Source organism: Canis lupus, chromosome 19 (assembly GCF_048164855.1).
Source record: "Canis lupus baileyi chromosome 19, mCanLup2.hap1, whole genome shotgun sequence".
NCBI classification, from domain to species: domain Eukaryota; kingdom Metazoa; phylum Chordata; class Mammalia; order Carnivora; family Canidae; genus Canis; species Canis lupus.
In genome coordinates, this window is record NC_132856.1 from 58,973,283 (window position 1) to 59,104,014 (window position 130,732).

The 130,732-nt window shown below is 64.6% G+C and overlaps 8 protein-coding genes and 5 long non-coding RNA genes across 40 annotated transcripts in view; 8 read left to right on the forward strand and 5 right to left on the reverse strand.

Annotated features, from left to right (window-relative positions):
• The first annotated feature begins 4,865 nt into the window (after nucleotides 1-4,865).
• Nucleotides 4,866-7,683, forward strand: LOC140611171 (uncharacterized). The gene is made up of 2 exons (XR_012012504.1): nucleotides 4,866-5,435; nucleotides 7,319-7,683. It is a non-coding gene; the product is annotated as an uncharacterized lncRNA (long non-coding RNA).
• A 634-nt stretch (nucleotides 7,684-8,317) lies between these two features.
• On the forward strand, nucleotides 8,318-38,654 carry TCF3 (transcription factor 3). 15 transcript variants are annotated; one of them, XM_072788028.1, is made up of 19 exons: nucleotides 8,318-8,450; nucleotides 9,967-10,080; nucleotides 13,028-13,100; nucleotides 24,352-24,425; nucleotides 24,646-24,724; nucleotides 26,556-26,623; nucleotides 27,677-27,806; nucleotides 28,482-28,531; nucleotides 29,443-29,545; nucleotides 29,628-29,797; nucleotides 29,877-30,009; nucleotides 30,464-30,522; nucleotides 30,624-30,702; nucleotides 31,353-31,426; nucleotides 31,682-31,843; nucleotides 31,923-32,043; nucleotides 35,068-35,203; nucleotides 35,365-35,593; nucleotides 37,874-38,654. In XM_072788028.1, exons 2-19 carry the CDS (start codon nucleotides 10,009-10,011, stop codon nucleotides 37,883-37,885), a joined length of 1,824 nt encoding a protein of 607 aa, XP_072644129.1. In that variant the 5' UTR covers nucleotides 8,318-8,450; nucleotides 9,967-10,008; the 3' UTR covers nucleotides 37,886-38,654. The 15 variants fall into 15 exon arrangements, with proteins under 15 accessions (XP_072644129.1, XP_072644130.1, XP_072644122.1 ...); XM_072788029.1 differs by having other exon boundaries at nucleotides 35,405-35,600; XM_072788021.1 differs by lacking the exon at nucleotides 35,365-35,593 and adding an exon at nucleotides 37,490-37,716.
• Nucleotides 38,655-41,813: 3,159 nt separating this feature from the next.
• Nucleotides 41,814-43,066, reverse strand: LOC140611393 (uncharacterized). Its single transcript, XR_012012626.1, has 2 exons — nucleotides 42,723-43,066; nucleotides 41,814-42,452 (listed from the first exon to the last, which is right to left on the reverse strand). It is a non-coding gene; the product is annotated as an uncharacterized lncRNA (long non-coding RNA).
• Nucleotides 43,067-43,602: 536 nt separating this feature from the next.
• On the forward strand, nucleotides 43,603-48,156 carry UQCR11 (ubiquinol-cytochrome c reductase, complex III subunit XI). 3 transcript variants are annotated; one of them, XR_012012505.1, is made up of 5 exons: nucleotides 43,612-43,770; nucleotides 44,901-45,045; nucleotides 45,672-45,802; nucleotides 47,182-47,325; nucleotides 47,961-48,156. XR_012012505.1 is itself a non-coding variant. In XM_072788036.1 (3 exons), exons 1-2 carry the CDS (start codon nucleotides 43,721-43,723, stop codon nucleotides 45,019-45,021), a joined length of 171 nt encoding a protein of 56 aa, XP_072644137.1. In that variant the 5' UTR covers nucleotides 43,603-43,720; the 3' UTR covers nucleotides 45,022-45,045; nucleotides 45,672-45,836. The 3 variants fall into 3 exon arrangements, 1 of the variants encoding a protein (XP_072644137.1); XR_012012506.1 differs by lacking the exon at nucleotides 47,961-48,156 and adding an exon at nucleotides 47,441-47,696; XM_072788036.1 differs by lacking the exons at nucleotides 47,182-47,325; nucleotides 47,961-48,156 and having other exon boundaries at nucleotides 43,603-43,770; nucleotides 45,672-45,836.
• Nucleotides 48,157-51,320: 3,164 nt separating this feature from the next.
• Nucleotides 51,321-62,708, forward strand: MBD3 (methyl-CpG binding domain protein 3). Of its 6 annotated transcripts, none has more exons than XM_072788040.1 (8): nucleotides 51,321-51,469; nucleotides 56,117-56,276; nucleotides 57,598-57,735; nucleotides 58,634-58,724; nucleotides 59,096-59,273; nucleotides 60,575-60,793; nucleotides 61,036-61,239; nucleotides 61,400-62,708. In XM_072788040.1, the coding sequence occupies exons 1-7, from the start codon at nucleotides 51,456-51,458 to the stop codon at nucleotides 61,232-61,234; spliced, it is 999 nt and encodes a 332-aa protein (XP_072644141.1). In that variant the 5' UTR covers nucleotides 51,321-51,455; the 3' UTR covers nucleotides 61,235-61,239; nucleotides 61,400-62,708. The 6 variants fall into 6 exon arrangements, with proteins under 6 accessions (XP_072644141.1, XP_072644144.1, XP_072644139.1 ...); XM_072788038.1 differs by having other exon boundaries at nucleotides 51,409-51,565; XM_072788039.1 differs by lacking the exon at nucleotides 51,321-51,469 and adding an exon at nucleotides 51,988-52,430.
• A 2,075-nt stretch (nucleotides 62,709-64,783) lies between these two features.
• On the reverse strand, nucleotides 64,784-70,183 carry LOC140611177 (uncharacterized). The gene is made up of 3 exons (XR_012012507.1): nucleotides 69,697-70,183; nucleotides 66,547-66,903; nucleotides 64,784-65,136 (listed from the first exon to the last, which is right to left on the reverse strand). It is a non-coding gene; the product is annotated as an uncharacterized lncRNA (long non-coding RNA).
• Nucleotides 70,184-70,860: 677 nt separating this feature from the next.
• MEX3D (mex-3 RNA binding family member D) lies at nucleotides 70,861-78,326 on the forward strand. The gene is made up of 2 exons (XM_072788037.1): nucleotides 70,861-71,446; nucleotides 76,152-78,326. The coding sequence occupies exons 1-2, from the start codon at nucleotides 70,900-70,902 to the stop codon at nucleotides 77,546-77,548; spliced, it is 1,944 nt and encodes a 647-aa protein (XP_072644138.1). The 5' UTR covers nucleotides 70,861-70,899; the 3' UTR covers nucleotides 77,549-78,326.
• A 10,356-nt stretch (nucleotides 78,327-88,682) lies between these two features.
• LOC140611179 (uncharacterized) lies at nucleotides 88,683-93,769 on the forward strand. 2 transcript variants are annotated; one of them, XR_012012509.1, is made up of 4 exons: nucleotides 88,683-88,883; nucleotides 89,931-90,042; nucleotides 90,634-90,762; nucleotides 93,619-93,769. It is a non-coding gene; the product is annotated as an uncharacterized lncRNA (long non-coding RNA). The 2 variants fall into 2 exon arrangements; XR_012012508.1 differs by having other exon boundaries at nucleotides 89,931-90,032.
• PLK5 (polo like kinase 5 (inactive)) lies at nucleotides 92,338-98,615 on the reverse strand. Of its 2 annotated transcripts, XM_072788044.1 has the most exons (15): nucleotides 98,478-98,615; nucleotides 97,833-97,946; nucleotides 97,588-97,704; nucleotides 96,982-97,111; nucleotides 96,810-96,897; nucleotides 96,613-96,708; nucleotides 95,786-95,984; nucleotides 95,562-95,688; nucleotides 95,323-95,399; nucleotides 95,068-95,152; nucleotides 94,740-94,817; nucleotides 94,212-94,392; nucleotides 92,974-93,112; nucleotides 92,781-92,888; nucleotides 92,338-92,695 (listed from the first exon to the last, which is right to left on the reverse strand). In XM_072788044.1, exons 1-15 carry the CDS (start codon nucleotides 98,583-98,585, stop codon nucleotides 92,507-92,509), a joined length of 1,836 nt encoding a protein of 611 aa, XP_072644145.1. In that variant the 5' UTR covers nucleotides 98,586-98,615; the 3' UTR covers nucleotides 92,338-92,506. The 2 variants fall into 2 exon arrangements, with proteins under 2 accessions (XP_072644145.1, XP_072644147.1); XM_072788046.1 differs by lacking the exon at nucleotides 98,478-98,615 and having other exon boundaries at nucleotides 97,588-97,652.
• A 7,611-nt stretch (nucleotides 98,616-106,226) lies between these two features.
• ADAMTSL5 (ADAMTS like 5) lies at nucleotides 106,227-112,435 on the forward strand. 3 transcript variants are annotated; one of them, XM_072788052.1, is made up of 14 exons: nucleotides 106,299-106,385; nucleotides 106,812-107,013; nucleotides 107,216-107,501; nucleotides 107,812-107,983; nucleotides 108,093-108,184; nucleotides 108,429-108,489; nucleotides 108,643-108,751; nucleotides 109,807-109,934; nucleotides 110,220-110,331; nucleotides 110,671-110,757; nucleotides 110,879-111,042; nucleotides 111,179-111,389; nucleotides 111,466-111,537; nucleotides 111,881-112,435. In XM_072788052.1, exons 3-14 carry the CDS (start codon nucleotides 107,482-107,484, stop codon nucleotides 112,180-112,182), a joined length of 1,530 nt encoding a protein of 509 aa, XP_072644153.1. In that variant the 5' UTR covers nucleotides 106,299-106,385; nucleotides 106,812-107,013; nucleotides 107,216-107,481; the 3' UTR covers nucleotides 112,183-112,435. The 3 variants fall into 3 exon arrangements, with proteins under 3 accessions (XP_072644152.1, XP_072644155.1, XP_072644153.1); XM_072788051.1 differs by lacking the exon at nucleotides 106,812-107,013 and having other exon boundaries at nucleotides 106,227-106,385; XM_072788054.1 differs by lacking the exon at nucleotides 106,812-107,013 and having other exon boundaries at nucleotides 106,227-106,385; nucleotides 111,191-111,389.
• Nucleotides 107,641-109,986, reverse strand: LOC140611185 (uncharacterized). 2 transcript variants are annotated; one of them, XR_012012511.1, is made up of 3 exons: nucleotides 109,600-109,986; nucleotides 108,730-108,801; nucleotides 107,641-108,181 (listed from the first exon to the last, which is right to left on the reverse strand). It is a non-coding gene; the product is annotated as an uncharacterized lncRNA (long non-coding RNA). The 2 variants fall into 2 exon arrangements; XR_012012510.1 differs by lacking the exon at nucleotides 109,600-109,986 and having other exon boundaries at nucleotides 108,730-109,336.
• Nucleotides 112,436-119,080: 6,645 nt separating the features above from the next.
• Nucleotides 119,081-123,826, reverse strand: REEP6 (receptor accessory protein 6). Of its 2 annotated transcripts, XM_072788055.1 has the most exons (6): nucleotides 123,635-123,823; nucleotides 120,772-120,865; nucleotides 120,555-120,693; nucleotides 120,213-120,381; nucleotides 119,972-120,034; nucleotides 119,645-119,818 (listed from the first exon to the last, which is right to left on the reverse strand). In XM_072788055.1, exons 1-6 carry the CDS (start codon nucleotides 123,747-123,749, stop codon nucleotides 119,781-119,783), a joined length of 618 nt encoding a protein of 205 aa, XP_072644156.1. In that variant the 5' UTR covers nucleotides 123,750-123,823; the 3' UTR covers nucleotides 119,645-119,780. The 2 variants fall into 2 exon arrangements, with proteins under 2 accessions (XP_072644157.1, XP_072644156.1); XM_072788056.1 differs by lacking the exon at nucleotides 119,972-120,034 and having other exon boundaries at nucleotides 119,081-119,818; nucleotides 123,635-123,826.
• Nucleotides 123,827-124,595: 769 nt separating this feature from the next.
• Nucleotides 124,596-130,732, forward strand: part of PCSK4 (proprotein convertase subtilisin/kexin type 4) — a 6,154-nt gene continuing 17 nt past the window's right edge. The window contains 16 exon segments of the mRNA XM_072788050.1: nucleotides 124,596-124,805; nucleotides 125,068-125,172; nucleotides 126,517-126,609; nucleotides 126,682-126,810; nucleotides 126,889-126,965; nucleotides 127,064-127,152; nucleotides 127,372-127,544; nucleotides 127,633-127,845; nucleotides 128,295-128,395; nucleotides 128,475-128,578; nucleotides 128,646-128,763; nucleotides 128,976-129,155; nucleotides 129,244-129,368; nucleotides 129,655-129,777; nucleotides 129,917-130,084; nucleotides 130,087-130,732. The exon segment at nucleotides 130,087-130,732 is cut by the window's right edge and continues 17 nt beyond it. Of these exon segments, the coding sequence (XP_072644151.1) occupies nucleotides 124,611-124,805; nucleotides 125,068-125,172; nucleotides 126,517-126,609; nucleotides 126,682-126,810; nucleotides 126,889-126,965; nucleotides 127,064-127,152; nucleotides 127,372-127,544; nucleotides 127,633-127,845; nucleotides 128,295-128,395; nucleotides 128,475-128,578; nucleotides 128,646-128,763; nucleotides 128,976-129,155; nucleotides 129,244-129,368; nucleotides 129,655-129,777; nucleotides 129,917-130,084; nucleotides 130,087-130,385 (2,292 nt within the window). The 5' untranslated portion in view covers nucleotides 124,596-124,610 and the 3' untranslated portion in view covers nucleotides 130,386-130,732.

Here is a 130,732-nt window from a genome sequence, read left to right on the forward strand (position 1 = left end):
GCCCCAGAGGAGCCCCAGCTGCCGCTGCCACACAGCCAGCCCTCAGCCCGGGCCCCACCAGCTGTCCCCGACCCCGCAGCCCCTGGGCCAAAGCAGCGCTTCTGCCTGGGTCCCCTGCCTACCTGACCTCAGGCCGGCCCTCTGAGCCTCAACATCTCCACCTGCGAAGTGGGGACCAGCGTCCACTGAGCGCCTGCTGCAGCCAGGCCCAGGCTGGGCGCGGGGCGGGCGCGAGGGGGGTGCAGCCGAGGCCGGGCCTGGCGGGGGCGGTGGGCTGTGGGGTGGTGGGGAGCCTGTGCAGGCCGACAGGTGCGGGGAAGGTAATAGCCTGGCCTAAGAGGCAGAGCCCCCCCCCTGCAGAGGCCCCGGGGTTTGCTCCTCCCTGGATTCCTCTCTGGCCCTCAGGGGCCTCCTCCCGGGGCCCGGCACCCCCACGGCAGCCCAACCCCAGGCAGAGAGGGAATTCGGGGCCGCTGGGTGACCGCACGTGTGGCGGCCTTCGTCAGAATGAGACACAGCAGAGAGGTCAGGGCCGCCTGGACCGGCCCCTCCCCCGGATGTGGGGACAGGGGCACAGGGGCGGGGGACAGCCAGGCCCCAGAAGGGGGGGGCACAAGGCATGGACGCGGGGGCTTGATACTTCTGAGGCCTCCATACAAATTGGAAAACGAGGCTCGCGGCCTTCCCAGGAGAGGGTCCCTGACCTCACAGGAGCCGGTTCCTCCGGGGCAGGGCCTGGGGCTGCCCCTGCTTTCAGGGAAGGGGCCGTCCCTCCGCAGTCCCCGGCACCTGCCCGGAGGCCAGGAGGCTCGGCCTCTACTTGGCTGGGTGGCTTGGGCTCCCATCCCCGTTACCCAGGGGGAAATGACCTCACCGGCCTAGGTGGTGGCACTTAGACTGGATTGCCCTGGGGGATCCCCCTGGAGCACTAGGGTTCCCCCCAGCCCCATGTCCCCTCCAGGGCATGCCCGGGGAGCACTGTCACCGAGGGGGCTGGGGCGTACCCCCAGTGGGAGGGTGCCCCCACCCCGTGGCTCTGCGGGGCTGCAGAGCTCTAGCCGTAGGGTGGAAAAGTCAATTTTCTTTTAACTTAAAAAGTTCGTGCACACACACACACACACGCACACGCACGCGCGCGCACACACAGAAAATAAAGTCCAAAAAAAAAAAAAAGAAAAGAAAGTCCAGCTTCTCAGCTAATTCCACTTCTTAAATATAAATATAAAGTAAGAACTGAAAGTCCCCCCCCACCCAGAGTAACCACTGAACCCCGGGGACGTTTCCTCCTGTGCTTTTTCGATACCTGCTTTTTTTCCTTTACAAATTCTCTCCCCCCAGAACGGTGCCTTGGGTCTCAGCCCGGCCTTCAACCCGGCCTTTGGTCTGAACGGTCCCCCGAGATGTCTTTTCTGGCTCAATACGCAGGCGAACCCCGAGGGCGGCAATCCTCGCACGCCGGTGTTGTCATCGCCTCCCGCGTCCGTCCCCTTCTGCTGGACACGGGTCACGTCCGAGCGCCCGCTGCCGCAGCCCGCCTTCTGAGGGACGTCCCTGTTTGTGCCACCGTTTTTTATTAGGTGTATAGGCGTTAGGATTGGGACTGGACGGGGGCCTTCAAGGGGGTGTGGCCGACTTCCTTTGCTGGGACACACACCCTCCGGTGGACCCCACGACACCGCAGGATATGACCCGTCTCTACTGTCCTGCCAACCAGGAGGTCGGTCTGCGTTTTCTTATTTGCATACTCGTTTGCATTTCTTTCACCTCGAGCAACATCAAGGGTCTTTTTCTCTGTCCCTTTAACTGCCCTTCGTTCGTAGTTCTTATGTGAAGAACTAATGTTCATTTCTTGGTGTGGGTTTCCTGGTTTTGTTTTTGTTTTTAAAGATTTTTAGAAATGTGGGGATCCCTGGGTGGCGCAGCGGTTTGGCGCCTGCCTTTGGCCCAGGGCGCGATCCTGGAGACCCGGGATCGAATCCCACATCGGGCTCCCGGTGCATGGAGCCTGCTTCTCCCTCTGCCTGTGTCTCTGCGTCTCTCTCTCTCTCTGTGACTATCATAAATAAATAAAAATTAAAAAAAAAAAAGAAATTAAAGATTTTTAGAAATGTATTCATGAGAGACCCGGAGAGAGGCAGAGACACAGGCAGAGGGAGAAGCAGGCTCCCTGCAGGGAGCCCAACATGGGACTGGATCCGAGGAGCCTGGGGCCATGCCCTGGGCTAAAGGCAGACGCTCAACTGCTGAGCCACCCAGGTGTCCCTATTTTTTTTTATTGATTTGTAGGAACTCTTTGTATGTGAAGGATATAAATCCTTCTGTCACAATGTTGCCATTCTTTGCTGCCCCATCCTCCCACCTCCTCTAACCTCCTCTGTGTATCTGTTCAATTCCAAAGTGTTTAGTCGTTACATAGTCAAGCATGAGGATGATTCTTCTTCTTGTACGTCTTGGCTTTGTGCCTCTTCTGCTCCTGGAGAGGGCAAGGAGGTGGAAAGGCTGGACGAGGCCTCCCAGCCTAGGAGGACAGGGAGCTCAGAGGAGCCCGAGCACCTCGCACCCTGGGCCCCGTCTCATGCGCTCCTGCCAGGCCCTTGGAGGGCAAGTTGGGGCCAGGCCTGGGCGCCCAGGAAGCAACGGGCCTCACCCCTCGGAGGGAAAGAAGCGGGGCCTGCCTCCTCCCTGGGCCTCCTGGGTGAGCACCTGCAGAATGGGCGCCACCATGGCCACCACCTCCCAGGAACCAAGTGGGACCCAGCACAGCGACCGCAGGGAAGGTGAGGTGCCAGCTGACCTGGAAGATGACTGCCCCCAGCCCTGACTTTCAGAAGGGGAAACTGAGGCCCACGCAGGGGCAGCCTCTGCCCGAGTCATACAGTCACTATGAGGGCGGGACCGGGACTTGAACCCAGGCCTGTTGGCGGAGCTGGGCCCATGGCTTCTGTGCGATCCTCCCTCTGGACACCGTCTCTTGGGCCCCAGACGTAGCCTTCAGAACAAGGAGCCCTCGGGGCGCCCGGGGGGGCTTGGCGGGTGAGCGTCTACCTGGGGCTCAGGGCGTGACCCCGGGGTCCTGGGATCGAGTCCCGCATCAGGCTCCCCTGCTCTCTCTGGGTCTCTCAGAAATAAATAAATAAAATCTTTAAAAATAAAATAAAAAGAGAACCAGGAGCAGCGCACTGCCTCTGCCCTCACCCCACCCCCGGGCCGATGAGCACCCACTGTGCGTCACACCGCGTGGAGGGCGGAAACCTTGCTCCCTGCCCTTGGGGGGGCTGGCCTGGCGAAGGGGGGTAACCAGAAACTGCAGAAGGTGAGAGGGACTGTGAGCTGGGTGGGGGTCTGGCTCCACTGGGGGCCAGGGAGGCTTCCTGGAGGGGGCGGCCCCGGCCCCCGCGCTGAGAGCTGAGAGCTGAAGGAGGACCAAGAGCCGCCGGGCACAGCGAGCACAGGGCCGGGGCGCCCCCGCCAGCCCGGGCCTTGCCGGGTCAGCGCCGCTGTGCCACCCGTGAGAGCACGTCGCCCCCCGGCTCCTGGCCGGCGGAGGGGCGCGCCCTGCCTGAGTTTCTGGAAGGGGCCCCCGGGCGCGGGTGACAGCGCTGGAGGGCAGTGTGCCAGGTGTGCAGCCTCGCCGGCCTCCCGGCGGGGCATGGCCAGGACTCAGTCTCCCCGTCTGGGCAGTGGGGTGACGGGCACTGCCTCGGGGACACAGAGGAAGGCGAGGAGAAGTGGCCGGGGCGCAGGGCTGACAAGGGCCCCCGGGCCGCCACAGGCCGAGGTCAGCGAGGCTGCCCCGTGGGTGGGCGCGTGGGCGGGTGGCGGTCGGCGGCTCCCCATGCCCTGGGCACACCCCTTCCCGGGAACCGGGACGGACAATGCCCGTGGGGAGGCACCCCGTGTTTGCACAGGCCACCCCGGAATGCGGTGGGACAGGCCCCGGGGGCCCCTGAGTCAGCACCACGGGCACCAGGCCAGGAGGGGGAGGGCCAGCCCTGGCAGGTGGCACTGGTCCTGGGGTGACCGGCACAGGGCACGTCGGGGGTCCAGGGTGGTGGGTGGGTGGGCTCCACCGCTGGAGCCCCGGGTTGGGGCTCGCCCCAGGTCAGGGCTCATTCACCTTCTCATCTCTCTCGCTGCTGCCCCTGTTGCCCCCACCCTACTGGGCGCTGGCTCCGTCCCGCGGGGCCTCATATGGGGCGGCCAGGAGCCCCCTGTGCCCCGTTCATTCCTGCCACCAGCTCTGTGATGTCCCTGCCTGGACAAGGACACAGCATGAACGTGCCCAGGCCCCGGCCCCACACCCAGCACTCACCCTGTCCCTTGGAAAGCCTCCGGCCACCCTCAGACCGATCCCCCGTCCCCCATCCCCCCTCTCCGCACCCCAGGGGCCAGCCCTGTCCCCCCACAACGTCCGTCTACCTCCACTCTTCCTGCCAGGAGCCCTCGCCCACTGGGCAGCCGTAGGGGCCCCTCCCTCTCGGGCTCCAGTCCCGCTGTGGCTCCCTAGTGCCCTCTCCTTCCAGGCCCCGCCCCACCCTCTGGCCTTGGCTCCTTCACCTTCCATTTCCCTGAGCTCCACCTCCCAGTCACCACACTTCTCGTCTGTCCCCTGGTCACCCGCGAGTGTCACTGCCCCCCAGACCCACCCCACCGAGCTCAGGGTCCTGTGGGGCCCACTCAGAGCCCTCTGGATCTCGGCCTGGTGCCCAGCAGTGGGGGGTGGGAGGCTGAGGTGCTGGCCCCTGGCTCCCAAGGACGGGGTGGGGGGCGGGGGGCCAGGGGTCAGATGGCCTCTGTTCCCCTCCCCCCTTCCTGCTACTTCCCACTGCTAGGCCTAGGGAGGGGCCAGTGGCCCCAGCTCCTGACCTGCTCTGCTCCCAGGCGGCCTGCAGCCCTGGGACACCCGGCAGCCCCAGGGCCAAACACCGGGCCCTCCCCGAAGCAGGGACGAATGAGCCCTGACCCAGCCGCCCAGCCGAGCCCCCCGCGCCCCCGTGGGGGTGTGAAGGGACCCAGGAGCCCCGGGCCCCAGAGGCAGTCGTCTGGAGACCATGAACCGTTGGTGCCGGTGATAAGGGCCCCTCCCTCCTGCCAGGGCTTCTGAAAGGCAGGGGAGCGCCCTGAGCGTGGGGGGGCAGCAGGCGGGGGCTGCACTCACACCCAAGACAACCTTCCCACTTCGGAGACAAAGGAAAACAGATGTCGGGAGGAGGGCCCCAGAGTCCCAAACTCCATCGCGCTCCTTGTCCACGGACGCCCCCGGCCTGCACACCCAGGGTGACTCTTCCGGAAGCTTCCACCCGGGGCCTATGTCCTGTGCCTTGTGCCCCCACTGCCTGGCGAGCGAGCGTCCTTGGCATGTGTTTGCCCCACAGAAACGGGGTTACCTCCCTCGGTGTGTGGGGTCCCCGGGCCGGGTACCCAGCGCACAGTAGGTGTGGCTTGTGTGGAAGGAGGAAGCAGGTGGGGGAGGCAGGGCCCCGGCTCCCGTCTGCACGGGGCCAAGCGGGCGGGCGGGCACCCACAGAACAAAGGCCGCGGGCGGGTGGGGTGGGCGGGCCTCGAGGGGCCCCTGGCACCAGCCACTGGCTGCCTGTCCCCATGCCAGGGCCTTGTGGGGCTCACCCAGGCCTCCGGGCTGGGCAGAGGTGTAAGTGTGCGGGGGCCCCCACGGGCTACTCCACCCAGTGACTCAGCCCAGGCTGGGCCTCCCCAGGGAGGACAGCGGTGGCCTGCGGGGGCCGGGAGGGCCTCCCGGCAGGTGTGAGCCCCAGGGCGCCCTGGGCCCTGGGGAGGGCCTTTGGAAGCCTCAGTTTCTTCATCTGTACAATGGGTCTCATGGCTCAGGTATGGTGACCTGATGGCCACACGTAGGGATGCCAAGGGGGCCTCTGATGGCCCATCCTGCCTCGGAGGGCGGACTTGGGGTAGGGCACAGGCACTGCATGGCCCAATGCCCAGGAGTGAGGCACATAGTAGCTGCATGGTCCCCCGCTGCAGGGAGTGCGTTGAGGGCCACTCCAGGAACGGTGACCCCAACGCCATGGTTCAGACCCCGAGCACTCTCGGGGAAGCGGGGACTGGGCAAACTACAGCCCGAGCGAGGCTGGGGGCCTGCGAGGCCTGGACCCAGGCTGGCGGGAGGCCGCAGCGGCAGGGTCAGGCCACAGGGCACCGCTGGGGACCCAGGGCACCTCTGTGCCGCCAGAGACACAGGCCCAGCAGTGGGGAGACACAAGCTGAGGGCACCGGCTCCGTGCCCATCACGGTACCTTCCACGTCCTGATGGGAAACAGGCCCAGGGCCAGTCAAGACTTTGCATGAGGTCACAGTGAGGCTGGGAGGCGGGAGGAATCCGCACCTGGACCCCAAGACCCATACCTCCCTCTCCAGGCGCGCAGCACAGGGAAATTCTCTGAGCCAGAACGGGTTGGGGTGAGGGCCAGCCTACTTTGGGGTAGCACGAGGGGCTTGTGCCTATGTTGGGTGGCCCCCGAGGCCTCCGGCCGCTCCTCGTACCCCTCACCCTGGACCACCACTCTGCTTCCTGGCCTGGGAGCAGCCCTGAACTACAGTGATTGGCGGTTTCCAGGTGTGAGTGGAAAAGCAGTCCAGGCAGAGGCCACAGCAAGGACAACGGCCTGGAGGTGAGCATGGGCCTGGCAGGTTCCAAAACAGCCGAGCCTAGTGGGTCAAGAGGACGGTGGCCTCTTCCCAGGCCTGGAAGTGAGTGTGGCTTCCTCTGCTTCCACAGGAAGCCACGAAAGATCGTGATATTTTCTCTTTTTTAAAAAATATTTTAGGGTAGCCTGGGTAGCTCAGTGGTTGAGCATCTGCCTTTGGCTCAAGGTGTGATCCTGGAGCCCCAGGATTGAATCCCACATCGGGCTCCCTGTATGGAGCCTGCTTCTCCCTCTGCCTATGCCTCTGCCTCTCTCTGTGTCTCTCAAGAATAAATAAATAAACTCTTTAAAAAAATAAATAAATAAATAAAAATAAAAAATATTTTATTTATTTATTTGAGAGACAGAGAAAAAGGGGGAGGGGGCAGAGGGAGGAGCAGACTCCCTGCAGGGAGCCCCATGCAGGACTCAATCCCAGGACCCTGAGTCCCAGGACCCCAGGATCATGACCTGAGACCCCAGAACCCTGGGATAATGACTTGAGCCCCTGAGGCCCTGGGGGGTCATGACCTGAGGCCCTGGGGACCCCAGGGGTCATGACCTGAGCTGAAGGCAGGTGCTAAACCAACCCAGCCACGCAGGCGCCCCAAGACTGTGACATTTTCATTTGTGATTTTATCCCTCCCCTTCTGTAGGGTCTGCGATCCTCCAAAGCCGGGGAGCCCCTGGATGTGGGAAGAAGTTCCGACCCAAAGGGAGACCAGGCCTCCCACAATCTAAAGGCTTGGTCCAGACTCCGCTTTACAGATGAGCAAACTGAGACTCGGGGAGGAGAAAGCAAGTCAGAGGCTCAGGGCGGCCCCCGTGTGGGCCTCTGACCCTGAAACCGAGCGGGCTTCCATCGCCCTGCCAGCAAAACGGGTGCAAACCGCGTCCTCCGGGCGCAGATGCCCGCTCTCAACGGCCAGGACCGGGACCGGCCCTAGGAACTGAGACACGACCCGGCCGGCGCGGCGGCGCGGGCGGCCACGCAAACCTGACAATAAAACCCGAAAGCCCACCCCCACCGCTGTCGCGGACTAACGCGCACGAAAGTCCCACCTCTTGCCTCGCCAGGCCGCGCCGAGGGGGCGGGGCGGGGGCGGGGCCGCGCCACGAATGGCCGGCGGGCGCGTCAATCAACGATTCGCAGCCTCCGATTGGCCACCGCCGCCCTGCCTTATCTTTCCATCTCACGATCCTTGCCCTCTTGCGTCAGCGGTGCGTGCCCGCCGTGCGTGCGCGTCCGCGCCGGAAGATAGTCCGGGGCCCGTCCCCGCGCCCCCCGCCGCCGCCCCGCCCGGGCGCCCCTGCTCCCAGGCCCCAGGCCGCGCCAGCCCGGGCCGGGCCCCTCGGGCGCGCGGGAGGACGAGCCGCGGGGCGCGGCGGGGGCCGAGCGGGACGCGGCGGAGGGATCCGCGGCGGCGCCGGGCGGGGCGCGGGGCGGGGCGGGGGCGGGGCCCGGCGGGGGCGGGGCCGCGCGCGGGGCGGGGGGCGGAACATGTCTCCCGCCGCAGGAAGATGAGGCAGCGGCGGCGGCCGCGGGCGTAGCGGGCCGGACCGACCCAGCGACGCGGCCGCAGGGCAGCGCGAGCTCGCACACGCCGCCTCCGCCAGCGCCGCGGCCGCGCACGGGCCCCTCGGGGCGGGCCGCGGGGAGGCCCGGCCGCAGCGCCGCCGCCGCCGCCCACGCGCGACCCTCGGGGCCCGGCGCGACGCCCCTTTGTCCGGGGGGGGCCGTTCATGCCGCCGCCCCCCGCGCGCTGCGGGCCGGGCCGCGCCGAGCAGGTGAGCAGCCGCCGCGGGCCCGCGGCCCCGCGCAGACCCCGCGGCCGGGACCCTGGGGCGCCGTCGGGGCGCGGGCCCGCTCGCCGTCATTGTTCTCCAACTTTCCGGCCTGGGCCGCACTTGGCGAAAGTTTGCGGCGGGCGCGGCGGGGGGCGGCGGCGGGGGCCCCGCGGGCGCCGGGCCGGGCGGGGGCGGGGAGCGGCCTTTTGTCTGGCGGGGAAGGTGCGGCGCGGCCCGCGGGCGCAGGTTGAGGCCGGGCGGGGGGGCCGGGGCGCGAACATCTGCTCCGCGTTAGCGCGGCCCGGGGCGGCGGCGGCGGCGGCGGCGGCGGCCGGGCTTCAAAGGCTCCCGGGCCGCCCGCTGCACCGGCCGCGGCGGGGCGGGGGGCGCGGGGGGGCGGGGCGGGGCGCCGTGGGCTCGGGCCCGGGCCCCGCGACACCCCCGCCCCGCGGCGGCCTCCACGCCGCCTTCGGCCGCCCCACGGAAAAGTGCGGTTTCGTGCCCCTCCACCAAGTGAGTTCCGCACGGCCTCCGGGGGCGGGGAGCCGCGGGGGGGCCGCTCGCACCCCGGCCCGGGCGGGCGAACAAAGCGGGGTCCCCCCGGGCCCGACCCCGCAGCCTCCGGGGGCGCCGCGCTCCTGGCGGGGGAGGCTCGGGGCCCCGCAGGTGACCCCCCTCCCCCGCGCGGCACCGGCGGCCCCTGGGGCGCTGCGGGGGAAACCCCGCTTCGGGGACCCCCCCCCCCCCCCCCAGCGGGAGGGTAGGGATGTTTTCAAAGTTGCTGAAAAATAATTCCCGGATACATCGTGACAATAAAACAAACTAAGGTTGTTTTTTTTTTTTTTCTTATGAGTTTTTTTTTTTTTTTTCCTGTGTTTCTTTTTCGTTGGGGGGACGTTAAGAGTGGAGGGAGCTTCGCCTGCGAGTCCCTACCCAGGGCACCCTCCCTCCCTCTCCCCCCCACCCCCCCCCCCGTTGAGAAGATTGTTTTTTAGCTTTCAATTTGGGGGTGACCTGGTTTTCACCACGCTGTGACAGCTGCTGGGGGGCGGGGGTCACAGAATTTCCCTGGGGATGGGGCCTGGGCCGCCCTCCCCCTTCCCCAGCGGGGCCAAGCCCGGGAGGGGGGATTGGGAGGGGGCGGGGGCGGGGGCGGGGGCGGGTCCTGGCGGATGGGCAGGGACCACTCCCACCCCGCATCCCGTTTAAAATTTGCAATCTGATTCCCTGGTGGTCTTGGAGGGAGTTTAGGGAAGGGATATTTGCGGACTCCTCCCCCTCCCCCCGCATTGTTCGGCCTCCCTGAGGGCTCTGGGGAGAGGTCTCCGGGGGCCCGAAGCAGGGAGTCCTGGCTGCCCTGCCCCCACTGCCGGGGTCACCGAGGGGCTCATTCTGGGAAGACCTGCGCCCTCAGGGCCGTTAGGAGCCCGGCTTTTTACTCCCCATCTGTCCACCTCTGCCAGCCACTCAGCTCTTCTTCTCCTCCTTCCTCCCCGCGTGTCCGTCCCGTCTGCAGGGCCGTTTGCAGGCCTGAGGTGCCCACCTTGGCCCCTGGAGGATGAACCAGCCGCAGAGGATGGCGCCCGTGGGCACAGACAAGGAGCTCAGCGACCTGCTGGACTTCAGCATGGTAAGCTGGGCTCACCTTCCCGGGCTCCCACCCTGCCGTGGGGTGGGCCTGCGCCCCAGGTCCCTGGGACAGGACGCCTGCCACAAGGGCCCCCCCAGCTGGGAGCCAGGCCTCAGACTTGGGCTGGAAGGGGCCTTGGGGGGCGGTGGGGGGCATGGGCTGCGGGCCTGCGGTGGCCTCGGTCTCCTGACCTGGAGGGTGGGTGCGAGCGGGGTTAGTCGTCTAGCGTGCGTGCAAAAGAAAGAAAAGGGAAAGAGGCACCCAGCGCGAAGATGAGCAGCGGGGGGCCCGAGGGTGAGCCGGAACACAGGCGGCGGTGGCGGCTAGCACTTCAGTCATTCAGCCACGTGGTGGCTGCCGTGGGGATGGTCAGGAGCGGGCGGGAGGCGGCAGGAGGCCTTGGGAGGGTGGAGGTCCCTGGGCAGCGCACACTCCGAGCTGGCGCGGGCTGCCGCTGTCACTACTGTCCTCCTCGGGGCCCCGAGAGGCCCGGCCCCCGCCTGGCTGGATGGAGCTCCTAGGACGCTGCCAGGGGCATCACGGCCCCACGGGGCTCCCTCCGGTGCTGGGAACGGGGGGCTCATCCTGAAGGACCAGGGGCCACGTTTGTCTGTCTGTGCGGTGGGCCATCTGTCCCCAGTGTCGGCGTGGTCTGTGTGTCCTCAAACTGTGCTCCCCGTGTCCGGGCGGTTCCCTTCGCCGGGAAGCCGCAGTGTCGGTGTGAAGCCGGTTGGGGGAGGGCACTCTCGGTGTGAACCTCAGCCTCCACCAGGTCGAGGCCCGGGCCACTGAGGCCTGTCGAAAACAAAAGTCCCCAAAGCGAAACGGCACTGCCGTCCTGTGGAAACACAGCCCTCGGGACAGGGGCTCGGTCCGGAAGGGCCGCGCTGGTATTTTTAAGCCCCGTTTTATTTTTGCCTCCCCGGCTGAGTAACCCGGAGCACAGCTCGGTTGTTTTTTTGTTAAACTGACAGGTCACAGACTACTGAGCCGGAACAGGCTGGGGCGGGGGCGGGGGTGGGCGCGGGTTCAGGCCGGGCCCCTTAGCCTCTCCTGTCCAGGGCCTGGGCGCCCCCGCCCCCCTCTGTCTGGTGGGTCCCACCGGCTCGTCCGTCCCCGCTGTTGACCCGCCGCCCGTTTCCCAGCCGCAGAAACGGAGGCCGAGGGGTAAGGTGCTCCCCGTGTGCCCGCAGAGTGAACCTGGAGTTGGATTCCCTTCACCCCCTCGTTACAGGGGGAGGCCTGGCTGGTGCCAGAGGCAGCCCCCCCGCCCCCCCCCGTATCCTCTTTCATCACCTCCGTCCCCTTGTCGCTGCTCCCTGCGTCCTGCCGCAGAGAACCCGTCCTGCCGCAGAGAACCCGAGTGGATCATTTTGTAAAACAGCTTGGTCTCAGACCGAGAGGAGGTCGCGGAGGGCGGTGCTGCGGGGACCGGTCCCGTGAGCAGCGGGCAGGGCGGCCGCTCCACCGAGGCGTCCGAGCTGCTCGGGCCAGGCCCTGAGCCCCCATCAGGACAGAAGCTCGTCGGGGTGCAGAGGGCACGTGGGCTCCGGGACTCGCCGGGGTGGCGCTGCAGGCCGGTGCTTGCCTGGGGCGCTTCCCCGGGGCCGCGGCTGGCCGACCCCACTGGGCGCTCGCTCCCCTGCAGAGGCACCTCTCTGTGTGCCCACGATGCCCTTGTGCGCTTGGGGTTTGGGGTCCTGTGGGGTCGGGTCCTGAGTCCATGTCACAGAGGGGAAGACTGAGGGCCTGAGGACGAGGGGCAGTGACAGGGCTGACGTGGCCCGGTGTCCCTGGTGGCAGGTGCCACGTCAGCACGGCCCTTGGTATCTTAGAGGACAAAACCCAGGCTTGAGATGGGGCCCGCACACCCCCAGGCCTGGCGTCCTGTTGGTTCTGGTCATGGTTCAGGCCACCACCCTTCCCCCCAGTGCAGGCCTCAGTTTCCCCGGTGGGACCAGACCCTAACTGGGAGCCCGGGGCCTTGGGGAGGCTGGGCCAGTTGAGTGAGCGCAGCCACGCCCCTGAGAGGGTGCAGACCCAGTGCGAACCTGCTTCCGGCCGGGCTGCGCCCCTCCCATGAGCCCCTGCGCCTGCCCGGCCAGGTGAGCCTGGGGCCTCCATTTCCCTCCTGTGGACGGGTCCGTGGGCGCAGGGCCCCACATCCTGGGTCTCCCGGGGCTTGCCCGTGGGCCCCATGCCCCACCTCCTGGCAGCCACCCGGAGCCCCCCGCCCCGAGTCCGGGCTCCAGATGGGACCCGTAGCGTGGACCGTGGGGCGGGGGGGGGGCGTGTGTGCTTCCGTGTGGCTGCGGGGCTTGTTGATGTTCGGTTTCCCGGCTCGGGCCGCTAAGCTGCTTAATCCCGAGGGACTTAATACGGTGGGTTTGGGTAAACTGGGGCGGGGGTGGGGGGCACCCTTTCCCAGGTCCCTCCAGCTTCCTGTCCTTCTGGGCCTCAGTGCCTCCCGAGGGCAGGTGTGACGAGGACCCCGGGGGGGACACTGACCAGGTCACGGCCCTCCTCCCCCCATGCCCGCCACTCAGCGCCGGGGCTCGGGCCAGAGGCGGTTCTCGCAGCGGATTCGCTGCTGCGGCCCCGGGAGCGTAAATGTTCCCTAAAGCTGAGGGATACGCGGAACTGCGTCGTTTCCAAGAGCAGGTAAACGGTCTTCGGCGCGGGAGTCGGTTACTCTGGCTCCGAAACGGCAGTTATTTTCTAGTCTTGTTTTTGAAGTAAACTCTGCTCGAGTGGGGCTCGAACTCGTGACCAAGATCCAGAGTCGCACGCTGCGTGGTGGCCAGCCGGCATCTCCACGCGGGGTTTTGAGTTGTGCCCGATTTCCTGTTGCTGGCAGCAGGCTGTTTCCGGGGTCTCCGGGGGGCTGGGAGCCGCAGGCGGGGCCCGTCCTGGCACGCGCGCCCAGCTTCTCTCTCTCTCCCCACAGATGTTCCCGCTGCCGGTGGCCAACGGCAAGGGCCGGCCCGCCTCCCTGGCTGGCGCCCAGTTTGGAGGCTCAGGTAGGATCGTGGGGTGCGGGTGTGGTGGGCTGGGCGGCCGGGGTGGGGCTGGGGCTGTGGGCTCCAGCATGAGGGGAAGCTGAGAGCCGGGGGTGCTAGCACCCAGGCCTCCTGACTTGGGCCTACTTGCATGTTGGGGAGAGGCCCAGCTGCTGGCTGGTTTTACTTCCGGTGTGTAGTATGTGCCTGCTGTATACGGGACCGGCGCCGGGCTGACGGAGCATCCTGCTGAGCACCCAGGGTTATTCTGGGCCCTGCGATTTTCAGCATTCATTCTAGGAATAGCTCTGGCAAACTTGGATGAATCGGCCCCCACTATCGGGCACGAGGGGTCCAAGACACGGCAGGGGGAGCACAGACCGTTTCTTCCTGCTGAACGGCCTAGCACAGGGCCCAGGCTGCACAGCAGCAGGGGGGAACGCTGCCACAGAGCCAAGGGAGTTGGGGGCCAACTCCGAGGAAATGCTGTTTGAGCAGAGCCTTGAGGGGGGTTCAAGGCAGTGGGCATAGCCCGTGCAAAGGTCCTGGGGCAGAACCGGGCCTGGTGTGTGGGAAGAAGAGCAAGGAGGCCTGTGTGCCCAGAGCAGAGTGAGTGAGAGAGAGGAGAGGGCAGAGAGGGGACAGGGCAGTGCTACAGGGCCTTAGGGTGTCTGGAAGGTTTGGGCTTTTATCCCAGGGAGCTGGGAGCCCTGCAGGGCTGTGGGCAGAGAGGACTGCCCTGGGTACTTCGGGGAGCCCACCCTGGTTGTGGGTGGGATTGGGGGAGCCCAGGACCTCCTGCCACCCTGTGGATCCCGCATCTCTTTGGGGTCTCAGTATCGGGCGTGTGGTGTTCCAGGACCCTGGGATTCAGAACAGACGGTTCTTTCTCAGAGCTGTCTGCGGGTGCCGCTGGGGGTGTCCAGTGGGCTCTGGGGGGGGGTTCAGGGTGGGTTGTGCTTGGGCACCGCCGCAGGGGAGGGACGTTGTATCATGTCCGTCCCCCCACGCCGGCCTTCCCCTCCGCCTGAGGAAGTGGCCGCAGGGCTGGACAGTCCTGCCCGAGCTGTGGAAATCCCCACAGGCCTGGCCCTCCCCCTGGAAACGTCTCCCAGGAGCTGGGGTGCGAGCTTTTGGCTGCATCGGGCAGAGGGTCGGGCCATGGGGGTCTCTACCCCGGGACTCTGTCTTCCTGCAGGGTCCGCCTGGGCGGTGGCCCCAAAGACTAAAGCCATGGCTCCTGGGGAGGGGCCCTCCAAGTTGCCCCACGTCTGGCCCTGCCCGGGGCCTTTGGCTGGGGACAGCTCGTCTTATCGTTCCCCACCCCCCCCAACGTCAGGCTGCATTTTCTTAGGAGGGACGGGGTGTGGTGGTTCCTGGGAGACCCCCCTGGTGTGCCGCTGGGGACCACCAACCAGGTCCAGTTTAAGCCGTCAACCCCCCGCCTGAGCACAAGGGCCCTCCCTCGCTGCCCCACAGGCACCAGATCCCGTGTCACCTGTGCCAAGTAGTGTGACCGGGAGCCTCCATTTCTTCATTCATAAAGGGTGCTTGCCCGTGGCCGGATGATTCAGCGAGTCTGGGGGTGTGTGTACTGCTCAGCTGGAGGCGTGGGGGCGTCTTGGGGGAGCCCTCCTGGCCCTGCCTGAGCCCAGCGTCAGGCCTGGGAGCCTCGGGCCCTGGGCTTGGGCCCTGATGGCTTCTCCCTCCTGGGCCCAGTCACCCCTTCCCGAGCAGGCCGGTCATCCTCCTTGGGGTCGCATGTGCTCACGGGGGTCCCCGCCAGCCTGGCGCCCCTCCAGGGTCTGGTGGCTGTTCATGGTCGGCTCTTCCTCCCCGTGGGTCGCAGGGGGCCCTTCCTGTTAGAAAGTCAGCAGCCCACTGCGTGGCCGGCTGCTCCCAGCGCGGGCGACCCTGCCTGGGGTCCGGAGGTTGGCAGCCCGGCTGCTTCGGACGCTGGGGCGCGGGGAGGTGGAAGCCCCGGAGCCGGAGGGTCTGCTTGGTGTCTGCGTCGGGGCCGCACACAGGGAGAAAGCTTTCTGGTCCCTCCCTCTTGGGCGACCTCGAGGCACAGGGTCACGTAACTGCATCGTCTGTAGTCACCGCGGGGTCTGAGGCCACCAGGACTCCGGGCAGAGCCTGCGGGCCTGCCAGAGGGGCCTCTCCTGGGGGTCCTTTCTGAGCAGCTTTCCCCGTGGTGCCCGGGGTCTCTGCGGGGCCTGTCTGCCCCGGCGTCGGGCGGGTTCGTCACGCGGGGCTGGGCTCTGGTGAGCATCCCTCCGGCCGGCCCCTTGGCCAGCACAGGTCTTCACACCTGTCCTCCCGCTGGAGCGGTGACAAGGTTATGCCGTTTCAGGGCCGTTTGCATCACTGACAACGGGTGATCTGTGTTCAAAAGATTATTGGTCATGAGTTTCTTTTTGATGAATTTTGTGTCATTATTTTGAGCCTCACTCATTTCTCCCTTTTTGTGGGATTGATGGACTTTTGCCGCATCATTGCAGATTGACAGGAAGTTGCAAAGACCTGTAGGGAGAGGTCAGGTCCCCTGCCCCCAGCAGTGACCTCCTGCCTGCCCCTAGCATGGGAGCCGCCCTGGTACCTTCCAGACGTGGTTCAGATCTCTCTGTGCTCGTGTCTGCGTACGTGCGCATGGGGCTTCCACGCAGTCTCATCCCACGTGGAGTGCCGTTAACCGCCACAGTCCAGATGCAGAACTGCTGGCACCCCCGCCCCCCCAACCCTGGCGGCTACCGACTTGCTGATCTCCAGCTCAACGGTTTTGTCTTGTCAAGAATGTGTGCAGCCACGTGGCGTGTACCCTTGTGAGACTGGCTTTCCTCGCTGAGAATTCCCCGGAGCCCGTGCGTGTGGGTTGTTGGCTGTGTCCGCGGCTGCCTACTGAGTTTAACGACAGCAGTAATGCTACGTATCAACCGTGATTTACGTTGATGGTTCTTGAGCACGTGTTCCAGGCACCAAACCGGGATTGTTTGAGTCTTCAGTCCTCACAGGTTGGGGAAAGAAGCAAGATTATTGTTGCACTTCTGGTGAGGTTCGTATCCATCCCAAGTCACCCCCAGCATGGCTGCCTGCGGCGTCCTTTACTCCTGTCCTGTGTTGCTCTTCTTGATTTGCAAGAGCTCTTCACATAGGAAGGATGTTACTAGTCTTTCGTGGTCTGTGTTGCAGGTTTTTTTTTTCTTTTTTAAATTTTTATTGATTTATGATAATCACAGAGAGAGAGAGAGAGAGAGAGGCAGAGACACAGGCAGAGGGAGAAGCAGGCTCCATGCACCGGGAGCCCGACGTGGGATTCGATCCTGGGTCTTCAGGATCGCGCCCTGGGCCAAAGGCAGGCGCCAAACCGCTGCGCCACCCAGGGTTTATCCTAACTTTGTTTGTAACTTGTTAACGATGGAGATTTTTAATCGGTCTTGTAGTGTTTTACTGATTAAATTTTTATGGTGTCACATTTTTTTGTTTATGGCGTTCCAGCCTTGGTGCCATTTCTGAAAAATCTTTAGGAATCAAATCCTCACTCAGCAGTGAGTGTGGCTGTGAGCGTCACGAATGCACCTGCTCCTTGTTAGTTCAGGCTGAGGAGAGAGGAGCGTACGGCACAAGATGCAGGAGGGCGGAGGAGCGAGGAGCACACGACGGGAGGCCTTGGCACAGCAGAGACACGAGAGATAAGATAAGTGGGAGGCAGACAACCTCACCTGGGAAACGATAGTGTGCGCACGACGGCTCCCCGGCCCTGCAGCTGACGGCTGACGGCGGGGCTGGGCCGGGGCCTGCAGGAAGTGCCCCCGGTGACTCCGGGGCACGCCTGCCCTCCGCAGAAGCACGTGGCCGGACACACCCCCTCTAGGGAAGCACACGCATGTGGGTCACAGTGAAAACAGGAGTAAGACAGACTCGGGTGTGAACTGTGCTGTGTGAGAAGAGGGCGGTAAAACCGGGACAGAGTAGAACAAAGTAGGAAGCCTGATGGAGCGGAGGGAAGCCAGCGCGCATGCGGGCACGGGCACGGCCTGCAGGGTGCCTGGAGCTGTGGGCCGAGGGGACGTGGGAGCCCCCGGGGACAGGCCTCCTGCTCTGAAGGGCGCCTCCCGGGGGACAGGCAGCTGGGACCTCGCACCCTGCTGTTGCCTTTCCATCTGTTCCTGCCCCGGTGCCCCCCCGTGGCCGTTTGTGGTGTGTCGGGGTCCCGCCCCTCCTGTGCCTTCGCAGGGCCCCCCACGTGTTCACACCCGCAGGTTTGGTGTCGTGATCATGGGGACAATCCCGCGTGTCTCTGCCCCGAAGGGAAAACCTGTTGGGGTTTGCTGCAGTGTCCACTTGGCAGCTGACTGGGGAGGAACTGTCCGTCTCCACTGCAGTTTCCTGAGGTCAGAATCCGGTTTCTCCCGCGTCTGTTGAGGTTCTCTTTTAACCCGAATAGCTTTGAGGAGAAACCCTGGAAACTGAAGTACGAGTCGTGTGCTGGGGGTGCCCTAGGGCCTCGAGGAGCCTCCGTGCTGTGCTCTGGAGGCCGTCGCCGCCCCGCCCGCTGCTTGGCTCCTCCTGACGTCCCTTCACTGTTGCGCCCTTCCTGGGTGTGCTTCTGTAGCTGACCCGTGCGGCCGTCCCCGCGCAGGCCCCTTTGGCCCTTGCACAGCCATCGGTGTTGCCAGAAGCAAGCACCCCGCATATGCTCTTGGGCTTGAGGGCAGGACCATGCTTCAGGGGGGCGGGGGGCGCCTGGAGGTAGGTCCTCCTGTCGGGTGGCTTCCCTCTGGTCCCAGCTGGCGTCCACAGCAAGTGTGCTCTTGCTGTCCTCTCCACGTCCTGGCACTGTCCCCGGGCGCGTCCTCCCGCAGGACATGCCTCTCGCCCGGTGTGGTCTGCCCCCTGCACGCCATCCGTGGCCTGGGTCCTGTGGGCCGGGGGCTTCTGTGGGTCCCTGGGCAGTGCTCCTGACCCCACCTCCCGGGAACAGGCTCTGAGGAGCGAGGAGCAGGACGTCCCTGGCGCGGGGACCGGCCCGCCACCCTGTTACCCTTCGTGCCCTCTTCTGCAGGGATTCCGGTTGCCGTTTCGTCTGTGCCTCTGGTCAACGCCGTGTTTTCCTAGATGTGGTAACGTGGCTGGGGTGCATGCTCGTGGTCCCTGAGCCACAGGTGGCACGGTGCACGCTCAGCTCCACGTCCTGTTCTCTGACTCGGCTGCCTCTGAGCCCCTCTGTCGATCTTCGTGTGGGGAACACGCTTCCTGGCCAAACTGGCGTCCGTCCGTCGAACGGCTCTGCTCCTCCCTTCTCCAAACCTGTGGTTGGTTGGTGTTTGGTGTTGGACCGAGGGCCGGCGCACCGGTGTCCTCCTGTTTGGGGCCTGCTGTGCGGGTCACGCTTTTCCTTTGGAGCTGTGTTGTTCGCTGGGGCCTGGTGGCTGCAGTAATGTGGTTTTCTGTTAGTTTTGAGAGACATTTGGTACTTTCTGTTAAAAAACGTTTCTGTCGAGTCTCCAATTCCTTTGGAGATTTCTGGGCTGGGGGCGAGCGCCTGTGACCTGCGTCATTTCAAGGTCATCAGTACAGAGTCGGTGCGCGGCTGGAGCCCTGGCCCTGCTGGGAAGACCCAGAGCCTGCCGCCCTGGTGGGGGGCCTGCTGTTGTCGCACATGTGTCCTCGCTCAGCGGGACGTGCAGCCGTGACGTCTGTGTCCTGTGTCAGCAGGAGCAGCGCCCCATCTCCACAAGCGTGTGCAGGGGCCCCGGGCTCGTGGAGCTCAGGGCAGGGGGGTGTCCCTCCCAGTCCAGCCCGTCATCCGTGAGAGCGTGGCCGTCGGCCTGGGCCTGGGATGCGGGCCTTCCCACCCCTTCTCACCGGGTTGCCTGGTGTGTGCGTGAGGCCGCCGAGGCGCTGGGCCGGAGCTGTGCGTGTGCCTTCCCTGGGTGAGCTCTGCGGGGGGTGGTTTTCAGGCTGGGGGGTAATGGGGCAGGAGCCTCCTGCTTCCACCTGGGGGTCAGACCCGAGTCCTGCAGGTGGTGCGGGGATGCGCCCGTCCGCCTGCTGAGGGGCGTACATAGACCACCCCTTGCAGGACACAGGGTTTGTCTTCATGACAATCTGCGCCCATCGGTTGGTGCGTCCACCCCGTGGCCACAGAGGGGCCCTGAGCAGGTGACCTTGCCTCTCTCCGCCACTGCTCCCTCGTCTGCAGAGCCAGGAGGGCTGCTGCTGGAAGGACTCGGGGAGGGCGGCTCGCCAGCCTCCCTGCTCTGGCTCCGCGTCTGGGCTCCGTGGCGGCCACCCACGCCCCGCGGTCTGCAGCGCCCTCCTGTTGAGGCAGCTGTGCGCCCAGCACGGCCCGCCCGCCTCCCTTCTCCCTCCTGGCCGAGCAGCGCGGGGCTATGTGCGCCCTCGCCCGGCCTGGACAGTCAGGAGCACGTGTGCGCACGTTTCCTGTTCTGTTCCCTCCTTTTTTTTTTTTTTAAGATTTTATTTATTTATTCGTGAGAGACAGAGATGGGGAGGGAGAGGGAGGGAGAGAGAGAGACAGGCAGAGGGAGAAGCAGGCTCCATGCAGGGAGCCCGACGTGGGACTCGATCCCGGAATTCCAGGATCACGCCCTGGGCCTAAGGCAGGCACCAAACTGCTGAGCCACCTGGGGATCCTCCTGTATGTATGTATGTATGTATGTATGTATTTATTTATTTATTTATTTATGATAGTCACAGAGAGAGAGAGAGAAAGAGGCAGAGAGAGACACAGGCAGAGGGAGAAGCAGGCTCCATGCACCAGGAGCCCGACGTGGGATTCGATCCCGGGTCTCCGGGATCGCGCCCTGGGACAAAGGCAGGCGCCAAAACGCTGAGCCACCCAGGGATCCCTGTTTTTTTTTTTGTTTTTTTTTTTAATTTTTATTTATTTACTTATGATAGTCACAGAGAGAGAGAGAGAGAGGCAGAGACACAGGCAGAGGGAGAAGCAAGCTCCATGCATCGGGAGCCTGATATGGGGATTCGATCCCGGGTCTCCAGGATCGCGCCCTGGGCCAAAGGCAGGCGCCAAACCGCTGCGCCACCCAGGGATCCCTTTTTTTTTTTTTTTTTAAATATTTTATGTACATGGAGGGAGAGAGCGTGGGAGCAGCAGGCAGAGGGAGAGAGACCAGACTCCCCGCGGAGCAGGGGGCCCGATGCAGGCCACATCCCAGGATCCCGGGAGCACGACCCCAGCCGGTGCTGGCGGAGCGCCCTGGGTGTCCCCCTGGTGCCCTTGGCGGCCACCGCTCAAACGTGCAGTCCGCTCTGCCCGCTTGGAGTGAGGCTGGGTCCCGCCGTGTGTGGCCTCGGGGCCCTGTCCCTCCGGCCCGAGCGCCCTTCCTGTGGGTTGCTGCCCTTCGCCGTCTCCTGTGGGTTTGTGGGCTCCGCTCTGCGTGCTTTGCCGTCTTCTCGCTGTTTTCTCTCCAGTCTTTCCTCCAGCAGCGCCGCTCGCTCCGTGATCTCTGAGGGCACCTGGGGCTGCTGCCTCCAGTCCCCTGTTTGCGGGAGGAACCATCCGTCTCTGGTGTCCCACGCATGTCTGTATTCCGTTCCCTGCAGGGGCCCCAGCCTGGCTTCTGAGCTCATTGGGGGCAGGTTGCCCCACCCCGACTCAGGACCACACGGGTCCCCTGGAGCCTGAAGTGGGCTGAAGCACTTGGGTCACGGATCTGAAGTTCACGGGGGAGGGGAGGGCACCTCTGTAGCTGCGGGGGCCCAGTTCTCTGTGGGTTAGCATGTCTTTGTGGGACCCTCCTGAGGCCTCTGCCGCGGGGAAGCCCCTGGGGCTGTGGGTCGTTGCTCCGGGGGCCCGGGGGGTTGGGCTGGGAGGAAAGCCCCCGGTTTGGAGGTCCTCTTGCTCTTAGGGTGGGTGTGGCCTCTGCTCATTTCCTCTCCTGCCTGCGATCTGCTGGCTCACGGGTCTTGCCGGGCCCCCCAGGCTCGGGTGGACGCCGCCTGGGCTCCGGGCCCTCGGCCTGTCCTGGCCATGGCCAGCCATGGAGAACTTACTGAGATTTGAAGTTATGCACATTGGGAAGGGAAGCATTCTTGCGTGTGAACAGAGGGCACAGGAGGACAGCAGAGAGGCAGGAACACGGGCCGAGTGAGCCAGGTTCCGGGCACGGCCTGCCATGCCCCTTGCAGCTTCCCTCCTAATTTCGAAATGATACAGGAATTTAAAAGTTGACTCCCAGGGACCTGGGATTGGGAGGCTCAGTAGGTTGAGCATCTGACCCTTGGTTTTGGTTCAGGTCGTGTTCTCAGGACCGAGGGATTGAGCCCCACGTCAGGCTCCACATTCAGCGTGTTGTCGGCTCAAGGCTCTCCCCTACCCCAAATAAATAAATCTTAAAGGAAAATGTTGCCCCCCCCAATCCTGGAAGAGAGGCCTCCCCTGGCTTGTGGGAGTCCACAGGCCCAGCCGAGGAAGGGTTGCCCCGAAAAGCAAACTGGTGTCGCTCTTTCCCCTCCACAAGCCCCTCAGTGTCGCACACAGGTGGGGCTGGCTGACCCGCCCCCTGGATTTGGGGGGATTTTAACTGAGAGGGAAGGGCCAGAGGGAGAGCTCTGTGTCCCACTGGCCTCCTGAAGGTCTGCAAGAAGAGAGACCTCTGAGCACTCGCTGGGGAGTCGTTCCCAGACATCGTCAACGTGTTTTAGATGCAGTTGCGGCGCCTGAAGTGATGGTTTTGTTGTTACTATTTCGGTCTCTGGGTTGTGGGGTCATGGTGTCCAGCACCGCGGCTGCAAGCCACACGTGGTCACCCACGCTTACGTGTTTTAAAGATCCCACAGGATTGGAAGTACCTTCCATCAGTCATGCCGGCCCCACTTAGAGACCGAGCAGCCCTGCGTGACAGGGTCGGGCGGGGGGACCGGATGGGTGCCGTGGGGCTCCTGGACACAGGCCCGGGAGGATCCAGCCCTGGTCAAGGGGGCCTCCCAGCCCAGCCCCAAGCCCCCAGGTCTTCAGGCAAGGGCCAGCTGGGACCAGGGACCAGGCTTGGGTGGTGCCCCCCACTCTGCGGTGTCCCTGCTTCTCTGTCACAGCAGCCTGGGCCAGTGGGTGGCTTGTTCCCCCTCAGTGGCCCTGGAGCTCCGTGGCGTGGGCCCTGGCAGGGCACCCTCTACCCACACTGTCCTGGCCGCCGCCGCCATCACTGCCAGCAGGAAACACGCAGCCTTTCTTGAAAAAAGGCCCAGAAAGATTACATCCCGACGGCAATGCTTTATTCTATTTGTACATTTTAATTAGAACATGAATATGGAATGTGAATATTCTGTATGAATATTCATAGTGGTTATTAAAATGTACCATTAATCGGTGGGGGGGTTAATAACCGGTGGTGGAGTGACGGGGGAGGGGCCGTCTCTATTTTTGACATCTTGAGAAGAGGGGAGGCCAGGGGCTGGTGCGGGCTTCCTCCCCATGGGCCGCGGCAGACCTGGTTGCATCTGCTGGGAACTTGGGAGCCCCCGTGGGTGGGAGTCCCCAGGCCCCGGGGTGCCCTTCATGCCACCAGGCCCTGCAGGGGTTGGGCTGCAGGTGCCCAGTTGGAGTCGTCCTCAGACCTGGTCTGCTGTGCTTATGCGACGTGGCTTCCCCGTGGCACTGCCAGGGGTGAACTGTGGATGGCCACGGGGTGGGGGCTGCTCCAGAAGAGGCAGCAGGCATGTGGGTATAGGGGAGGCTGAGGCTTGGGCTGCAGGTACCGTGCGCAGGGTCACTCGTGCCTCACCGGCCTCTCTGTTTTCTGTGCACATGCCCCAAACCTGGTGGCAAATACTGCATAGATCCCGGGACCACAGGAGCCCCTGCTGGGGTCATGGCCCCCCCCCAGCTCTAGCAAAGGCAGCCCCCCACTGCAATCACGTTGGAAATTTTTGATTAGAAAATAAAATCTAAATGTGATGTATGAATATGCATTAGGGTGAGGGATTAATATGCGCCGTTATGCAAATCAGGCAGCAATTAAACACTAGTTTGGGGGGATGATGATTAACACAAAGGCATCGTAACAGTATGAAATTTGAATGAAGTTTCTGGTAAAGCTGAGTGGGGGAGGGCGGGTGGGCTGGCCGCCTCCCCAGAGTCCCGCTGGTGGGGTCGCACTGCGGGCTGGCGCGGGTCCCTCCAGCCCATCCCTCCCCGGCCTGACCCTGACGCGGGCCGTGTTCATCCCCTGTCCGCGGAGGATGGAAACAGGACCCAGGCGTGGCGCTGGGGCCCTCGGGGGGCCGGGGTCTGCTCCGCAGGTGTCAGGCCGTGTGGCCTTGTGTCTGGTGGATGGAGCCAGCCCAGCCCCCGCTGGCTCTGCCTACTGGGTGGGGAGCCCTGGGTGGTGCCCGCGAGTGTTGGGGGAGATAAGGGTCCCACCCTGCCCCACCCCCTGCTCCAGACCCAGCCCCTCTGCCCCGCTGCTGCACCCCCCTGCTGTGCTGTGGGCCTCTCCTCTCCGGGGCCCCCCTGCTCCCTGCTCCCTGACGCCGCAGCCTGGGCCTGGAAGGTAGTGGCAGCTGTGCTGTTATTTCAACAATGGAGTGACTCCACCTCCTGAATCCCCACCCGTGATGGGAAGGGAGAGACTCCCACTTCCCTGAGGTCAGACCTTAATCACTGCTCACCCTTTCATGGTGCCCTCATGCCCTTTCTTGTAGGGTCAGGAGAGATTGAGCTTGATACAGGTGCCCCAGTTCCTTGGGGTCATGGCTGGACCAGAGGGAGAAACTATGTGCTGGGGGGAGCAGGCTCTGAGAGTGAGGGCTCTGCCCAGGGTGTGCATCGTGGCTGGGGCTTTGATGGATGGGTAGGAGTTTGCCAGCACAGGCAGCTGGTAAGATTGTTTTTGGAACTGTGGGCCTGAAGACATGCTAAATGATAGGGTGTCTGAGGCGCTTCCCAGCAATGATAGTTGTTTGTTTTATTGCGTTTTTTAAGATTTAAGATTTTTATTTTTATGCGATGTCTACAGTCACCTTGGGGCTCGAACCTAGCAATCGTTAGGTCAAGAGTTGCACGCTCCTCCGACCGAGCCAGCCTGGCGCCCCACTGACAGTTAAAATACGAGCAGGGTAGGGGCTGGGTGAGGCCAGAGGGACCCCAAGGCCAGGCTGGGTCAGGAGGACCCGGGAGGCCTGCTCAGTTGCGGGAGGGCTTCTCCCTGGGGTGCCGGGAGCCACAGCAGGCTTCAGAGCAGGGAGGCAGCGAGGGTAAGCCTAACTCTGTTCTGTTGGCCCGCAGGTCTGGAGGACCGGCCCAGCTCGGGCTCCTGGGGCGCCGGCGACCAGAACAGCTCCTCCTTTGACCCCAGCCGGGTAAGGAGCCTCCAGGAGGCCCGAGCCCTGGGCTCACTGCTCTGGTGTAGGACGTATATGGGAAACTGAAGCTCATGGGCGGGAAGTCAGATGCCAATCTGGTCTCCCGGGGCAGCGGGCTCGGAGATGTGGGTTCAGGTCCTGCCTGGAACACTCAAGAGCACGCCTGCCCCCTGGAGCTCATCTCCCCAGCACCCCTCACGCCCATCTGCCTCCACAGACCTACGGTGACGGCACTCACTTCAGTGAGCCCCACGGCAGCCTCTCTTCATCCACATTCCTGGGCCCCGGGCTTGGAGGTGAGTGTCTGCGCGGTGCGGTGCGGCCCCCTCCCCTCGTGCTCGTGCTTCACTGGGTTCTCCCAGAGCATTGGGTATAGGAGGCTGTGGCCTGCTGCCCACGGGAGTGTGGGCTCGGGAATCCTGGCAACCCCAGGAGGTGGTCAGAGCTGCTGGCCGTGAGTCAGGATTCAGGCAGGCCTGGGCTTGAGTCCCTCCCACCAGGATCCACGAAGACCTTCTGTGTGCCAGGTGACGAGGCCTTGCCCAGCTCCCAGGGCCCCACAGCCTCCCCCACCTGCAGACGGGCAGGCTGAGGGTCAGTGCGGAGGGACGCGTCCAGGGCTCTGTGCTTCTTGGGGCCGGCGGAGGCTCAGCCTCTGGGACCATCGGGGCCTGCCCGGGTGGGTGGCTGAGCAGGTCCCCGTGACTGGGTGTGGGGTGGGAGCTGGATAGGCAGGCATGGTGCCCTGGGGGGTGGGGGCAGGGTCCAAGGACATACTGTGCAGCAGGAGCCTGTGCTCATTGGTTGGCCAGAAGGGCGAGGGCCGGCCCCTCGGGTGGCCTGGGGTGGCCTGTACACCTGCAGGGCCTCCGGTTCCCTTCAGCCTGTTCCTTCCTCCCGCTCCTTCCTGGTGCGGGCGGTTTCCCACGGCCGGGCCTGGTCAGCAGGGCCCAGAGTCCAGCTGGGTCCCAGGCCCGCCCTGTGGCGTCCAGGCCCTGCCCGCGGGCTGGCAGGGAGGTGGGTGCAGTGCGGGCCTCCCTGGGCTTTGTACCGTCTCCCCCGCCCGTGTGGTCTCCCTGACGTGCGGGCCCAGCGCGTGCGTTAGGTACCTTCTCTGTGCCAGGCTCGCGGGCTGCACAGGGTCCCCCCGTGGAACCTCCACTTCCTCTCCTTGCCACCCTCATCCTGCTGCTCAGGAAGCCCCTGTTTGGTGCCTGCTGTGTACAGGGTCTGAGCCCCAACACCCGACATTTGCAGCTAAGAGTCTGGGAGGGGAAGCCACCTTCCTGGATCGAGCCCGGAGCTGTGGCTGAGCGCGCCTGCCCTGCGTCCTATGCTGACCCTGGGAGGAAGGAAGCGCGGGCGCCTCCCCCCGTCCCCCACTGCCCTTTACTCCCTGGTTTACTGATTCTTCCATAGGCCCAGGATTGCCTGCCCTTGGAGGCTCATGGGAGGTGGGACTGGGGCACAGCCCACGAAGCCCTGCCCCCCGGGCCCCCACCAGCACCTGCTCTAAGAGTTTGGCCAAAATTGTAATTTCATGATAAAGAAACGGGAGATTTTCTGTCTTAGTTTGAGAGCAATTGTAATCAGTTGGCCAAGCACCTGAGTTTCTTGCTCACGTCAATGCTGGTACTGGTCCGCCCTCTGCGGACACCAGCACCCATCTTAAGGCTGAATCCCCTGGTGCTGATTGATCCAGGGCCTCTGCTTCAGGTGAGGCTAGATCCAGGCATCCTTCTGCACTGGTGCTGGTGGCTGGGCTGCGTCCTCACCACCCACACGGGGGAAAGGCCCTTTCTCACCCAGCTGACCGCTGGCTGGGAGCTGGGGGTGCAGCCCAGGGCCCAGGTGCTGGACCTCACGGGTGCACGGGAGCCCAGCTCCCCGGGGAATGATGCCCCAGGACTGCATGAGGAGAGGGGCGGCAGGATCAGCTGCTGCTGTGCGCGCCTTGGCAGGACACGCGGGGGCCTGGTGGTTCAGCGAGTTCTCTGAAGGTCACGCTGGGACGGTGTCTGTCCTGACCCCTGCTTGTGCCCCGGCTGAGGGGGAGGCCAGCGTCCCACCAGAGTCGTCTTGGTGCCTGGTGTGGGGTCGGACCCCAGTGAGTCTTTCCTCTTCCAGGCAAGGGCACTGAGCGCAGCGCGTACGGCACCTTTGGGAGAGACACGGGTGTTGGCGGCTTGAGTCAGGTGAGGCTCGTGTCTGCGGCCGTGGCCCGTCGGCAGCCTGGGTCCGCTGAGTCTGGAGAGGCTGTGGAGGCTGCAGTCCCTCGCCTTCCCCACCGCCTTTTCCCCTCTTCTGATCTGCAGCAGGTTCCCCGGCGAGCCCAGTGCGGTCCATTGCGGGAGGACGGGCCCTGGGCCAGGCTGGCCAGCTGGGTGTGGACGGGGCAAGGGGAATGCTGGGGAGGCCACAGCCCCACCCCGGGACTCCTAGACCTGGGGTCCAGGCTGCAAGCTCTCCACAGCTGGAGGGGCCCGAGAGACCATGCCCACCCCTGAGGGGCAGGTGGGGATGCCGAGGCCAGCCTGGTAGCTCGGAGGCCCTGATCCCTCCCCCCGTGCCCTCCCAGGGAGCCCACCCCACAGGCGGAGAGGCTGGGGAGGGGGGGAGTGGGGGGTGGACAGTGACTCGTCAGCGTGATCCCCTTGGTGTGGCCAGGCCTCGTCCCAGGAGGTGCCACCTGTTTGCTCACAGTGTCGCATCCAGATTGGTAGCGCTTGGATCAAGTGCCAACCGGGTACAGGCCTTGTGCGAAGGGAGCCCCCAGGGTGCCCCCTGTCTCCACAACACCCTGTGCCCGTCTTGTAGACCAGAAGGCTGCGGCATGGCGCTGCTGCTCAGTCGAGCTGCAGGACTGGCTTGAACGCCACTCCCTTTGCTCCCGAGGAAAGGAAGCTCATCTCACATTGAGCTAGTGGGGCCAGACCGTTTACCTTAAAAGAGACGTGCAGTGAGGCAAGCAGGTTTGCTCGACAGCTCGACGCGGGTTTAGCGTGTTGAGCCTCCTGCTGTGGAGGTTGCGAGGCTGTCACGAGAGTTTTCCTTAGTCAGGCTTTGTTCAGAGAAAGAGCCAGTGGCTTGTGGTTGGGAGTATCGTAGGTCACGGGAACGTCCCGGGCGGGCAGGGTGGGGTCCTGCAGAGGGTGCCCGTCACCCCCCACAAGGGTGTGAGCAGCCCCCGCCTTGGCCGTGGCGTGGCAGCCCCGCCGTCCTGACGACTTCGCCCTCTCGTCCCCCAGGCTGGCTTCCTGCCCAGCGAGCTGGCCCTCGGCAGCCCCGGGCCCCTGTCCCCTTCAGGCACCAAGGGCGGCTCCCAGTATTACTCCTACCCCGGCCACCCTCGGCGGAGAGCCGCGGACAGCGGACTGGGTGAGTGGGGGGCCCAGGGCGGGGGGCCTGGCCGTGCAGGCTGGTGGGGGACGCGGGGCTCAGGGAGCGAGGAGCCGAGGTGCCAGGCGGGGTCGTGTGAGCTCGGGCGGTGGCCTTCCGCTGTCCTTGTCCGCTGTTGGCTCTGCTCGAGGCCGTCACGCTGGGACTCACGCTGGACGGGCTCTCCCCTGGATTTGGCCCTGTGCGTGGGGCATTCTATTTTGTGTGTGGGGGGGTGGGGGCATTCTAAACGGCGCTTACGCAAACGCAGGAACCAGGACCTCGATAGTCCACGAGGAGGGCCCTGGCTTCTAGAACCCGAGGGGAGGCGGCTACACTGCCTGCCAGTGGCCCCAGGAGCTCGGCCAGCAGCCTTGGGGAGGGCCGCGTGGAGGGGTCCTGCCGAGCACGGGACCCACGCCCCACGGGCAGGTGTGAGGCGTGGCTGTGGGAGCACAGGGAGGGCCGCACGGAGGCCTGGCTCTGGGGCCGCGGACCCCACCCCGCTCCACCCTGCAGACCGTATGGACGCCCCTGAGACCTCACTCCGGTTGTTTCACTCCCGGGAAGCTCAGGGTCTCTTGTCCGAGGCACAGGGTGGGCCCCCGACCCCGCGTCCCACCTGGGGGGCAGGAGCCAGCCTCGCCCATCTCACCGCTCCTCTGGCCCCGACAGACACGCAGCCCAAGAAGGTCCGGAAGGTGCCGCCCGGTCTCCCGTCCTCGGTGAGTGGTGGGCCGCAGTGGGGTCCCGCAGGCCAGGGGCGTGGGCTTGGGGGCCTCTCCGCTGGGGGTGACTTCTGCCCCAGGGCTGCGGCTCCAAGGGCCCCTGGGAAGTTCCTCCTCGGTCCAGCTCACAGTCCTGCTGTAGGAGAGCGGGATGTTACTGGTGGCCAAGCACCTCGGGAACGGGGTCCCCACCTCTCCCCGCATCCCTGCCCCGCTGCCTGGCCCCTGGCAGGGTGTCAGCCCCAGTGCATGGCACTGGGTCCCAAGGTTGGGTCATGGGGAGAGAAGGCGGTCTGCTAGGGTCCCCGGCTTGGCCACCGCTCCACCTGGCTCCGCTGGCCTCCAGGACCCGGAGCCCCCACGCCAGGCACAGCCCCGTGCGTGACCCGGATTGCAGTCAGCCCAGAGTCAGTCAGGTGGGCGCTCTGCTCTGCAGCTGGTGGTGCCGGTCAGGCTCTGAAGATCTGGTTCGGGATCCCGTTGACTCCCTGCTCTCCCTGTCTGAGCCTGACCGGACCCCCCGCACCCACCCCGTCCTGCTCTAGCACCAGGCCAGGCACTCCCCGCCGGCCTCAGCTCCAGGCCGTGCCAGCCCCGGTTGGCGGGATCCTGGAAACTCCCTGCTGGTCTGGGGCAGCCAGGGCACAGTGTGAACGTGGGGCCCCGCGTCCAGGCTGCTGGGGGTCCCAGGACCCGGGGCAGAGGGAAGGGCTGCAGCGTCACAGCGCGGCTCTGATGGATCGAGGAGGCCCAGGGCTGGAGCGCGGGCGGGAGAGCCGCTGCCACCAGAGCCTCCCGTGCTGGCGCAGGGGATGTGTTAGAGCAGCAGAGGACCGCGTGGAGGGCAGGCCTGGGGGCAGGGGCCGGTCCCTCCCAGCCCCCTCCTGACCTCATGGGCCTGCCGGCAGGTGTACCCCTCCAGCTCAGGTGATGACTACGGCAGGGACACGGCTGCCTACCCGTCCGCCAAGACCCCTGGCAGCGCCTATCCCACCCCCTTCTACATGGCAGGTTCGTGGGGGTCCCCGGAGATGGTTGGGGCAGGGCTCCGGGTACCTCTGCCCCCCGCCCACCTCACCGTCTGCCCCCACAGATGGCAGCCTACACCCTTCGGCCGAGCTCTGGAGTCCCTCGGGCCAGGCGGGCTTTGGCCCCATGCTGGGTGGGGGCTCATCGCCCCTGCCCCTCCCGCCAGCTGGTGGCAGCTCCGTGGGTAGTGGCAGCAGCGGAGGGTTCGGCAGCCTGCACCAGCACGAGCGCATGGTAGGCCCGTGTGAGGGGGCGGGGGTGGGCGTGTGGGCAGCGCCCTGTCGGGCCCCTGTGACCCCGTCCCCACCCGCAGGGCTACCAGCTACACGGAGCAGAGGTGAACGGCGGGCTCCCGGCAGTGTCCACCTTCTCCTCGGGCCCCGCAGCCGCCTACGCCAGTGTCTCCAGCCACACGCCCCCCGTCAGCGGGGCCGACGGCCTCATGGGTACTGGCCCCCTTAACCCCACTTCCAGATGCAGCCCCCGGGCTGGACCCCTGGCAGGGTGCAGGCGTCGGGCCTTGTCACGTGTGCCCTTCCTCCCCTGGGCCTGCCCTACACACCAGCCCGGCTTCCTCAGGCCGTACCTGTGATGTTTGTAAATGGTCCTCTGAAGATTGGGTCCCCACTTCGCATCTGGGCAGGGAGGGGCTCCCAGAGCCACGCTCCCACCATTGGAGTCACAGGGACAGAAGGCGATTTGCTGGGGTCCCTGGCTCGGGGGCTCCAAGGGAAGTCGCTCCCGGGTCCTGCCGCCTGCCTGTCACTGGAGCCTCCGTGGAGGCAGGAGGCAGGACCCCAGGCCGTTACCCAGCTGAGCTCAGGAGCTGCCCGCCAGCTGGGCCGGGCTGCTGGGACGCCACGTCCCTGAGGTTGGGCTTCACCTCTCTCTACCTCCCAGGCTCCCGCGGGACAACTGCCGGCAGCTCTGGGGATGCCCTCGGGAAGGCGTTGGCCTCGGTGAGGCGTGGGACTGGGGCTGGCAGGGTGGCTAGGCTGGTGAGCCCAGGAGGCTGGCCCCTGACCACCTGTCTGGTGGCCCTGCCTCCTCCCTGTTGCAGATCTACTCCCCGGATCACTCAAGCAATAACTTCTCCTCCAGTCCCTCGACCCCCGTGGGCTCCCCCCAGGGCCTAGCAGGTCTGTGTGGGGTGCTGGGGAGGGGCAGGGGCTACATCTGGTGCCTGCGGCCCTGGGTGGGTGGAGAGCTGGGTGGACTAGCCGTCCCCGGGCTTGTGGGATCCAGCAGGGGCAGGACATAGAGGCCAGGAGCCAGCCTAACAGGACTCCGGAGCACAGACACGTTGGCATCTGTCCAGCCCGTATATAGTCGGCACCAACGGCGTGCCCTGCCTTGAGTTCTGCCAAAGGGGCCAAGGTTCTCCTATCCCCGAGACCATCTACCTGGGGATCAGCTCATGGGGAAGTTTCTGGAAGGCCAGGTGGTTTTACTAGGAACCCCGTGGGCAGGAATCCTGGCCCCTCCCTGAGCCATGCGGGGCCCCTGGGGTGAACCTGTGCCCTGCGCTGGCCGCACCGCTGGTAGGGCAGGCGGGCCTCTGGGACACCTACCGCTGTGCCGCTGGGCTGCCTTCCCCGGGAGGTGGGTGTGGGTCGTGGCCGTGGGAGCCCGATTCCCCGGGGCTCCCCTAACTGGCTGGCCTGGGCAGGGCTGAGCCCAGGGGCCCTGCGGGCAGGGGCGCCCCCGTGTGGCGGGCCTAGGCATCAAGGCCCCTTGCGCGCCCCCTGCCAGCCTCAGAGGCCCTGTTGACTCGCCCCCTCCCCTGCAGGGACGTCGCAGTGGCCCCGACCAGGAGCCCCCGGTGCCTTATCGCCCAGCTATGACGGGGGTCTCCACAGCCTGGTGAGCTTCCTGCCCCGGTTCCAGGGCTGGGTGGGGGCGGTCCCTGGTGGGGGCCTGCGCCCAGGGTGCGGTCTGGGCCACGAGGTATGGGGTACGTGTGGGCCCAGGGACAGCATGCCTGGGGAGGGGGCGGGCGGAGCTCACGGGCAGTTGCCCCTTGATGGGTACTCGTTGGGTGTGAGGTTGAAGCCGTGACCGTGGCCTTGGGGACCCACGGCCCACACCCTGACCGCCTCCCGCCCCCTTGGCCCGCAGCAGAACAAGATGGAAGACCACCTGGATGAGGCCATCCACGTGCTGCGCAGCCACGCGGTGGGCGCTGCGGCGGACGTGCATGGGCTGCTCCCTGGCCACGGAGCGCTGGCCCCCAGCTTCACTGGCCCCGTCTTGCCGCTGGCCGGGCGACACACTGGCCTGGTGAGTGCTGCCTGCGGCCGGGCCAGGCGGGGGTGACGGCCGGCCGGCCCTGACCACGCACCTGCTCACCCGTCCGCAGGTGGGAGGCGGCCACTCGGATGACGCCCTCTCGGCCAGCGGCCTCTTGCACAACCACGTCGGCCTTCCCAGCCAGCCCGGCGCCCTGCCTGACCTCACCCGGCCACCAGACTCCTACAGTGGTAAGCCTCGGCGCGAGGCTGGGGGGCAGCTGGCCCGGGGGTCACCTGTACCCTGACCCCGTGCAGGCCCGGCCGGGGCTGCCCTGTGCCAGGTGCTGGGTGGGGGCCCTTGAGGGGTCAGCTCAGCCCGGTGGTTCCTTCCTGAAGGAGCCAGAGCCCGGCCTCACCACTGAAGTGTTCTCCACTCAGCATCCACTGTGCGCTTGGCGCTTCTGTAGGCAGTGGGCAGGAAACGGGGAAGGAAAAAGCTTGCCCCTGGGGGTGGCCAGCAGTGGACTACGTAAGGAGGGGTGCTGGGGGGAATGGGGAGGGCTGTGGGGGTGTTCGTAGGTGTAAAGATGGTTGGGGGGCAAGATCGTGACATTTGGGCAGGGCTGGGGAGGAGCAGACAGGCTCTTGAGTGAAGCATGTGCAAAGGCCCTGGGACAGGACCACGTCCCAGATGCTGGAGGAGGAGTGAGGGCCCTACGTTGGGTGAGGGAAATGGAGAGAGATGGTGACGTCAGGGAGGTGACAGGGCAGGTCACATGGGGTCCTGGGGACAGGGGAGGACCTGGGTGCCTTGGAGGGCCGCGGGCAGAACAGGGACCTGCCAGGCCTACAGGCGCCCTCTGGGAGCCACGGGGAGACCGGGGAGCCGGGTGATGCGGGCACCAGAAGCGGCGGGTTGAGTCCTGTTCTGCAGGCACAGAGTCCGTGCAGGTGGATTCGGGTCTGGGGTTCAGGGCGAGGCCCGGGCGTCCAGGGCACACGGCAGGGCTCAGAGCTGGGACCCCGGGCAGGCTCGCCAGGCTCCTGAGGTGGGGGCCGGTCGCATGGGCACAAATTTTACGGGGAAAAGACCCAAGCGGGTGATGGCACTTTGCACAGGGCTGGAGGGATGAGGTGGGGACAGGTCCGCGGGGGCTCGGGGCTGGGGCTGCGCTCGTGTCAGTGGGGCCGGGGGTGCAGACGCTGATGGCCGCGGCGGGGGATGGCTTGGGGCCTCCCTGCAGGCATGTGTATGCTGCCCAGTGTCCGGAGCCCCCAGATGCTCCCACAGGTTCTCCGTCCTGCTCAGGACCCCCCACCCGCTCAGCACCAGCCTGAGTTTGACACCAGCATTGGTCTGCACCCAGGGTCTCTTCTGGGGCACCTCCGGCCACCACAGGCGTCACCCCTGGGGAGCTCGGGGTGGGGGCAGGCCTGCTCCTTGACCCCTCACGCTGCCCGGGATGCCCTGTGTCCCTTTATGGGGCCAGGGTTCCCTGACCTGAACCTCTTACCGCAGGTTCTCCTCCTCCCTTGCCCTCCCCTCCTCTCCCCTGCCCTCTCCCCTCCTCTCCCGTCTCCTCTCCTCCCTTTTCCTCCCATCCTCTCCCCTCCTCTCCCCTCCTTTCTACTCCCTTTCCTCCCTCTCCATTCCCTCCCCTCTCCTTCCTTTTTTTTTTTGTTAAGATTTTATTTATTTATCACACACACACACACACACACACACACACAAACACACATAGAGGCAGAGACACAGGCAGAGGGAGAAGCAGGCTTCTTGCAGGGCCGGATGTAGGACTCGATTCCCAGTCTCCAGGATCAGGATCAGGCCCTGGGCTGAAGGCGGCGCTAAACCGCTGAGCCACCCGGGCTGCCCCCCTCCCCTCTCCTTCCTTCCTTCCACTCCTCTCCCCTCTCCTCTCCTCCTTTATCCTCCCCTCTTCTCCATTCCCTTCCCCTCCCTTCCACTCCCCTCCCCTTCTTTCCCTTCCACTTCACTCCTCTCCCCTCCCCTCCTCTTCCCTCCCCTGTCCTCCCCTCCCCTCTGTCCTCCCCTGTCATTCCGGGTCATCTGTTGCCAAGCCCAGGCCCCATTCCTGGTCCGACATTATTATCACAGTGTAGAGTTCAGCATCACTTTCAAAGGGCTTCTGTAGGGCGGCCCAGGCAGCTCAGCGGTTTAGCGGTTTAGTGCCGCTTTCCGCCCGAGGTGTGATCCTGGAGACCCGGGACTGAGTCCCACGTTGGGCTCCCTGCGTGGAGCCTGCTTCTCCCTCTGCCTGGGTCTCTGCCTCTCTCTCTGTTTCTAGTGAATAGATAAATAAAAATCTTTAAAAAAAAAAACAAAACAAAAACAAAGGGCTTCTGTAGAAGTGGCGTCGGCTGGTGCGTTTCACCTCGGGGTGAGGACCCTCTTGCTGCTGGTGGCTGAGGGGGTGGGCCCAGGCCCAGATGTGGAGCCTTAGGTTGTTTCCAACTCTACGTTTGTGCCGGGTGCTTTCTGGAATGTGTCTCCTGGTGCATGTGCTTGAGCTTCTCCGGTGCGATTCCAGGTTGTGGGGTTTGGGGGTACATGTGTATCCACCTTCTCCAGATGATGCCAGGCATTCCCAAACTGGCTGTGCCAACTTCCCTTCCACGGGCAGGACTTCAGGTTGTTGGGCCCTGCTGTTTCACCAACTCACTGACTTACTGGATCCCAATTTGCATTTCCTACTTTCTGGGCATAAACAGATTTCCACGGGGTCATATCTGCCTCCTTTTCTATGAATCGACTGCTTGGGAACTTTCACTATTTTCCTGTTTTTCTTACTGATTTGTAGGAGCTTTTTACATATTGTGAAGATCAGTCCTTCACTTGTTTATACAAGACCAGTGTTTTCTTTCTTGTGGTGTATTATTTTCTTGGTGGTATCCTGGTAGTCAAAAATTCTTAATTAATCAGTTTGTTTCTTCCTCTGAAAACAGCCCATTTAGTGTTTTAGAAAATAGTCCAGACTTCTGAATCACAGCAAAATTTCTACTTTTCTTCTAAAGGTTGTCAGATCTTTATTTGGAATTGTTGACTGTGTAGCGTGAGGTAGGGACTTGATTCCAGGAGTGTTTTCTGTTTTACTACTGTTTTGTGGGTTTTGTTTTTTGGGTTTTTTTGTTTGTTTGTTTGTTTTGCAAGTGAAGGCCCGGATTTCTCAAGAGAAATCATTTTAAGGGGCAAGTGAGATTTGTTGAGTGGTCCTGGAGGTGCCCCAGACCCTGACCCCAGGCCTGTTGCAGGACTTGGGCGTGCTGGGGCCGTCTCAGGTGCCAGTGAGATCAAACGGGAGGAGAAGGAGGACGAGGAGAATGCGTCAGTGGCCGACAACTCAGAGGAGGAGAAGAAGGAGTTGAAGCCCCCCCGGACCCGGACCAGGTGCCAGCCCTCCTCAGCCCCCGCCCCGCCCTGCCCGTCAGGACGCACGCACACGCACACGCACACACACGGCGCCCACACCGCGAGGCTGTCGGCGGGCCCCCCGCCTGCCCCCCCGCCTCACTGTCTCCCTCTGGCCCCCCGGGCCCCCCCCCCCATAGCCCGGACGAGGACGAGGACGACCTTCTCCCCCCAGAGCAGAAGGCTGAGCGGGAGAAGGAGCGCCGGGTGGCCAATAACGCGCGGGAGCGGCTGCGGGTCCGAGACATCAATGAGGCTTTTAAGGAGCTGGGGCGCATGTGCCAGCTGCACCTCAACAGTGAGAAGCCCCAGACCAAACTGCTCATCCTGCACCAGGCCGTGTCGGTCATCCTGAATCTGGAGCAGCAGGTGCGAGGTCAGTGGGGGCGCCGCTCCCCTCCCCCGCCACTGCCGCCCTCGCTCTCACCCCACTTTCTGGAGCCAGCCTCCCCTGCTGTGACTATCCCCCTCCTGCCATGACCGTCCTCCTTGCTGTGGCCTCTCCCTGCAGTGACCACCCTGCCCGCTGTGACCTCCCCCACCACAGTCCCTGTTCCCTCTCTGACCACTGGGCCGCCTAGCCTGGCCCCAGTGTCCCCTCTACAGGTGGGAAGATGACACTCTTTGGCCCCCTAGCTCTGCAGACGGGGGCACTTGGCTCTGAACGCCATCCCTGGACCCCAGGGACTCCCACCCACCCCAGCCCTCCTTTCTGGGAAAGGCTGTAGTCCCCTGCCTGAAGCCCACGTGCCCTGGAGCCAAAGGTCACTGTCGCTCTGAGCAGACACATCCTTGTGGGGCCACTTGAGCCCGTCAGCCCCCATCTACAGGTGGGGTTCGTCCCCCCGACCCCGTTTCTCAGGGCTGGGTGAGGATCCAGAAAGTCCCCCCTGTGACTTGGCTCCCCAGCTCAGCTCCTTAACGCCTCCCCTGCCTGCGCGCCCGTTAACCCTTTCTCTCCTGCAGCGCTGTCGCTTGGACCGGAGCTGGGGCCCTAGCCCACCCGGCCTGCTGTCCCCTCAGCTCTGAGGGTTCCGTGTTTCCGTGATGGTGTGGGCACCCCGCCGTGTTCCCCGCGCCCACCTCTCTGCTCTCTGCCTCTCGCGCTCCCCCCATCCCAGCCCATCCACCTCTCCGCTTCCACGGCAGCCCCTCCCTACCTCGCACTTGCTGCCCAAGCCCCGGATGGCAGGGCTGCGACCTTGGGGTCTTTCCTCCCCCAAAGCCCCCCAGTTGGGACTTGAGGGACGAAAGGGGACCAAGGGGTGCACCAGCCTCAGGCCTGTCAGTTTGGTCTGCGCGCTTGTCCTGGGCTCCGGGGGCCGCCGCCGCCACCTGGCGGGATCCGCTCAGGCCCAGGGGTGGGTGGGCGGGCAGGGGCAGCAGCAGCCCCCCCGCTGCGAGAGCAGGACAGGGCACCCCGAAGCTGCTCACATGCAAGTGCCTCGGCCCCTCCTCAGCCTCGGGCGCGCACCGGGACCAGGCCTTCCCCGCACTGTTCCACAGTCCCCGAGACCAGATGTGCAGCTGTCCTGATGGCAGTTTGCCCCCATCCCACCGAGGATCGGACACAGAGCAGTCCCCTGCGCCAAGCCGTGTGGCTACACAGTCCATAGGGTTCAAGCCAGGGTCTGGACCTTGTGGCAGGTGCCTGAGCTGTCCCAGAGTCTCTGTGACCAGGGCCCGGTAGCCTCCCCGACCCAGGGCCAAATGGGGTTGTTGGCGGCAGTGAGGAGCCGATGCTCCCAGCCCAGAGCCCCCCAGAGCCGGCACGGGGGTTGGGGGCGGGGGCCAGGCCTTGGCCCCCTGAGCCGAAGTCGTCTCTGCCTCTTCTCCCGCATCGTCAGGTCAGGCCTAGCACTCCTTTAGCCCAGCCAGCGACAGCTCTGCCCGGGGGACACCATCCCAGGAGGGGCGCTGGGCCTCCCCTGCCCTCCTGGCCAGTCCTGGGGCGTGTGGAGTGGGCAGGGGGCGAGGGATGCCCTGCAGCTCCGCACAGATACGCACACGGGGACCTTGGTCCCTCCTCCGCCCCCCCGGGAGCCCTCCCACGTCGGCCTCCTTTGGGCGTAACCTTGTAGCCTACAGCTGGCTCCCAGGGGTGCACAGGGGCAGGCACAGTGCCCAGGGGCCGGGCTCCAGGAGCCCTGGGAGCACAGGTGAGCACAGTGTCACAGACACACACACGCACACACATGCGCCCGCACACGCACACAGCGGGAGCCCCGGCCCATGACTAACAGAGGCCCCGGTGCTGTGACCCAGCAGTACGGAGGAGGTGCTGTCCCTGGAGGAGAAAGACCTGAGGGACCGGGAGAGGCGCATGGCCAATAACGCACGGGAGCGGGTGCGCGTGCGGGACATTAACGAGGCCTTCCGGGAGCTGGGGCGCATGTGCCAGATGCACCTCAAGTCGGACAAGGCACAGACCAAACTGCTCATCCTGCAGCAGGCCGTGCAGGTCATCCTGGGCCTGGAGCAGCAGGTGCGAGGTAGGCTCCCAGGCCAGGTGCCCCCGCGCCGCGCCCCCGCCCCTCCCCGTGCGCAGACAGCGGGGGACTCCGCGCCGGCTCCACGTGCTGTTCACGGCCCCCACGCCCGCCGCCCCCGCGGGGACCCTCTCCCACATTGCTCTCCCCCTCCCCCCAGAGCGTAACCTGAACCCCAAAGCGGCTTGCTTGAAGCGGCGAGAAGAGGAGAAGGTGTCAGGCGTGGTCGGAGACCCCCAGATGGTGCTTTCGGCCGCCCACCCGGGCCTGAGCGAGGCCCACAACCCCGCGGGGCACATGTGAGGGGCGCACGTGAGGGGCGCCGTGCGGGACCCGGGACCCCAGCCGGTCCCCGCCGCACGTCCTCGGTCAGCACGGACCCGCGCCACCCCAGGGCCTCCGAGGGCGGGGCTGTCCGGCCCTGGGCCTCACCGCCTTGACGCCTGGGGACTTTGCTGATGGATCCTGAGACCGCGGCCCCGGCCCAGACCCCAAGGGGCAGTGTTTTGTTTTGTTTCGTTTTGTTTCTAAACAAAACCAGAACGCGAGCAAGATATACTCTTTGTCAGAAAAGATTTAAAAATGCCTTAAGTATAAAACGCAGGAGAGTCCAAACCTACCACTCGCTGGAGGGAGAAGCTGCGCAAGACTGGCTCGTTCCTGAGGAGCCGCCGTGAATCGTGCCTACGCCTGACATTTGTCTTAAGGAAAATAAAGAACGTTAGTTACAAGATTTTTTTTTTTTAATGTATTAGAAAACTAGCAAGGAGGATGCCTTTGGTCTCTTTTTTTTTTTTTTTTAAGCTTTTTTGCATATGTTTTGTAAGCAACAAATTTTTTGTATAAAAGTCTTGTGTCTCTTGCTATTTCTGCTGCTGTTTCTAGACTTGAGCGTTGCATTTCATGATCAACCAGATTATTAAAAGTTGTATTAAAAAGGCCCACTGGACCCTGAGGTCTCCCCGCCCTGGGAGCCCCTGGACGCGAAGGAGGATGTTGTCTCCTAGCTGCTTATCCAGAGGTCGGGAGGTGTCCTGGGTTCGCTCAGGTGTGAGTGGTGGGCAGGCCTTTCCCTGGTGGGGGGTGTCCTCGGGGGACCCCTCGCCCCATTTTCCTCAGGGGTGGGGTGTCCGCGTGGAGCTGTCGAGGACACCCCCCCCCCCCCCCGAAGCAGCTCTGGTTCCTGGGCACCTCCCCATGAGCTGTTCTCCCAGGGTCTACAGACCTCCCCACATTGGATTTCATTGGGACCAATGTGTGTTCCTGGGCACGGGAGCATGGTGTTGGGGGCCTCCCTGGCACCCTGTCCCCACCTCTGGCAGAAGACCAGCACAAGCCCCCACCCCGACCGCCCCCAAACCCAAAGAGCCCACAGGCTTTGCACCCGATCACCCACGAGACCAGGAGGGGGTCTCAGGCCCAGCACCTGGGCCTTCGGGGCCCCCCGTCGGGTCTCCCCGTGCCACCAGGCTTAAACTGAAAGTCCTTGACCCTGGAGCTCCTGCTGTTCCTGGGAAGCCAGGACAGTGGCTCCCCCGTGGGTCCCCCAGCCCCAGGTCAGGCCTGCTGGGCTCCGGGGCTCCTTTTCCCCGTACCCCCCAACACCCAGGCCTTAGGGACCCCGGGGTGGCCACCTTCGCCCCCAGCACACCAGTCCGTCCAGCGTCTCCCCGGCCCCTCCCACTCGCTCCGGAGCAGTGGGGCTGCCTGTGCCCCCGAGCCCCGCCTGGAACTCCCCGGTCCAGGGAGCTGGGCGCCCCGAGGGAAGCTCCAGGCCTCAACCAAGCCCTGAGGTCACTGGGGTCCTCCCGTTGGGTCTGCTCCAACCCCCCCAAGACTGGTCGGGAGCAGCGAGGAGCCATGGGCTTGTGAAGGACCGTCCCCAGTGACTCCTGGTCTGTGTGGGTCTTGTGTGTCTTTTGGGGAACCTGCCTCAGTTTCCCTGTCTGCTTCTGGCCTTACGAGGGGCCGCTGCGCCCCCCACCGCCACCCCCAGACTACCGCCGGGCTCTGTATTAAATGTAAGTGGTCCTGGGGGAGGGAAGAGCCGCGATTACGGGAGAATTGTGCTCAGTGCCTCAGGATAACTGGTTTCCAAACAAAACTTTTTTAAGAAACATGGTTTTATACAAGTGTCGACACAGCTGGCTGGATTCTCTGGGATGTTCTAAACGGTCCTCTCTGAAGTGGATCTGGAGCCCCGTCCTGTGTAGAACAGCCCTGTAGCAATAAAGGTGACATTTGATGACCACACTCTGCTGTCCCCCGTGCTTCGGCGGGGGAGGCGGGGAGGCGGTGCCCCGTCGGGCAGCAGGTAGCGCGGGGCGCGGGGCACGGGCAGGGACAGGGCCCCGGGCCTGGGGCGGCTGTAAACATCCACGGGGATCTACGCTCCCTCATTCTGGGGTCAGGAGTCCCCCCCAAGCGGGCCGGGTCCCTCCGGAGCCCCCTCCTGCCTCTCTCACTCCCGGGGGTGCCGGGTGTCGCGCCGCCGGTGGCCACATCGCCTCCGTGGCACGTGGCCGCCTCCCTGTGCGTCTGTGTCCAGATTCCCATTATGGGGACACCTGTCACTGCAGCAAGGCCGCCCTCCTCCCATGCGACTGTCTTAGCCCAGGATCTGCAAAGATCCTGGCTCCAAATAAGGTCCCCAGGGGTGGGGGGCAGGGCTTCAACATGGCTCTTTGGGGGACACACAGCAGTTTGACCACGGTGACCACGGCAATTCCACATCCCAGAGCCGAAGCTCCTCGGGGAACCTACCCCTGCAGTAGGGGTCCTGGGATGGAGCCCGTGTCGGCCGCTCCCCCTGCCTCCGCCCCGATGTGCTCCCTCCCCACACACGTAAATAAAATCTTTTTTGTTTGTTTGTTTATTTTTAAGCAATCACACCCGACATGGGGCTCAAGCTCATGACCCCGACATCCAGGGTCGCAGGCGCGTGGCCCACTCGCCAGCCCCGCGGCCCTCGGGAGGGGCGTCCAACGGTAGCGGGAGGAGGGAGGCCCGCGGCCGGGACACCAGCTCCGTGGACGTTTCTTTCTTTTTCTTTTAAGATTTTATTTATTTGAGGGAGCAGGGGGAGAGCGCAGGAGCGAGGGGGCCAGAAGCAGACGCCCCTCTGGGCAGGGGCCGACGTGGGGCCCTGGGCGCCGGCTGGGTGCCGCCTCGGTGGCCGCTCGGGGAGAGAAGCCTCCGGATGGTGACGAGGAGCGAGGGGGCGGAGGGGGGGCACCCTGTGACACCCGAGGCCCTTATTTGTCACCGGGTGTGACCGTGGGACACAGGGCCCACGGCCTTTCTAAATGGACAGAAGCCCGGGCAGGAGCCGCCCCCCGAGGCCACAGGTGCGAGGAGCCCGACCCGGCCGGCGGCGCAGGTCACGGACACCTTGGCTTGTGAACGCCAAGCTTGGTGGCTTCGTGCACGGGTGGACACGGGCGGACACGGGCCCCGCAGAGGAACGACTCAGCGCACCCGGCAGGAGGCGGCGGCTCGGGCTCACCTGTCCCCACGCGGCAGGCCGGACACAAGCTCAGCACCCTGGGTGCCTCCCTGGGTAGAAGGGCCTAGAAAATTTGGATTAACTCACAGAAGACATCAGCTGAGCAGTTGCGGGGGCTGGAGGGGCCGCGAGTCGGCCCAGCGGCTGGAGGAAGCCCGAGGCCCCGGCGCTGCCCCCACGGGCACGCGTGTCCACGTGCAACCTGCACGCGGTGACCATGTGCGTTTGTACACATCAAACACCTCAGTACGTTGTCAAGAGGTTATAGGAATCCATCCGCGGGGGAGCGGCACACACAGCGTGTCCCCCAGCGTGTCCCCTGCGCACGGCCACGTCCCTGGGCCGCCAGCAGGAGCAAGACCCTCATGTGCCGCCCTAGGATGGACCCGAGCCCACGATGCTCAGGGAGGGAACCAGACACAGGAGGCCCCATGGGGTGGGAGTCCACGCGTGTGACATGTGCAGGACGGGCTCATCCACGGACAGGGAGGGGGCCCGGGGGGTGACGGCTGATGAGGATGGAACGGACCTTTCCGAAGTGATGCAAGTAGGAGTGGTGGTTCCAACAGGTGAATGCACTGAGTGCCGCTGAAAATTTTTTTTAAGATTTTATTTTTTAATTTTATATATATATGGGGGGGACAGAGACACAGGCAGAGGGAGAAACGGGCTCAATGCAGGGAGCCCGACGCGGGACTCAATCCCGGGACCCCAGGATCGTGCCCTGGGCCAAAGGCAGGTGCTACACCGCTAAGGCCCCCCAGGGATCCCTAAAGATTTTATTCATTCATTCATGAGACACAGAGAGAGAGAGAGACGCAGAGACACAGGCAGAGGGAGAAGCAGGCTCCCTGCGGGGGAGCCCGGTTCGGGACTCAATCCCAGGACCCTAGGGTCACGCCCTGAGCTGAAAGCAGATGCTCAACCCCTGAAATACTTCTAAATGGCTAATTGTTGGTTATAGGGACTTCACAGCAGTAAAAACAAGAAAAGCAGTTCCATTTCCCCCAAAGGCCAGATGGGAGTATCACAGGGAATCCTGGCGCCCCGGGCAGAGGACCAGTGGGATGTGGGAACCGCTGAGAGTTCTTGCTTATCCGGTATCAGGATCCTGGCGACTCCCTTCTGGGGATCCTCCCCTCCAGTTCCAGCCCATGTCCTCGCAGGGGCAGAGGCTGACCTGCCCCATTTCCACAGCAGGCCCAGGAGAAGCAGCCCCGGGGCATTTTCTGCACTTATTGGGAGAGATGCAGAGGGAGATTCTAATAATATGGCCAGACTCCTGGATCCCGCGGTGCCTGAAGCCATCCAACATGCCGTAAAACCTCTTAACTTAAACTGGTTTTTGTTATCACTGGAAAGGAAAACCTTCTGCCTTATGAGCTGAGGTGCGTTAGGCAGAGGGGCAGTGAGCCAGGGCTCCCGGACCTGCTGGGTCCGGACCTGCAGCCCTCAGGCCCCATGCCCAGCTCCACTTTTTTTTTTTTTTAAAGGTTTTATTTACCTGTTTCCGAGAAAGAAAAAGAGTGAGAGCGTGAGCCGGGCAGGGCGGGAGAGGAAGAGACAGGAGAGGAGCCCAAGTCGACTCTGCAGGGAGCGCGGAGCCCAACGTGGGGCCGGATCTCAGGACCCCGAGACCGCACCGGAGCTGAGACCAAGAGCCTGAAACCCGGGACGCGGAGCCACCGTCCTTCCGTGCAGGCCGCTCGGATGCAAAGCGGAGGCCCCAGGGCACCTGCAGAGACACAGTCTACACCGGTAGCAACAAGCCCCCTCTCCCCGGGCCGCGGGGTATCAGTGCGGGGGGGGGGGGGGCTCCCGCCCGCGGAGGGGCCAGGACGCGCCCAGGACCCGCGGCCCCGGAGCTGCCCCCCCCCCCCCGCGGAGGGACCAGGACCCGGGGGCTGCCCCTCCCCCCCCACCCCGCGGAGGGACCAGGACCCACCCAGGACCCGCGGCCCCGGAGCTGCCGTCCTGCAGGAGGCGAGCGAGGGGGCAGGCGAGCCCCGGACTGCACCCGACGCCGGGGCCCCGGACCGCCCCGGGACCCCAGGGGCGACGGCCCCACAGGCGGCGTCCGAGCGACCGCGCCGCTCCTCCGGCGGCCCCGGCCAGGCCCTGCCCCTGCCCTCCGGGCCTGCTCCCGTCGGCAGATAAAGCCCCCGCTGGCGGCAGGACACACGCAGCAGCCAGGCGTCTCGGGTGCAGCTGCGGCCGCGGGGAGCCGCCCTGGCCGCCGGCGAGGGGACACCCCCGCGACTCCCGGTCCCGCGCTCGGCAGGACCCGCCCACCCGCGGCCTCGCGGGAACGACTTCCGACCCTCCCCGGAAGTGACCGCTAGGTTTTCCGGGTCTGCGCGCGCAGCAACGCCGACGCCCGTTGCCCACTGGGCAGCCTGCCCGGGGCGGGGCCTCCGCGTGCGCCTGCGCGCTGCGACCGCCGCGCCTGCGCAGTGCGGCCGGCGGCAGCCGGGGTCACCCTGAGCTGCGGACCGCGTCGCGATGCTGAGCAGGTTACTGGGCCCGCGCTACCGGGAACTGGCCAGAAACTGGTGAGCGTGTGCCCCCGGCCCCCGCGTCCCCGGCCGGCACCTGTGATGCTGCAGGCCCCAGAGGGGTCCGGCGCGCGCGTCTGGGGCGGGCTCCTCACCCCTGCCTGGGCGGACCGACACGGCCGCCCGCCGTCTGTCCAGGCCCCGGGCTCCCGGGCTCCCGGGCTCCCACCGGACGCCGGGCAGGGTTCCTGGGGCGTTACGGACCCTCGGAGCCGTGGTGGTGGTGGTGGTGGTGGAGGAAGTAGCGCCTGCAGCCCCCGCCCGCCGTGAGGCTCGTGGCCGGCCACGGGAGCTGCAGCGGGTTCCCCGGCCGCGGGGCACGTGGGCCCGCACAGCCCCGAAGCGCGAGCAAGTACCCCTCCCGCGTGGGTGAGCATTGCGGCGCCCCTGAGCCGAGCCCGCCACGCCGGGAGGCTGCGGCGTCCTCCAGGGGCTCTGCCTCCGGTCGTTCGCCGCGCAGGCCTGATTGTCGCGGAGCCCTGCGGGGCAGCTCCGGTGGCCCTGCTTCCTGCAGAGGACGGACGAGCCAGAGCACCTGGGTTCACAAGGTCACCTCCGCGAGCCTCGCTCCTTACGCTAGAGACTGGGTCCCGCTCCTGCTCGTGGGGAGCAGGTGCATGGGGTCTGACCCGCAGGAGGCCGGTGGAGCCACTGAGGACTCTAGCCAGTCACCGCACACGAGTGAGGGGCGGCCCCTGGGCGAGAGCTGCACTCAGCCTGTGCCTGCACCCAGCACCTGGGTGTCCTTGGGCAGGTGTCCTGCCTTTCTGTGCGCTCCTGATCCCTCTCTCAGTCCCACAGCTGTCACGGATCAACTGTGAGCTGCAGAGCGGACGCCAGCATGCACACCTGGGCTCTATAAGGGTGGTTATGAGCTCACATTGTTGAATTTTTTTGAGCAAATTCCACAAAAAAATCTGCCAGTGTGAAAGCAGGTGGGAGTAAAGTCGCCTCGGGGTCTTTGGCTTTGCGGCCACCCCACGGAGTTGTCTGAGGGTTGTGTTCATACGCTGGGCAGGAGGGGGTGTGTGTGGTGGGCGCTGGATAAGCGGGAGGGGGAGAGACCCAGAGATGCAGCTGGAAGGGTGATTCCCGATCAGGACCTGACCCCTGCTGTCCTCTGGCAGGATCCCCACAGCAGGCATGTGGGGTGCCGTGGGCGCTGTGGGGCTGGTGTGGGCCACGGACTGGCGGCTGATTCTGGACTGGGTGCCCTACATCAACGGCAAGTTTAAGAAGGACAATTAAACGGATCCTCTTCAGACGCCTCTGGTAAGTTTGGCGGCCGTTAGCAGGTGAATCCTGGGATTCCCACGTGGTTGAGGACTAGTGCTGCCATGAGGCTGGTTTTCCCTGCCCCAGGAGCTAGGGCGCAGGTCTGGAAGGCTCACCTGGATCGTTAACCCAGGAGAACCCTGCCTGTCAACACAAAGCTGCCAACCAGCATCCCTGGTTCGCGGGGCTGAGGAACAGGCAGTGCCCCAGGGGCCCCGTCCCGGAGGCTGACTGCACATCCCACACCGTGCCTGCCATCCCAGTCTGCCCAGCCCCGGGTGTCACGGAGGGGTGCCCCACTTCACAGGGCAAGTGGAAGCTGGCCCACAGCTGCTGGCCTCCCTAGGGGCGCTGCTTGAGCCTTAACGACCCCTTGGATGGTTCCATTGGCCTCGGACATGGCTGTCAACTGTGCTGACCACGTGGCCTGGCGGTGTTCTAGTTTGCCGCCCGCTTGACGGCCAGAGTGCCCGTGCACTCTGTCCATGCAGCAACTACGTGGCATAGCCGGCTTTGACTTTGGAGGCTGGCTGCGGTGTGCAGACCTCATCACTCAGCGCCTCCCTCCTTGCAAGGACGGGAGCCTGGAGTCTAATGCCCACCCCGCCCTGTCTCCCCTCCAGGTGTTGGCGGGTGCTGTCGCCTTCTCTGTGAGCCCTTGCAGTGCCTGGACCTGCCCACGTCCTCCGGATGGACCTTAGGGACACGGACAGCATGACCGAGGACTCTTTCTGAAGATAGCTTTCATGTTTAAGTGCGCACAGCATTAAACCTTGCTCTGAAACCTGCCCCACCTGGACGTGGTCGTGCTGGGGACGTGGTTACCGTAACATAACCCTGGTGGCCTGAGTGACCCGGGGTGGGGGAGGCAGTGTGTCAAACAGCAAACCTCCGTTACCGCTCGACGTCTGGGGGTGAGAATTTAGGAGAAGGTTAGTTACGTGGTCCTGGCTCCAGTTACTCAGGAGGATGCAGTCAAGGTGTCAGCCGGGGCTGCTGGTTGGAAGGCCGGACTGGGGTGGGAGCTGTTCATGCTTTGCCGTGTGGGTGCTCTCCTAGCATCTTTGCGGGTGGAAGCTGCGTGTCTTAGGACCTTCCCCCCAACGTCTTGCACCATCACTTTCTCCACTGTTAGAAAACACATCCCCACATCCAGCCCACACTCACGGTACGGAGACCTTAGCTCCGTTTTAAAAGAACAAAGATCAGAACTTGTAGAAAAGTGAAGCCCTCACCTGAAGGATACAGAAAAGAGCAGGTACACGAGGACCTATGGCACTCCCTTTCCTCCCTCTGGCCCCTGCCCTGTTCTTGAAAATTCTAGAAGCTACGTGTGCGTCAAAGCATACTTGTGAAAACCACTCCCGTGTTAGTCGGCCATAAGGAAACCCCACAGACTTGAGAGCTTAAGCAGATCAGTTCTAGAGGCGGAAGGTTGAGGTCAAGATTCTGGGTTTTGCTGCATCCTGCTTTTCCCTGATTCCCCTGTGGGGGGGTGCGGAGGGTGCGTGCTCCCAGTGTTCTGGGCCACTAATCCTCTGGGGACACGGCCCCACCCTCCTGACCTCACCTAACATCCCAGGCCACCTCCAGCAGCCGCCCTCAGGGTTGGGGGTTCACTGGATGCAGGTGGAGGAGGTCAGGTGTTCGGAACAGGGGTGATTTTTCTTTTTCTTTTTTTTATTTTTCTTTTTTAAGATTTTATTTATTCATGACAGAGAGAGGCAGAGACACAGGCAGATGGAAGGAGAGAAGCAGGCTCCATGCAGGGAGCCTGATGCGGGACTCGATCCCGGGTCTCCAGGATCACACCCTGGGCCAAAGGGCTGCCCAACAGGGGTACCCAACAGGGGTGATTTTAACACAAGCAGTGGCACTGATGACACCCCTTCTGCACATCATTTTTTTACCAAAGGCATCTTTCCTGGGGCTCAAGCCACTTGGGGCCCGGTCCTCCGCTTTGAAATGGCTGCCACATGCCAACACTCAAACTGCTCTCAATAAATCCTGTCACTCGCTGTTCTCTGCAGTGAGGTCTTTTCAGCGATTTATAAATAGATGTGCTTCTTAAAACCTAACAAGGGAGGGGCCACGAGACAAAGGAGTTACTCCTAAGTTTGTTTTGTTTTTAAGTTTCCAGCCCCTGCAGGGCTGGGCGGCCCCACCGCCCCCGAGGCAGCACGGAGCCGGAGCCGTGTGGCCTGAAGTGGAAGGAAACCCGCGGCCCCTTTCCCACAACTGATTTGATAATGCTGAACACCTTTAAAGAAAATACAGGTGAGCTTGCTTCCATGAGAGCCAGAAAAGTAAAATTCTAATTCAGATTGTTATACATTAAACTGAAAGTACTGTGAGGTTTTTTTTTTTTTTTTTTTTTTTTTTTTTTTTTTAGAGATTTATTTATTGAGAGAGAGAGGGAGAGGCAGAGACACAGGCAGAGGCAGAAGCAGGCTCCATGCGGGGAGCCCCACATGGGACTCCATCCAGGTCTCCAGGATCACACCCCGGGCTGCAGGTGGCGCTAAACCACTGCGTCATGGGGCTGCCCCTACTGTGAGCTTTAATACAAGTTTTCAGTATTTTTTCCCCCCAGTATTTTAATACCTTTCCAACCACTTAAGTCTGGGTGGAAAGTTAACCATTAAAAACATCTATAAAAGATCACAGCTCTCATGTTGTCTCCGGTTCGAAATGGCTCAGTACAATGCCATGAAGCCCTTTATTTAAAACTTCTACATTTTTGGGGATGCCTGGGTGGCTCAACGGATAAGCATCTGCGTTTGGCATGATCCCGGGGTCCCTGCAAGGAGCCTGCTTCTCCCTTCTGCCTGTGTGTGTCTCTATGTGTCTCTCATGAATAAATAAAATCTTAAAAAATATATATATGTATATGTATATATATATATATACAGGCAGCCCAGATGGCTCAGCAGTTTAGCGCCGCCTTCAGCCCGGGGTGTGATCTTGAAGACCTGGGATTGAGTCCCACATCGGGTTCCCTGCATGGAGCCTGCTTCTCCCTCTGCCTGAGTCTCTGCCTCTCTGTCTCTGTTGTGAATAAATAAAATCTTAAAAAATAAAAAATCTGTTAACACCTCTAAAGAAAAATTTCACATCTTGGAGGCGCCTGGGCGGCTCAGTTGGTAGAGTGTGCAACTCTTGATCTCGGGGGTCATGAGTTTGAGCCCCACATTGGGCATGGAGATTATTTAAATAAACTGTCGGGTACCTGGGTGGCTCATTCAGTTAAGCGTCTGCCTTGGGCTCAGGTCGTGATATCAGGGTCCTGAAATGGGGCCCCATGTTGGGCTCCCTGCTCATCAGGGAGTCTGCTGCTCCCTCTGCCTGCTTCTCCCCTTGCTTGTGTTCTTACTCTCCCTTTCTGCCAAGTAAATAAAAATCTTAAATAAATTGGGGTTCCTGGCTGGCTCAGGAGAATATGTGACTCTTGATCTTGGGGTTAGGAGTTTGGGCCCCACGTGGGGTATAGCAAGATTTACAGAAAAAAGTAGAATTTAAGTAAAAATTGAAAACAAACTTGGAGGCATCTGGGTGGCTCTGTCGTCAAAGCAGCTGACTCTTGATTTCAGCTCAGGTCATGATCTCCGGTTCCTTGGATCGAGCCCCCTGTTGGGCTTGGAATCTGCTTAAGATTTTCCGTCTCCCCACCCTACTACGTACTGTCTCTAAATAAAATATTTTTTATAAAGTACAAATTTGACATTTTATCTATCATGGATCTTTTGCATTTAAGTTGTTACAACACTGCAGTAAATGCCATTCATCTTGATGCTGAGGTCTTTGGGACCCTTTACGTTCTGTGCCCCAGCTGAGTGGCGTGCTTGCCTCCCGTGAACTCAGGAACTGCTGACTGGGGAGATCTGTGGTTGTCAAGACTGGGGGAGTCCTGGCATTGAGTGGGTGAGGCGAGGGGTGCTGCTCAGTCCCCCACAGCACCCAGGACGCCCGCAATCACCCAGCCCCAAGGTCCACAATACTGAGGGGAGAGGCCCTGTCAGTCAAAGTGGCTCCTTATGTCACCAGATTTCGTTTCTATTTCTTACCTCGTGTACATGGGCAGGAGAGGGTGTCTGCTTGCGGCCTCAGCCAGCCAGCCCGGGAAGGGGAGCTTCAGAGTGCCAGCAAACCAGGAGAGGCACGCAACTGCCGCCCCCCTCCCAGGGCTCCTGGCCTCCCATCCCTGCTGGCACCCTGATCATGTCCACCCGGACCGGCCCCTCGGGGTCAGGCAATGCCCACAGGCCAGCTGAATACGATCTGGAGACATCCTAGGCCCCAGGCGGTCAAAGTCCCACAGAAGCAAGTGAGGTCCAGCTAGCTGGATGCCTGAGAACGGAGAGGAGGCTCCTAGGGTGCGTTTCCGATGGTGGTTCTTAGGGTCAAATCTTATGACCTACACCATACACGCATCAACATGGTACTAAAAAAACCAGAAAGTAAACATCGACAATGTGGTGAAACGAGCCCTCCCCCCAACCCCTTTCACTCCCCAGCTCAAAAGACCAGGTGGCTTCCCTTCTCACCCCTCCCCTTGCTGGCCCAGGGCAGGTGCTCAGGAAAAGATGGCTGAAGAGTGGATGGATCTATGGTGCCAGGAGGCCCAGCCTCCTCCTCACGCACCACTGGCAGGAATGTGAAATGGGGCAGGTGCTGTCAAAAAGTTTGGCTGGGGACCCCTGGGTGGCTCAGTGGTTTAGTGCCTGCCTTTGGCCCAGGACGTGATCCTGGAGACCCAGGATTGAGTCCCACGTCAGGCTCCCTGCATGGAGCCTGCTTCTCCCTCTGCCTGTCTCATGAATAAATAAATAAAACCTTAAAAAAAAAAAAGGGTGGCTGTTTTAAAAATTAAATGCAGGGATGCCTGGGTGGCTCAGTGGGTTGAGCATCTGCCTTTGACTCAGGTCATGATCTCATGGTCTTGGTTTGGAGTCCCACAACCGGGCTCCCTGCTCAGCGGGAGCTGCTTCTCCCTCTCCCTTTGCCTGCTGCTCCTCCTGCTTATGTGCTCTGTGTCAAATAAATAAAATCTTTGAAAATAAGATTTTATTCATGAGAGACACGGAGACAGAGGGAGAAGCAGGCTCTATGCCCAGAGCCCAATATGGGACCCCATCCCAGGACTCCAGGATCCCGCCCTGAGCCAAAGGCAGAGGCTCAACAGCTGAGCCCCCCAGGCGTCTTGAAAATAAAAATAAATTAAACATAGAATTAGCACGTGACCCAGCAATTCCACTTCGGGGTATGCACCCAAAGACTTGAAAGCAGGACCTGGGAGTGGTCCTGGGAATCCCTGACGCAGGAACCTTAATACTTTTTCCTTTATGTGTCTTTATGTGGTTTCACTGACAATAAGTGTATCTTTATAACTACAACTTTTAAGTTAAATAAAACCATTCAAGCTGGTAAAATGCAAGCCCAGCAGCGCCCAGCATTGCCCTCCACGAAGGTCAGCGTCCCGAAGTTCTGGGTTCTGGCCTCAACTCTGCAGAAGGGAATGCAGTGCCCCCAGCCAGCTTCGCACCGTGACAGCTCGGGCGCCCACCTGGCCGCTCTGCCCTTTATCTGTCAGACGGCAGGACGAGGACAGGTGGGGAACCCTGAGAAGCCCTGCACCTGAAGACCTGCAGCAGGCCGTCGAGCTTCACCTGTGCCCCACGCGCTGGTCCTGGGGGGCCGGGTCCCGCTGGGACCTGAGCTGGGGGGACACCTGCAGGGAAGACGCGGGGGTACGGCCGCCGCTCTGCGTCCCCCGGCGCCCGGACAGGAGGCTCCGCGGTCTCCGGGCACTGACCTCGGCTCCATCACCCCAAGTCCCGAGCACCTGCCCTGGGCCGGCGAGGGGAGGGGCTGAGGGGAAGCCGCTGGGCTCTCGGGGGCGCGGAAGGGCCCCGGGGCGTGCAGGGCGGCGGTCAACAACGCCTGCAGGCTGGGAGGCCGCGCGGCGGGACGGACGACGGCCCGGGACCGTGCGGCGGCCGGCGGCTCGCGGAGCACAGTGCGCAGGCGCGGGGCGGGCGGGCAGGGGGCGGTGCTCCACTCCAGCCCCGCCCCCCAGCCCCGCGCTGATTGGAGCCGCCGCCGCGGGGCGGGGCTGGCGCCCACGGGGCGGGTCCCGCGCGGCGCCTGCGCAGTACGGGGCCCCGCGCGCGCGGGCGGGTGGGCGGAGCGCGGCCCCCCGAGCGGGGGCTGGCGAGCGCGGGGAGGGGGCCCAGAGGGCGGCAAAGCCGGCGCGTGCCCGGCTGGGGGCGGAGGGCGGGGGCCCGCGGGCCGGAACAGCCGCGGCAAGTGGCGGCGGCGGCGGCGACGGAGGCAGCTGAGGCGGCGGCGTCGAGCGGGGGTCCGGGCGGCGGCGGCGGCGGCGGCGGCGGGCCGAGGAGCCGGGCGCGATGGAGCGGAAGAGGTGGGAGTGCCCGGCGCTCCCGCAGGGCTGGGAGAGGGAAGAAGTGCCCAGAAGGTCGGGGCTGTCGGCCGGCCACAGGGATGTCTTTTACTATAGGTGAATGAACGTGCCGGCCGGGCAGGGCCCCAACGGGCGCCTCCCAGCGGCCTCTGCGGCGGCCTGGGCGCCTCGACCCGGGCTGCGGCCTGGGCCCCGCGCGTGCGTCGTGCGTGCGTGCGTGCGTGCCGGCGCGCGGCGGCCCCGGGGAGTGCGCGTGCGTGCCCCTCCCCCCCGCGGCCGCGTGGAGCGCCGAGCGGCGCGGGGCGGGCGGCGGCCTTTGTTCGGCGGCCGCGGCGGCCGGGCTGGCGGGGCGAGGGGCGCCGGGCGCGGGCCAGACGCCGCTGGGAGGCGGGGGTGGGGGCTGGGCTGTCCCTCGGTCGGCCGGGCGCGCGCAGCCCGGGGCGGGGGCGGGGGCGCGGAGGGCGGGGCGGCGGGGCCGCGTGTGCGGAGGGCCGGCTCGGCGCCCCCGGGCTGGAAGGAGGGCCGCCGCGGGCTGGGGGAGGCAGAAGCCGTGGGCGGCAGGCCGGCGGCCACCTGCTGCCTTCCTCCTCCCTCCCCTTTTCTTTCTGAATGCTGGAAGATGCTTTTGTTCCTGAGCCGGCTCTGGTGGCTCCCTCCCCCTTGCTGCACGATCCCCGGGCGCGTTCAGGTCGCTGGACCCCGTAAAGGGGGCCCCGGCCACGTGCTGGGCGCGGGCCGGTACTGGGGTGCTGCGCGTGCACCCCGCACTGGGGTCGCTCAGGGGCCTTGGCTGCAGGAGGGCGGTGAGCAGGGAAGGGAGGGCAGCTGTCAGGACCAGCGCGGGGCTGGCTTCCCCGAAGAGCAGCGGCCCTGTTGGGGCACCGAGGGAGCGGGCACTGCCCTTGTCTGCTGCGATGAAGCCTGCATCCCCGCGGCTCTGTCCCGCTGGGTCAGTGAGGAGGTGCGAGGCCCTCGTTTTCCACACGTGTCTAGGCGTAAGGCTGGAGCGGGTCTCTCTGGCTCTAGGTCTTTGTTAACTGAACAGTTGCCTCTGCAGCACCTGCCGCATGTCCTGGCCGTGGAGCTGGGAGTGGGACCCTGGGACTCCTGTAGTTACAGGTGGTGACATTCACAGAGAAGCACAGGGGTCTGTGAGGGCCAGTGATGGGGTGCTGGACTGAGGCTGGGGCAGGTCAAGGAGGGCCTTTCTGAAAGGGTGCCACTGAGCTGGGCCCTGGCAGTGGGGCTGAAGGGAGCTGTCCTGGCAGGGGCACCCCGTGCAGAGGCCGCAGGAGGCCGAGCCAAGGGCAGCATGGCCAGAGCACCTGGAGAACGTTGTTCCGCCTCTTGTCCCCATCTCTACGTGGGCCTCTCAGGGCCTCCGCCAAATGGGGCCTTCCTCTGAGTCCCTAGACCTGAGTATGGGGGTCTGGCAATGGGGAAAAGCTCCGAAGAGGCTGGACAGATGGAATTCCAGCTTTCTCGTGACTCCACTGAGAGGTGGGGCCTGAGGGGAGCGGGGAGGGCAGGTGGTGCGTGTGGGCTCTGTGTACATCAGCGACACCACTCCCAGGTCTGACCTGGGTGATCCACCGGGCAGGAGGGTGTCACCTGCCCTCCCAGTGGGTGGGAGGTTTGGGGGAATGTGACCTGGAACCCATGGTGTTGTCTAGAATGTGGATCTCTGCTGTCTCCACCTCCTGGAGCGCCTGCTGAACCAGCAACGGGGCAAGAGCATGGATGGATTTGCCTAATTCTCTTAAGGCAGAGGAAAGTAGAGCTTGAGGGCTTTGGGTCAAACAGACCTGGTTTGCAGTCCAAGCCTTGTCCCTTGGAATACTTGGGCCTTGGTTTCCTTCTCCAGCGAGTGGGGGAGGGAGTGTGTTCTTTGCAAGGTGACCCCACAAATGTTACCTGGGGCCGAATCATCAGGCTGCGGCCATGTGTTCTTTGTGAAAATAATCTCACCGTGATATTCTGTGTCCAGGCAGGAGGTTGAGGGTTTGTGGGAAGTTAGTACCCTGACCTCGGGGCTTGCTGTTTGGACAGGTACAAAGTAGGACTCCCCCAGGACATCTCATGTCAGAAGTGGAAACGCTTAGGAGAAGCAGGACCAGGAGAAGCAGGACGGACTCAGTGTCGGGGCCCATTGGGGCATCGCGGGCTCCGGGCCTCGTTCTTGTCGGTGCCCACTTACTGGTCCTGGCGACTGGCACAGCAGCCCTCCCTACAGACTAGAAGCCAGGCTGTGTTTCAGTCCTATACCCACATCCTGGCCTGAGGCTCGAGGCCAAATGGTGGCTCCTAGTCCCACAACCAGCCCCCGACATGCCAGCCACAGCCCCCATCCCCATGCCTGGAGCTCCTGGTCTGTGCCCTCCCAGTGAGGCCCTGCTCCCAGAGAGGCCGTCTTGCTCTTTGACTTCTATACGTGTGTCCAGGGTAGTGGTGGTTTTCAATAAAATCTTAGGGACGTTCTCCTGTGTCCATACTGAGCTGTGGATCTGTAGGACCGTTTTCAAAGCTTGAGATCTAGTCCACGTTCTGTCCAGTCCATCCTTTACAAGTGTACTGTCGAGTGGATTTCAGTCCTACAAAGTCGTGTGGCGGTCACCTCTAGTTCCAGAACATTCCATCACTCCCAAATGCCCCCCCCCCCCCACAGCCCTTGGGATCTACTAATTCACTTTTTGTCTTGCTTTTGTAAAAAAAATAGTTTTTATTGAGATTAGGATTCATACTGAATACAGTTCATCCGTTTCAAGTGTACAGTTCAATAGTTTCTAGCATATTTGCAGGGGTGGCCACCTCCACGATCAATTTTAGGATACTTTCCTCACCCCGAAACCGCCCCAGACCCTTAACTGTCAATGCCCCGTACCCCATGGCGCGGTCCTAAACAGCCACTTACCCGCTCTAGTTCCTGTCCTCGTGTAGTGTGTGTGCGGGGTGGCGAGTGGAGGCAAAGAGACACTGGCGAGTTTTGTGGGTCCTCCTTCCTCTTTGCTGTCGTATTGGACCCCGGCTCCTGCCCGCCGACCCGGTGCGTAAGGCTCTGTGCGCACCAGCCAGTGCAGCGGGGGCCGGGGGGGAGCGAATCGCCCCGCAGAGTCCCTGGTGGCCTCAGAGTGGGGGTCGGGCTCTGTGTGGGGCGCCGGGTCCCGTGACTGGGTCCCGTGACTCGCTTGTCTTCACCCTGGCCCTGCCCGCAGGGTTGGGGGGATCCAGAGCTGAGTGCGGCTCGCCGCTGTTTGGGTCCTGACGCTGCAGGAGGGGGTTTCACTGTGGCTGGACCAGGTTCCACGCTGCCCTCTGTTGTCCCGAGTGGGGTTTGGGGACCAGACATGCCGTTGTTTGAGTGAGAGGCTCGTCTGAGAGGTTTTTCAGGGGAGATCAACAAAATCAAGCATCTCAGACAGAAGAGCCAGCAGCAGCGGAGTGACCTGAGTTGGTAGCTGCGCCGTGTCCGGAAATGCGCCAGGCCCCCCAGGCCCCCCCACAAGTGCTTTGTCACAGCCTGATGGAGACGTGATCCCCACGGCACACGGCTCACCCTCCTAAAGTGCACGAGTCAGTGGTTATTGTATCACAGAGCCCTACAACCATCACCAGGGCCAACCTCCAAACATTCCATGTCCCCAAAAGCAGCCCTGGCCCCATTAGCTGTCACCCTCGAGCCCCCTCCCCATCCATGGACGAGGCCGTCCTGGACATGTCGCACACATGGACTCTCGCCCTGTGGGGCCTGCTGTGTCCGGTTCCCTCCCTGAGCGTCGGGGCCTCGGGGTACGTCCCCGGGGCGGGTGGGGGGCGTCACTCCTGTTCACAGCCAAGGGACATGTCGGGGGGGGGGGCGGACGACACACTGTATATTTGCTCTCCCACCAGTGGACACTTGGGGCTGTTTTTACCTCCTACCTTCTGTGAGCCTCTCGCTGCTCTGAACACCCGGCTGTATGTTTTGCACAAACATGTTCATTCTCTCAGGTAGATCCCGAGTGTGGGGTTGCTGTTCAGTCTGAGGAGCCACCTGCCTGTCGTCCGCAGTGGCTGCAGCAGTTGGTATTCCGGGTTAATGCCTGCTGGTCCTGTGCTGGTTCCTCCTAGTACAGCCTCCTTGACTCAGCACAGCAGCCCTGTGGGTTGGCATCACTGGTTTCCTAGAGAGGTGGGCGGCCTGTGCTGTCCACAAGGTGAGCAGGACGGCAGAGCTTCGTAGCCAGGTCTTCAGAACACCTGGTTTCCGATTTCCCAACAGGTCACACCTGAGCAGCTATTTGGGGTCTTAGCCCTGAATCTTAACATGAGATTTTACAGCCCCCACCCCAGGACACCCTAGTCCCCAACACGGCACCCACGAGGAGACTGTTGTTAGGGGCTCTCCCTCAAAACCTGCTATTCTGGGGTCTTTTCTCAAGAACACAGCCTAATTCTGTTTCTGGAACGTTCTGAGATGTCAGCTGGGCTCCCAGGGCTCCCGGGGCTGGGCCCCACCCTTCTGTAGTCAGGGCATTTACTCTGAAAGCTCATCCCTGCTCTCAGCCCCGGTGTCTGCCGGGGCCCCGTCGGGAGGCCGCACTGGGAAGAGGGCAAGGGTTGGCCCAGCACGCCGTGCCTGCCCACCGCTGACCCCCTCTCCGTCCGCAGCCCCAGTGGGAAGAAGTTCCGGAGCAAGCCCCAGCTGGCACGGTACCTGGGGGGCTCCATGGACCTGAGTACCTTCGACTTCCGGACGGGCAAGATGCTCATGAGCAAGATGAACAGGAGCCGCCAGAGGGTCCGCTATGACTCCTCGAACCAGGTCAAGGTAAGCTCCGGGCCTCGGGCTCACTGCTCAGACCCGCTTCGGGGCCGCCTGGCTGGCGCAGTCGGTGGAACATGTGGTTCCCGATCTTGGGGCCCTGAGTTCAAGTCACATGTTGGGCATAGAGGTTACATTGAGAACAAAAACGCAGGCATTGACGGGGCAGCTGGATGGCAGTGAACGTCCGCAGTCGGGTCTTGTCCTGAGCTCGTGGTCCTGGTCCTGGGGTCGAGCGCCACGGCGGGCTCTGTGCTCCCTGAGGGATCTGCTGCTCGGCCCCTCCCCTTGCTGTGCGCTTTCTCTCTAAAATAAGTAGATTTTTTTTTTTTTTAAGATTTTATTTATTCATGAGAGACACAGAGAGAGAGAGAGGCAGAGACACAGGCAGAGGGAGAAGCAGGCTCCATGCAGGAGCCGGACATGGGACTCGATCCCGGATCTCCAGGATCACGCCCTGGGCCGAAGGTGGCACTAAACCGCTGAGCCACCCGGGCTGCCCAATAAGTAAATCTTTAAGAAAAACTGTAAGATGAAAAAACCCGCAACTCTAGTTTGGGGTAGAGAGCGAGGCTTCCACAATTAACGTTACTTGTCCTGGTGTTAGAGTTATAACTGTCTCTTGAAGGACATTTGGAAGTTACAGAAGAGTAGAAAGAGGGGAAAAAAATCCTCTTCACTTTGTCCCTGAGAGAGGCCATAGCCCTGCAGCTGGCCCCCAGCTGTGCCCGGTGTGTGCGCCTGTCGCACTCTCCCCGAGCCTGGCACAGCTGGCGTCCCTGCAGGGGCTGGAAAGCAGCACTTATGGAACACCCGGAGGCTCAGCGATGGAGCTGTGGCTCAGGCAGTGACCCCGGGGTCCCGGGATCGAGTCCCGCATCGGGGTCCCCGCAGGGAGCCTGCTTCTCCCTCTGCCTGTGTCTCTGCCTCTCTCTGTGTGTCTCTCATGAATAAATAAACTCTTTAAAAATGACAGAGAAAGCAGCACGTCTCCCACAGCCGATGGGCCACATGGGGGTGCCTGGTGACACTGTCTACCAGTCTGATGGATGTGCATCCAGGGGACTTTGGTCCTGGCTGCAGGACAGCACCAGCCAGGGCACTGTCTGGACTGTGCTCCATGGAGAGCAAGGAGCAGGAGGCAGGCACAGGGCAGGTGTGGTCCAGGACCCCACTGTGGCCCCAGAGCCGGGGTGCCTCCAGGTACGCTGTGACCAACAGACAACGATCTTTTCCCCAAAGCTCAGAGGGGAGGGGTCTTGTCAGCTGCGTGGGAGAGCCCACGGAGGCCTCTGGGGCTGCAGTGCCAGCTTGCATGTCTCTGCAGGGCAAGCCCGACCTGAACACGGCCCTCCCCGTCAGACAGACGGCATCCATCTTCAAGCAGCCGGTGACCAAGATCACCAACCACCCCAGCAACAAGGTGAAGAGTGACCCCCAGAAGGCTGTGGAGCAGCCTCGGCAGGTGAGCCCATGTGCCCCCCCCCACAAGGTCTTGGCGGGCAGGGGGGCGGTGGGGGCTTGGCTCTGCGGCAGTGGAAGCCCCCACCCTGGCCCCGCTCACCACACGCTTCCTCTCGCCACTGTTTGGGGGAGAGCTTGTGGTTTTGTGGGGCATGGTTCTGTAAGGTCACGCACATGGTGATTTGTAAGCTGCTGCTTAAAATCCAAGGATTATCTGTACCTTTGTGCATATTTACAAACGCCCAGCAGATAGCTGGTGTGCAGGTGCTGGCGGGGGCAGGAGGCTGTGGGAGCCGCTCACAGGGAGGCCCCTTGTCATTTCCACTCCCCTCGGTGGCATTTGGGTCATAGTCCTCTAGTAACCACTCAGACCTGAGCATCTGTCCCCGTGCTTCGGACCGTGCCTCTTCACACCCTGTCCCCAAGTCCTGTGGTGCCGTCCACGGGCGGAGCTCCTTGCACCCCCAGAGGCGCTGGGCCCCTTGCCTGCACAGGTGGTGCCTGTTGACGGTGCTGACCAGGTCCCTTTGCCTGCTGGGACCTCTGGGGGCCTCGAGCTCGTCCTCGTGGGAGGACGGTGGACTCCTCAAGTTTCAGAGCAAAGGGCGCTTTGCCTGCGTGGGATTGCGTCATGTTTTGGGAACCATAGACTGTCAGCACCGACGGCAGGGCTCACATCCTGGCTCGCGTGGCTCTGAGCTGGGAGGACAGGCCTGGGCGGAAATCCCGCTGGGTCCCACAGAACCCTCATTCCCAAGCAAGTAGCTCAGGCACGTCGGGGCAGAGGTCGTGCTGACACTGCTGTCCACGCGTGCATGGGCCCAGCTATTGGCGGGCCTGGCCAGGGCTGCTTGTTGTGGAGGCACGTCCGTCAGCCCCATCTGTGTGTCTGGTGGCAGCTTTTCTGGGAGAAGAAGCTGAGTGGCCTGAATGCCTTCGACATCGCTGAGGAGCTCGTGAAGACCATGGACCTCCCCAAAGGCCTGCAAGGTAACCCTGGGGTAGGAGGGGGCCAGGCGCAGGGGACCCGGTGGCCTCTGCAGCACGGGGAGCAACCCTAAATACCACGCCACGGGCCGAGCGCCGCGGCCCTGCTGGGGCCGGGCTGGGCAGCGGGGAAGGACAGGTATCTGGGAGCACAGGGGGGGCCACAGGTGTGGCACGGGGTGTCCTGAGGAGACCTGGCGTGTGTGGTTTTGCTCCCGCGCCGTATGCAACCACACCGTCCCTGAGAGGCGCAGCTTCTGCGTTTCTCACGAGCGGGCCTGAGTGCCTGTAGTGGGGGGTTTGGGAACAAGATCCCAGGCTAAGGAAGAAGGGCCTCAGGTGCCAGGTGGTGACCACCCTGCCCGCCCTGGTAGGCGTGGGACCTGGCTGCACAGATGAGACCCTGCTGTCGGCCATCGCCAGCGCCCTGCACACCAGCACCATGCCCATCACGGGGCAGCTGTCGGCCGCCGTGGAGAAGAACCCGGGGGTGTGGCTCAACACGGCCCAGCCCCTCTGCAAGGCCTTCATGGTGACCGACGAGGACATCAGGTATTGGCCCGCACATGCCCCCACGCCAGCCCTGCCCGTGGCCAGCATGCTTCCCACCCCCCCCACTCCCCGGTCTCCCCGCAATCACATTTCTCTACTGACGCTCTCCGGGGTTAGCCGCCGACGTAGCCCCAGCGAGGGCAGTTTTGAAAAGCACCGGCAGGAGCCTGCCAGTGTGTCTGGAGTTGAGGGCAGGCCAGGGGCTACCTGCAGAGGGAACGGGAATCACCCTTGCTCTTCAGGAATGTTCTTAGGAAGAGAAAGTGGCTCCTCACCGGTGTGGACAGGCTTGCAGTGTGGCCTGCCCGTCCTCAGGCACATGAGGCCTTCCAGGTGCCTGCCAGGGGGCTGCAGAGAGTGGTATGTGGAGCGGGGAGCACGGGGTGAGTGAGGGGTGGCACCAGACACGCCCCAGGCCCTGAATGCCAGTGCAGGTTTAGGCTGGACCCTGCGGCTGGGGGCCTCAGGGGCTTCCCCGACGAGCCAGTGTCTAGGTGCAGGTGGGCTCGGGGCAGGAGGCGTCCATCTGCCAGAACCATCTGGAAGGGCGTCCTGGTGAGGAGCTAGTTCAAGCTGACAGCAGGGCAAGGAGCATTTAGAAGCACCGGAAAGTGGAACACACGTCCTCTGGGGCTAAAGCATAAGCGCACAGCTGAGGTCAGGACAGTTAGGGGCTCTGTGGCCACTACACAGACTTGGGGCTGGAACCACAGCAGCCGTGGCCGGGAGGGGCTTACCCGGGGCGGAGGCGGGTGGGCTTCCCGTCTGGGCACCGGGGTGTGGAAGCCAGGTCGGTACAACACGGGAGCCCCACGCTCTGTGCGGTGAAGACCCGGAATAGCCCAGAGCCTCACGGAGGAGCTCGTCTCCAGGAGATGCAAAGTATAAGGAAAGAACACAACCATCTGGAAAGACTAGACGGATTTTTAAAACCAAGCAGAACTTCTAAAAATAGGAAAAGCCACAGAAAGGAGAAGCTCGTGTCATGGGTTAGGTAGGGGATCTGGTCCTGTCTGGAGAGGAGACGGGTGGCTCGCAGTGTGGCAGCACAGCACGGGGGTGCGGAGTCTGGGGCCGGGGGGTCACAGAGTCTGCAGCCAGCGTTTGCCCAGACCCCGGGACAGACGCAGGTGCTGGTTCACCTTCAGGCAGGGTCTCGGCTGCAGGGCGGAAAGCTGAGGGTCTCAGCCTAGGCTGACCGCTTTCTAGGCGGCCAGAGCAGAGGGCAACCCCTGAGAAAGCTGCTCCATCTGCAGGGTCCTGTCACCCAGCAAGCCATTGTCCCATTTTTTTTTTCTAAGATTTTACTTACTCATGAGAGACACACACAGAGAGGCAGAGACCCAGGCGGAGGGAGCAGCCGGCTCCATGCAGGGAGCCCAATGTGGGACTCGATCCTGGGACCCAGGGTCACCGCTGAGCCCCTCAGGCGTCCCGTTGTCTACTTTCTCTTTGCAAACTCTGCTCAACCGACGGATTCACATGCATCTGTGCGCTGGGCCCAGGAGGAGAGCCGACGGGTGCGCCCGGGCGGGGGCTAATTGAATCGGTGCCCGCAGGGAGCACTGGGAGGGGCAGCAGCAGAGGGAGCCAGGGATGTGGGTCTGGGATCCGCTGGCAGAGGTGGAGCGTAGGACCCAGACCCTGAGCCAGAGGGCCACCAGCTAGGGCGGAGGACCGTCCCTCCTGTCCTGGCACCTGCTGTCCTGGAGGCGGGGACCGCGGGGACGAGCTCTGGCCAGCGCAGCCCGTGTGTCCCCAGGAAGCAGGAGGAGCTGGTACAGCAGGTGCGCAAGCGGCTGGAGGAGGCCCTGATGGCCGACATGCTGGCCCATGTGGAGGAGCTGGCCCGGGACGGTGAGGCGCCGCTGGACAAGACCGGTGCGGACGAGGATGATGAGGACGACGAGGACGAGGACGAGGACGAGCCCGACCAGGACCAGGAGATGGAGCATGTTTAGAGCAGGTGCTGGCTGGCTGGTGGTTTCAGGCCGCAGCTGGCGCTTGGACGGTGACCGTGGGGATGAGGGACATGCCCAGGGTCCTGGGGCCTGCGCCATGCAGGGTGGCGGCTGTGCCGGTCTCCCCGTCGGGGCACTGATGGCGCCCTCTCCCTGTCTTCCCAGAGGCCCCGGGGAGCCCTGCCTGCGGGGAGCCACTGCCAACTCCAGCTTTGCCACACTTGGACCAGGCTCTGTGGCCCAGCCCAGGAGGATGGCGGCCCCTCCTAGGCCTTCCCAGGCGTGTCCCCTCCCCCAGGTCCACGGAGGCACGGCTGGAGGACAGCCCCTGCCTGATGGGCCCCCACGTTTGCTCTTCTCTGAACTGCCTGGGTCCGGAAGTGCCAGTCGCCCCCGGGCCCCGCCTGCAGGAGGCCGTCCTCGGAGCCATCACTCCACACTGGACTCGGGACCGGCCTCGTCCCCACGGCCGCCTCATACAGGACAGCTGCCCCCAGGCGGCCTGTGAGGTCCCCCAGGGGCTGGAGGAGCTTTTTCTGGGACAGTCAAGCTGCGGGACGATATTCCAGGGTCGACACAGGAGCCCTCCAGGTGCAGGCTGGCTCCCCTGCGTGCCCCCAGCGGGCGAAGCCGTCGTGGCTCCGAGCGGCACACACCAGGCGTCCTTCAATAAAGCCGTGACGCCAGTGAGGCTGGACGTCCGCATGACTGCTTAGCCTTTGTGTGTGCTGCACGTGGACGCCAGTTCTGGCCTCCGTGCTGGGAAACCTCGCCGTCCCCACGCTCCCAGCCCTGCCTGAGGGGCAGCCAGCCCCCAGGACAGAGAACTCGCGGCTGACTTGCCCGGCGGGGCTCCAAGGCAGCTGCGCCGGCTGCCATCTGCGTCCCCCTCCCCCCGTGTCGCAGGGACAGTGACGCCCCTCGCTTGGGGCCAGAGCTGGCGCTGGGGCCGCGGCTCCTCGGAGCCCCCGGCCTGGGGTGTGTTGTGCGGCCCGGCGATTCCCGGTGCCCGGAGCCACGGCCCCTGGGAGCCCTGGGCACGGAGTCCGCGTGGAGTTCCTTCGTCCCGCGCCCTCCAGCCCCGAGTGCCTTGGGCGGGGCAGCCACCCTGTCCCCGCGCGGCCCCGACCCACAGCCTGAGACCGTCAGGCAGGACCCGGGTTGCTGCCTCGTGTGGCCGTCACCCTGGCCGGCCTGGAGGGTGGGCAGATGGCGGAGCCCCTGCGCCCCAGGACGCCGGCCCCGGCTGGCCGGCAGCATCCCGCTGGTCCAGTCAAAGCACAGCTCCTCGGGAGCCACCCCCAAGGCCGATGTCGTCCTGCCCCTCACGCAGGCTGCACCCGCTGAGGGAGCTGTGCCTGGGGCTGGCCCCTGCGTGGGCCTGAGGCCCGGAGCCCTGCTCAGCGGGCGGGACCGCGGGGCCCGGGAGGCACCCCGTCCTGCGGGCGACCGTTGAATAAAGCCATCTCGGTGAGTGTGGTCTGCAGCCTTGCTTCCTCCCGAGGACCCGAGCCTCTGTGTCGGGGGCCCCTGCCCGGCCCTGTGTGGCTCCGGGGGACCGGGAGGGCGGGCTCCGGGTCCCAGCTCCTCAGCGGAAAGAGCCAGTCTGGCCAAGGTTTCCAGAAGTGCCCTCAGCGCCCCCAGGGCCACCTGCTGCCCCGACTGGACCCAGCGGGCTCTGCGCCGGACACACCCACGTTGGCTCCAAAGACTGACGAGGGTCCATCTGGAGTCTGCAGTGGGGGCGCTGGCGGGATCTCACCCCTGCTGCCCCCTGCTCCACCACCGCCTGCCCTGCATCCACAAGCAGCAGAGGGTCCGCCCACCTGGGGTTGAGGCAGGTGGGTGCCCAGGGCCCTGGCCTGCTGCCTGGAGCGCCCTGCACTCCCCGACTCCCCCGTCGCACACGGTCACCCCACAGGCACCAGCCCCACCTGGGGGACCCAGCTCCCAGAAGGGGAACAGGCTCGGGAGCCACGGGAGGGGTGCCCCACTGGCTGAGAACTCCGGTCTCCCCGACTGCAGGCCCAGAGAGCCCTTGGGGGGCCATGGACCTCAGGACCTCAGATGCTAGGATGCTGTTAGGGTCCCAGCCCAAGGGTCCATCCGTGCCGTGGACCAGGGCAGTGGGCTGGTGTGAGGGTCCGATGCCCCCAGCCCCACAGCAGGGCCCTCCCCACCCGAGAGCTCATCCTGACCCTGAGCTGAGGCCACCTTTCCAAGGTTGTGGGTCCCCCAAATTCTCTCCTCCCCAGAGATCCCTGGTGGCAAGGGCAGAGGAGGGGTTCCGCGCAGCTTGGTCACCTGGCAGGTGCTGCTCCAACATCTCCCCCCGCCACCTGCCGGGCCCCTCGATTCCGGAGCCATCAGCTCAGGGCTGTCCACACAGAGAACCAGCCCGCGTCTCCACCCGGTGCCCAGCCGCCCCCACCCTGAGGCAGGCTTTCGGAGCCATGTTGCACCCCGCTCCGCTGACCATCCTAGGGTGCCTCACCTGTGCGAGCCTCCCGGGGCCACTGCACGGGTCACCACCAACTTGGCTGTGGAAAACCACACGGGGCTGGTCACCCCCCATGTTCCCCGGGGCCCAAGGAGACCTGCTCCTGCCCCCCCCACTGCCTTCTGGGGCTCGCGGCCCCTCCTCCGTCCTCACTGCCAGCAGCGTGGGGTCTGCCCATCTCTGGGAGGCCCCCCGGGGACCCAGGGCCTTGACCAGGTCCCTCTGCTGCAGGAGGTGACACGTCCCAGCTCCCGGGACCAGGACGGGGATGTCTGTAGGGGACTCCGTGGCCATTACCCCGAAGGTTCCTCGTGTTTCCTGGCAGCACGCAGCCGCCGTGGCCTGGCCCCGCAGCCTCAGCCTTGAGCATCTCTGTTACCTCCAGGCCCCCCGCAGCCCCCCACGCCCCCCCGGCCTCCCGTGCTGCCCCCTCAAGGGGAGTGAGCGTGAGCAGTTGCTACACAAGCTGGGGAACTGATCGAACTCGGGATCCACGTAGGTCGAGGAGGAAGGGGCCCTACAGGTGACCTGAGGTGGCAACACAGCAAAATAAATTGGGAGTTTGCTGGTCAAAACCTGGCCGGCCGGGCCAGGGCAGAGGGACCAGCTTGCTCAGCTTCTAGAACAGTCCAACGGGACGGCCCCCAGCCACACACGGCTGGTTCAGTTTGATTGGTTACAACTAACTAACCCCCCCCATTCCCTGCACACCTGGCTGGTGGCTCTTGAGCCACAGCACATGGAGAACATTCCGTCGCCCGAAGGCTCCGCGGCCCAGTACCATTCTAGAACAGGGGCTCCGAGCCTTTGCTGGGGAGAGGCCGCTGAGACGCTGCCCGTAGGATCAGCTAAGGCTTGCTCAAGACCCAAGGCGCTCGAAACGTGGAAATAACCCCAGGCTCTATCACACGTGTCCACACAGGACACTCGGCTGCGAGCAGCTGCCCCGGGTCGGACCCTGAGCCCACGACACCCGGGGGGACCCAGACACAGGAGGCGGCTGTGATTTTTTTTTTCCTCAAACGTGATGTTAATGTTCTGTCGACTTGCCAGGCTGCCCCCCCCACCCCCCCAGCTGGTAAGCATGAGTTCCGGGTGTGCCCGAGGCGGTGTCGGGAGAGGTGAGCATTTATCCGGCAGATGCAGCGAAGACACGTCCCGTCGACCGGGCCTCAGTCCACCCAGCTGGGGCCGAACGAGCTTCTCTGCCCCTGACCCAGCCGACCGTCCGCTCCTGCCCCTCCGGGCCTGTGGCCGCGGCCTGGATCCCACACAGGCCCTCCTGGGCCCCAGCTCGTGACAGAGGCCGTGGGCGTCCAGTCCCCTCGGCTCCCTGTGGAGATCTCTCCCTGGATCCCTCTGCCTCAGTTTCCCTGGGAAGCCAGAGTGTGCGACTCCACTTCTGTGAAAGGTCACGAGAGGCAAATCCACAGGGACAGAAATCGGGTTCGCGGGTGCCAGGGTTAGGGGGTGCGGGTGCAGCCAGCGGGGATGGGGTTTCTTGTTCGGATAATGACAGTGTCCTGACATCCCCAGTCGTGATGACTACACGGATTGTTGAATTTACTAAAAACCGCTGAACTGTCTGGAAGGGCAAACGTCGATGCGCCATAAACCACATCTCAATTTTACAAGCAAAAGGAGATTTCAGAGTGTCAGGGGACCTGAAGCGTGTGCAGCGACCCCAGCCAGTCAGGAAGGAGGCTGAGGGTCCCCACACGGCCGTGGGGGGGCAGCAGGCGGCCTGCAGCGCAGACGCACAACTGCTGGCTGGGAATCTCTTTTTTAAAAAAAAGGGGAAAAAAGACAAATCAACTTGGGCTGGGTTCAAGAAACCTGCCACAAGAGACAGCACAGGGCAAGTCGTCTGGGCGAAGCTCCAGAAGAGACAAGGGGGGGATCCCTGGGTGGCGCAGCGGTTTGGCGCCTGCCTTTGGCCCAGGGCGTGATCCTGGAGACCCGGGATCGAATCCCACATCAGGCTCCCGGTGCATGGAGCCTGCTTCTCCCTCTGCCTGTGTCTCTGCCTCTCTCTCTCTCTCTGTGACTATCATAAATAAATAAAAAAAAAAAAAAAAAAAAAAAAATTTAATAAAAAAAAAAAAAAAAAAAAAAAAAAAGAAGAGACAAGGGGTCCGCGGGGCCCACAGCCAGGGGCACAAGAGGCCGCCCTGGTACCCCGCCCCCGGGCCAGCAGAGCTGACCAATCAGTGTGACCCGCAAAGCAGCTGCGTTTTCTGCAACTGCGGTCACACTGGATGTGAACTAACCAGATTTCAAATAAAAACCTGGGGCGGGGGGAAGGCGCGTGTCCTTGCGTGTAAATGATGTCTCTAACAACGCCCCCCCCCCCCCCCCCCCGTTCTCAGAAGGGGAGTCCGCCCCACGCCACACCCTCCGGAGCGACAAGGCTGAAAAGAGGACCGGTCCCCGCAAGGGAGCTTTGTGGCTTATGTTCTCGGGCAATTTTTCCCCTCGACTTCTTACTCTTTCAAACACGCCGTTGGAGGAGGAGGGCACCCCTGCCACCCCCAGGGCGCCCCGCTCCCTGTCACTGGGCATCCCCCCCGCCCCCCCCCTCGCCCCCCCAAGGAGCTGGAGCTGTTTGAAAAAAAAAGCACATAGTTCAAAACAAAGAGGTCAAATAGCACTAAAACCCCCAGAGCCGACCCTCTGGGGGTGGGTTTTGCTGCTTCCTTTTGACATTTTCCTTCGCGCTTTTTATCCTTCTTGCTCCCCCTCCCCAGCCCCGAGCCCCCTCCCCGTGCGTCGACGAGCCCGTCCTGGACGTGTCACACACGTGGACTCTCACCCCGTGGGGCCTCCTGTCTCTGGTTCCGTCCCTGAGCGTCGTGGGCTTCGGGTCCGTCCCCGGGGCGGTGGGGGTGGGGGGTGCCGCGCTCCTGCTCATGTGGCCCAGGGATGTGCCCGTGTGCAGGGGACACGCTGTGTGTACCCGCTCACCCGCGGATGGACACTTGGGCCGTGTGTCCCTCCCGGCTGCCGTGAACACTGAAGATGGTTCTCAGTTCCCTGGTGCAGGCTGGGGGAGCCGCTGGGCGTGCTGTCCTGGCACCCTGCCTCCCCGGGGCTTTGTCGCCAGCGCCAGGCAGCTCCAGAGGGGGGTGCTGGTGAGGAGTCCTTCCGGGGTTCCCTTACGTCGTGATGGCTTGTCGGTAAAAGTAGAGAGAAGGTAAAGCTGACTTTACAGTTCTTAAAACCTAAAAACATATATTTTGGGGGACACCTGGGTGGCTCTGCGGTTCAGCATCTGCCTTCGGCTCAGGGCGTGACCCCAGGGTCCCGGGATCGAGTCCCACATGGGGCTCCCCGCAGGGAGTCTGCTTCTCCCTCTGCCTGTGTCTCTGCCTCTCTCAGGAATAAATAAAATCTTTGGGGATCCCTGGGTGGCTCAGCGGTTTAGCGCCTGCCTTTGGCCCAGGGTGGGATCCTGGAGCTCCGGGATCGAGTCCCGCATTGGGCTCCCCGCAGGGAGTCTGCTTCTTCCTCTGCCTGTGTCTCTGCCTCTCTCTCTCTCTCTCTCTCTCTATCGTGAATAAATAAAATCTTTTTTAAAAAAGGAATAAATAAAATCTTTAATGAAAATGTATTTTTTCTTATCGTGGAAGGGTCTGAAGTGCTGACCAGTGAAGCCCAAGCGCCGGCACCGGTGTCACGGAGGCCACTGGGGGCCCAGGCCACCTCCCAGCGCCGCCCCTGCGCTCCCGTGGGATCCCGACGCAGCCGGAGCTGCAGGAGCACCGTAACGGCCGTGCGCCCTGACCCTACCCGTGGGCTGGCACGAGGGGTAAGCGGCCTCGACCCGGGGACGGGCACCCGGGGCATCTCCCTGAAGACACTCCAGGTGTCCTGCCTGGGGAGGTACTGTGCGCTGCCCTGTGTCTCCCAAAAAGGCTCTCCTTGTCCCAACCGCTAAATCTGTGGGTGGGATCTTACTTGGACACAGGGTGCCTGCAGGTGTCATTAGTGAAGGTGAGGCCACGGGGGAGTGGGGTGTCCCTGAATCCACTGCGGCGGCCCTCACGAGCCATGTACACACAAACGCACATGGAGAAGCCGCCTGATTTGGGGGACAGATTGGGGTGACGCGTCCACAGCCAGGGGCGCTGAGGACAGCCAGCCGCGCAGGGCTGGAGAGGCAGGGAGGACCCTCCCTGGAGCCTTTGGGGAGCCCACGGCCCTCCACACCTTGACCTAGGACTTCTGGGCCCTCGACACAACACACTGGTGCTCGAAGCCATGGGGTCTGTGGTCATCCGCTCAGAGCACAGGAAAGAGCAGGAAGGCGGGAGGCGCTGGTGGCCGCGGGGGTCACGGAGCCGAGGCTGTGGCAGCGCTGGGGAGGCTGGCGGACAGGCTGGGGGCCCAGGACACCCCCCGCAGACCGGCGCCCGGCTCGCCCCGCCTCCCACGGCCCACCCCTCGCTCCACGCAGGTGCCACCTCCTGTCTCCTACACTGTCCAGCGTGCACGCCGCGTGCAGGGCTGCGGCTTGCACGTCGAACAGGAGGGGTTTTTTATCCTTGAAGATTTTATTTGACAGAGAGCGAGCGAGAGCATGAGCCGGGGGGAGCGGCAGGACCCCGGGATCACCGACTCAGCCCCCCAGGCGCCCCTGAACGGACGTCTAAAGGGCACCGGCTCGGGGCCCTTCCTGTCCACTCACACAAACACCCACCAGGTCAGCACTCGCACAGCCCGACTGTGTGGACGTGAAGACCCCGGAGCCCCGGGTCCCCCTCTTCTGACTCATCGGCTCGCACAACAGCATCCTTCTGAAGCTGCCGGTAGTCTTTGCTCCCGCCGGCGAGCCCCACAGCCCCCCTGCACGCAGCCCAGCCCGCTCCCTCGCGCCCCTTCCCAGGGCTGCACCTGTGTCACTCACGGCCCCCTGGATTTTGCTGGGGTGCGTCCTGCGGGACGCCAAGCTGGCTGGTGAGGACCTCGCCGGCCTGCACCGTCCTGATTCTTCGTCCCACTGGACGCAGACCTTGGCGTCAGCCATGGCTTTCCCCTGGATCCTAGGCCTTCCTTTCCTGACCCTCTGGAATGTGGCCCGGAAGCCCTTAGGGGGCCTTTATGGGGCCCTGGCCCGCTCGCACGTCCTCCCAGGACAAGCTGTGGGGTCCGGCTGCCCCCTCCTGTCATTGCTCGGACAACTTGCCTCCGATTCCGCCGCGTCTCTGGGACCCACGGACTGTTCCTCTGGTTTCTCCCTCTTCTCCCAGGTCCCACTCATCTTGCCTGACTTTCTAGATTTCCTCAACGGGAATCTTCCAACTTCCTGCTGAAGTTAAAGACCCGCTATTGTGCTACCTCCCAAGCCCTGTCATTGCCTGTCCTCCATCACCTTCCGGTTGGCTGGATGCCTGCGGTGTGAGCAGAGTCCCCACGGCCCCCAGGTACCCTGGTGTCTCCAGGCGGCGGCCAGGAGCTGGGGGCAGCTTCCCCCACGCCACTCGGTTGTTTCTCCCCCATCAGTAGACACGTGTGCCCTCCCAAGCCCCCCCAGGGGGACATGTGTCTCTGGCCCAGAGCAGAAACTGGGAAGTAGAGAGGCAGGGGAGAGGGCATGAGCCACCCTGCACCCTGTCGTCTGGAGACCTCTCCACTGGGATTGCAATGGCCACTTGGACACATGGTGCCTGCAGGTGTCATTAGTGAAGGCGAGGCCACAGGGGAGCGGGGTGGCCCTGAATCCGCTGGCGCGGCCCTCACGAGCCGTGTACACAGCCGCAGCCCTGCGGCTCGCCTTAAGGAACATAAATGTGGGTGCATAACCCCCAAGAGTGCATCCTGGGTCAGGTATGCACGCCAGTCTGTTCTGCACCTGTCACCGCCACACTTTCTCCTGTGGTCTCTTTCCGATGTCTCCCCAGCCCCTCCCACCCCCTTCTGTCCTACCCTCCCCCTCCTCCAGCTCAGCAGAAGGGCCACCCACCTGCTCCTCTGCGCTGGGTGGGGGCCAGGAAGGTGTGTCAGCTCGGGCCAAGACCTGGTCCCCAGAGATGGCTACAGGGGCAGTGCTGGTGGGGAGGGGGCCTGTGGCCTGGACGCGTCCTGCTGGGCCTGGGGCACCAGTGGACAGTGTGGGCCAGATGGGGACAAGGCCTGTGGCCGGGGGACAAGGAGCCGGAGCCGGCAGGCCAGCCCAGCGCTTGGCGCTTCCTGGGTGCCTCCAGGTCCTCCGGGAGCTTGGCCCACGGGGATGGGTGTAGACACAGTTCTGGCGAAGTAATTCACACTCATGCGTGTTCAGGGGCACAAGAGAGAAGCGCGGGACCCCGAGGGGGGCCCTCGGGCTGGAGGCGGCGTGGGCGGCCAGGAAGGACAACTTAGGGCGGGAGGGGCCCTCCTCGGGGGCACCTGTCGGGAAGTCTGGGGGTGGCGGCGACCCGGGGTGAGGGAGGCGGTGGGCGGGGGCGGGGGCGGGGGCGGGGGCGGGGGGGCTGCCGGCCGCTCCCGCTGCCACCTCCGGCCCAGCTCGACGGCAGGGCAGGTCCCCGGCCGGGGTCGCTGGGGCTCGGGCGGATGCTCGCAGCCCGCGGGTCGTGCAGGGGCCGCGGGGGCCCCGGGAAGCGCCGCCGCCCACGTGGCCGCCGCTCGGGCCCCGCCGCCCCCCGCGGGCGCCCCGGGTCAGGGCGTGCGGGCCGCGGGGGGGGGCGCCGGGGCGGGCGGGGGCGGGCGGGGGCGGGGCCCGCGGGCTCCTACCTGGGCCGCCCCGCCCCGCCCGCCACGTGACCGCGCCCCGCCCCGCGCGCCTGCGCCCTGCCGGCGCCCCATTGTTGGCCGCGCGCGCGTCACGGGGCGGGGCGGGGCGCGGAGGAGGGCGGCGGGCGGCGCGCGGGAGGGAAGCAGCGTCCGCGCCGCCGCCGCCGCCGCCGCCGCCGCCGCCGAGCCCGCCGCCGAGCAGCGAGAGGAGTCGCGCCGCCGCCGCCGCCGCCGCCGCCGCCGCCGCCGCCGCCGCCGCCCGCGGCCCGAGCAGCCCCCCGCCGCCCGCCCCGCCGCCCGCCCCGCCGCTGGATGCCGGCGGCCGGCGGCCCAGCTCTCAGAGGCGGAGCGCGGCGGCGCGGGCGGCGGCGGCGGCGGCGCGGGCGGCCGGCGGGCGAGAGGCGGGGGCGCGGGCCCGAGCGCTAGCGCCGCCATGCCCGGCTCCACCGGCCAGCCCGACGGCGGCGGCGGCGACCCCAGCCCGCGCCCCCCGCCGCCGCCGCCGCCCGCGGGCCCCGAGGAGGCCGCGCCCGCCGCCCGCCCCGCCGCGCTGCGCCTGGCGCTGGAGCAGCTCTCGGGGCTGGGGCTGGGGCTGCGCGGCGCGGGCGGCGCGGGCGGCGCGGACGACGAGGGCGCGGGCGGCGGGGACGGCGCGGGCGGCGCGGACGGGGCGGCGGAGCCCGCGCCCCCCGACGGCCGCGAGCCGGCGGCGCCCGCGGGGCCCGAGGCCGCGGCTCCCGGCCCGCTGGCGCTGCTGGACCCGGGCGGGAGCCCGCCGCCGCCGCCGCCGCCGCCGCCCCCCTCCCGGCCGCCGCCCGACGTGTTCGCCGGCTTCGCGCCCCACCCCGCGGCCCTGGGCGCGCCGGGCCTGCTGGCCGAGCAGATGAGCGCGATCGGCAGCCGCAAGAAGAGCGTGAACATGACCGAGTGCGTGCCCGTGCCCAGCTCCGAGCACGTCGCCGAGATCGTGGGCCGCCAGGGTGAGTGGCCGCGGCCGGGCGCCGCCCCCGGAGCCCGCCCCGCCCCGCCCGGACCCCGCACCCCGCGGCCCGCGCTCCCCGCCCGGCCTCGGGGCCGCCGAGCGCCTTTGTCCCGCGCGGGCTGCGCCAGAAAGTTGGGCGCCCCCGCGCCCCCCGCGGCCTTTGTCTGCGCCGCCGCCGCCCGCGGGCCCCGACACCCGGGGGCACCCGACACCGGGGGTGGGCGCCCGGCACCCAGGGCGGGGCTGCGGGGCGGCGGGGGCGGCGGCGAAGTTTGCTACACCGAGGGCGCTCGTCCCCACTTGCAGGCCCTGCTGGCGGGGGAGGGGGGCGCGGGCCGAGAGGATCCCCACCCCGCTCGGAGTTGGGGCCGCGTTGGAGGACCGGCTGCACGAGCCTGCTGAGGGCCGGGCTCCGGGGCCTGCCCTGGGGGCACCGGGCCGCGGGCCGGGCCGGGGGTCCCGGCAGCAGCATTGTCAGACGGTCCCTGTGGCCGCCCCATTGTTCTCTTTGTTAGAGAGCCAGCCTGAGATTTGCAGGGTGACATCAGGCCGGCCGCCGCTCATTGGCCCTGGAGCCGGAGCTGCGGGGCGGGCGGGCAGGAGGGTGGTGGGCAGAGCTCCCCCGGACACACGCCCACCCCCGCTTTCAGCCGGCGGCCCCAGCCCCACTTTCCCCTGCCTCCTGCCCGCACCTTTCTGTTCACCACTCCCTGCTCGCTGGCCAGGTTCTAGAACCTGGGGTGGGGACTGGGCGGGGCTTGAGGTGGAGCTGCAGGACTCTCAGGCTGGCCTTCGGGCTGGGCTCGGCTGGCGCTGGCCTTCGGGCTCAGTAACAGGAGCTGGAGACCCGGTGGGGGGTCTTGAATTGCAAGGTGGCTTGTTACTCCTGCCGCCAGGGGTCAGAGGACCACAGGGATGCTCCGGGCACTGGCCTCTCGGAGTTCTGGGTGGGAGGGGTGGTTGGCCAGTGAGTCCTGGGGCTTTGGGTGAAGGTGCAGCCAATCACGGGCCCTCCCCACAGCTGGCAGCAGGAGGAGCAGGTGTGGTGCTGGGCTGAGGGACCAGGAGTTGGGAGCAGTGCCGGGGGACAGGTGGTTCCCTGGGCCCTGTCGGCTGCCTCCCATGAGCAGGACTCCAGGCCCGACTGCCCCATCCACCCCCTGCCCCAGTCTCTCTTATCTGCTCCAGGACGTGTGACAGGCCCACTGCCACGTGCTGACCGTCCATTAGCCAGTGGCACGGTGGGGGTGGGGGGGACGACAGACGCGGGAACCGGCCTGGGGGCTGTTGCCCAAAGTCACAAGGCTGATCCACAGGCTGCTGGGGCGCGGAGCACGAGGGCGTGTTCCCTGCGAGTGTGTGTGTTCTGGAACCCCGGGAGGGCCCTCCAGAGAGGCTGAGTCCACCCCAGTGGTGGCGGCAGTCGAGCCGAGGACGTCCGAACCCGTGCCTTTGGTTGTGCAGGAGCACGCTTGGGGCGCCCCGACCTGCGGGGTGTGCCTTTCACCACCTGTTTATCGGGTGCCGGCCTGGGGTCTTGCTGCTGGCAGACAGCAAGGCCGGCTCCGGGGGTGCGGACTGGGCTGGCCCTGTGACCCCGGGCAGGGGAGATCTCCTCTCTGTGACAGGTTGGGGGGGACAGCACCCCCTCCGGTGCTTTGTGAGGATTCTCAAGTAAGAGGGTTCTAATTCCAGCAGCGGCTGGTACGAGGTGGGGTGCAGGGTCCCGGGGAGGGTGCCAGGACAGGGAGTTCCAGGAGCACCTCTGGGACCTTCTGTGCCCTGATCCTGACCCCCGCCGTCACCCATCCACTCTCCACCTTGGGGGGTTCCAGCCTGTCCCTCCACCAGTGCGGGGCCACAGCTGCTCGGAACGCCGCCTCCTGCCCAACCCCAGGTGCGGGCCGCTCCATCCCCTGGAGGGGGCCAGAGTCCCCGACCTGTGGTCTCCCCTTTCCCAGACACTTTACCTGCTGTTCTCTGAGCTGTTTTTTCCATCCCACAGCAGGTCTGCGCAGCCCCCGGGGACGGGGCAGGTGGTTACCACCCCCGAGAGTGCCCTCCCCCCTGAGGCTGGGTGGCCCAGAGGTGCCCCGCGTGGGAGCCTCGGCCTGCCCCGCCTCGCTGAGCCTCCAGATCCCCCCCGAGAGGACGCTCTGTAGCTTCTGGTCACGGGAGGGGCCGAAGCTGGGTCAGCAGGGCTGTGATTCGAACCTTAGTGCCCTGGCTCTGTCTGAGGGAACGGACATGGCCCCGGAGAGGACTTGTGCCCTCCGAAGCTGCAGGGTGGGGGTGACGGCCCCCTTTTACAGACAAGAGAAGGGAGACTCCAAAGGGAGTCAGCAAATGTCACCTGGGAGGCTGGTGCCCGCTTGCCCCGCGTGTGACCTTGGCTCCCATCAGCGTGCACCCCCGCTGGGCGTCCCTGGGGGCCCCCTGCCTGCTGAGTGGGTGAAGGGCGGCCGTGCCCCGAGCCCCTCTGTCTGCTGCTGTGGCCAGGGCCGGGGCTCAGCCTGGCCCCCCTCAGCTCGGGGACGCCTGCTTTGCTCACCGCTCTCCCCCGCTGACCCCACCCCTGCAGGCCTTGGCTGCTCGTCCTGGCGGCTGGTGGTGGGGCCCAGAAAGAAAGGGGTTCCCTGTGTTGGCCGCCGCATCGGAGGGGGTCTCCGAGCCTGTGACAGGGATGAGCCCACTGCCCCCGCGGAGCCACCCTGCCGTGATGCGGCCCAGCCTGCCTGGGCCTGCTCTGGGGACAGCACCCCACCAGGTTGGGCAGGGGCATCCCGAGGTCTGTCCCAGCCCCGTCCTGCTTCCAGGGCTCCGCCCACCCTTCGCTGAGCCAGGAGCCCTCCCCTGACCCACGTCCTTCCAAGGGCGAGGTTTGTCCCCTCACGACTTCCAGTGCTGGTTGATCAGCGAAGCCTGTGGTGACTGTGGGGTCCCTGGGGGCAGCGCCTAAGTTCCCGAGCGCCCAGCATACGGGGGTCGGGACCCCAGAATGAGGGCATGCGAGCAGCGGGCCCAGGTTCTGTGTGGGGACCCGCCACCCCCGTGTGAGGGAGGTGGGCGTTGCTGGGTGGTCACCCGGCTCCTGGGGGATACCTGCTCGAGTCGGCGTCCTGGTGGCCCAGGAATTGGCCTCGGCCGGCAAGCAGCCCCCCACGCCCTTTAGGGGCCTGGCCCCGCCGTCACCTGTAGCCCCTACTCCACAGAGCCGTGTCCCACCACCCTCTCCAGGTGCCACCTCTTAGGGCCGTGGCACGGGTGGGGCTCGGCACCGTGGGTGTCCCGCCGAGTGCGCCCAGCGAACGTATCCCCTCGGCCCCGCGGGCTCCATCTGGGGCTCCGGGACCGCGAACAGGGCTGCCCTCCGGCTGTGCCAGGGCGCCCTCAGGGCGGGTTCCCCTGTGCCCTGTGGCCTGGCCCCGCCTGCCCGCCCCCGGGGGGCCTGGGACTCCTCACGTGGGGTTGTGATCCCCTGGCTGGGAGCCTCGTGGCAGCAGGCACCTGCCCGGGCTGCAGGGTCTGGGCCCTTCTCCTGGCGAGGAAGCAGAGCACGGGACCGGCCTCCGGGAGGCCAGCGTCCTCCAGCGCACTGACCCTCACGGCCCGCCAGCCTCGGGGAGCTGGGAGGGTCCAACGGGAGCAGCTGAGGGATGTGTGCCGGGGCCCTGCTGTAGTCCCTGTGGGCTTCCTGGAGGAGGGGGCGCTGGGCAGTGACCTGATGGACGCTTGGAGATGGCAAAGGTTGTGCAGGGGGCCCTGAGGCTGGGGCAGGGGAGATGCCAGTGAGGCCATGGGGGCCAGTGGCCCAGGACCCGGGAGAGGGGATGGGGGGGCTGTGCCCGGGCTCTGGGTGAGGCTGCCCCCTGGCCGCCCCTGACTGTGTGTTCTCCTTGGGAGACGTCAGCTGCGCTGTTGTCTCGGTGCCAGCCTCTCGCCGCGGTGGCCTCGTGTGCCTCCGGCCTCGGGAGGGGTTCTGCTGGACTCCTGGGCCCCGACTCATGGTGGCACAAAAGGCCCTGGGGTGGTGGTAAGAGACACCTGCAGGCGCCCCCACCGAACACCCTGCGTCTTGCCCGCCGTGCAGATCCCCCTGCTGCCTGCATGGGCTGTGGCCGCCTGGGCCGTCGGAGGTGCGCTGTGCAGGGTGCATGGGGCCCGGGCCCCTGTGGGCTGGGGAGGCCCGCTGGTCAGGAGAGAATCCTAGGTGGATGCTGTAGTCCGACCGGGCTGCCCCACCGCTGCGCGGGGGGTGCTGTCGAGGGCTCTGCAGACCATCCGTGTCCCTGGGCTGCCGGTGGCTCCTTGCTCACAGGGTGGTCTGTCTTCTCCATGTCTTCATGTCCTTCCTCTTCTAAGGGACACCTGTCGTGGCTTCAGGGCCACCCCACTGCGTGTTCCCTAATTACACCTGTAGGGTGTGTCCCAGTAAGGTCCTGTTCACAAGGACCCAGTGGACATGAATTTTGGGAGACACTGTTTAACCCACAAGGGGTCCTCCTTGCAAACGTGCCACACGTCAAGCCTGGGACCAGAGGGGACACGGGGAGATGTGTGTCTGAGGATACAGCCCCGGGTGGGTGCGCAGAGCGGTGGGGGCTCCCAGCCCCCCTCGCCGGCTGGCCCTGCAGCTGCCCCCGGGAAGGGCTGTCCTGGGGAGGGTCCCCGTCCTCACAGTGTTTCCCCCCTGCCTCCTCCAGGGTGCAAGATCAAGGCTCTGCGTGCTAAGACAAACACATACATCAAGACGCCCGTGCGTGGGGAGGAGCCAGTCTTCATCGTGACCGGCCGCAAGGAGGACGTGGAGATGGCCAAGCGTGAGATCCTGTCCGCCGCCGAGCACTTCTCCGTGATCCGCGCCACGCGCAGCAAGGCCGGCGGGCTGCCCGGCACCGCGCAGGGTCCGCCCAACCTGCCGGGCCAGACCACCATCCAGGTGCGCGTGCCCTACCGCGTGGTGGGGCTGGTGGTGGGGCCCAAGGGCGCCACCATCAAGCGCATCCAGCAGCGGACACACACGTACATCGTGACGCCGGGGCGCGACAAGGAGCCGGTGTTCGCCGTGACGGGCATGCCCGAGAACGTGGACCGGGCGCGTGAGGAGATCGAGGCGCACATCACACTGCGCACGGGCGCCTTCACCGACGCGGGCCCCGACAGTGACTTCCATGCCAACGGCACCGACGTCTGCCTGGACCTGCTCGGGACGGCCGCCGGCCTCTGGGCCAAGGCCCCCAACCCTGGGCGGCGGCCCCCCGCGCCCACTGCCAGCCTCCGCGGGGACCCGGCCCTGGGGGCTCCCGGGGGCCCCGAGGCCTTCTACGCGGGGGGCCGCGGGGGGCCGCCAGTGCCCGAGGCCGGCCCCACCAGTCCCTACGGAGGCGGCGGCTCGGGCAACGGGGCCTTCACGTTCGGCGGCGACGGCCCGGGGGCCCCGGCGGGGCCGCCCGCCCCCGAGGACTGTGACTTCGGCTTCGACTTCCTGGCGCTGGACCTCACCGTGCCCGCCGCCGCCACCATCTGGGCCCCGTTCGAGCGCGCGGCGCCGCTGCCGGCCTTCGGCGGCTGCTCGGCGGTCAACGGGGCCCCCGCGCCGCCCGCCCCGGGCGCCCGGCGCAGCAGCGGGACCGGCTCGCCGCGCCACTCGCCCACGCTGCCCGAGCCCGGCGGCCTGGCCCTGGAGCTGCCGCTGGCCCGCCGCGCCGGCCCCCCCGACCCGGTGGGCGCCCTGGCCTGGCGGCCCGCGCAGAGCGCCCTGGCCGCCTTCCCCGGCACGGGCTTCTCGGCGGCCGCCCCGCCGTGCGCCCCCCTGGACCCCGGGGCCTCCGAGGGCGGCCGCAAGCCCCCGCCGGCCGCGTCCTCGTCCTCGTCGTCGTCCTCGTCCTCGTCGTCGGCCGCGCCGCCCCCGGCCGCCCCCGGCCCGGCCCTGGCGCGCGAGTGCGTGGTGTGCGCCGAGGGCGAGGCGATGGCCGCGCTGGTGCCCTGCGGCCACAACCTCTTCTGCATGGACTGCGCCGTCCGCATCTGCGGCAAGAGCGAGCCCGAGTGCCCGGCCTGCCGCACGCCCGCCACCCAGGCCATTCATATCTTTTCCTAGCGGGGGGCCGGGGGGGCCGGGGGGCCGGGGCGCGGGGCCAGCCTTCACAGACGAGCTTTAACTCGGCCCCAGGCGTGGAGACGGCTGCCCGACGGCATCTCAGTTCCTAACAAATAAACAGTATTGAGTCGACAGGTTAAAATAAACCAGAGAGAAAAGGTCTGCTTGCACTTTTTATTTAAGACTCCCCGCCCCCCAGGGTGATCTTTTTAAGGAAAAAAAAAAAAGATATATATATATACACACACACACATATATATATGATTTTTACAACTCTCGCTAGTCCTTTGGGACTCGGATTTCTGACTTGACAGTGCTGGCTCCGGACACCGCCGCAGCCTCTGCGAATCCCCCCGAGGAGCCCTCTTGGGGTCCACCGGTTGCCCTTTTGTACGTCCGCGGGGGACAGGCTGGAGGGGGTGGGGTGGGGGGCAGGGGGGCCCAACCAGAAATTTCTAAGTTTTTGTTTTTAATTATTAATCCCCTTCTGCTGTGGTTTCTGTTGTCAGTTTTTAAATTTTTTTAAATTGTGTTTTTTTTAAACTTTTACTTTTTACCTCTTGTGTATATGTAGGGAATTTATAGGGAAATATGTACTTTATGAAATAAATTTTAAGAACTAAAATATATTTTATTTTAAATAAAGTAACGGACCTTTAATCTTACACAGCTAAATTACTGATTATATATTTGCTGAGCTGACTTAAGGGTTCAGAAAATTGTATCAAGAGTTTTATTTTTTGACTTCAAAGCCTTCTTAATAAAGTCTTTTTACTACGTGTGAGCCCTTGGCGTGGTGTGGGGTGGGTGGGCGTGGGAGGGGGAGGATCAGGGGAGGGGAGCTCGGATCCAGTCCCCGCGCCCCCTAGGCTTCCAGAAGAAGGGATTCGGACTGAGGATGAGGGTGTTGGGTCCGGAGGGGAGGTGGTGCAGCCAGGCCCCCCGTTTTCCTGGGGCTTGGGCCCCCTGACGCTCCCAGCCGACGGCCAAGCACAGGGGCAGCTGTGGCCGCTGTGAAGATGGGGTGCCAGGCTCTGTGCCGTGTGGTGGGGGGGGACTCCCAGTCTCACTGTGCAGAAGGGCAGACGGGTCTGAGTCCCACCTCCAGGAGGGGTTCGAACACCTGTCCGTCCCCGAAGGACCTCTGAGCGATGACCACACGTGCCACCCTCCCTCTCCGGGTCTCGGGAGCAGAGGACGATGCCCATGGGACCGCTAGGCAACTCAGGGCAGGGTTGGCCCAGAGTCCGGAGTGGGACCATGGGTTGGACCGTCTGTAGTCATCGGGTGCCACTGAAGCTCCCAGGGGAGAGAAGAAAGCCCCGGGATGCGTGGAGGGTGGGCTGTGAGGCGTGGGACTGCTCCCGAGACAAGCTGGGGAGCCAGGGGCCCGTAGGCTGCTGGCCTGAGTGCGCACGGAGGAGGGGTCTGCACACGGAGCCTGCTAGGAAAGGTAGGAAGGAGCAACCCGGAGGGCCTCCAGGAGGCGGCGAGGGGCTCAGGGCGCCAGGTGGGTCGGGGCACCAGGAGGGGCGATGGGCGCCCCGCGGCCATGGTCTCCCGCTGAGTGGCGGCCCCCCCGGCGGCAGGGCTGGGGGAGTGTGGAACAGCCACCCACCCGGGGGTCCTGCTCCGCTGGAGTTTCCATAGCTCTGGTGAGGGTCGTGGGTGAAGTGGTTAACCGTGGCCCCAGAACCCAGGAGTGGGCCTTATCCAGAAAAAGGGGTCTTTGTGGATATAACCAAGGATCGCCGGGTGGCTCCTCGTGAATTAGGGCGGGCCCCCAGTCTCACGACGAGGGTCCGGATAAGACCATACGGGCCAGGATATGGGACCGGAGCAGGGAGAGAAACCGAGCGAAGATGGAGGCAAGTCCAGGGGCGCCTGAGCCCCCGAGCTGGAGAGGCGGGGAGCACCTGCCCTTGGACCAGCCCCCTGGCCAGCGGTGAGAGAACAAAGGCGTGTTGTGCTGTCACCAACATTGTGACAATTTGTTTCAGCAGCCGCAGGAGCCAGTAGGGCGGGTGGGCAGCACGCAGGCCGGGGCCGGCCCACCACGCGAGGAGGGGGCTGGACGTGGCTGCCGTGGCCCTGGGCGACTGGACAGAAGTTAGACCGTAGCCACCGTCCTGCAGGAGGCTACGGGGGCAGTGGGAGGCGACAGCGTGGGGACCAGTCCCCCTGGCATTTTGGACAAAGAGAAAGCAGCCCCCCTCGAGGGACCGAGGGGTCAAGGGAGAGACAGGACACCCAGGAGGTTGAAACCAAGTCCTGGGAAAGGAGGTCGGGACTGGAGCCCAAGCAAGGGGTTTCAGAAGATGCAATGGGCGTGGGCCCGACCTGAGGACATGCCGTCCTGGAAGCATCCAGAAATGTCTGAGGGATGTGCTCGCTCCCTGCTGAGGGGCTGTGAAGCTGATACTCGAGAGGCCAGAGTTGCTGCGGCCCTTGGGGAAAGCTGAGAGATGGCCAGAGTGGGCTCTCGTGCTTGCCATCTGGGGCCCTGGATCCAGCTGTGCCTGCAGGCAGCCCGTCCCAACCTCCCAGTTATGAGTGCCAGCGAGCTCTCCTGCTTTGCTTAAGCCACTGTAAGCTGGAGTCACTCGAACTCATAGCCACCTACGGGGGCTACATTCCTGGGGGTGAGGGGTGCTGCGCAAAAGCAAGGCCATTACCGGGTGCAATCAGCTTCACAACTAGACGTGCTCAGGGAAGCCAACGACCGAGGCAAACCTTCATTGCCCTTATCACTTGTTTTTTTTTTTTTTTTTAAGATTTTATTTATTTATTCATAGAGACAGAGAGAGAGAGGCAGAGGGAGAAGCAGGCTCCATGCAGAGAGCCTGATGTGGGACTCAATCCAGGGTCTCCAGGATCAAACCCCGGGCTGCAGGCGGCGCTAAACCGCTGCGCCACCGGGGCTGCCCTGCCCTTGTCACTTGTGTCTGTGGGTTCACAGGCTCAGCACACTGCGGTGACCCGTCCAGTGTCTTCTGAGAAGACTTTATTGTGGGTCCCATAAGATTTCAGGGAGACGAGAGGGTAAGGCTGTGGTGCTCGCATCTGTGAGATGGAGCCACCAACTGAGTGGGCTCAGTGGGAGTGATATGTCACCTGCACGACCATGTGTAGGGAAAGCAGCTCTAGGGACAGACACGGGAGTCCCCTCCTGGCCTACCACTTGCCTGCTGTATGCCCCTGGGCACGTTATCTCCCTGACTTGTCTTCTTCTCTGTAAAGTGGGGACTTAATCAGCGCTTAACCATGCGCAGCCGAGTATAGAGCCTGGCAGGTGTCCCTGGTCGTCCCCTCTCTCCAGCTCTTCCCTCAGATGGATACATCTGCGGGGCATCAATTCAGACACAAGACCTCTGAGGCCAGGAAAACACCAACAGACCAAATAGAACAAACAGAGCTTGGAAATGGGAAGGTGCTCAGCGTTTGCTGGGTGCATGGATGGATAGGTGGGTGGTGGGTGAGTGAATGGATGGAAGACGGATAAGGAGTGGATGAATGGATGATGGGTGACTGGATGGATGGATGGATGGATGGATGGATGGATGGATGGATGGGTGGATGGATGATAGGTGGATTCATGGATGGATGGGTGGGTGGTTGGATGGGTGGATGGATGGATGGATGGATGGATGGTTGGGTGGATGGATGGGTGGATGCAGGATTGATAGATGGGTGGATGGATGGATGGATGGATGGAGGATTGATGAATGGATGGGTGGATGGATGGGTGGTGTGTGGATAAGTCAGAACAGAGGAGGAAGGACTAATTTTGCTGAGAGATTCAGAGGAAGGCTAGCTGGAGAGGTTGGTTGGTCAGGGGGAGACAGAGTAGGAAAGACTTGGAAGTGGTGGGATCACAAGTCAGATTCAGGGAACAAAGAGTAGTCAGGGAGACAGGTTCAAATAGTGGGAGAAAAGGCAGAAATCCTGACCTGGAAGGTGGCCTTGGAACTCGTTCTTCAGGCCTGTCAGGGCAGGCACCATTTTCGCCACAGCCCACCTCCCCCCTGGAGCCTCCCCTTCACAAGGAGGGAGCCACGCCAGCCCTTGCTGGACGGCAGTGGCCAACAAAATTTAAATGTGAATGTAAACAGCCACTCGTGGCTGATGGCTCCTACATAGAGCAGTGTCACTCTAGAATGTTCCGGTCCAGCATTGTCCAATAATGGGACAATGAGGGCGCCTGGATGGCTCAGTTGGTGAAGTGTCTGCCCTCAGCTCAGGTCATGGTCCCGGGGTCCTGGGATCGAGCCCCATGTTGGGCTCCCTGCTCAGGGGGGAGCCTGCCCTCCCCCCTGCGCATGTTCTCTCACATGCTTTCTCTCAAATGAACAAATAAAATAATAATGGGTCAACGATAGGAATGTTCTAGATCTTCACTCTCCATCGCAAGTGCTGCCAGCCACACTGAGTGACTGAACATCTGAAACATGGCTCATGTGATTAGGAGACTGAACTTTTAATTTTGTTTTTCTTTTAAAGATTTTATTTATTCACGAGGGACACACAGAGAGAGGCAGAGACACAGGCAGAGGGAGAAGCAGGCTCCCTGCAGGGACGGCGATGCAGGACTTGATCCCGGGACCCCAGGATCACGCAGGCCCTGGGCCGAAGCCAGCCGCTCGCTCAACCACTGAGCCACCCGGGTGCCCCAGTTTTAATTAACTTTAAATGGCCACCAACAAAGAGGGGGAAGCAGCACCTGGGGGAAGTAGTTTGCTGTGCAGACTTTGCACTACTTTTGATCCCGGGAAGCAGGAGGCCAGGCTGCCCGCGCTGTGGCCAGTGCGGCCCTAAAACAGCACTCAGCACAGGGGCTGCGGTGTGCTGCCGCCTCCCGCACAGAGGGGAGCTGGTCGAGGCCCCGGGTAGGGGTGACCCTGGGCTCCGGGGGGTGGTCCCGAGAGGGAGGCGGTGGGGGAGCCCCCGAGACGGGCAGACCCCGCGCTGCTGGCGGGGAGGACGGAGGAGGGGCCGCGGGGACCCTGGAAGGTGGGGGCAGGAGGGGGTCTCCCTGGGGCGGGGGGTGGGGGGTGGCCTGGGGGTGACCAGCCCCGCCCACGCCTGGGTTTTCGGCCTCCGGAGCCCAGAACCGTGGGTGTGAGCGGTTGACGGCGCGGCGGGAGCCTCGGGGACGCGGCGCTGGGGCACATCGGGGACATGGGGCGCCCCCCCCCCCCGGGATCCAGGACACGCGGTTACGTTGAGGCCGGGGCTGCCTGGGTCGTGCTGCTCCCCGGAAACTCAGCCTGAACGGGACGTGCTTTGATTTGATGCATTTGGTAAGGGGCGCGGGGGGGGGGGGGGGAAGAGGGGGCGGGAGGGGGCGCGGGGGGCACCGGGGGGCGGGGCAACGCCTCGGTTCACAGGGGCACGCGGCTGCCAAGGGCTCGGCAGGTACAGGTGAGGCCGGGCGCGGGCCCCGGGGCTGCGGAACGGGAACCGCAATGAACCGGCCGCTTCGCCGAGGCCGCCGAGGCCGCCTGCCTGCCCCTGGGGGCGGGTGTGCCCCGGGCGGGGAGGCCGAGCTGGAAGCCACGCCCCCTTAGGCACCGCCTCTTAGGCCCCGCCCCCTTAGGCCCCGCCCCCGTGGGCGCGGGCGGCGCGTCCTCTGTCGCCACCGTGTGGCCGGGCCTGCACATGACTCCCGCAGGAGCACACACGCCCGCCCCTCGCCCGGGCTCCCCCTGGGCACGAGCCGGAGCCCCCTTTGCACCTTCCCCCCCACCCCGGCCGCCCCCGCCCCGCCGCTCAGCGCCGCCACACAGGAGCTGCTCCCTAAATGTTTGTTGATGGAATAAATGACGGGGCACCCCGCTGCCAAAGAGCTGAGCTTTTCCTTTACTCACAGCAGATCTGGCTTCGCCGGGTGTGGGAGGGGTGACCCCGAACAAGCCCAACACCCCCGTCCATGAGAACCTAGCCACTGTCCCCGGTGCCACAAAGCACTCTGGTGCGTTGGCTTTTTTTCTTTTTTCTTTCCTTTTTTTTTTAAGATTTTACTTATTTATTCATGAGAGACGCAGAGAATGAGGCACAGACACAGGCAGAGGGAGAAGCAGGCTCCCTGCGGGGAGCCCGTTGGGGACTTGAACTCGGGACCCCGGGGTCACGCCCTGGGTGGAAACCAGATGTGCCATCCCCGGCGCCCCGTTCTCTGAAGTTAAGGGTCTGTTGGTTGGTGTCATTTTTTAGACACCCCAGGTGAGTGACACCCTGCGGTATTTGTCTTGCTCCGACTTAGGTCACTCAGCGTAATGCCCTCTAGGTCTGCCCACGTTGTTGCAGATGGCAAGGTCTCATTTTTCGTGGCTGCATAATAATCCCTCGTACATAATGTCCTTTTTTTTGAGGTCGTATGAGGAATAGAACGTTTATTCGTAGGTGTATAGTAGTCGGAAGAAGCAAACGATCCCTTTAGAAATGCGACCAAGGAAGTTGTCCCTTTTTTTTTTCATTATGTGGAGTGAGTCCTTAGCCCCCTCCCGTGTGCCCCCCCCTCCCCGCCGCTGCCCTCGGGTGACCAGCGCTGTGTTAGCCGCCGTTCAGACTGTTTCTTGCTTTGCCTCAGTCTCTCCCTTTTCCCTTCATTTGTGTGTAAGATTCTATTTATTTGACAGAGAGCCTGAGTGGGGCTGAGGGGCAGAGCCGAGGGAGGCTCCTCCCTGACGGGGGCTCGACCCCAGGACCCCGGGATCATGACCTCGCCGCCGGAGCCCCCAGGCCCCTTTGTGTTGTCCCATTTGTGTTGTCCATCTGCTCCGCCTGCGGCGACCGCATGGTGCTGGCCTTTCTCTGTCGCCCCCCAGCGTCGTGCCCCGGGCCCCGCCTGCCCACGCGAGTCTTCCTCCCCGCCGGAGGCTGAGCCATACCCACCGTGGCCACGGGGCACGTCTTAGTCCAGCGAGGTCGCAGGGCGCCGAGGCTCCTCCACGGGCGGCTGCCACTTGGGTCCCCATGTCTTTTGGGGTGACGCCGGCAGCGCCGTTGCCGGGCCGAGGGGCGCCTGGGCCACCTGGTTGAGGCGCCCCCGCCCTGCGCCCCGCGGCCCGGCCTGCGCGCCCCCCGCCTCCTCGCCGCCACCTGCGTCCCGGCCCCGGCAGGTGGGAGGTGGCCGCCCGTGGCTCTGACCCGCGCTGCCCGGCCGCCGAGGGACGCGGAGCATCCTTCCACGCGTCTGTGGCCAATTGTGTGTCTTCTCTGGAGAGATGCGTGCCCGGGTCTTCTGTCCATTGTTACCTGGATTATTTGGGTTTGGGGACGTTGAGTTGACTCAGTTCTTAGGAATTTCCTTCTTGCTGAGGCTGAGCACTTGGCCCTCCTGCTGTGCACGGACACTGGGGATGTGAGAATGTTGGGGGGCACATGGAGCCCCGGGCCTGGAGGGCTTCTGACCCCTGTGAGCCCCTGCAGCCTGGAGACGTGGGGTGTGCAGTCACCCGGGGCTGGACGCTCTCGGGGCAGCCACGGCTGTGGGGAAGACGGGGTCAGTGGTGACGTCAGAGCCTGGCCGAAAGGCCCCAGGGGGGCTCGGCGAGGGCTCAGCTTGCTGGAGGGACGGGGGGGGGGCCCGGGAGGCACCCCAGGATGCTCACTGGGCCCAGCAGCCCCGCTCAGAGTAGCGGTGCCTCCCGCGAGGGCTCCGCGGCCAGCGTCCACGCGGGAGGAAGCGGAGGCTGCTCCTCCTTCCTGCGGCCCTCACCCTGCGGGCTCGCGGCTGGAACCCCCACGGTGCCTACACCTGCGCCCCTCTGGCCGGGCTGCTGCAGGCTCACCGCCGAAGCTCAGCGCCCCGCAAGGCAACGTTCTGCTCCTCGGTGTCTTCCTCCCCCTAACCTGTTAGACCAGGGTCCCCTCTCGCTCACACCAGTGTCGTTGGGGGCTGTGCACGGCCTGGGGGTGCTCCCCGCCCTCGGGTCACTGAGCAGCTCCCCCTTCCCTCTCCTGACGGTGTCTCACATCTCCCTGGGGTGCTGCCCCACCCCAGCAGCAGGGCTCCGACCTCCGTCACCCCCATTGCTGTGACCCGCTCTGCGTGTGTCTCAGTCCCCCTTGAAGCTCCCCGAGTGAACACTCACCTGCAGGAGCCGTGGGCCAGGGAGGACCAACGTGCCGAGGGGCGGCTGGGTCAAGCCCCGTGTGGCCCTGCCTGCGCGGAGGGGGCCCCCGCAGTGTCGCTGCTTCCTCCCGGCAGCCCTCCATGCGCTAGGACCCTAACACGCCTTGTACTTGATTCCTAAAGCGCTTCAGTGTGGGGAACGCCAGGTGTAAATCCAGGCAGAGAGGAGAGCAGAGGCGACCCTGCCTGTGGCTCAGGGTGTGACGGCGGCTCCCAGATCCAGTCCCACGTGGGCTCCCTGCAGGGGGCCTGCTTCTCCCTCCGCCTGTGTCTCTGCCTCTCTTTATCGCTGTGTCTCTCATGAATAAATAAAATCTTTATTTTTTTTAAGATATTATTTATTTATTCATGAGAGACACAGAGAGAGAGACAAAGGCAGAGACACAGGCACAGGGAGAAGCAGGCTCCATGCAGGGAGCCCGATGCGGGACTCGATCCCCGGACTCCAGGATCATGTTCTGGGCTGAAGGCGGCGCTAAACTGCTGAGCCACCCGGGCTGCCCCAAATAAAATCTTTATTTTTTATTTATTTATTTTTTTATTTTTTATTTTTTTATTTTTTTTTTTTAAAGATTTTATTTATTCATTCATGATAGACATAGAGAGAGAGAGAGACAGAGAGAGGCAGAGACACAGGAGGAGGGAGAAGCAGGCTCCATGCCGGGAGCCCGACGTGGGACTTGATCCCGGGACTCCAGGATCGCGCCCTGGGCCAAAGGCAGGCGCCAAACCTCTGAGCCACTCAGGGATCCCCAGATAAAATCTTCTAAAAATTTATTTTTCTCAGTTGCAAATAAATAAATAAATAAATAAATAAATAAATAAATAAATAAATTTCTCAGTTTGGTTATTATTATTCTTTGGCATTGGTTTGTTGGCCTCTGTGCATGCACTGTCCTCCTTGCTCCCCGATCCCGGGCTCAACCCCGTGTCACCTCCATGAGGGCTCCTGGCCTTGGCCTCCCCTCAGAGCCAGGGGGAGCTTTAAGAAACAGCAAAGCCTGAGCCCCCCTCCCCCCTTCTGCTGTAAGGGGCCTGAGGAGCAACGTGGGCAGCAGGGATTTTTTTTTAAATTGTGGTAAAGTACATAGAAGATATAATTTGCCATTGAAGGGGCGCCTGGCCGGCTCAGTCAGGACAGCACACGACTCTTGATCTTGGGGTTGTGAGTTCCAGCCCCATGATGGGTGTAGCCATTACTCATATAAAAAGATAAAATTAACCATTTTAATCCTTTTAAAGTGTATGATTCAGTGGCATTAAATGTATTCACAAAAACTGTCCCTTCTAGCTCATTCCACAACATTCTATCACCCCAAAAGAAGCCATGTCTGCACTAGCTGTCACCCCCCATTTCCCTCCCCAGGCCCCTCCGAGTCCCCTCCCTGTGTGTGGATGAGCTCGTCCTGGATGTGTCACACACGTGGACTACACCCCGTGGGGCCTCCTGTGTCCGGTTCCCTCCCTGAGTGTTGGGGGCTCTGGTCGGTCCCCGGGTGGTGTGTGCGCCTCGCTCCTGCTCGCAGCCAGGGACATGCCCCGCACGTGTGGTGGACGCTCTGTAACTGTTCATCTGTCAATGGACATTTAGGGTTATTTCCATGTTTGGCTACCTGGACAGAGCTACTATGAATATTGGTGCACACATTTAAAAAAATCATTAATCCAGTGATTTTTTAAACTTTTTAATAAAGATCTTATTTATTTTTTCATAGAGACAGAGAGAGAGAGAGAGGCAGAGACCCAGGCAGAGGGAGAAGCAGGCTCCATGCAGGGACGCTGATGCGTGACTCGATCCCAGGACCTGGGGTCCCGCCCTGGGCTGTAGGTGGCGCCAAGCTGCTGAGCCACCCAGGGATCCCCCGATTTTTAAAAGTTTTAATTGTAGTCAAAATATCATATTTGTTTCAGGTGCACAAAATTGTATACATTATGAAACAGTCACCAGGGGAAGTGTGGTTACAGTCTGTCACCCTACAACATTACAATGTTATTTTTTCTTTTTTTTCTTTTTTTAAGACTTTATTTATTTATTCCTGAGAGACACACAGAGAGAGGCAGAGACACAGGCAGAGGGAGAAGCAGGCTCCCTGCGGGGAGCCCCACGCGGGACTCCACCCCAGGACCCCAGGACCCTGGGGTCACGCCCTGAGCCCTGAGCCCAAGGCAGGCGCCCCCACATGACACTATTACTGAATGTATTCCCTATGCTGTACTTTCATCCCTGTGACTTACTCTACAACTGGAAGTTTGTACCTCGTAATCCTCTTCCCCCATCTTGCCATCCCTGCACATCCTTGCACACGATTTTGCTTTTGAACACCTATTTTAATTTTTTTTAAGTAATCCCAAGGTGGGGCTTGAACTCACCACCCCGAGATCAGGCGTCCCGCGCTCCCCCCGCCTTACCCCATCTCACATTTTTCACGTTACTTGCACCCACGCGTGTGTATTGAATTGTCCACAATTTTACCAGCTGCGGAACTTCGTGCCTCCAGCACCACACGGACCGCGCCCTGCCACAGTCCCCAACCCCCGGCAGCCACGCCTCCCTCCTCCACTTCTAGAATGTTCTCATCTCAAAAATGCAGCGTGTGACCCGCTGGCACCGGCCTGTTTTCACTCCGCACACTCCGGATTTTAAAACTTCCTCGACTGGGAGGGCGCAGGGCGGACCTACCTGTAGCCACACTTTTCTCCCAGCTGTCACGACCCGACGTGACCGCTGTGCCTCAGTGTCCACATCTGTCAAGTGGGGAGAGGAGAGCCGCCCCCGCCCCGCCCTGCCCCCGAGGCGCGCAAACGGCAGCGGCAGCCCGGGAACCAGATGCCCGCACGCGGGACCGGCCCCTGCATCGCTTTGTGACGTCACTCACGGTTGCCATGGCAGCAGCCAATCACGTCTGCCCGGCTGTGCCGCCTGGCCCCGCCCCGCTTGCTGGTGATTGGAGGAGGCGTTGCCTCACGCGCTCCACGGACCAATGGGGACGCGGTCCAGGCGCGGGGCGCGGACGGGCCCAGGTCCCGCGTCGCCCGCAGTGAGCCTGGCCTCTCCAGGGACAAGCTGCGGCCTGGGACGCCTTCGCGGCCGTTGTCCGAAGCGCCCCCTTTGCAAACACCCACAAAAGGGAGACTAATGATTTTATTTCTTGAGGGGCCCGGTTCCCCTGTCTATGGAAGATGCCAGAAGCTCGCAGGGTGGGGATGCTGTGGCCCTCGCCCCCTCCTGAAGTTCTCCCCCTGAGATAAGAGCGGGGGGGGGCGGGGGGCACACCGTTGCTCTGTCGTGTGGACGGTTACTTGGGGTCCCGCAGGCAGGCGGGGGCGGCGCTCTAGGCTGCGCACTGCGCAAGCTGAGGGTGCTCGACCCTCTCCCCAGAAACACCCGCCGGGGCAGGACCGGGCGGCCCCTGCGTGCTGGCAGGTGTGCTAGTCCGCGGCTGCCGCGTGCTAACAAATGGGCCCCGGCCAAGGGCCCCGAAGCCGGTCCTCACGCGTCCTCCCGTCACCGTTTCTGCGGCCTAGGCATTCAGAAGCGGGTTGGCTGCCGAGCCTCGTGAGGTTCAGGTCTGCACGCGGGCCCGTGCGGCTGCCTGGTCTGAAGGCCCGGCTGGGGCTGCAGGACCCGCTCCCGGGAGACCCCGGGGCTGCTGGCTGCTGGCGGGGCTCGGGCCCTGACCGCGCCCCGGAGCCCCTCCAAGCACTGCCTGAGCGTCCTCAGGGCCCAGCCGCGCCCTCGCCCCCAGCAGCGCCCCCAGAGGCCGCCAGGTCCCTGGGAGACAAAGGCCAGGCCTGGTCCCCGTACAGGGTCCCCACGGCGGCGAGGTTGGCACCTGCCCCTTCTGGGCCGGGGGGTCTCACTCCAGGTCTCCGGCTGGCTGGGGGGGTCCGCTGTGGGGGTGTCACTGGCCCAGGCCTGGCCAATGGGCTTCCCCAGCGACTTTTGCGCACCTAGGGAGGCTTTGGCCCCTTCCCCCCTAGGGTGCTGAGAGCTCGCTCGCCAGCCCGGGCCCTGTCACCAGGCCGCAGGAGCCCACTGTCCAAACAAGAGACGGGGAGGGCGGGGAAGAGGGGAAGAGCGTGGCAGGGGAGCCCTGTGGGTCACCCGAACGCACATGCAGCCGCGCCTGCATCAGGAGCCAGCCCTTCACGTTGCTCCTCACAGTTAGGAGGGGTTCCTGTCATTTGTAACACGATGCCATCGACAGGGGAATGGCGGGTTCACAACATGTCCCCCACCCACAGGCACGTCCCGGCCGCCAGCAGGAGCGAGGCCCCCACTCCGCCCTGTGGACGGACCCCAGCCCCCGGCGCTCAGGGAGGGAACCACAGGAGGCCCCACAGGGCGTGAGTCCACGTGTGTGACACGTGCAGGACAGGCTCGTCCACGCACGGGGAGGGGGCTCAGGGGGGCCAGGGGCTGGGGGGGAACAAAGGGAGGTGACGGCTGATGGGAGGGCAGTTTCCTTTGGACTCATGGAATGTTCTGGAACTAGATAGAGGCGATGGTTGCACAACATGGTGAATGCACTCAGTGCCACTGGGTTGTGCACTTTAAAATCGTTAATTGCAGGTTATGTGAATTTCTCATCAATAATAATAATAATAAAAGGACAAAAGGCCCGATGTCAGCACCCGGTGTTCGCCCTCTCCCTGCGCCGTCCTCTTCCACCCACACTGCCCCCCTCCCTGCGTCTCCACCTGCCCTTCCAGTTCCTGCCCCTGTTTTACACAGAACAATTTCTCCTCCCACATCAGGCCACACAAGGCCCGTGGCCTCCCCACCCTCCGTGGCCTCCCCAGGCCCTAAATGCCCTCTGCCTTCATCCCGCCCCTGCGAGGGAAGCCCGAGGCCGACCTCCACGCGTGCAGAAACACGCCCAGGCACGTGGGGGGGCGGAGGGGTGACGGGGGGCAAGGTCACGGGAATGGCTTCCTTCTCTTCTAGGGGAGCACAAGTGTAGGTAAACGGAAAAGAACCAGCTGGCCCTGTGACCTCCCGGCGAGCGCTGTGGCTCTGTCCTTTTGCAATTTGTCACAAATCGGTGGCGTCCACATTTTACTTTTGGAATTGATGGTAAATAGTTCAAAAGGGAAAGCCCTGCTTGGAAGGTGTCCAGGCCCCGCACGGTCCATCCCCCAGCGGGCCGTCCCCCCGCAGGCAGGTGCGCCCCCGGGGCAGGGGGTCCTCAGCAGGCTGTGGAGGACCCCGCGTGGTGCTGCGGCTCCGTCTGAGGGGCGCCCCTACACCCGGTGGCTTCTCTCCTGATGGACGCGGCAGGGGCCCCCACCAAGGGACGATGACAGGGACAGTCATGGGCTCACGCTGCGTGAGGTGCTGCGTGGGCACCGGACACCCTGCTTCTCCCAAAACCGTCTCTTTGCATCTTTGTTGCTTTTTCCCCCGATTCCAAAGGAAAGGTGCTTTTAGAAATTCCGCATCAGGCCTGTCAATGCTTCAGTTTCTATCTGTAAAGCGGGTCTCCCCCCAGCACTGCGATATCAGGGGTCCCGGGCGCTGGGGGCGCCGAGCAGCCTCCCTGGGCCCACCCACCACCTGCTGGGAGCCAGCAGCACCCCCAGCCTGACAACCACAGAGGTCCGGAGCCATCGCCTGGGGTCCCTGGGGCGGCACCCCCTCAGGAAGGCCTAAGGATGAGCTCATTTTATAAAGAAAACTAACAAAAAAAAAAAAAAAAAGAAAGAAAACTAACAATATCATATCACACGCTTAAAAAATTCTCCACCTCCACAGGTGTGCACCGGGCATGTTCCCATGAGTTCCTCCCATGCACGTGCACACCTGTACTGGGGGGCAGGGGAGCCGGCTCAGGACCCCCCACCTCGGCAGCCATTTAGGCTTTTTTCATGATGGATCCCCCCAGGGCGGGGGGTGTTGACAATGCAGATTCCGAGGCTGGCTGTCCCAGAGAATCACACTGCTGGGACACGTCCCCCCTCTACAGACAGGGAAACTGAGGCTCGGCTGTGCCTGTCAGGGTCACCCTGCCCGGGGTGGAGTGGTTGCTCGACGAGCCCCCCGCACACCCGGGCTGTGCCCTGTCGCCAGTGCTGCCGGCCTCGACACCTACTTTCCGCCCTCATTCTGGTCCCCTCGGAGTCCAGTCTCTGTGTCCCTGTTTCCTCTATGGTCACCTGCTGACATCAGCTCCCTGTCGCCTGCCGAGTCACCTCCCTCCCCCCGGGGAACCTGACCTGGAGGACTTAAAACCCCATCTCCTACTAGTCAGGTTTCCCCAACCCCAAGGTGTCAGATCTCAGGCACCCCCGTATTCTGCTTGTCTGCTGGCCACGTCCTTCCTGAATCCGGGTCTCTCGGAGAGGACCCCGCACAGCAGCCCCCGCGCTCCACCAGCCCCAAACTGTCGCTGAGGGGCCGGACCACACCACGGGGGCCCTGCAGGCTGCGGGTCCCCTCCCGGCCCGGACACCCCCTTCCTTACAGCTCGGGCACCGAGCAGTCGTCACCCGCTTCAGCTCTCTGGCCATGGCGCGACCCCACTCTCGCTCGGGTTCCTGGGGACCCGGCCCTTCCGGCTCCACCACAAAGGGCAGTGGGCTCAGAGCCCGCCGGCCTGAGTGTCCCCCTGCTAATGCGTCTCGAACTGCACAAGGGAGGCAGACGCCAGGCTACAGAGTCAGCTTCTCTTTAATGAAAAAGGAGCAAAGCCAAAGAGAAGTGGGGGTTGAACAGGCAAGGACCCCCAGCTCCTAGGCTGCCCCTAGGGACACCCCTCTGGGGAGACAGCAGAAGCGGGACTGGGACTGGGGCTGGGGACCCGGTCACCTTGCAGGGGGCACTAGATGCTCTGCAGCATGTGAAGAGCGTGGACAAGGCGCGGGCGGGCTTGTGGGGCGCAGCCGGGGCTCTGCAGGGCGCCCCGGGGGTAGGAGGTGCGGGGCTGGCCGTCCTCCCAGACCGTGAGCCGCAGCTCCTTGCCGCCGCCGCCACTCAGCACCAAGTGAGCCCTGTCGCCCCTGCCGCTGATCTGCGGGGGGTGGTGGTGAGGAGCCTGGTCAGGGAGGGAGGGCCCCCACGCGGCCCCCCGAGGACCAGGGCACCCCGGCGCTCACCTGCACCGTCCCGTCGCTGAAGAGCAGCAGCAACGCCCGCTCGGACACAAGGAAGCGCAGCAAGCAGAGGTTGGGGGCCGCTGGGGGGGGCGAGGGCCGGGACCCCTCCTGCAGACAGGCCCAGCCACGCGGTCTCAGGGGAGTAGGGGGCCCCACCTGGCCCGCCCCACCTGGCCCGCCCGCCCCGTCTTACCTGGCTCACCTGGCGCACACGCCGCCGTAGGCAGCAGGTGAAGAGCCGGAGGACGGCCAGCTTGGCGGCCAGCGGGCGGGGCACGTCCCTCGGGGTGAACGTTTCCAGCTTCCCCCGGCCGGGCACGTAGCACACTCGGCTGGGGATGGGGTGCGGGGTGGTGCCGGCCGTCACGGGCTCTCCCCTGGGCCCTCGACGCCCGCGGACAGCCCCCCAGCTGTGCCCCTCGGACCGGGATTTGAAGGCTGGCCCCGTCCACACCTCCGCCCCGCGGAGCCCGTCCATCCTGAGATCCTGGCCCCAAGCCCATCCCTTTGCCATCGTCCCACCTGGCCTCGTGGCCACTCTGACCTCCCAAGTCCAGCACCAGCCCCCTTGCGTCCTTCAGCCACCACCCCGGCCACTGCCATTCCCTGCCTGGCTAGGCCAACCACCTGCCTGCGGTCCCTTGTGTCACTCCTACCAGAAAGGTCACGTTAGAAGTGTGACTTGGGGACATTTGGGGGACTCAGTGGATGAGCATCTGCATCGGGTTCCCCGCAGGGAGCCTGCTTCTCCTCTGCCTGTGTCTCTGCCTCTCTCTCTGTGTCTCTCATGAATAAATATAAAGATTTTTTAAAAAAGATTTTATTTATTTATTCATAGAGACACAGCTAGAGAGAGAGAGGCAGAGACACAGGCAGAGGGAGAAGCAGGCTCCACGCAGGGAGCCCGACGGGGGACTCGATCCCGGGTCTCCAGGATCACACCCTGGGCTGCAGGCGGCGCTAAACCACTGCACCACCGGGGCTGCCCTCTCACGAATAAATAAATAAAATCTTTAAAAAAAAACGCGACTTGGACCCACCCTTCACGTCCTCGCTGCCTCCCCACCTCACTCCGCTCCTCAAACCCACCAGGCTGGGCCCCATGTCGGGAGCTTTGCACGTGCTGTTCCCGGACCTCAGATGATGTTCCTGATGGGCTCCTTCTCACCTTCCATGTCTCGCCTGAGTGTCACTTCTTCAGAAAGCCCCTCCACTACCAGGCAGGCCGGGGGTCACCTCCACCTGCCCCCCATCGGTCACCTCACCCAGCTCATTGCCTTCGCAAATCCGCCTCCTGAAATCTCCTGGGTCATTGGCGTAGCGCCGCGTGGGGCCCAGCAGGCAGCCCGTGCCCACAGGCGTGCATGATACTAAGTGCTCGAGGGAGGGGCGCAGAAAGATGGGAGGGTGGACAGGAGCCCCATCACTTACTCCCCCGGGGGGCGCAGGGCCATGTGCGTGCCATCCCGAAGCAGGACACCGCTGCCCCCATCCGACAGCTGGTAGCCGAAGCCGTACTTGCTGGAATAATCCACCCACTTGGGGGCCCAGAGGATGGGCCACCGCTCTCCTGGGGGATCCTGTGTGGCTGGGTAAGGGGTGTCAGGGGGGTCTGGCGGAGGAACGGTGGAAACCCAGAGCATAAAACAGAAGAATAAGAGAATCCAACTGGATCCCATGAGAAAGAAGAGGCTCCAAGGACAGCGAGCGGGGGGGGGGTGGGGTGGGGTGGGGGGGGGGACAGGCCCCGGGGGAGGGGGGGTGGATGAGAAAGGAAGAAGGGCAGGGGTTGCCAGACTCTGGGGAGCAGGATGGTGTCACTGTGCCCTGAAACCTCCCTCAGCTCTTTCCACCCCCCCCAGGGGAGCCCCAGAAATACGCAGGGTCCCTGGACAGAGCAGGACGCTGTGCTCGGACGTCAGGAGGAAGGCGGCCCCCGGGGCTGCGCTGGGTTCCTACCTGGGAGGCCCGGGTCCAGGCAGAGCCGCAGGTTTCTGATGGCCACCTCCACCTCCTGCCTCTGGCTCCCCTTGGGCCCTGGGTGGGGAGGGGGACGGGCAGGCCTGGACCCCCACCGCGACGCCCCCCACCAGCCCTGCCCCAAACTGCTGAATCTGGGAAAACTTTCTCTTAAACCCAGAAGGATTCCGGCCACGCCTCCTGCTTTACAGGTGTGAAAGCTGAAGGCAGGGAGGGAGCACGACCCTGGCGAGGCCCAGTGATCGCCCCCAGGACCTCGATACCCTTGCTCCCCACCTGCAGCCCCTAGGATGGAGTGTCCGCTCACCCGCTGGGTCGCTCCTGAGGGTCCCGTGGGTGAGCAGGTGGACGGGGACCTCCGGGTGGGGAGCCCCTGTGTCCAACAGGGTGGCCTGGGGAAGAAGCAGGGGTGAGGGGAGGCCCTGGCCCCCACCAGAGCCCAGAGGTAGGTGAGAGGCTCCATCCTCTCGCTTGGGAGACCCCCCCGACTCTCCCCTCCGCGCAGTCCTGCTGTGAGAATGTGCTCCACGAGCCTCCAGCCTCCCCTGCCCGGAGCCCTCACCTCACTGCCCCACTCCATGGGGTCAGGATCTGATCCACCTTCTCCTGGACCCGAGGCCTCGCTAGCCGTGATGGGGCCTGAGGGAAGCACAAGGCTTTTTGGGGGGCGAAGCCTGACCCCCCACATCCTCCTCTGCCATCGCTGGGGAGCGGTAGAGCAGGTGGGAGGACTGACAGGTGCTGAGACGCGAGCCGGCCAGGCAGGTGGGCGCAGGCAAGGGGTGGGCGGGTGCTACTCACAGAGGGGCCGGCACTGGGGCAGGAGCAGCCGGCCCACCTTCCGGAAGAGCCTGCCCAGAGGCTGGGGCACGGTGAAGAAGGGTGGGCTGTAGCAGGAGCGGGCTGGCAGCCGGTCCGGGGTGAAACCCTTAGGGGGGGCCCACGGGGTCAGCACCCGGCGCAGGCCGCCTGGCCTCTGAGGCCTGCCATCCCAGGGCGTGCCCCACCCGTCGAACAGCACACACCTGGGTGAAGAAGTCGTCCTGCAGCAGGTGGTCCAGGCTGGGCCGTTCCGCTGGGTTGGGCGCCAGCAGGCGGGCGATGAGGCGGCGCGCGTTGGGTGACAGGTGGGCGGGCTCGGGGTAGCGGCCGTCTCGGATGTTTTGGTACATCTCGGACAGGGGAGCCACCATGAAGGGAGGGGTGCCAGTCAGCACTGTGTACCTGACCCGGGGGGTGGGGGGCAGGATCCTGAGTGCCTGCTTGCATCTGTCCTCGGTGTCCAGGCTTGGCGCACACCTACCTTTGCACACCTGGCCATACCCACCCCACTCTCCTACTCTGCACAGGCTTTGCATCCACTTCTCCATACCCGCCCTACATCTGCTCCCACCTGGCCACTCCGGTCTACCCGATTGACACCACCAGATGTCTGTACACCTGCCTGCACCTGTATACACCTGCTTTTACCTTCCAGTCCTCTTTTACTCATATTTGCACCTGTCCCACTCCTGCATATACCTCAAAACTGTATGTGTATACCCAGACTGCCTGTGTGTCGACCACCTGCAAATACCTGTCCACACCTCTGTGCATGCTCAAACCTATCTTCCCTTGCACATACATGTCCCATATGCACTATTCATACCTGCACACCTGCATGATGGCAGGTGTGTGCCCCCACCTGCCCCACACCTGCACACGCCTGTCCACATCTGTCCTATGCACACTCTCACCGTCTGTTCCTTTCTATATACTTATGCCTGTCCTTACCTGTCCCGTGCATGCTTCCACCTGCCCACACCTGGCCCCACCTGGGTACTCCTGACCCTCTTCCCCAGGACCCACTCACATGATGCAGCCAAGAGCCCAGAGGTCTGACTGGCAGGAGTGCCCATTCCTGGAGATGACCTCCGGAGCCAGGAAGTTTGGGGTCCCGCAGAGCACTCTGGGAGGGGATAATGGGGGGCTCAGGAAGGCCGGGGCCCACAGGCCAATCTGGTCCTACTTGTGTCTCCGCAGAGAGACTGCTGAGAGCTGCTCACTTACCTGTGGCAGTGGCCCCCCGGGCCCACCCTGGCGGCCAGCCCCAGGTCTCCAATCTTTACCACCATGTTCTTGTTCAGGAAGAAGTTACCTGCCAGAGGGGAGGGGCTATGAGGGCAGAGCCACATCCCAGCGCCCCCCCACCCCCCCCACGAGGACCCGTCTCCATGCTCACTGGGCTTCAGGTCACGGTGCACGATGCGCCGCTGATGCAGGTAGCGCAGCCCGCTGACCAGGCCCCGCAGGTAGTAGCGCACCTCGGGCTCCGTCAGAGTCTGCCGCGCCTCCAGAACGTGGGCCAGTGACTGCAGGTGACCGGCAGGGGGCGGCGGTGGTGGCAGCGCAAGGACACACAGGTGAACACAGGTACGCTCAGGTGAGCCCAAGGAGGAATACAGTTCAGGTGGGCCCAGGTGGCCGCAGGTAAGTTTGAAAAGGGACAGAGGATCCGCGATGAACCCAAAGTGGGTACATGCAGGGCACGGGGATGGGGTGAGCACAGGTGTGCTCAGGTGGGCATTACTGCCTTAAGGTGGTCCCACAGGGCCACAGATGCAGATGGGCCAATGAATAAACTGGGGATGAGTAGACACAAGCAAGTCAAGAGAGCCGAGATGGGCACAGGTGCATCAGGGATGAGCACAGATGGGCCTGGTGTGGACACGGGTGGAGACAGGTAAGTACAGAGAGTCAGGTGAGCACAGCAGACGCGGGGGGCGGGGGGGGGGGGGGGGGCTGCGGACAGAGGCATGCCGGCTCCCTCTGCACCCATCCCCCGCACCTGGCGGCTGCAGTACTCCAGCACCATGTACACGTTCTCGCGGTCGGCAAAGTGTCCGTGGAGGGCTACAATGTTGCGGTGCTTCAGGCGGCTGTGCAGGGCGATCTCCCGGTCCACCTGCAGGTGTGGCCCCACACGTCCGCCCGCGGCTCGGGCCCAGGGGCAGAGCCTCCACCCCGTGCAGGGGCCTCTCTGGGGACCGCCTGTGACCTGTGGGCCCCCGGGGCTCTCAAGGTCCGGCCTACCTTACCACGGGGGCGCAGTCGCCCGGCCGCGCCCCCAGCGCGAGGCACCACCTTGAGGGCAAACACGGCACTGGTGGACATGTCCATCAGCTTGTAGCAGCGGCTGAAGGCGCCCTGCCGGGAGGGGCGACCGGCTCAGCGCCGGCGTGCACAGGTGTGCGGACAGGTAGCCAGGCCTCTTCGTACACGTACACACACACACACACACACACACACACACAGGAGATGCGCGGACGCACAGCTCACACCCTCATCCCTGCGTTCGCAGCCACAGGAACACAGGAAGGGACCACAGCACGCGGAACGCGACCCACTCCCCACCCGGACACAGAGACCGCAGGGTGCGGCGCACGTTCACATACACACGCGGAGACCCCGCCACCGAGTTTCTACAAAGGCGGGATAGCGGTGACACGCGAGTGCACACCCGCACCCCGGGACGCACGGGGGGCCCCGCGCCCGCGCCCCCGTGCAGCACAGCCCGGCGCCCGACCCAGCCGCCCAACCCCAGACCCCAGCCTCGCAGAAGCAAAACCCGGGGGCGCCCCTGCTCGCCGGGGCCGCGACCGCGCGCGCACAGCCCGCCCTGCCCGGACGCCCCGCGCCCCGAGACCCTCGCCCGGACGCCTGGCGCGGGCCCCGCACCTTGCCGATGAGCTTCCCGCGCCTGTACACGCGCCCGGAGCTCGGGTCGCGCAGGAAGGCGGAGACCGGCGGGCGGGAGGTGCGCGGCCGCCGCGGCCCGGGCTCCATCCCTCCGGGCTCGGGGCGCAGCCTCGGCCCGACTCCCGCTGCTCTGGACCAGCGCCGCGGGGCCGCGTCTTATTGGCTGAGGGGGGCGGGGGGCGGGGGGCGGGGCCAGGCGCCCGAGGCGGCAGGTGTGCCGCGCGCCAGCCCTGCGCCTCCCGCCAGGCGGCGAAGTGTCAGCGTGCCCCTTTCCCTGAGCGGGAAACTGAGGTCAGAGAGATCGTCTCGTCCTCTCAGAAGCCCCAGGGAGCCGCGAGCGGAGAGGCTCTGGGGAGCAGTGGCGGGATCCAGAGGACAGGGAAGGAAGGCCGGGGCTGGTTGGGAAGGGAGGGAGGGCTGGGGCAGGGACCGGGAGGGCCCCGCTCGGTCGGGGTGTCATATACGGAGGACATTAGGCAGCGAGAGGGAACAGAATCAGGGGACCGGAGGGCAGACACGGGCGTGTGACTCCTGGCGGGGACACGTGGGCACCGTGGACCCACAGGGAACCCGCGGGGACATCTCTGAGCCACACGGCAGGCTGTTCCAGGCCCTTTCCCTGTGTCCTCTCATGTCACCCTTACATCAGTCCTGGGACACAGGAACTGGCCTTCTCCCCATTTTACAGGTGAGCGCACTGAGGCCTGGGGGGCGCAGGAGGGGCCAGGGCTGGACTGGAATCCAGGCGGCGGCTCTGGATGCCACAGTATTAATCCCTGAACGTTACATAACACGGAATGGGGAGGGATTAGCAGGGCTCCCTGTGGCTGGAATCAGGCCTTGGAATTTTACAAGAGATCAGATTTCGGAATCCGGCCCGGTCCTGCCGCCAGGGACGGGAAACACCTCCTGAGTTATCACATGTCCACCTGGTGTGTCCAACGGGGGCAACCGGGGCATGGGGGACTCTCAGGGGGCCCCAGCGCAGGGGGCAGAGCAAGGCTCGGTTCCTTTGTGGAGGACGGGCCTCGGCACCGCAGCCAAGGTTTTGAGGTTGGCGTTGGGGGCCGCTGGCTGCAGCCCGGGAGCCCAAGATCCCTGCTGAAGGGCCTGGGCCATCGTGTCACCGTCGCCCTGAGATCTGCACTCCTCCCCCTGCGGGCTAATCCGGGCATCTGAGAAGCCCCTCCGGCATCAGCATGTGGAAGGTGCGCTGGGCTCCGTGGCCCGCAGGAGGACGGCGGGAGATCGCCCCGACTCAAGCACGGCCTTGCCTTCCCGGGGCCAGCGAGGGCGAGCCAGGCCCCTTGCGGGCAGCAGCTGGTCCCTGCATGGGGGGGCCGGCTTAGCCCCATGTTACCGGGGAGAAAACCCAGCCTCAGGCAGGCATATGCGAGCCCAGGATTGCTGGACTGCACTCCGAGTGCCGCCTGGAGCCCAGAGCCCCTGTCCACACCCCCACCCCACCCCACCCCACTGGGGGCCCTGGGAGCCCCTGAGACCCTGGCCGGGAGCCTCACGGCCTGCGCGACAGCTGTACCGACCCCAGCTCTGCCCCCTCCCGGCCGAGCCTCTAGCACAGGCCCAGACCTCCCGTTCTCAGCTGCCCCTCAGCGAGGACCCCTCCCCAGCCACTCTAGGATGAAAATTAAATTACAGTAAAACAAAAAACACAACTGTCCATAGCAGCGTAACTCCCAACGGCTAAAAGGTGGGCGGACACACCCCAGGTGTCCATCAATGGATGCATAAACACAGCACAGTCCATGCACACCCTGGATACGACCTGGCCTCAGGGAGGAAGGGGCCCGACACCTGCCCCCACGTGGATGGACCCCGAGGACACCGGGCTCGGGGAGGGGACCCAGACCCAGAAGGACGCCTCCCGCAGGACCCCACTCCCAGGAGGTCCGCAGAGGACGCCTGTCCACAGAGACAAAGAGGAGGTGGTGGGAGCCAGGGGTGGGCAGGGATGGGGGTCAGTGCTTCCTGGGGACAGGTCTCCGTGTGGGGAGATGGAAGGTTCTGGAGATGGATGGTTGCAGGACGGGGTGAGTGTGTTGCGTGCCACTGCCAGTGAAAAACACTTAAGATGGTAAATTTGTTATGTTTGCCACAACAACAAATGAAGAACATTTTAGATCCCCCCCGGTCCCCAAAGAAGGCACAGCATTAGGAGGTTACTAATACCCTCAATTTTACAGATGAACAAACTGAGGCCGTTTGCCTGGCAAGCAGAGGCAGGGTGGGAGGGGGCCCTGCCGACCCTCCCACGCTGCCCCTGCCCACGGTCCAGAGGCACCCCGCCCGACCTCCCCCCTCGTCCCCGCCGAGCCCCAGGCTCCGGGCCGCAGGTTTGCTTTCCGTCTCGTCTACTCCTCCACTGACCTGAGATAACTCCCCAGACTCAGCACATTTCCTGGGAGAAATGCGGGAAGCTTCGCTCAAAATACCTGCCGCAGGTGGAGGGGGCGGCAGAGAGCCAGGCCTCCCTGGGGAGGCTCACACGGCAGGGGCGGGGGAGGCGCCAGAGGGAGAGCACGGGGCTTGAGCTCCGTCTGTCCGTCTGTCCGGCCTCCTGGCCTGGGAAAGGCCCGCGTGGTGAGCGCGCCCCACCCGCAGCTCCTCGGGGACAGCCGAGAGCTCAGAAACCCCATGACTGTGGCTATGCGCCGCGTCCACACGTCCACACCGGCCCAGCGCTGAGGGGGAGGCTAGACTTGGCTCCCCCGCCCCAGGACAAAACTTTGCCCTTGCCTCTCCCAGCCTCACAGCCTCTGCGGCTCCTTCTAGAAGCACTGCCCTCTCTCGTCCCTCGTCCTTCCCGACACCCCTCTGTAGGCTTTTCCCCCACCCTTCTTCCAAGTCTCTCCGGTTATCCTTCGAGGCTCCTCTTCCTTCTCTCAGGGTCTGTAGCTGGGGGCCTGGGGCCCTGTCCCCTTTTTTCACTTCCCTTGACCTCATCCAGGCCAGCAGGACACTGAAGCAGGACGCGTGTCTCTCCTCCTATATCTGGGTCTGGGCTCTGCCGAAAATCGGAGCCTGAAGCAAGGGTTTGGTGCGGTGGGTTGTTTTGTAGAGCAGGGGTGAGGGGCTGGGGAGGAGCGGGCAGGGTGGGCCCTGGTCAGCCCCGTGGGTCCCTAAGGAGCTGGACACGACATTCCTCAGGACTGTCCGCCCATGAGGAAGACGAGGGGCGTGTCAGCCCCCTGGCCGCCCCCTCCCTGACCAGGGCCTCCCCACTGGACGCCGTCTCATCCACCCAGGTCGGAATGGCTGTGGCGGGCGGTCCGTGCTGCCACTGGGAGAGCATCGGAGCACACAGGTGGGATGGCAGGTGCCCGCGGGTGGTGCCTCGACCTCCCTCCAGGGACACGGATGCACCCTGGCTGTGTGCAAGGCGCTGCTCGAGCCTCAGGCCCGGCCAGATTTCCACACGAATCATCTGTATTTCATCTGCTTGGGTCTTTTTTCCAATTATGAGAAAAGTAGCTCAACGTCATGGAAGTCCTGGGTGAGATCCTGGGACAGAAAAAGGAAACTAGCTAAAAACACACACATGGTGAATGCACACGAAGTTGGGAGTTGGCTCACGGAATAGGAACTGCTAATACGTTAATTAGTTGTCGCGGTGAGCCCGCGCCAGCGCCTGAGCCGCCACAGCAAGCGTCCGTTTCCTGAGGCTGTTGTAACAAATCACCACAGAGTCTGTAGCTTTAAAAAAATCACCCGTTTATCAACCTCACGTGGTGAAGTTGGGAGTCCTAAAACCCAGGCGTGGACAGAGCTGGTCACCCCTCGTCCCCCGGGGCCCCAGGGAGACCCCCTCCTGCCCCCCATCTTCCAGAGGCGCCCCCTCCTGGCCCGCGGCCGCTCCTCCGTCCTCACCGCCAGCAGCGCAGGGTCTGCCGGTCTCTGGGGCTCCCCCCTGGCCTCCCTCTTGGGGGACCCCCAGGAACCCAGGGTCACCCCCACCTCAGGGCCTGGACCAGGTCCCCTCCGCCGCAGGAGGCGACACATCCCAGGTCCTGGAACGAGGATGGGGACATCTTGGGGGGACTGGATCACACCACTGATGACAAAGTGCAGACAGAAACTCTCTAACATCTTTGCAACTTTCTGTAAATCTAAAATTTTTTCCAAAATAAGATTTTACTTAAAAAAAAAAAAATCAGAATCAGAAGGTCAGGCAGAAAAAAAAAAAAAAAAAGAAGGTCAGGCAGCCCGGGTGGCCCAACGGTTTAGTGCCGCCTTCGGCCCAGGGCGTGACCCCAGGGTCCCGGGATCGAGTCCCACGTCGGGCTCCCTGCGTGGAGTCTGCTTCTCCCTCTGCCTGTGTCTCTGCGTCTCTGACCTCTCTGTGTGTCTCTCATGAAAAAATAAATAAAATCTTAAAAAAAAAAAGAAAAAGAAGGTCATTCCAAGAAATTCAAACAGAACCTATAAGGCAGCCCCTGGGTCACAGGCGACCGCGCCCAGGATCACGGTGGGCCGCAGCAGGGGTGCTCCCGTCCACCTCCTGCCTCAACTTAGGTAACGCGCACCCTTTTCCTCTTCTGGAAATGGCACCATGTCATGCATAACTTTCTTGATTTTTGTCACCCGACCCTTGGGTGACTGGCCGGGCTGTAGGGAGTCCGCCGCCCTGCCCCCTGGGCTCCCCCCGCAGACCCCCTTGGGTGCTCCCTGGGCCTCCAGCCCCCTGGCCTTGTCTGCGCCGCTCGGCCTGCAGAGAAACCCGTGCCTCACACCCTGTCCTGCCCCGCTGCCCCCCACCTCCGGGTCCCCAACCCAACCCGACACCCCCTCCAGAAGGAAGCCAGGACGCCCATTCAGACAGGGTGGGAAGCGGTCCCCGTGCCCCCAGGTCCTGCTGCCGGCGGCTGTGCCACTCTGCACCTCACTGTTCAGGCCCGGCAAGTGGGCGCCACGGTTCACCCCTGGGCAGCTCCAGGGAGCCAGGGTTCTGGGCCAGGGGTGGCAGGAGCCTCCCTGCAGTGTCCTCAGGAGGACCAAGTGTCCCAGGGACCATGTGGCCGGCCTGAGGGATCACAGGAGGCCCGGGGTGGGGGCAGGTGGAGGCCACGGGGTGTTCACGAGCGCATCTCCTGAGGCCCAAGGCTGCAGGAGCCCCGCTGACCTACATCCGGGGGGCCTATGTCCACCAGATCCCCCGGCCCCGCCTCGGGTAGGGGTCCGCACCCCCGCCTGTTGGGGGCCTGAGCCAGGGCACCGCAGAGGGGGGCCGAGGGGCGGCCCACCCGGAGTCCCCGCTGCGTAAGCACCCCTCCACCTGCGCGAGGGTGCGGAGCTGTGCTCTTGGCCTCCTTCTCTGGGAATCTGCTGAGTCCAGCTGAGCTGCGGCCAGAGGACAGAGGGGGGAGGCCGGGCCCGAGGGGGCGCGGAGGGGGGGCGGGCAGGACTCTGTATCTTCGCCTCATCCCGGTCTGGCACGAAGTTCCATCCCCAAGGCGCCGGGGCCCAAGCGGCAGTGACGGCTGTATGCACCTTGCCCTGCACCCCTCCTCCCTGCGCAGGGCTCCCCGCAGGACTCAGCGACCCGGGTCCCCTCCTGGCAGCGGGCAGGGACTGCTGGCTGCAGGCACCCCGGGAGGCTTGGAGCACTACATGCAGTGCCCGCGGGTGCAGGACCTGCTGTATACTCTGTATACAGGGTATACCTGCTGTATACCCTGCAGAGCAGTGTCCCCGAGTGCATTTCGACGGGGCCCGGCGCCTGCTGTATGCACAGCCCGCGGAGCCCAGGCCGCGGCTCGGGCCGAGATCGCCCACTTGGTGGAGCTCTTGAGCCAAGCCCGGCTCTGAGCCGCAGCCCCCAGGCCCCAGGCCGCTGCTCGGTACACAGTAGGTGCTCAGCGGAGGTGCCTGCCGCAGCCGTCCCCGCCCGCCCTCCTGCCACCCTTTCTCAGGCCCTGTCCCCCCACCCTCGGCTTCAGCTCTCCTAGGTCACCGCCTGCCTCTGTCAAGGGGGATGCGGGGCAGGCTCTCCCGCCCCTTCCCCGCCCGCCCCGCCCGCGCCCACGCCCCGTGACCTCAGCCATCCTGCGAACACCCAGTGTGTCAAGGGCACCCGCCCGGCTCTCCGCGGCCAGACTCGGCCCTGCTCACGGCCCACGGGCCGTGGAGGCAGGGAGAAGGCAGCAGCCACCCGGGGCTGGCCCCTGTGCGGGCCCTGAGGGTTGAGGTGAGGGGCGCCCAGTAGGGAGCCGAGTGTACGGCTGGTGCCCACAGGTCCCATGGGCGCCGCGGTGGGGCGGGAGGGGTGCGGCGGGAGCTCGGCCTGAGCTGCTGGGGAGGGAGGTGCCTGTTGGCTGAGGGGGGCAGGCTGCGGGGGCCGGGGGGCAGGCTCAGGGGTCACTGTGGGTGGCGCTGGGTGGGGGGAGACCCCCACCGCGGCCAGCTGGAGCACCCCCTCCCGCCCCCCGGGCCTCCCATCCCTCGGCCCCTCTCTGACCCACTGATTCTCACCTCAGGGCCTTTGCACCTGCCGCCTCCTCTCTGTGGCAATGGGCTCTTCAGTGAGGGCCGTCCCGACCCCATCCCCATCTGCAGTGGCCTCGGGTGCTCTGGTCAAAGGGAGGACTCTACCCCTCCAGGCGGCGGCCTCCCTCAGCCTCGCTACGGGCCTGCTCAGCTGTGCCCGCACACAGTAGGTGCTCAGGACATGCCGCGTGAATAAGTGGCTCCGAGGGGCCTGGCTCTGAGCTGCTCCAGGAGGGCCCACGGGGCTGGACAGCCTCTTCCCCTCCCCACCCCGTGCTCAGGGCTCCACACCCCACAGCCGGCTGGAGGAGGGGGCAGGCAAGCTGAACCTGCGCTTGCAGGGGGCCAGAGGGGCCGTCCACTCGCCGTCCCCTTGCTGTCCCCACCCCCTCAACCCCCCTGTCAGGGGCATCATGGGCAACGGCGAGGAGTGCCAGGGGTGAGCAGAGGGGCACCTGCCGCTGCCTGCGTGGGCAGGGTGGGGGGCAGTGCGCAGATGCTGGGCTGCGGAAGGGCGGGTGGTGGGGGCCCTGGGGCCTCCCCGACCTCGCAAAATAGTGGCGTCCACTAGGGAGAGCGTTGGGAGGAACGCTGCCACCCCACGGCCTGGGTGGGAAGCCGGAATCCTAGGGCCAGCGCCAGGCGGGGAGGGCGGAAGGCAGGGTGGGGCCGGCCTCTGGTGACAGCAGTGCCCGGGAATGCTCCTGGCGGGGCTGGACGGGGGCTCTCCGCCCCCCACGCCGGCCTCCGGCGCTCACTGCTCCCAGGGCGGTGGGGCCCTGCTCTGGGGGGCCGGGACCTGGAGGGGGACCCCGGGATTGCAGCCCAGGCGAGCAGGGTGCCTCAGCAGGGTGACCTTGACGGAGGGCTGGGGGAGAGGACCGGGGAGCGCGTACTGACTGGGAAAGGGGACCCCGCGGGGACGATCTGGGCGTCGGTGGAAAGCGGGCAGCCCCGGGACTCCGGGCACCGCAGGGCCACCTCGCTTCTGGCACATTCCCGGGCCCTGAGCGCGGCGCCCGGAATAGCAGCCCCGGGGTGGGGGTAGGGGCGGCCCGTTCCCGCACGGCTCCCGCCCTGGGCTTTCCAAGGTCACCGAGCGCGGACGCCGGGACAGCGCGACAGCGGGACAGCAGGCCGCGGCTGCGAGCCCCGGGCGGCCGGGCCAGTCCCCTGCCGCAGATCCGCGCCGAGGCGAGCGACGGCCGCGCGAGGGCGCACGGGGCTGCGGCCCCTGCGGACCCCGGCCTGGGCGCGCCCCGGGAGGCCGGGTGGGAGGGGCTGCCCCGGCTCCCCCCGCCCCTCCCCGCGGGCCCCGCCGCTTCCGCTCGTCCTGGGGCCGCCCGGGGAGTCAGGACGTGCCGCCCGGGCTCTACGTAGCCGGTAAGTCCCTCTTCCTATCCTCCCACTCTCCGGGCCGGCTAGGGGCTGGCCAGGCAGCAATCCCCAGGGTGGGGGAGAGCCCTGCCCCGCTTTCTCCTGGGGAAACTGAGGCCTCAGAGGCGTGGCTTGCCCTGGAGTCACACCTGCGGTCCGGAGTGCGGCCGGAAGGAGGTGGCTCCTCCGGGAAGGGTCTCTGCGGGGTAGACCACGGGTGCTGCTCGCCCCCCACCCCTCACCTGGCCCCACCCCTCGAGCTGGTGGTGCTGTGGCCCCAGAGGGGAAGTCAGAGGGCCCAGCCCCGCCGCACCTCAGCTCTCCCACAACCTTCCTCCAGGCCGGCCAGGGCTCTGGGTTCAGAGAGGGGCGGGGACGCAGCGGGCCACACAGCCCTGGGCAGAGAAGGGGACCTGCCCACTGGTCCCCCAGGTCTTCAGCTCCTGGAGCCTCCACGGGCCCCAGCCCCTGATGCGCCGGGTCCGAGTGTCAGAGCGGGGCCACTGAGGCTCAAGAGCGTGCAGAGGCTCGGCTGGCACAGGACCAGGGCCCGGAGAATGCCAGCTTGTCCTCCGCGGCCTTCGGGGACTGCTGACCCCCGGCACCCGGCCCTGGCCTGAGGAAGGACTCACAGGTGGCCCCCTGCTCCCCCCCTTCCTCCAGCAATGCCATGGTCACGAGGAGGAGGGTGTGGATGGAGAGTGACTTCGTCGTTCCCCTGACAGATGAGGAAACTGAGGCCCCAGGAGGCAGAGCCTCTCCCCCCGACCCCATCCACTCACCCCCGATGCCTCCTTCTTTCCTGCATCCTCATCAGCGGCCCCTTCCCTCCGCAGGCCGCCCTGGTGGGGCCCACGCCCTCTGCACATGAGGTCACGCGTTGACAGCTGGACTGGGGCCAGGTCACCCCCTCTCCTGATCCCACAATCCCGGGGCTCCCTGCTGCGGGGGGCCTGGGGGCTGAGGTGGTCCCGCAGGTCCAGGTGCAGCCTGGGGGGCTTCAGCCAGGGGCTCGGCCCCTGACCCCGCCCCCACCTGCTGCACCTTCTGGAAAGTCCCTCCTAGAGCCCTGGACTGGGTCCAGCTGGTCCCCATTGCACAGATGAGGAAACTGAGGCCGGGGTAAGTGGAGTGGCTGGCCCTCGGCCACACAGGAAGGTAGAAACAAGGAGGACGACGGTGGGGTGAGCGGTGACGGGGCCCCGACCCTGCAGACAGCACGCACTATCCTGGGACGACTCCCTCCACAACCACACACGGATTTAGCACCTACTGTGTACATCGGAAGACAACACAGTCGATACAATACCAGCAGATACTCCTGAGCTCTCCCCCCACTAGCGGGCCCTGTGCCACCTGTTCTTCTCACCTGATGCGACAGAGCCCCGAGACTTCCCTGTAACGGGGGCTCTGTTATTACCCCACTCTTTAGAGACAAGAACAGAGGCCCAGAGACGTTAGATTACTGCCCCAAACCACACAGCCAGTTGGGACAGAGCTGGGGTGCAGATCCTGGCCCGCTGGCGCCCCCACTGCAGCGCCCCCTCCAGAACCTCCTTCTGCTCTGGACTCTCCTGAACTGCGGTCTAGGGGGCAGTGCTCAGGTAAGGGGGACCTGGGCCCAGGGAGCGCGCGGACTTAGGGACCCGGCCCGCAGTCTGGGGACCACCAGGCTCCTCGCCAGGCTGCTGGTGCCTCTGTCTCCCCAAGTAGGGTCCCGGTGAGTGGACCCCCTGGGGTTCCTGGAGTCGCTGTTCCAGCTCTTGTGGGCGGGGCCTCTCTGTGCGTAGCCGGCACTGCATCTGGTGAGCAGAAAGCCAGGGTTTGGCTGGGGGGCTGGGGGTGTCTGCCCCTCCTCTCCTGCCTGCCCGCCCCACTCCAGGCCGCACCCTCAGCCTGCCCACACATGCTGCGCCTTTTAATCCCACTGATCCAAATGGAATGTGGGTGGGGTTGACCAGCCCAAAGTGGGGGGCGGAGGGCAGGCCAGCTCTGGGGAGAGGGTTACTGGGGGTCCTGACCACACTTGGGCCTCTGTGCTCCCTGTAGGTTTCCTGGGGAGGAGTCCTGCTGGGGAGACACCCACGAGTACCGCCTCTGCCGTCTGCCGGTAAGTTCTGTCCACCTACCGGCCCCTTGGCTGTGCCTGGAAGACCTTCTGTTTCCCTGCTCGTGCCCCCAGATACACTTGTGCCACCCCACTAGGTTCTCTGGGCTCCCCTGGGGCTCTTCCAGCCTCAGACCTACCTACCTTTGTCCTCAGGACTGTCCCCTAGGAGCCATTCCCTTCCGAGACCTCCAATGTGCCCTCTACAATGGCCACCCTGTCCTGGGCACCCAGAGGACTTACCAGTGGGTGCCCTTCTACGGTGGTGAGTAGCCTTCCCAAGTCTTCCTGATGGTCCAGAAGAGGCAGGGAGAGCTGGCAGGGAGAAGGGGCTGTTAAGAAAGCGGGAGGATGGCAGGACTGCAAGGAAGGGAGAATATTAGCGCTGGGGCTTTGAAGGATCTATAGGAGCTGGGGTGAAAGGGGAAAGCACAGGGTTGAACACCAGGCTGAGGATCTAGGTGGAGCTGTATCCAGAGGCCAATAGTTCCCAAACTTATCCCGGTAGCAGGAAGTGTTGCCGCATTTAGCTGAAAACAGCAAGTTACATAACTGTGTGCCCGGGGCAGCACGCCTCCAGAATTAACGGAAACAGAAAGCTTTAGACACCATAGTGGAAGCAGATACAGAGATGGAGAACGTTCCATCTGTCAACCTCATTGTGGGGGTTATTTTTCGGTTGTGGTTTTTTTCCCCTAAGAATTAGAGGGAAGTTGTGGTGATCCCACCCCCGCAGAGGCCTGCCAAGGCAGGTTTGGGCTCTGCTCCAGGCAGGGTCTGCTGGCCAGGCTGGGGGGGCGGGGGGAGCCCGGAGGAGCAGGGGACAGGGCTCTGTGGCCCGCGCGTGAGATCGGACGGCTCATGGTGGTGCCCCACTGCCGGGCAGAGGGGGAAACTGAGTCCTGCGGACGGCCAGTGACACACCCAGGCTTTTTACTGGGCACGTGCTGGGTGCAGGGCCCACGTGCTGAGCGACTTGTGCCCACTGCTGGCCCCCAGACCTGGAACAGTGTTGGGGAAGTAGCAGGTGCTCTGTGAGCGACTGCGGAACTAAAGAAGGAATGACGAATGGGCAAGGGTGTTAGCCCTAGGTAAGGTGCAGGGAGTCCTTACCTGAGTGAGTGCCTGCGAGCACGCCCAGGAGCCTCGCCTGGGACAGTCCCCGCGCCGGAGGCAGGACAACTAGGTGCAAGACCTGGCTGGGCCTCAGCCTCGGCATGCGGCTTTGGCTGCATCTCACCTGACTGAGGGAGAGGAGGCGGGACTCGAACACAGGGCCTCCGCGACCTCCGCGGGCCCCACGCTTCCTCCCGCCCGCAGCGCCCAACCAGTGCGACCTCAACTGCCTGGCCGAGGGGCACGCCTTCTACCACAGCTTCGGCCGCGTCCTGGACGGCACCCCCTGCAGCCCGGGCGCCCAGGGGCTCTGCGTGGCCGGCCGCTGCCTCGTAAGGCCTCCCCGGGGCCCCCGCCGCGTCCCCCCAACACCCAGGCCCCGGCCGCGCATCGCGACCTCAGACCCCAGCCCTCGCGGCGCCAGCCCCGCCCCTTCCACAAGCCCCGCCCCTCCAGCCCAGGCCCCGCCCCTCCAGCCCCAGGCCCCGCCCATCACGCGGCTCCCCCGCGGCCTCCTCCCCCAGAGCCCGCCCCTTTCCTCGTGGGCCCCGCCCCCAGGGCCGCCCCCGGCAGGGGGGCCGTCGGGGACGCCGCGCTCGCCCTCCTCGCCCCTGCAGAGCGCCGGCTGTGACGGTTTGCTGGGCTCGGACGCCCACGAAGACCACTGCGGCCGCTGCGGCGGCGCCAACGAGTCCTGTCTGTTGGTGCAGCGCGTGTTCCGAGACTCGGGTGAGCGCCCCCGCGCCCTCCCCGCCAGCGGGAGCGGGCCCTTTAACGAGCTTCGGGCCCGGAAGCGAGGTGCCGAGCGATTGGCCAGCCTGTGGCCCAGCCCCCTCCACTCTGCATTCTGATTGGTTGCTGCCCGATGGTCCCGCCCTCCCCGGAGCAGAGGGGTTCTAACTCCCCGCTGCGCTCAGCGCGAAGAACCCGAACTCCCGGAGCTGAGCGACCTGCGGGGCCCCAGGACCCTGGCTAAGCTCCTTAACCGCAGCATCTCATTTCATCCTCAAGTTGTCCCTCAAATACCCTCCCGCCTGCGCCCCAACGCCCCTCTTTCCTCCCGGCCAGGTGCCTTCGCTGGGTACTGGAACGTGACCCTGATCCCCGAGGGCGCCAGACACATCCGCGTCACCCACCGGAGCCGCAACCACCTGGGTATCGCGGGGTCCGAGGGGGGCGCCCTGCTGGCCGCCTGGGGGCCCCTGGGAGCCGGGGTCGGGAGGCGGGCCGGCCGCCCCGGGAGCCCCGGGAGCCCGCGCTGACCTGTCCCCTGCAGCGCTGCTAGGGGGCGACGGGCGCTACGTGCTCAACGGGAACTGGGCGGTCAGCCCACCCGGGACCTACGAGGCGGCGGGCACCCGTGTGGTCTACACCCGCGCTGCAGGGCCAGAGGAGAAGCTGCACGCGGCCGGGCCCACCTCCGAAGACCTGCTCCTGCAGGTGCGGGCCCACCTCTGAGGGCGCCGGGGTGGCAGGTGTAGGGGATGGCTGGGGTTCAGGAGGGGGGCGGAGGCTGCGGCCAGAGGACGCTGGGCCATCGGTGCGGTGCGGCTCCCTAGGTGTGACATCCCTCCAGGTCCTCCTGCAGGAGCCCAACCCCGGCATCGAGTTCGAGTTCTGGCTCCCTCGGGAGCGCTACGGCCCCTTCCAGGCGCAGGCGCAGGCGCAGGCGCAGGCCCTGGGTTGGTCCCTGCGGCAGCAGCAGCCGCGGCAGGTGGAAGCGCAGCCCCCTGAACTGCCCGCAGCCCCAGCTACCACTGTCCCACGGATCCCGACCCCCACCCCAGGTGAGGCGGGCCCGGCAGGGGGTGGGGAGCAAGCAGGCAGGGGCGGCCCTTGCCCCTTACCATTCGGCCCCCACAGACGCCTGCGAACCCTGCCCGGACACTCGAGGTCGTGCCCACCGGCTGCTCCATTATTGCGGCAGTGACTTTGGTGAGAGACTCCTTACCTGGCTCTGACCTCTGAATGTGACCCCTGTCCTGCTGACCTCTGACCACGATCTAACTTTACCTTTGACTCCTTGACCTGACTCCAACTGGACCCCTCCTGACCCTAATTGGACTCCCTGATCTGACCCTTTGCCCTAACCTGACCTTTGACCCCCTCATTGGTCCCTGACCTCACCTGACCCCAGTCCTCCCCACTCCCACCCCTCCAGTTCCCAGGGACCTCCAGGGCCCCATCTGACCCAGCTCCTTTCTCTGGTAATGGGGTGTGTGGGGATGGGTGCCCAGGGTGGAGCGTCCAGCCAGCCTCCCCACGGTCCTGCCCACAGTGTTCAGAGCCCGAGTGCTGAGCCGCCTCCACCAGGCCCAGGAGACGCGCTATGAGGTTCGGGTGCAGCTCATCTATAAGAACCGCTCGCCACTGCGGGCCCTCGAGTACGTGTGGGCCCCGGGTCGCTGCCCCTGCCCACGGCTGGACCTCCACCGCGAGTACCTGCTGGCCGCCCAGCGCCTCATCAGCCCTGATGGCACTCAGGACCGGCTACTGCTGCCCCACGCTGGCTATGCCCGGATCTGGAGCCCCGCCGAGGACAGCCGTGTGCGCCTGGCCTCCCGGCGCTGCCCTGTCTGAGCCCTGGGACCGGGGCCTGCCGTGTGCAGCGAGAAAGACAGGCCCGACCAGGCTCAGACTCAGCGTATCTCCCCTCTTGGCCTGGCTTAGAAACCTCTCCCACCCACAGCTCTGTGACACCCCGTCACACGTGCACAGATGTCCCTGCACGATCCACTGCCGGGAGCAGGAGGCTCTGGTGAGGACAACTAGACTCTTATTTCCTCTCTCACTCTGGCTGCTGGGAAACTCAGAGATATTTTACACTTGGAAACTTTGTGTCTGCTTTTATTCCCTTTGCCTCACACTGGCTTTTTTAGAGACACTGTCACAAACAGGCAGGGCCGACAGAAGCGACCCTAACAAGACATCTTGTAAGGTGTCTGTTTCCCCTATTGCCCTGGCTACCAGAGATGATCTTGAGAGCGTCAGCAATGCTGACTAGGCCTCCTTTCTTTTTATTTCTTTTCTTTTTTTCCCATCTTCTCTTCTCTCTGCTTTTAATTTCTAAGTAATCCCCACACCCAGCATGGGGTCCGACCCCACCACCCGGAGATCAAGAGTGGCTCATTCCACTGACTGAGGCAGCCGTGCGCCCCTGGCTGGGTTTCTTTCAGGCCAGCACTGCTATCCATCCCTTCTTTATTCCTACTTAATTTTTACAGCATTTTTAAAAAAGGTTTTATTTATTTATTCACGAGAGACAGAGAGAGGGAGGTAGAGACGCAGGCAGCGGGAGAAGCAGGCTCATGCAGGGACCCCAGTGTGGGACTAGATCCTGATCCCGGGTCTCCAGGATTACGCCCTGGGCTGAAGGTGGCGCTAAACCACTGAGTCCCCGGGGTTGCCCTTTACAGCACTTTTTAAAAACAAGGGCACCCCGGGGGAGCATCCGTGGCAGCAGGGTGGGGGGGAGCTGGCAGGCAGCCCCACACTCACGCTGTCACCGTGTGCACGTGTGCTCACATGCACCCCAGCCTTCCTCCTCCTCCTGGCCCAGTGCGCCCTCCCCAGCCCCCTGGGGCCACACTTCGACATCAGGCCATCCAGCCCCCCCACCCCCAGCAGAGGAGACAGCTCAGAGCGCTCAGCCTGTCCCCTGTGCGCATGTGTTCTCCCGGACATAGTCTACTCTGTTCTCCTGGAGCAGGAGGGCAGACCTGGGCCATGTGTGAATTGGGGGCACCTGGACGCTGTCATTCAGCAAACCTTCCCCTGGGGCCACCCTGGAAGGGTCACCCTTTTGCCTCCCCACCCCATGCGATGGTGTATGAGGTCATTTGCGACAGTCTGAACTTCTTTACCGTCCGTGGTTGTGGTTTTGTCTCGGACAAGGGATGCTCAACTGGGGTGGGGGGGGGAATCAGGTTCAGCCTCTGACCTTGCAGGTGACCTGCAGCCAGACCCTGCCCCTCTGTGGGCCTCAATTTCGCCATCTGTGGGTACCCTTTCAGCCCATCTTAGCTCTGAGGAGGGGAACCTTTGGATTCCTTCTCTGGTCTCCCGTCCTCCCCGGCCCTGGGCCTGGCCCTGACCTCCCCGTCCCTGTCACCGTCCTCCCAGCCCCTGGTCTCCTATTCTCCCTGGCCCGGGCCTCCCAACCTCCCTGTCCCCATCCTCCCTGTCCCTGTCCCTGTCCTCCCAGCCTGAGCCTGGCCCTGTCCCCGACCTCCCCGTCCCTGGCGTCTCATCCTCCCGGCCCTGTCCCGGCCCTGTCCTCCGCAGCAAGTGCTGAAGCTGGGCAATCCCTCTACTCCCTCCCCGGAGAGTCGGACGCGGTTCTGGAGGCGTGGGGCCTGGGCGCCCCCTGGTGGCAGGAGGGGATTCAAGGCACCTGCTGGGGCCCTCGAGCTGGAGCCCCCCCCTCCCCGCCGCCCCCCTAGGGCACCCCCTTCTCTCCTGGGCAACTGCCTTCCCCCGGAGCGCCCGTTCCCACCCAGCAGCCTCCTTCCACAGCGCGCACCCAGGCCCCCGAGCCGCTCAGCTCTGCCAGCGCTGCCCCCCCAGCCCGGGGTTACCCCTCTGCCTCACTGCCGTGGTGTGGGGTGTGGCGGGGCGCGGGGGTCCGCGGGGCAGCCCTGCCACAGCCCCAGGCCGGCTGGCCCAGCCGGAGGAGAGGCTCGCGTGGGGCGTGCTCCGGCAGACGACGTGGCCCCGCGAGCAGGACTCCCATCTCTCTGCTGCTCCCTCCCTGGCCCGGCGGCGACATCGTCTCTGGGGACAACAGCAGGACAGTCACAGAGGACAACATGCCCTGGATTTCCTGGTCCACTCTTCAGCTTTAACACAAACAATTAGGAACCAGAAGAAGACGCTGCCATCCTGAAGCCGTTCGCCCGGCACACGGGTAGGCGGCGCGGGCCGGCCTTCCGCTCTCCAGCACGGGCTCTGGTGTTTACTGGTGACCGTGTCCCCGCGGGCACAAGGCCCATGCCCGTGTGCGCTGGAGACTGGATCGTCGCCCGAAGGGGCCGTAAGGAGGCCGGTCAGGACCGCGCCTGCGGCCAGCTGCCTTGGCCGTCGCCCGGGGCCCCGCTGGAGCGGCCCGTCGGAGGGTAACCGCGGCAGGTGTTTCACGGAGCCCTGAAACGCTCTCCCCACGACGCCGCAGGGTGCTGGCTCCGGGTTCCAATGCTTTTCTTACTATTTTTTCTTAAAAGATTTTATTTATTTGAGAGACAGAGAGAGAGCACTAGCTGGAGGGAGTGGCAGAGGGAGCGGGAGCAGCAGGCTCCCCATGGAGCTGGGAACTCGCCGTGGGGCTCGATCCCAGGACCCTGAGTTCGTGACCTGAGCCGAAGGCAGATGCTTCACCGGCTGAGCCACCCAGGCGCCCCTTTTCTTACTATTTTTAGCTTTCTGCAGCCAGCAACCCCCTACTGCCTGCCCGGGGCCCGCCCTCCCCTCTCTCTGACCCTGAACCGGGCTGACCCACGGAGGACCTGGCCCAACAGCTGCCGGGAGCCCTCGGCTGTCCCACAGCCCCCAGGGTCACGTGCGGCTCGGCCGGTACCGGCGTGGCCCCCGCGGGGTGCAGTGTGCGGTGTCTGCTCCAGATGAAGGGTCCTCACCGCGGCAGGCCGAACCCGAGTCCAAGTCCTAACCTCCAGGACCTGGATGGGGCCTGATTTGGAAAGAAGGTCTTTGCAGATGCAGTTAAGAGTCTCAAGATGAGATCATCCCGGATTATCCAGGTGGGCTCTAAACCCAGGGACAAGTGTCCTCGTAAGACAGGGACAGAGGAGACAGCCACGTGGCCGGGGAGGCGACACTGGGGGATGCGGCCGCACACCCAAGGATGCCTGGAGCCGGAGCAGGCGGGAAGGACCGTCCCCTGGAGCCCGCGCAGGTCGCTCGGTCCCGCCACACTCTGACCCCCGGCTTCTGGCCTCCAGAATGGGGGAGAATGAATCTCTGTAGCTCTCCGCCTCCCCAGGACTCTCAGATGCTCACCCTGCCATCCCTGACCGCTGCACGCCCCAGGAAACACGAGCTCTGCTCACCAGAGGCCGGTTCTAGAAGGTTCCTAGCAGTTTTAGTCACTATATGCCCAAACTGGAAACGACTCCGTCCAACAGAGGAACAGTGTGCGACCGCGTGGCCTGCAGCGTGACAGCGGGGCTCGGGGCCACGCGGGGCAGGGCGGATCCCACGGCCGAGCGCTGCGCGGTGGGGGGGCCCGTTGGCGGTGGCAAGTGACTGGGACGGGCTGGCCGTGAGGCGTCACTGGCTCTGAGTTGCTGCTTACACTTTTCTGCATGTTATTTATTTTTATTTACTTTTAATTTTTTTAAAGATTTATTTATTCATGAGAGACACAGAGAGCAGCAGAGACACAGGCAGAGGGAGAAGCAGGCTGCCTGCGGGGAGCCCGATGCGGGACTCGATCCCGAGACCCCGGGGTCCCACCCTGACCCGAAGGCACTCAACCTCTGAGCCACCCTGGTGTCCCCACTTTTCTGTATGTTTAAATTACAAAAAAACAGGGGCACCTGGGAGGCTCGGTGGGTGAGCGTCTGCCTTCGGCTCAGGGCGTGACCCCAGGATCCTGAGATCGAGCCCACGATCACGATCGGGCTCCTGCTCCCTGGGGCGCCTCTTGTCCCTGCCTCTGCCCCTCCCCCTGCTCCTGCTCACTCTCTCGCTCTGCTCTTTCTCCCAAATAAATAAAATCTTAAACAAACAAACAAACAAACAAACAGGTCTGAGGGGCTAAAGGTCACTGTTTCCACCTGGTAGGGCGCGTGTGTGTCCTCCCACCCGTGCCCCCCGGTCAGCCGATCCCTGGCGGGCCGGGACGGTATTTGGAGGGGCACATCCCCTCTTGCTGCCCCTTGGGCGGCGAGGGTGGACGCCAGCTGCAGGGGAGCCTGGTACCGCCTTCCCCCCTGGACTGTGGCCACGCCGCATTCTTCAAACAGCTGCACCAGCGATAAGCAGACTCCCAGGTCCCTGTCCCCAAGGCCCAGGTGACTCCTCCACAGGGCGGGGGTGGTGCTGCTTTAATGATTAGGTTCCGGTCCTCCCTCACCCCCAGCAAAGCCTGCGTCCCCAAGCAAAAGCCAAAGTCCTCAGCACCAGACACCTGTGAGGTCAGCCTCGCCCCACTCAGCTCCTCTCTCCGGCTCCCTCATTCAGCTCCAGCCACGGCCAGCCCGCCCTTCCTCCCCGCCGGTGCAGCCCTGCCCCAGGCCCTTTGCGTGTGCTCTTCTCTCTGCCCAGGCCACTTTTGCCCTGGCTGTCACAAGACCCATGCCCTCTGACCTGACTCTCCCGTCTGCACGTCTCTGCTCAACTGTCACCTCTGGAGAGGGCTTTCTCCAGCTCTTCCTGACCCCTGCTCCATTCCCCCCCCAACATTCCCTTCCTTCTGACCTATATATTTATCATGCTGTCGTCACCTCCCCAAATCCTCAGGAGCCAGTATTGTTATCTCTCTGGGCCATTACCACATCCTTGACTGTGGCAACAGGGCCTGGCATACGGCGGGCGCTCAGTATTTGTTGAACGAGCCAACGAATGAGTCGGACCCATCGCTCAGCTCCTTCCCCGTTCTTCCTCAGGCACAGGGCCGCCTCCCTTTGGGGCACAGTGTGTGGGGCGAGAGGGGCCACCAGCAGCTGCAGACAAGCTGGGCCTGCGAAGGCGGGGGCTGGGCTGACGTGCCACTGGCCTGTGGGAAGTGACAGGCACCAGAACTCTCTCCAAACACCGTCCGATGTCCCTGGGGCACCATTACCCTGAGCTGGGAACCCCAGAGTTATGGCCTTGTGAGCATCCTACTGACGCTCCCCTTGTGTTTCTACCAGAAATTGTGACCCGGGGGCAGGGGGGCGTCTGGGGGCTCAGTCAGTTGAGTGTCCGGCTTCTGATTTCGGCATAAGTCACGATCACAGGGTCGCGCTCAGCAGGGAGCCTGTTTGACAGTCTCTCTCTCCCTCTGCCCCACCCCCTGCTCACACACAATTTCTCTTAAATAAATTTTTAAAGTCTTTTTTTTTAAGATTTTATTTACTTATTCCTGAGAGACACAGAGTGCAGTAGAGACCCAGGCAGAGGGAGAAGCAGGCTCCCTGTGGGGAGCCCGATGCAGGACTTGATCCCAGGACCCCGGGGTCACAACCTGAGCCCAAGGCAGATGCTCAACTGCCGAGCTACCCAGGCATCCCCAATTTTTTTTAAATCTTAAAAAAAAAAAACCCAAAACACAAGCCATGACCAACCAGAATCTGGGAGAGCAGGCCCTGGTGGGGCGGGGCAGTGGGGGTGCACACGGGTGGGGGGCAGGTCCTTCTGAGCTGTGGCTGCAGGCACCCGGCCACAGGCTTGTCTTCAGGCAATGGGAGGTGCGGTGGGGTTGCCGCCCTCTTCGGGGTGGGCTGAGACACTCTGGACCCCCGGGTGCCGCCCCCCAGCTGACACCACCTCTGTGCTCAGCTCCCCGACACGCACACCCCTGCCAGCTTCCCACTCAGGCTCTACCTCCAGGGACCTGCCCGCCCACGGGGGGGTGTTCTCTTGTGTCACTGCACCGTCGGACTGAGTTTGCTTTGTTTGCTCGAGCGTTCGGCAGCTATATCCACGCGACAGGCTTGTCACCCCTCTCGCTGCGGTCTCTGCCTGGTTCTACGATCAGGGCCGGGCTGGTGTCTAGAGGAGATCGACTGCAGGCTGTCGTTCCAGCCTTTGCCTTCACCCCCACGCCCAGGAATGCCACCCTGAGGCCAACTGCCAGCACCCCCGCCTTGGGCCAGGGCTTCCTCCACCCCTGCCCCCAACACCATGTGCAGGGGTGGCCACTGCTCCCCCAGGAGCCAGCAGGGGCGGTGCGCGGGAGCGGTCTTGGCTACACAGGCGACCCAGGCTTCCAGAGCCCACCCCCGCCCCACCTGGGATGGAGCTCCGGGTGCCCACAGCGGTTGGGGCTCGGCAACACCCAAGCTTAGCCTCCGTCCTCTCCCCATCTGCCCCCCCACCCCTGCTGCCGATGCCCGGGATCCTTCCCAAATAAAGGCCTTGTACTCTGGGGTCCCTGGGTGGCGCAGCGGTTTAGCGCCTGCCTTTGGCCCAGGGCGCGATCCTGGAGACCCGGGATCGAATCCCACGTCGGGCTCCCGGCATGGAGCCTGCTTCTCCCTCTGCCTATGTCTCTGCCTCTCTCTCTCTCCTCTCTCTCTCTCTCTCTGTGTGTGACTATCATAAATTTAAAAAAAAAAAAAAAAAAAAAAAGGCCTTGTACTCTAATTCTCGCTCCAATTCTCTGGGAAAAGCCTTCCCAGCCACATGGCAGGAGCGCGGGCAGGCACGTGTGGCTCTCTGGGCCTCAGGTTCTTCAAGCCTCTGCTCTTGGTCGGATGCGACAGTGCCCGCGAAGCCCCCGGCACCGGGCTCCCCCCGAGGACACACGGCCAGACGGAGCTCGTCCAGATGAGCTTTATTGAGTCGCCCCTAGCAGGCCAGGTGTTTCAGCCGCCAGCAGTGCTGCAGACAGCGCAGCCGGTGCCTGGGGTGGGGCCAGCGGCAGGTGACCTCGGTGGTGGACTCGGAGGTGTACTCCAGGGAGGACTCGGACGGGCCGGAGCCAGGCAGCTCGGGCACCGAGGAGCTGCCGCTGGGCTGCGTCAAGAACTCCTTCCCATTCTGTCTGCCGGACTTGGAGGCCTTGGGGGCCGGGTCCCCGGGCCCATCTGAGGTCTTGTTGGGGGACTGCGCGGGGATGGCGGTGCCGCTGGGGGACTGCGAGCCCTGGCTGGAGGAGGTGTTGGGGCGCTGCGCGGAGCCTGAGGACTCTTGGGCTGGCTGGGGTTGGCCCGAGGCGGTGGCGGATGACTGGGGACGCTGCTGGCCGGCGGTCTCGGAGGACTGTCTGGAGGCGGCTCGCGGCCGAAGCTGCACTCTGGACTTGCTGGGCACCCGGGAGGTGCCGGCCGGGGGGCGCACCTGGGGCTGGGCCGAGATGGTCTGCGAGGAGCTGGCGGGGACCGGCTTGCTCGGGGACGAGGGGCTCGTGGAGGTCTCTGCCGGCGAGTCGGTGGGGGAATCCAGGGGGGACTTGGGCCGCGATGTGCCCCCCGGCTCGCCAGCGGGCGGCGGCTCCTTGTGGAGGCTGGGCGACGCTTTCACTTGTCCTTCTGGAGCTGAGCCACACTTGCTTTGGCTGCAAAGACACGGCCGAGGGGGTGAGGTGGGGCAGGGCGGCGGCCAGGGGCGCGGGGGCCGACGAGGCCGTTCTCCCGTCGTCCGCGGGGACCGCTGTTCACGCAGACCTGCACCCGCACAGGCCGACCTCCCGGGGCTGGGGACTACGTACGCTCAGCTCCAAGGGCGGCTGCGGGGGTGACGAGAGCCCGGCCGCGGGCCAGGGTCTGCAGGACTGGTTCCCGAGAGCGTAGGAGAGAGAGGCTGACAGTGAGGGGGCCGCCGAGGGGGGCGACCCGGGGGGCGGCCAGGACGGAGGGGGCAGGAGAGGGCTGAGCAGGGGCTGGGGGGCTGGGACCCAGGCACACGGAGGCGGGGACACGGCGACACCCCCACGCCCCGCGAGCACACACCGTCCCGCGTGATTCCGGCCGCCACGTCCAGGGCTCGCCCGCTGAAGTCCCTCACGACGCTGTCCACGGCCTCGTGGTGCTTTAGAAACAGTGGACGAATGGCGCGATGATACAGCATGTGAGCCCCGTTCCACGGCCCGGGAATCATGCAGAACAACAGGAAGGCGCACTGTGGGGACACGGCAGGTGTTAGGCTCGCTGGCCCTGGGGCACGGGGCTGGGCCACCCCTTCGGACAGCCTGGGGACGGGGCAGCAGGGTGTGGTTCCCGCCAGCCCCGGGGCCTGGTCGCCGGCCCGCCCCGGGGGGGCCCCAGGCCCACGTGTGACCTGGCGGCACGCACCTTGCCCGCGTAGTAGAAAGGGAACCAGGACAGGAGTAGATCGCTGAAGAACTCTGCCAGCCCGAACAGGCCGTACACCACCCAGTAGGTGAGCCACACAGTGTCGTCCTCTTTGCTTGGGCTCTCGATAGCTTTGATTCTGGGGGCGGGGCGGCGAGTCAGGGGCTGCCCAGGGCCCACAGACGCCCCCGCCCCCGGGCAGCCAGCAGGCACTCACGATGCATAGGCGGGGTACACAAAGCCGATTACATTGCACAGTAGAGACGCCCCGAAGCCGAACAGAAGATACAGGCTTAGCAGAGTGGCGGCTCCTGCAGGAGAGAGGGCGTGGGCAGGGCGGCACCCCTGGGCCGCCTCCCGCCGCAGACCCGGTCTGCAGCAACCACTCCCCCTACAAGCTTGGGGACCCCACAGGATGGGTTTGCCACCCTTGCAGCACTTGGGCGACCGTCACCGTGGCCCCGGGCCCCGTGTTTTGTGTCTGTAACCAGGTAACCGGTTGGTCTGTGCTCCCCCCCCCCCCCGTGCTGGCCCCAGACTGCGAGCCCCCCAAGGGCTGGTGGGGACCTTGGCCCTGAGAGGTACAGAGTAGCTGTTTGTTGAACGAGTAAGTGACCATCCACCAGTATAAGCGCCCTGCTCAGGTCCCATGGGAGGGGCTGGGCACCAGAGACCGGCGTCCGAATGAAAGTCACGGGAGAAAAACCCAAAAGTAAGGCCATTCTGTCATCCGGGCTGGATTCCCAGTAGCAGGGAAAGGCAACATTTGTGACTTTGATCTCAATGGAGTTTTTCATCCTCACCGCTGCGGACAATCGGGGCAGGATCATCTTCGGTGGGGACGTCCTGGGCCCTGGGGTGCCAGGCAGCATCCCTGGCCCCTAGCCCCCGATGCCAGGAGCACCCCCAGTCGTGACAGCCACCAACGTCCCCAGTCACTGCCCGGTGTCCCGAGAGGGACAGCATGGCCCCGTGTAAGGACCCTTGTCTTAGCACAAGACAGTTTAGCACAGAGCCCGCTGCTTTCCCACCTGCCGCACGACACGGAGCAGCCTCAGTTTCCCCATCTGTCAATGGAGTGGTAATAGCCCTGTCTCCCAAGGTTGCTGTGGCGATAGCTAAATACCACTCAGCTCTACGGGTTTCCCAAGCACCCTCTAGGCACACACATGCTTTCCCAGTGGTAAATGAGGGCTCAGAGAAAACACCCCTGGGGGAGGCAGGGAACCAGGAGCACGAGCCACTCTGAAAGCAATGATGGTAAATACTGCATTTATTAAGTGCTTCTGGTGTGCAGGTCCCTGCACTTCCTCGCTGTAGCCCACTCAATGGCCAGAACACACTGGAAACTGGGGGAGTGAGACCCAAGGTCACTCAGAGAGCCTCTGGGCTCCTGGGAGTACTTTACAGCCTCCAGCCTCCTCCCCCAGGCTGTTATCTGCAGAGACAGAGGGCACTGGTGTGCCAAAGGGCAGAGTCACCCCCACCCTTCCCTCCACCTGCGTTGGTCTTTATCCCTAGGGCCTGGGGTCAGGGGAGGGAGGGGAGCCTCCCCAGTGGGCCCTAGGAGGTCTGGTCACCGTCTCTGCTGGGTTTCATCTATTGCTGTCGGGGCTGGGAATCTGATCATTTGGGGCAGCTGGGGCCCAAGAGGTCCCACATCTGGATGGGGAGGAAAGTTCTGGTTGGGAGGAGCAGCTTTCCTAGGGCACTTCCCCCCTCAATCCTTATTCCTGCAGCCTCAGCAATGGGTGGATGACCTTGGACATGGGGGGAGCACGCTCTCTGAGATCAGCAACAGATGGAGCTGGGGGGGCAGATGGAGAGGTGAGGAGGGAGGGGTGGATGCTCCAGACAGGGCAGGTGGCAGAGGCAGCCTCCCACGAAGCTCCTGACGCTAGAGGAGGGCCTCAGTTTCTTCCCTGTGACTCCCAGCCTCCCCAGGAGGCCCCTCCCCCCACTGCCCTATGACCTAGAGTCCCTGCCTCCAGGTACCAGGGATGTGGAAACGCGCAGAGAAGCCAGGGCAGGTTCCTGGCTGAGCTGACCTGCCCTGACACCGCAGGCCCCGGGAAGCAAAGCACCGGCCTTCCCTGGGCCGCTGGGCACGGGATCCCCTCTGGGGGAAATGGGAGGAAAGAGGACTCCCAGGATCTGCACACAGAGGTGTTCAGAACACACACCCTGTCCTCACCCAAAGCCCCCCTGCCACGTCTGGACAAAGTGTCCCTGTGATGCACCCCGGGTGTGTGTGTGGGGGTGGCTGCAGAACTGACGGGCCTGGTACACGGGAAAAGAGGGGAAGGAGGCATTTGAGGAGTGCTTCCCAGACAGTCTGGGACACTGGCAGGGGCCCCCCAAGGTCACCGAGGAGGAAAGGAAGAGGAGGGGTCCTGGAATGGTTATAGTCAGGAGTCCCGCTCCCCGGCTGTTGGGGCTCCTCTCTACACTCCCGCATCCACTACCCCTCCAGCCCCGTCACAGCCTCAGACAACCCAACCCAAGTATTCACGCACAGTGGGCCAAAGCCGTGGGGGGGGGGTGGGCTCGCAGGAAACGGGAGGGAAGAGACGTGGGGGAGACCCTCCCGCCCCAGCAGGATGCTCCACTTGCTTCCAGGCTGGGATCCTTGTGGGACGGGGTGGCAAGATTCCAGGGCACTGGCCGCCTACCCGCCACCCTCTCCTCCCCCAGGGCGGACACAGCAACTGGAAGAACCGGACTTCGGCCTGGCGGTCACCCAGGGCCAGCAGGGAAGGGGCAGCGGCGGCCTGCGGCCAGACCCGAGGGTGGGAGTGGAGGTAATGCAGGGGCCGAGAGAGGGGGTGACACTCGCCCGAGATCGCACGACGAGGGCAGAGGACAGGCTGCTGGCAGACGCGAGGTCCTGGCGCACGACCCCTCCCCAGGATCTCCGTCTGTCTCCCTGATGGACGGTGAGGTGCGCCCCGCCGTCCGAGCCCGAGCCCCGCAGAAGGCGCCGGCCGCGAGGGGTCGGGACCGGGGCCCCGGCGCCCCAGGGCCTCAGTGTGCCGGTCGGCGAAATGGGGCAGCAGTCCCGAGCGCCCCGGACGGCTCACCCGCGGCCAAGTACCGCTTGTCGACACCTGTCTTGGCTTCGAGAGCCCCCAGCGCTTCGGTGACCAAGTTCCTCTGTTCCAGAAGGTGCTCGAAGCGCTGGCGCAGGCCGTCCATGGCACCGGCGGGCCCGGGGCTGGCAGCCCGAGCTCGACCGCGGCCCCGCGCACCGGCCCCGCCGCGCGCGTGCCTCCGTCCCGCGGCGCGAGCAGCCCCGCTCCGCCCCCAGGCTGGTCTCCGCCCCCTGCCCCCCGCCCCGGCCAATGGGAGGGCAGGGCGGACAAAGGAGGTGGGGCCTGCCCCGCCTCCCCCGCCGCATTGCCCTCTGGCGGGCCGCGGCCGCCGCAGCCGCGACTCCGGGGGCAGTGGGCGGGGCGCCGCGGCTGAGCGCGCCGATTGGCGGACGGGCCGGGACGTGGGCGGAGCAAGGGGCGGGGCCACGGCCGGGGATTATTGGCTGAGCCGCCGTGGGGGCGGAGCCTCTGGCGGGAGGACCCGAGAGAGGCCGGAGCTGATTGGCGAGGGCAGGGGAGGGGCGGGGCTGATCATAAAGGAGGAGGCAGCCTCTCGGGGCAGGGGGTTGGGGCGCCCCGAGTCCGGGAGGCGGGACTTACTGGGACGCGCTAGTCCGCCGGCGCCGGGCAGGAGGCAGGGCTGACTCTCGGGGGCGGGGCCGAGGAGAGCCGCGGCGACCCGGCTCCTCTGGGTCGGGAGAGCGGGTCACCGTCCAGGTCGGGGACACTGAGGCTGCAGACGGCTCGGGTCTGCGGAGGCCCCGGGCGGCCGTGGGCGCCCCCCGACTCGGGCCGGATCTTCGCGCCCCTCAAGGGGGAGCCGCAAGGCCCCCTGGGAGTTGAAGCCTTCCTGGGGTTGCTATGGCCCCGGGGGCGGGGCGGGCGCCTGGGCCGACTCGGCGGTTTGCCCAGGGGGAGGGGCTTTCGGAGGCCCCGGCCCGGCCCCGCCCCCGCCGCCGCCGCCATGCGGCCCGCCCGGACTGCGCTCTGGCTGCGCCTAGCCCTGGCCCTGGGCCTGGCCCTCGTTGGCCCCCTGCCTGTGGGGTGGTCCTCGGCCCGGGCCCCCATCTATGTCAGCAGCTGGGCCGTGAGGGTGTCCCAGGGTTACCGGGAGGCCGAGCGCCTGGCGCGCAAATTCGGCTTCGTCTACCTGGGGCAGGTGGGTGGGACCCGATGGACAGGAGGGGCGGGGCCTGGACGACCCCAGACCCCGGCAGACGGGAGGGGTACTCAAGATGTCCAGAAGCCCCAGCCCACCCCTGCCTCGACCAGCTTCAGATTCTGGGGCCTCTGGGGGGCGACCGAAGCCCCCACCTGGGCACCTGGTTGGGGGGGAAGCAAGCCAGAGGTGTTGGCCTGTCCTGGGGCACTCCATGTCGGAGCCAGGTGCCATGGTCGCGGATGCTTCTCCACGTTCCCAGATCTTTCCTGACGGGCAGTACTTCCACCTGCGGCATCGGGGCGTGGTCCAGCAGTCCCTGACCCCACACTGGGGCCATTGCCTGCGCCTGAAGAAAGACCCCAAGGTGAGCCTGGGCTGGGGGTCTCGGCCACCTGCCCTGAGTCTGGGTCTCCGCTCGTCCTTGAGGCTCAGCACACTGTCAGCATTTCTTGTCGCTCCCACCCCTTCCCCCAGCCCCCTCCTCTGTCTCACTCCGAAAGATCAAGATTCCTACATACTCCGTACAGAGGGCAGATACTGTCGGAGTTCACGGGATGGGGGGAAGGGAAGTGGCCCTTTATAGGATGGGGGCAACAGCTCCAGAGTAGGAATCCCGCTTGAAGTCACCCAGCAAGCCTGTGAGATGCTCAGAGAAGTCCCGGATTGGGAGAAAGGCTTTAGCTGCCAAGTTGGGGGGTGGAGGCTGAGTCTGCAAGCCCTCAGGAGCCATGACGGGGTATGGGCTGGGCCAGGGGAGCTGATCGGCATGGAGGCAAGAGCCTTGATGGCCTGAAACCCACTGGGAGCACTGGGGACAGAAGTCAGTGGTTCCAGATAGGGTTTGTGGGACAGAGGGGCCAGGGTTTGCCTTTGCCGATGGATTGGTTGTGCAGGACGGAGAGAAATCAGGTCCAGCTCCGTAGTGTGGAGCTGGGCAAATGGGGAGATGGTTGCCCCATCACTGAGATGAGGGCGAGGGCACATGAACTGGTTTGGGGATGTTGAGAGATCAGCAAGGGAGAAGGAAGGGCAGAGGTCTGAGGGAGAACAGCCTCGGGCAGGCAGAGGAGCATGTGCAAAGGCCCCGGGGTGAGTCAGCCGCCGTGGCTGCGGCAGAGGGAGGCTGGTGAGGGCCAGATAAGCAGGGCTTCGTGGGCCCCGGAGAGAGGGGCAGCAGAGCACGGTCTCAGCAGAGAGTGATGCTGTAAAGAGGCATGGGGCAGAGTGGGGACCAGGGAGGAGGTGGGTATGGCCACCCAGGGGTGTCTTGTGAGGGGTGGGGAGGACTGGTAGAGAGAAATGGCCACCGCAGCAGGGAGATGGGCAGGTCTTGGGCAGAAGAATCTGGAACAGCGACTGGAGAAGGGGCAGGGCTGGACCTCGGGTCAGTGGGCCCAGGGCCCCTCTGAAGGTAGTGCCCCAGGCACGTGAGGACCCCAAAGAGCAGCCCCAGCAAACACAAGGCCTGTGGCCCACCCCCCACCACAAGGGACCAGGACAGGCTGTGGCCCACCTGGACACATGCCGCCACAGACAGCTGCCCCTTGGCGGGCCTGGGGAGGAGGCCTGTTGACCCGGGCCCTTTCGGGAGAGACTCAGGGGGGCAGGTCCCGTTGGGCGGCAGGTGCGTGAGGGCAGGAGGGTGGGGTGGAGGGTGGGCTGGCTGGAGGGGTGCAGCCCCCCTCCTGCAGTGTGCGCCCGTCTCCAGGTGCAGTGGTTTGAGCAGCAGACGCTCCGGCGGCGGGTGAAGCGCTCGGTGGTGGTACCCACGGACCCCTGGTTCCCCAAGCAGTGGTACATGGTGAGCGGCCTGGGCAGGGGTGGGGGTGGGCTGCGCCAGTGCCCCACTGACCCCCACCCCCACCTCGCACAGAACAACAAGGTGCAGCCGGACCTGAACATCCTGCAGGTCTGGAGTCAGGGGCTGTCGGGCCAGGGCGTGGTGGTCTCTGTCCTGGACGACGGCATCGAGAAGGACCACCCGGATCTCTGGGCCAACTACGTGAGACCGGGGGCACTGGGGCGGGGGCTGCCCCAGGTCCCACGGCCCGGCCCCCCTCATGTCCCCACTCCGCCCCAGGACCCCCTGGCCAGCTACGACTTCAATGACTACGACCCAGACCCCCAACCGCGCTACACGCCCAGTGACGAGAACCGGTGAGCCTGACATCCCACAGGGTGTAAGGGGAGCCCCCGGTGCCCTGCGGGGGCCGTGGGGGGCACTGCAGCTGGCTCCCCTCTCCCCTTGGCGCCAGGCACGGGACCCGCTGCGCTGGGGAAGTGGCAGCGATGGCAAACAACGGGTTCTGCGGCACTGGCGTTGCCTACAACGCCCGAATTGGAGGTACGTGGGGTCCAGTTCCTCCTGCCCCCGACGCTGGGTGACCGGCGGTGCCGGGTACAGTTAGCGGACAGACCCGAGAAGGCACCTCTGGGGGCCACAGGGCCCCGCACGAATGCCCTCCTGTGGGGAGCAGAGGGGGCCCCTTGGTCAGACCTGCCCGGAGGGGTGGGGTGTGGCGGGGCATCCGCCGAGGCCCGACGCCCACCCCGCTCTGGGCAGGCGTGCGCATGCTGGACGGCACCATCACAGACGTCATCGAGGCCCAGTCGCTGAGCCTGCAGCCGCAGCACATCCACATCTACAGCGCCAGCTGGGGCCCCGAGGACGACGGCCGCACGGTGGACGGCCCGGGCATCCTCACCCGGGAGGCCTTCAGGCGCGGCGTGACCAAGGTGAGCACACCCGGGGCCGCGGTGGGCCTGGGCCTGCTCTCAAGGCCGACGCCCCCATCCCGGTTCCCCCACCTGTCCCTGTGTGCAGGGCCGCGGTGGGCTGGGCACGCTCTTCGTCTGGGCATCGGGCAACGGCGGCTTGCACTACGACAACTGCAACTGTGACGGCTACACCAACAGCATCCACACGCTCTCGGTGGGCAGCACCACCCAGAACGGCCGCGTGCCCTGGTACAGCGAGGCCTGCGCCTCCACGCTCACCACCACCTACAGCAGCGGCGTGGCCACTGACCCGCAGATCGTGAGTGCCCGCTGCCCCTGTCCCTGCCCTCTGCCCCCCGGCCCCTGCCGCTGCCCTCCTGGCCCTGCCCTCCTGGCCCCTGCCCCATTCCCTCCTGTTCTCTGCTCCCTCCGGCCTGTTTGTCCCCACTTTCCCACCTGCCCCTTTTCTCCTATCCCCTTGCCCTGATTCACTCCCACCCCTCCCCTTCTGCTGTCCCCTCCCCCGACTGTGCCCCCTCCTAGGGGCTGCCCTGTGACACCTGGAACACGATGGGCCCCAAGACCAGACTCCACAGCTGTCACCCCTTCACACACCCTCCTGTCTTCCAGGCAGGGTCAGCTCCCCAGGTGTGCGACCTGGGCGGCACTCAGGGACCCGTCCCTGGTGGTATCTCTGCGGTACCTTCTTGAACAAAGTGTGGGTTTGCATGTGTGCCAGGCCCCCCAAGTCCCCCCGTCTGCCCCTAGGTCACCACAGATCTGCACCACCAGTGCACGGACAAGCACACGGGCACCTCGGCCTCAGCCCCGCTGGCTGCGGGCATGATTGCCCTGGCTCTGGAGGCCAAGTAGGTGACGGAGGGGACCCCGCTTACTGCGCTCACCCCCCAACACGGCCCCAGCTCACCTGCCCTCGCCTGCCCTCAGCCCATTCTTGACATGGAGGGACATGCAGCACCTGGTGGTCCGCGCGTCGAGGCCAGCACAGCTCCAGGCCGAGGACTGGAGGACCAACGGTGTGGGGCGCCAAGGTGAGGCAGGGCCAGGGGGAGGGGGCGCCACGGCCGCGGGGCGAGTGATGACCACCCCTCCACACAGTGAGCCACCACTATGGCTATGGGCTGCTGGACGCCAGGCTGCTGGTGGACATGGCTCGAACGTGGCTGCCCACACAACCCCAGCAGAAATGCGTCGTTCGGATCGTCCACACCCCCACGTGAGCGCCCTCCTCAGCCGCCCCCCACTGTGCCCACCTGCCACCTCCCCACACTTGTCATTACCATGGGGGGGGTGACGCACACGTGGGAGGCTGGCCCCAAGGCCTGTTGACCCACCTGTAACGGAGAGGTAAGCCCAGACCCCACCTGCTGGCCGCCCATCCCCCAGCAGGCCCGCAGGAGGGGCCCTCACCCCCCACGCTGCCCCTAGCCCCATCCTGCCACTGACGCAAGTGAGGAAGAACGTGTCGGCCTGCGCGGGCCGCGCCAACTACATCCGCTCCCTGGAGCACGTGCAGGTGCAGCTGTCTCTGTCCTACAGCCGCCGGGGGGACCTGGAGATCTCGCTCACCAGCCCCATGGGCACCCGCTCCACGCTCGTAGCCATCAGGTACAGGGCTGGAGGCGCACACCGGGGTCCGGGGTCCCCCACCACCTAGCGGCCCCGCCTCCACCCCCACCCCCACCTCCCATCCCAGACCCTTGGACGTCAGCGGCCAAGGCTACAACAACTGGATCTTCATGTCCACCCACTTCTGGGACGAGGACCCGCGGGGCCTGTGGACCCTGGGCCTGGAAAACAAAGGCTACTATTTCAACACGGGTGAGGGCTGCGTGCAGGCTGGGGCCCCCGGGGACCCCTCGCAGAGGGGTGCCCAGCAGTCCCCCCGACAGACCCAGCGTGTGTGTTCGGTGCATACTGGGCACCCGGTTACCAGCACACAGTAGGTGTTCAGTTACCCCTGCACAGCGGGGGCTCAGCCCGGTGCCGTCAGGGTCTGGGAGTCCAGCTCCGGGCGGGGTGGCCGGGGAGAGGGGCCCGGGCGGGCAGGACCAGGCGGCCAACAGCCTCTCCCCCTCCTCCCCGTGCCCACCGCAACCCCTGCCAGGGACGCTGTACCGCTACACGCTGCTGCTCTACGGGACTGCCGAGGACATGACGGCGCGGCCCCCGGGCCCCCAGGTGACCAGCAGCGCGTGTGTGCAGCGGGACACAGAGGGGCTGTGCCAGGGTGAGTGCCTGGCGTGGCACGGCCTGCTTGCTGGGAGGCGGCAGCGGCGGGCAGTGTGCGTGTGCAGCCCGGGGCGGGAGGGCAGTCTCATGCCGTGTGGGCCTCGGCCCCTCACCCCCCGGGCATGTCCCCCGCGCAGAATGCCACAGCTCTGCCTACACCCTGGGCCACCTCTGCCTTTCCTACTGCCCTCCGAGGTACTGCAAGCACACCCAGCAGGCGGTGACCGGCGGGCCTGGGCGCCCGGCCACACCCGCACTGCACGTCTGCTCCAGCTGCCGCGCCTCCTGCTGCCCCTGCCGCGGCGGCTCCCGCTCAACTGCACCGCCTGTCCCCCGTCGTACTCGCTGCGTGAGCATCGGGGCTCCTGCTCGGGACCTGTGCCTCCCAACAGCCCCCCCCAGCCCACCGCAGTCGGCCACCCCAGGTGCCACCGTGGCCGTGCCCAGGCTGTGGTATTGACGCTGCTGGCCGTGGCCTTCGGGAGCCCCTTACTGTGCCGCATCCTCTACAGGCTGCCCGCCGCCAGGTGGGGGCCTCCCCGGCGCTGGGGCCACCCCCGCCACCCCCCCAGGTCCAGCTGCTGTCTGGAACCTAGAGACATCTGACTAGGAGGGAAACCAGTGCCTGGACAGGCACCGCTGTCCTGCTCCTTTGCTTCAGACTGGAACCGGGCTGGGGATCGGAGAACCTGCCCCGAGGAGGCCCAGCCGGTCACTGAGGCCCCCGGGCCGGGGGTGGCCAGTGTGGCATCCTGGACCCAAAATTGGCAGGTCCAGGGGAAACAGAGAGAAAAGTCTCGTTACACAGTTTGGGGTGGGGGTGGGGTGGGGTGGGCTGAGGTCGGGCGGTGACAGCCATCCCTTCCCAGCCCCAGAAGCGGGCCGGAGGAGCAGGGACAACAAACGACACCACCCAGGGTCTCAGGCACCACATCCCACCTCAGAGTTTGCAA

Excerpts from the sequence above, each read along its gene's own strand:
- TCF3 (XM_072788019.1), top strand. The coding sequence starts at position 10,009 with ATGAACCAGCCGCAGAGGATGGCGCCCGTGGGCACAGACAAGGAGCTC. Across the intron at positions 31,427-31,681 it reads ACGGGGGTCTCCACAGCCTG|CAGAACAAGATGGAAGACCA; the intron begins GTGAGCTTCCTG and ends CTTGGCCCGCAG. Across the intron at positions 35,601-37,873 it reads TCTGGAGCAGCAGGTGCGAG|AGCGTAACCTGAACCCCAAA; the intron begins GTCAGTGGGGGC and ends CCCTCCCCCCAG.
- UQCR11 (XM_072788036.1), top strand. The coding sequence starts at position 43,721 with ATGCTGAGCAGGTTACTGGGCCCGCGCTACCGGGAACTGGCCAGAAAC. Across the intron at positions 43,771-44,900 it reads CGGGAACTGGCCAGAAACTG|GATCCCCACAGCAGGCATGT; the intron begins GTGAGCGTGTGC and ends GTCCTCTGGCAG.
- MBD3 (XM_072788038.1), top strand. The coding sequence starts at position 51,456 with ATGGAGCGGAAGAGGTGGGAGTGCCCGGCGCTCCCGCAGGGCTGGGAG. Across the intron at positions 57,736-58,633 it reads CTGTGGAGCAGCCTCGGCAG|CTTTTCTGGGAGAAGAAGCT; the intron begins GTGAGCCCATGT and ends GTCTGGTGGCAG. Across the intron at positions 59,274-60,574 it reads GTGACCGACGAGGACATCAG|ATTTTACTTACTCATGAGAG; the intron begins GTATTGGCCCGC and ends TTTTTTTCTAAG.
- MEX3D (XM_072788037.1), top strand. The coding sequence starts at position 70,900 with ATGCCCGGCTCCACCGGCCAGCCCGACGGCGGCGGCGGCGACCCCAGC. Across the intron at positions 71,447-76,151 it reads CGAGATCGTGGGCCGCCAGG|GGTGCAAGATCAAGGCTCTG; the intron begins GTGAGTGGCCGC and ends TGCCTCCTCCAG.
- PLK5 (XM_072788044.1), bottom strand. The coding sequence starts at position 98,585 with ATGGAGCCCGGGCCGCGGCGGCCGCGCACCTCCCGCCCGCCGGTCTCC. Across the intron at positions 97,947-98,477 it reads GCGGGAAGCTCATCGGCAAG|GGCGCCTTCAGCCGCTGCTA; the intron begins GTGCGGGGCCCG and ends CCCTCCCGGCAG. Across the intron at positions 95,985-96,612 it reads TGGGCTCTTGGCTGCATCAT|GTACACAGTGCTGACTGGCA; the intron begins GTGAGTGGGTCC and ends CCCCCGGGTCAG.
- ADAMTSL5 (XM_072788051.1), top strand. The coding sequence starts at position 107,482 with ATGAGGAAACTGAGGCCGGG. Across the intron at positions 108,490-108,642 it reads ACCGCCTCTGCCGTCTGCCG|GACTGTCCCCTAGGAGCCAT; the intron begins GTAAGTTCTGTC and ends CTTTGTCCTCAG. Across the intron at positions 109,935-110,219 it reads GCGTGGCCGGCCGCTGCCTC|AGCGCCGGCTGTGACGGTTT; the intron begins GTAAGGCCTCCC and ends TCGCCCCTGCAG.
- REEP6 (XM_072788055.1), bottom strand. The coding sequence starts at position 123,749 with ATGGACGGCCTGCGCCAGCGCTTCGAGCACCTTCTGGAACAGAGGAAC. Across the intron at positions 120,866-123,634 it reads CAAGCGGTACTTGGCCGCGG|GAGCCGCCACTCTGCTAAGC; the intron begins GTGAGCCGTCCG and ends TCTCTCCTGCAG. Across the intron at positions 120,382-120,554 it reads CTTTCTACTACGCGGGCAAG|TGCGCCTTCCTGTTGTTCTG; the intron begins GTGCGTGCCGCC and ends GTGTCCCCACAG.